General features: G+C 39.6%; 2 protein-coding genes and 1 long non-coding RNA gene across 3 annotated transcripts; 1 reads left to right on the top strand and 2 right to left on the bottom strand.

Moving 5' to 3' along the window:
• Positions 1-17999: 17999 nt before the first annotated feature.
• Positions 18000-64198, bottom strand: MMP20 (matrix metallopeptidase 20). Its single transcript, XM_032168116.2, has 10 exons — positions 64060-64198; positions 58002-58249; positions 52959-53107; positions 50961-51086; positions 49995-50156; positions 47581-47722; positions 35694-35830; positions 34512-34668; positions 20185-20288; positions 18000-18594 (listed from the first exon to the last, which is right to left on the bottom strand). The coding sequence occupies exons 1-10, from the start codon at positions 64183-64185 to the stop codon at positions 18494-18496; spliced, it is 1452 nt and encodes a 483-aa protein (XP_032024007.1). The 5' UTR covers positions 64186-64198; the 3' UTR covers positions 18000-18493.
• Positions 64199-81292: 17094 nt separating this feature from the next.
• Positions 81293-111211, top strand: LOC131384644 (uncharacterized). The gene is made up of 5 exons (XR_009215704.1): positions 81293-81463; positions 108690-108824; positions 109269-109335; positions 109425-109528; positions 110776-111211. It is a non-coding gene; the product is annotated as an uncharacterized LOC131384644 (long non-coding RNA).
• An 8247-nt stretch (positions 111212-119458) lies between these two features.
• MMP27 (matrix metallopeptidase 27) lies at positions 119459-133384 on the bottom strand. Its single transcript, XM_032168117.2, has 10 exons — positions 133283-133384; positions 132205-132443; positions 130637-130785; positions 130420-130548; positions 124345-124506; positions 124040-124160; positions 122661-122791; positions 121579-121738; positions 120612-120715; positions 119459-119703 (listed from the first exon to the last, which is right to left on the bottom strand). The coding sequence occupies exons 1-10, from the start codon at positions 133382-133384 to the stop codon at positions 119459-119461; spliced, it is 1542 nt and encodes a 513-aa protein (XP_032024008.1).
• Between the last annotated feature and the right edge of the window lie 4798 nt (positions 133385-138182).

Here is a 138182-nt window from a genome sequence, read left to right on the forward strand (position 1 = left end):
CCTCAGCCTCCCAAAGTGCTGGGATTACAGGCGTGAGCCACCGCGCCCGGCCAAGGGTTTTATTCTTATTCAGAAATAAGTATAGCATAGATAATGAGCTTGGGAAAACTACTAATGTTTCCAATCTAACAAAGTAAAATCTTACAAAGCAGTTGCCTTATCTAACATCCTGACTCCCTCCATTTTGTGTTATAGGTGGAAGTTACTGGAAATCTTACTGAACTTCTTTTTCCCCTTGGATCTTATTTTGGAGAGACAGAGACACTCTTCAAAACTTACCCTCTTTCTGGGTAAAGAAGCAGTCCTTTCCATTAACACTTCCTTTTCAGAACTTTGGTGATACTTTATAATCTTTTTCTATCCTATTATAAAATAGCAATACTAGACATTACCAACAATATGGATTTAGTAACTCACATTGATCTAGACCACAGTGTACTTTTAAAGAACAGAAAATCTAAGTAAAAAATACTAGATATATTGAAAATTTGGTTGTGAGGCCTTTTGGGGTACAGAAAGCGATACCCCAAAATATGGTGCTTTGGCATGTTGAGTGCTTGGAATTAAAGAAAATTGAAGGAGCTTAGAAATAAGCCTCAGAACCAAGGTCTTTCTCTGACCTTCCCCTTTCTCCCTGTCTCTCTGATCCTTTTTCTTCATGAAGAAAGAAGAGACTCTGTGGAATTTTCTTTTCTGACTAAGAAAGCTTCTTACAAGAAGAATTGCAATTGTCTTAAAACACCCTTCCTAAGAATCACATGAAATAACCAGAAAAGATTAACCACCAGAGAAGAGGAGATACTGGGAGTCATCACCACACCTAGACAGACTTTCCATCTATTCTTCTGAGGGCAGCTCCAGGAGATTAACTGGGAAGCTTTAACTGGATAATAAGACTACCTTTGTTCACTGTGAAGTTCTGTCCCTTGCCTTCTCACCACCTCCCTCCAAGCTCAAAGGAACTTTGTTATTTACTCCGTGCCGTATGAAGAAGGCTATATAAGCATCCAGACCTCATTGGATTATTGGGCAATCATTTTCCCGTGATTCTCCCATGCTTATGCACATTAAATACATTTTTTATGACTTTTTCTCCTATTAATCTGCCTTTTGTCAGTTCATTTTCAGCAAACCTTCAGAGGGCAAAGGTGAAGCTTTCCCTCGTTACCCTACAGACCCTTGAGAGATTTTGAAATATATTCTTCATTACATTAAAGCAGTTCTGTGCTGTGAGAAAGAACGGCAACTAGTCTCTGTCAATGTATTCAAAAAATTATTAGGAGGCTATTATGTGCTAGGAAATATTTTCAGTGGTGGAGATAATTTTTCCTTTTCTACAACAAGCTTAAATTGTACTAAGTCACTTAATATTTATTTGTGTAGTCATTTATTGAACTACTACCATGTAACAGGTTTTATGCACATTAGTAATCCTTATTTTATTGTATCAGCTTTTGCTATATAATAAATCACTCCAAACACAGTGGCTTAAAATCAACATTTTTTCTAGCTTTTGGGTGTCTATGGTTGGCTGGGATGTTTGGGATGGCTGGGACTTTTGAGGCAGCTAAAATGGCTTAAATGGCTGGCTTCTCCCTGTATAACCTCCCATTCTCTGGAAGACTAGCTGATAATACTTCACATGGTGGTCTCATGGTTTCTAACAGCAAGACAACTCAAGCTCCAACGAGTACATATTTTTCAATCCTCTGCTTGCATTACATTTGATAATGCCCTATTCAAGCCCAAATTGAAGTTTAGATTTAAGGAATAAAAAAATACATTCCACTTCAATATAGAAGGAGTGCCAAATTCACATTTAAGCAGGCACATGTACAGGGCTGATAAGAATTACTGTGGCCATTTCTGCAAATAGTTTACCGTATTTAGCATCCCCATTTTTCATTCAGGAAAACAAGCTCAAGGAGTAATTTGAGCAAGTTTATAAAGTAGGACAGGTTTTGAACATAGAAGAGTGACCGTCAACTTTATATTCTTCCTATATATCACCCTACTTCTAGGTGGAGTGAGCTTTACAAACCACTTTTCAGAGATTGCCAACTCTGAGAAAAAGGAAAGATGTGACTTTGCGACAACCATTTTGCCTGCTGTAGGAAGGCAGTCAATACAAATGCACTCTTTTATGTCATTATGTCAGTGCTCTGGGCATAGTCAGTGCTCTGGGAAGTCTCCCAGGCAGCCTATTTTCCAGTACAGGGACTAGCTTAGACCTAGGCAATGAAGAATTCATGACAAGAGAGTTCAGAAAATGTAGTGTACTTTCTGCCTTCAGGTACCACTTGATTGACTTCTCTCATATTGGGCTCTGCAGTAGCCATGTAATAAAGCAAGGGTGGGAAATTTCATGTTGGAAGCCCTCTTCCTGGGACTCATCCCTGAAGGCTGTATGGTTGCCACCTAAGATGGTAAGGGCATCAGGCAGGTTTACGCGATGTCTGTGGCCGTGGCAGTATGTACAGAGGACAGTGACCATAATAGTGTCATGGAGGGGAATCTTCCTAACAGGATTTAGTTTACTAAGTTAACATTGCAGGTATTACTTGAATTGTATTCCTTCTATATGCAACTATTAAATTAGATTTTTTCTTAGGGATGATCCTCTTTATATTTTATTGATAAAAATTTAGTGACAATACTTCAGCTATTTCACAGAGTTGTATTTGCATTCTGACTAGTTAGTTCAAAATGCTACCTCTAGGCTGGGCATGGTGGCTCATGCCTATAATCCTAGCACTTTGGGAGGCCGACACAGGAGGATCACTTGAGGCCAGGAGTAAGAGATCAGTCTGGGAAACATGTGAGACTCTTGTTTCTACAAAAAAAATTTTAAAATTAGCCAGGTGTGGGGGCATGCACCTGTGGTAATAGCTACTCAGGAGACTAAGGTGGGAGCATCACGTGAGCCAAGGAGGCAGAGGTTGCAGTGAGCTATGATCGCACCACTGCACTGCAGCCTGAGCGACAGAATGAGACTTGTCTCAAGCAAAAAAAAAAAACAACAAGAACAAAAACCCAACAACCAAAATGCTGCCTCTAGTTTTCTGCCTATTTGTAATAATGCATATGCATATTTCTGATATGTTTATGTTTGCAGAATGAATAGACTAATCAAAGCTAAAGCACAAATGCAAAAATTGGCATTGATGAGAACTGATTCTATTTACGTGACATTCTGGAAAAGAGAAAATATATGAACAGAAAATAGATCAGTAGTTACCACGGACTAGAGAAAGCTGAGGGAATTGACTACAAAGGAGCACAAAGGAACTTTTCTGGGTGATGGAAACAATCTACATCTTGATAGTGGTGTTGGTTACCTGACCAAAACTCATAACTGTACACTTAAAATGGGTGAACTTTACCATATGTACCTCAATAAGCCCAACTTAGGAAAACAATGAAAATAATGATGCCCCAACCGTCTTATTTAAATAATCTACATTTTAAAAGATGCTAATTTAGGATAAATTTTAAAATTTTTCAATGAATTTTACTGTTTAGAAATTTATCATTAAGGAAAACTATTCCAGACTTAGAAAACGTAGAGATAGTTGTGTCCTTTCAAACTCATATAAAAGCATTGTCTAACAAGCTGACCTGAGGGACATCTGATGCTTTAGAATGATGTTACTGATAACAGCAGGAGGCAGACATATTCCTAGGCAGACAGGGGTGGGTCCACAGTGAAACCTGACCCTCAAGCCAAAAACGACCTGAAGCCTGAAAACCTGGCTGCGGGTTCGGGGCAGAGTCCACGACCCAAGTGAGAACTATTTCTGTGTGCCTGCTCTTTTCTGATTGGTTATTTCTGAAAACTTCCTTTTAATCAATCAAGTGTTGCCTTTTCCAAGGGTACCTACAGCCCACATCTCCCCCATTCTGAGCCTATAAAAACCCCAGACTCAGCCACATGGAGGGACTACCCAACTTTGGGTAGGGGCTACTCACTTTGGGTCCCCTCTCTGTGGAGGGCTGTTCTGCCATTTGATAAAACTCTTCTCTGCCTTGGTCACCCTCTGGTTGGCTGCATAACTCATTCTTCTTGAATGTAGGGCAAGAACCTGGGACCTGCTGAATGATGGGTGCAAAAAAGACTGTAACATGTTCCTGGCTGGCTCATTGAGCTGTGGGCATTGACACATTCCCATTCTCTGGACCACGGGAGAGAAGAGCTGCAATCCTGTGGAGCTCAGACCTCAGGACTCCCCAAGCTGGAGCTGTAACACCCCCTTTGGGTTCCATGGTTGCTGATGTCTCTGAGTTTTTCAGGCACCACCAAGTTCCTCTCATCCAGATGCTGGTGCCCAAGGTGGAGGCCACTTCCAGTATTCCTGGTCCAGCTGCAGCCTTGTACAGAGCTGGCGCCTGGAGTTGCCCCCCACTGCTGTAGCAGCTGGTGCTCCTGGCTTGCCCTTGGTGGGTGTGAGATGTAGGTCGGCAGCATGAGCACAGCACAGCCTGCTGGGCAGAGTATGTGGGGCAAGTCCAGCAGTGAGCCCCGAGTGGAGTGAAGCTGGGGCAGGAGTGCTGCCGGCCGCAGAAATTTCCAACTGGAAAGCAGCACCTAAAAATCCTGTCATTTCTTTTGTTAAAATTACTATTTACTATTGATTAGGATTAGATTCTAGAAATTAACATCTATCACTACAGAGTTGAAAATAATTTTCATTTGGTAGAGATGAAATTGATTTCTGTGTGATTGTATAGGGGAGGAAAAAATGCTTCCTTCTACCCCTCTATGTTCTGTGGCTGGTCTAAGAATTAAAAGGACATAAAACATTAGCAGGAGAAAAATAACTTTAATTTATGGACAGACGCATGGGAATGCCACTAAAAATGAGACTTAAGGAAGTACCCAGATAACTGAGACATATGTCAGCATAAGCTATAGGAAAAAATAGGGCTTTGGAACTTCTGGGGAGTGGTGGAGGCAAATGATGGGAAGGTGAGAGGAGGAAATGTAGGGCGAATATAGTTTACCTTCTTATGTGGATAGAGTCTCTCAGGCAATAAAAATTGTCTTGGAGTTGTTCTCTTCCTGGTATAGATACCTCTACTAATAGAAATCTTCTTTGTAAATGTAAATTTTCTTTACAGAAGGGGAAGTTTATACATTATTTTAAGCAGGTGAGGGGGAAGTGAAGAGCTTTTTCTGCATTGGCTGGTTCTCAATTTACTTTAGCTTGAAATAAGCAATATGACAAGTGGCATATTTTGAGGGTAGCATGTTTTGAACCCTTCAGTAGAAAAGATAATCCAGAGATTATGATTTTATAGCTCTTTACAACATTAGCCAGTTTTGCTCTGTTGGGAGGAAAACTTTCCCCTAACCTTCTTAGGTTTGAATGGTCTAGGCCTTTGGATTAACTAAGAATAGATTAACAGAACAAAAGTTTTTGTGCCTACAGAAGTACTCAGTAATGAGTAACTCGTTTAGTAGCCAGAGATAAAGGTTTGTATTCCAATTTAGCAAAAATGGAGGGGAGGTTTATGGCATTAATAGGAAAGTATGAAAGGCTCTATTTGGCTTTTTGATGCTAATACGCAGCTAAATTCATACTTCCTGGTGCTGAGGGTCAGTATTTTCTGAAACAGGAAACTCTCTGGGTGAGGGGTTGTGGGTAGTGTCCATGGCAGGTGAATTTTTGGGAGTACCTGCATAAGTGTAGATAATGTTTTATTTTTATTTTTTTGGTGATTGTAGATTAAGATGTTCTCAGTTTAAAATAATTTTATACCACTTTGGTGAGCTGTTAATCTACCCAGTATCTAATTTAGCAATCTTATTTTAGCATCTTTTCTTTTACTAATTCTATATACCAGTCTTGCATATACTTCTTTAAACAGCCTTTACCATCCTAATGGTTCCCTCATTAAGTTTAAATATTTGAAACGTGCTCACTATGTATTCTCATAAATATATTTTTGAACATTAAAAAGTTTATACTTTGGCAATTTTCTATACTTTTTCATTCCTAGTACACAGTACTTCTCTTACATATGCATGTATTAGCCTTTTGTTAGTTTATAATATCATCATTATGGGAAAAGTATTCTGAGTTCTGAAGAGCCAATGAAGAAAGTTTTGAAACACACCCTATTTTAACTTGGGGACTGTCTGTACTATATTTTATTAATAGTCTGTGGTTTCGTGTTCTCTGGTACTTAAATTCCTAAGCTTTACTGCCTTGAAGTTCTTGGCACACCATAGGCAGATTAGCCACGTAGTCATGTTTTGGAGTTTGGGTTGTGTTAGAAGTTTGGGTTCTGTTAGAAGAATAATTAAATCTTAGGCAGAAATTGGCTGACTTCCTAATAGGCAAGGTTAAGTCTCATGATGCTAGGCTACTAGGCAGGTTTTCTTGGCATGACAGCTATTACATTGAAGTACTTGACAGTTTTCATTGTAAACAACATTCTTATTTATAAAGTAGTCTCTCATATTTGTGGTTTCACTTTCTGCAGTTTCAGTTACTCACGGTCAACCGCAGTAGGTTATTTTTATGAACATAAGATATTTTGAAAGAGAGAGACAGAGATAAAGAGACCACATTCAAATAACTTTTATTACAGTAAATTGCTCTAATTGTTCTATTTTAATATTAATTATTGTTAATCACTTACTGTGTCTAATTTATAAATTCAACTTTATCCTAGGTATGTATATATTGGAAAAAAATAGTATATATAGGATTTGGTACTATCCCCCCACTACGAGACATACTGGGGGTCTTGAAATGCATCCCTGATGAATAAAGGGGGACTGCTGTACCTCATTAAATTCTCACCTGGTAAATTTAAGCTAGTGTTCTGTTATTCTCTCCTCAGTGGAATTTTGACACTTGGTTGTGATATTTTATGAAAAAGCCCTTACTGAAATAATTTTTGGTGCAGTTATGAAATTGATAGCCAATTTTATTTTTTCCTCCCTTCTTTTCCTTCTCTGTGGTATTTTAAAATATTTCACAAAACTAGTGTATAGAATAGTAACACACTTTAAAGATGATAACTTTTAGTCACAGCATGCTCAGTTTGGAAACTTGCTGAATAATATTGTTCATATGATGACAAGTTTGAAATGAAGGCACATTATTTTGAATGGCTGTGTCCTATGGCCCAGGGTTACTGAAAATGTGGCCCATGGGCCAAGGCCTGCCTGCAAACTGTTTACTACCTGTCTGTAATGAGATTTCTACAGAACTTGGAAGCATTTGTAAACTTTTGTAAGCAATTTCCCAGAGTAATTTTATGTCTGTTGAATAAACCTATAATGTTTTCCTAAGAGAAGGATGTCACTTGCTGTTTCTTCTCCTCCTTCTTACTTTCTTCCACTCCTCTTTCTCTTTCTCCTGTTATTGTTACTGCCCCTGCTGCTCATCTTCTCTTTCCCGATTTTATTCTTTGTCTTCTTTTTCTTCTTTTTGCCTTCCTTTCCCCCCTTTTCCTGCTCCTTCTGATTCTTCTCCCTTGTCCTCCTCCTCTAGATATGAAAGTCCACTATATTCACATAAGGTATGTAAGTAATTGTTCCTTTCAGTTACCTTGATGAGTACTTATTAATTTAAAATATTATTTTAAACACCACCTTTATCTTATAGCTCCAGTGAAAAACTGCATTTTGTAACCTATATTTTTTTTTATGGAATAAATTCCAGTTTTTCAGCTGGATTTTCAGGATCTTTCCAATGTAAGCCCAATATAACAGTCCTAACTCTACATAATTCCCTTAAAAATTATGATGATTTCCCCTTTATTGTGTATTTATACCATTTATCTTCCAAGAATGGATTCTCTGCTGACTTATTATTTGATTCACTCATCTAATGAGTATTTAGCATCAATTAAATGCTGGGCAATGAGTTCCTGCCACTCAGGAGGTTAACATCTAGAACGTAGTCAAATACCTCTTCTTTGGGGTCGTCTCCATGAGGTATAATTAGAAAAAGCAGGGCCAGGCGCAGTGGCTCACGCCTGTAATCCCAGCACTTTGGGAGGCCGAGGTGGGCAGATCATTTGAAGTCAAGAATTTGAGACAAGCCTGACCAACATGGTGAAGCCCGTCTCTATTAAAGATACAAAAAAATTATCTGGGTGTGGTGGCACATGCCTGTAGTCCCAGCTACTCAGGAGGCTGAGCAGGAGAATTGCTTGAACCCAGGAGACAGAGGTTGCAGTGAGCTGAGATCACGCCACTGCGCTCCAGCCTGGGAGACAGAGTGAGCCTCTGTCTCAGAAAAAAAAAAAAAAAAAAAGCACTAAGAGTTGTCAGAAGAGTTGAGAGTCACAGGGATTGGGGACTGGGATATAAATCTTAGCTGATCACGACCCCTAACATCTTGGGTCTTCTTTGTGTACTCATCTGTAAAGTGGGGATGATGCTGATCTTTCCTTCATAAAGGATTTTTTAAAAAAGATTATGTTAAATAATAAGGTGAAAGAACCTGGCACAATGTAGAATTTATTCAATGCTATTTTCTTCTTGTCACCTATGAAAAATTTTATTTTCTATTTACTTTAATTCTGACACCGAAGGCTGTCCTTTTCCTGTTCTACACCATGCACATTCTAAACTAGTTCCATTTCCTGGTACTATCTTCCTGTTCCAACTCCCCTTTTTATTTCTGCAATGCCCACTCTTGCTTTTCCACCTGCCCAAATTGTGTACTTCCTTCAGGATGAGATTCAAAACCTCACTCCTCCAAAATCACTCATGGGCCCCTTGACTTTTCTGGAATTTTCTTATAGAACTACTTCAGCTCTTGGCTATGTTATCTCTGGTGTTGACCATTTTATCAATTTCATCTTGTCTTCCCAATGAAAATAAATGTTCTTTGATGGTAAGGAATTTATCTTTTTTCCCTTTCTTTCTTTGCTTTCTTTTTTTTTTTTTAAATAACAACCTCCTGTCCAATTATACGGTATTTGTGTTTTTCTGTTCCCTAGAGTGTAGAGCATATGAAAGATAGTTAAAAATACAGCAGAACCTTGACACTGGCGAGGGATATGGGTAAGCCATGCTATAATGTGGATGCCCACTGGCCAGGGGTATTTACTGCTGATGTAATTCTCCCATCTATACCATCATCATGATGCAAGTGCACCACATTTGCGCTTTAGCAAAATGGCAAACTCATGTCCTTGGACATCTTGTGCTTGCAAAAAGCTGGAACCTCAACTGTCAAAACCTCAAATGCCAAGAGTTTCTTATGTTTTTGTTGAAATTGTGGTTGTACCCAAAAGTACTTGATGAAAATTTTTTATTTAGCTCATTATTTTGGCATTGTACTGCCTCAGTACTCATCTCCAATTACCTATCATGTGTGGGTTTGAAGGGTGGTTCCGGGGTGAAAACAGACAGAGGAATATCTTCTAGTTCTTGCCTAGAGGCTCTGGACCCACCCGCACTTTCCCAGACCTGAAGGAGCAGCAGGTACCAGATGCCAAGCACTGCCTTTGGGTGCTCAGATGAACTTCTGAGCCATATCACCTGTCCTGACCCAGGAAGTGTCCCTTCTCTCAGATGTCCCCTCCCTCAGTAGGTTCACCCAGTAACCAGTTTTATGAAGAATAGTGTTTTTCAAGAAGGGAAGAGAAAGCAGTGCTTTGACTTAGAGGACACTCTTCTGTTTAATTTTAACTTTCAATATGCTGTTTTTAATTGTAGAAATTACTTCAAAAGGAAATTAAAGAATTGAAACCTCAAGTCTCAGCATAATATTAGGAACTAATATCAGAGCTTACTTTCAAATAATGGCTAACTCTAGTGGAATGCTTACAAGGTACCTGTGTTGGTTTTTCATCGCCCTGACACACACATGAAAGTATGTCTCTTCCAGAGAGTATCTGATTCTACAGGGTGTGCACCTATGACTTTCTCTGATGACTAGGCTATTTTATAGCTCTCTAGAAATAGAAACTAAGTTTCCTCCCACATTGCCCTAACAAAGGTTCTCCATAAGGCCTCCACCCCTGCAGCAAGCTGGACAACCAGACATTTCCATACATCCTCTGAAATCTAGGCGGAGGTTCCCAAACCTCAATTCTTGACTTCTGTGCACCTGCAGGCCCAACACCACATGGAAGCCACCAAGGCTTGGGGCTTGCACCCTCTGAAGAAACAACCTGAACTGTACCTTGGCCCCTCTATCCACAGCTGGAGCTGAAGTGGCTGGGATGCAGGGCACCAAGTCCTGAGGCTGCACAGAGCAGCAGTGGGGACCCTAGGCCTGGCTTATGAAACCATTTTCCCTTCCTAGGCCTCCAGGCCTGTGATGGGAGGGGCTGCTGTGATGATCTCTGACGCGCCCTGGATACATTTTCCCCATTATCTTGACTGTTAATATTCAGCTCCTTGTTACTTATGCAAATTTCTGCAGCCAGCTTGAATGGGTTTTTCTTTTCTACTGCATGATCAGGCTGCAAATTTTCCAAACTTTTATCCTCTGCCCCTCCTTTAAATATAAGTTCTAGTTTCAGATAATTTGTCTCAAGTTCAAAGTTCACTGATCTCTAGGGCAGGGACAAAATGCTACCAGTCTTTTTGCTAAAGCATTGCAAGAGTAACCTTTACTCCAGTTCCCGATAATTTCCTCATCTCCATCTGAGACCATCTCAGCCTGGACTTCATTGTCCATATCACTATCAATATTTTGGTCAAAACCATTCAGCAAGTCTCTAGGAAGTTCCAAACTTTCCCACATCTCCCTTTCTCCTTCTGAGCCCTCCAAACTGTCCCATCCTCTGCTTGTTATCCAGTTCCAAAGTCACTTGCAAGTTTTTGGGTATCTTTATAGCAGTACCCCACTCTACCAGTAACAATTTGCTGTATTAGTCCTTTTTTACACTGCTATAAAGAAATACCAGGGACTGGGTAACTGATAAAGGAAAGAAGTTTAATTGACTCACATTTCCTCATGGCTGGGGAGGCCTCAGGAGACTTACAATTATAGCAGAAGGTGATGGGGAAGCAGGCATCTCTTTGCAAGGTGGCAGGAAAAAGAGAGAAAAAGGAATAGAAGGAAGAATTGCCAAATACTTATAAAACCATCAGATTTCATGAGAACTCACTCACTATCATGAGAACAGCATGCAGGTAACTGCCCCCATGATTCAGTCACCTCCCAGCAGGTACCTCCCTCAACACCTGGGGATTACATTTTGAGATGAGATTTGGATGGGAACACAGAGCCACCCAGAAAAGAAAATGGGTTTTCTTTCTCATTAAGAAGCTATTTTATACCTTCTTAGTGAGGCCTTTCCTGGCTGATCTACTTAAAATTACACACCAGCTCCTGAGAGATCCCTTCCTTCACTCCTCCCCAGGCTAGAGACTGGGTAACTTATAAAGGAAAGAAGTTTAATTGACTCACAGTTCCTCATGGCTGGGGAGGCCATTACAGACATAGTAGCAGCCCCCAGAAATACTCAAAGCCTAAGACTGAATTTCTGAGGGGTCCCTGAGAGAAGGATTCATTGATAAGAGTGAATGAGAATGACAGGGGTTGAGTCCAGACCTCATTACCAAGAATGCTGCCCAGAGGTGCTTCAATCCCATCCCAGCCTCTGTGCTCATCAAGCAGGGAACAAAAAAGATACAGGCCTTCATGCCTCTCCTAGCTGGGGACACTGATGATCCCATGAAAATGTGAGCTCACAGGGGAAATCAGTGAGACATCCGAGAACAAGATGTGCAAAAGAAAGTTCACTTACTGAAAACCTACATCTGAACACAGCATTTACAAAAATTTGATCATATGGTAAGTCACAAGACAAATTTCGGTAAGTCTCAACAAATTTAAAAAAGCTTGTATCATTCAGACCACATTCTCAAACTACAATGCAATTAAATTAGAAGTTAACTAAAAAATTAATTGAAAAAACTGTCTTATTTGAAAACTTTATTAAGGGAACTTGCTACTCACTTTCTCTTTAAGACGTGATGAGATTACAAACAGAACTGTCTTTACTGTAAGAATAAAACAGATGTTTTTAAATCTCAAAAATTCTTTTATCCTTCTTATTAAGTTCCTAGGCTACTTATTAAAGTATTAATAAGTTCTTAGGCTACTTATTACTGTATTAATAAGTAATACTTATTAGCATAGGATCTTGTTAGTTCCTGAAGAACAATCCTTAAGATTTTCAACAACTTTCTCTTTTTTTTTTTTTGAGACAGAGTCTCGCTCTGTTGCCCAGGCTGGAGTGCAATGGCGCGATCTCGGCTCACTGCAAGCTCTGCCTCCCAGGTTCGCGCCATTCTCCTGCCTCAGCCTCTCCGAGTAGCTGGGACTACAGGCGCCCACCACTACGCCCGGCTAATTTTTTTGTACTTTTAGTAGAGCCAGGGTTTCACTGTGGTCTCGATCTCCTGACCTCGTGATCCTCCCGCCTTGGCCTCCCAAAGTGCTGGGATTACAAGCGTGAGCCACCGCGCCCAGCTCAACAACTTTCATTCAGAACAATCTTTAAGATTTTATGTTTTCTTTTCTGATTTCTTCTTTGATTTTGGAAACAAGAAATAGAAAAATGAAGACCAAAAAACAAAAACTTCAAAAAAAGTGTGCAACTTTTGTTGAAAACTAAACTATGTTCTTGAGGTGGGAAAGAATGTGCTTACTAACACTGGATGATAATTAAAAAGCTTGAGATCATTTTTCATCTGCCTTCCTATATTTTAATAATTTATGTTGCCCTAAATTCCACATAGAATGTGGAGGAAATCAAAAGGAATGTAGATAACAATTTAAGGCTTAACTCCTAAATTTCTACCTTGGGTCTCAAACTCTTCCTTGAACCCAAGCTTTTTATATCTATATCTACCTACTTAAGCTCTTTATATATGGACATTTCCCCTTGGGTGTCTAATAGGTATCTTAAACTCAATGAATTCAAAATTGCACTCTTGATCTCCAGCTCCCGTACACCTGCTCTTCCTTTGGTCTTTCTCATTTCACCACTACTCTTTCACTTGTTTAGGCCAAAAACGTTGGAGTCATTGTGGATCCTTCTCTTTTTATTAAATTCTGCATGCACTTTAGATACAAATACTGTTGGCTTTACCTGGAAAATATTCCTCAATCTGACAATCTTAGCATTTTCATTGCCACTTCTTTGGTCAGTGCCAGCATCATTTCTACCCTGGAAAATGGCACTGTCTAGTGTCCTTGAATGCATCATGTGCTTTTATAATCTGTTATAAAAGCAGTCAGAACATGTTATGAACCTGCTGAAAACCCTTCTTATCACAGGGACCCACAAGGCTTCCATAGCTTGGTTAGCTGCTTCTCTGATCCGATCTGTTTGTACTTTCCTTCTCCCTCACTCTCTCCAGCCACACTGGCCTTCCTGGTGTGCCTAAAACAGGTGCAAATCCTTCCTACCTACCTCAAGGTCTTGCGCTTATTGCTTCTTCTACCTGAAACCTCTAGAGACTTCCACAGCTTCCTCCCTCCCTTTAGTTATTCTGCATGAATACCCTGGACCCAGTATGTCCTTTTCCTAAACATGTTTTTATAAAATGGCACTCCAACATTCTTTATTACTTGCACTGCTTTATTTATTTTTTCAAAGCACTTCCACTATCTTTCATTATAGAGCTCTATTCATTTGAATATTGTGTGTCTCTTTAATGGAATCTAAGCTCCTTGAGGGCAGGAGTTTATGCAAGAAAGCAGCTGAGCATAGGTTGGTGCCAGCACAGAGTAGGTGCTTAATAAGTATTTTCTAGTGAATTGAGAGTGAATATTAAGGGTAGAGATGGGGGGGTAGCTAGAGCCTTCAAAAAGGCTGAATTGATTGTTTGTAAATATGAACTAATTTTAGAAATTAAACATTTCAAAAGAAACCACTGATAAAATTACTCACAGAAATTGCTAATTCATATATAGAAATACATTTAAAATCTGGCAAAGTGACACGCTACAATCATTCAGCAGTCTGCAATTCAACTGGAATGTGCTGTCATGGGACTTTTGACATCCATTCTCTATAGAGGCAGCTGTAAACACGTTTTATACCCAACTCAAAAACTCACGTTGTTTATCACTGCATTACAGGCCTGGGACTTTCCAAGAATAAACAAATTGCTAACTATTTATACAGACATTCTTTTTTTTACAGACATTCACTGCAAATAATCTGAGATGGACTTAAGTGTTACATTTCTTAACTGATGTTTTGCAATTTGTTTCTCATTTACTCCCTCCCATGCTTTTCTCTTCTCATCTCTTCTCAAACTCTTGTCAGAACAACATGCTGCATTGTGCAACAAAAGTTTACTTTCACCTCCAAACATATTAAATGATACATTAGATTAAAGGAAAGAATGTTAAGACTAATGGAGAAGACATTAAAATGAAGAGATGTTGCATAAAAAAAAAAGAGTCCTATTTTGGATCCCGAAGGCATTCGCTAATTTCCCATTGTAATTTATTTACCAGCAAGCTTCCCAATTCTGCTTCTAGTTCAGTTCCAAGGGTCTAGGTGTTGGGAGCAAATCCGAAATTATGACATTTTGAGTATAACAGGATACCTTTTAAACTGATCGTGTTGACAAGCCACTTAGGGATTGGAATGAGACCAAGGGCAGGAGGCTTGGCAGATGACAGATGATCAGAAGATGCTGTTTCTACTTTTTACCCAGACCTACTGGGGAGAAATGCCGATGATCTTTTGGCCTGGACTCTTCTAAGCTCCATTACGGTAGTCTAAAACACCAACCTATTGGCCAGCAGTATGCATTTCCTCTCAAATGGCACTTCATTGGGTAATTTTAGCTATGAATATTCACAAAGAACCTTCAATATCAGTGTCTGTAAAAGAAAAATAACTAACAGGAATAAAGAAAAACATCTGGATAATATATAAATAAAAGCACCCTGAAGACCCTGTGACCATTTAAAAATATTACACACAGAATTCTGAATGGAAAACTGCATAGTTTGTTTTCCATTTGCTTTGTGAAATGGACATCTAAGGTGTTTCCCAATAAACATTTGAAAAGAAACAGAAGACCGAAAAGATAAATTTAGGTCTTTCATTTAGGACTAGGCTAAATGGAAGAGGGCTTGGTTTATACCAGAGGAAATTTAATGTGGAGCTGTTAGGAAAGCTCCCCACCGAGGTGAATCCATTCATCCTTAGTAGCCTGTGTAGTGCTTTCAAAGGTTCTGCCCACAGAGTCATCACTGAGATTAATAGGATAATGCACAGAATTCAGCAGGAAATGAACTCTGTTTTGCTACCTCGTGATCCTCAAGGGAGTACTTCAACCACACTTTGTCCAAAACTGTTATTTAATGAGTCATGTTTGCACTCAGTTACTCTGAAGTCAAATGAGTAGTATATGTTATAAATTATTTCTGCACAACGTTCTTGTATCATATGAGGATAAGTGCTTTGTGTTATGACACAATCACTCCTTCTTGTGCTTTAAAGAGACTGTATCTTTCCAAAATACGTAATAATTTTATATCTGTGAGCCAAGAGCTTTCTTTTTGAGACAGGGTCTTGCTCTGTCACCCAGGCTGGTGCAGTGGCACAATCTCATCTCACTGCAACCTCTGACCCCTGGGCTCAAGTGGTCCTCCCACCTCGGCCTCCCAAGTAGCTGGGACCACAGGCATGCACCACCATGCCTAGCTAATTTTTTGTATTTTTAGTAGAGACGGGGTCTCACCGTCTTGCCCAGGCTGGTCTCAAACTCCTGAGCTCAAGTGATCCATCCCCTTTGGCCTCCCAAAGTGTTAGGACTACAGGTGTGAGCCACTATGCCTGGCCTAAAAGCCAAGAATTCTTTAACTCAACAAAAAATGATGATTTATAAGAATTATTTTTTGGAGATGGGGGATAAACATAGTATTTTTTATTTATTTGATTTAATTTAACATTTGGAAGAGAAAAATTTCAGGTCATTGATTATCAATTCTTGTGATATTATAGCTCATCAGATGTTTAGCTATCTCAAGGGATATATACAAATTCTCCAAAATATCACAAAACAAAATGAACTCTAATGGCTTCAAAAACAACAATTATAGAGCCTCTGCAGAGTGCCAGGGACTACTTTGCATATTTTGACTCATATATTTAAGGCTCTAAATATCCTTAGGAGATAAAAACTGCCATTATTTCAATTTTACAAAGGAAGACACTGAGACAGAGAATGAGGATGAGGGAATTTGGTCAACATTACACAGTTGAAAATAGATGATCTGGAGTTTGAATCCATTAGTCAGACCTGAGAGCATATGCTTTATTGCTTTCAGTGAATTCATTGGCTAGCGAAGTGTCTTCTGTATGCACAATTCTGGGCTAGTGCTGGACATGAGGAGGACATCTGGCTGGTTTTGTGCAGCACTGGATGTCCTCAGGCTGGTGCTTCATTGTCATGTGGTCCCTGACACAGTTGCCAGAATGCATGACCTCCATGGATCATCACACTACTTTGATCTCCTTTTTTTTTTTTAATGTAACAGCCTTATTGAGATATAGTTAACATAACATATAATTCACTCATGTAAAGTGTACAATTTAATGGCTTTTGATATATTCACAGAGTTGTACAACCATCACCATCATCAGTTTTAGAACATTTTCATTATCCCCAAAAAAGAACCTCATACCCATTAGTAGTCACTCGTTATAACCCCCTCCCACAACTACTGACAAGCACTGGTCTGCTTTATGTCTCCATGGATTTTTTTATTATGAACATTTTATATAAATAGACTCATACAATATGTGACCTTTTCTGTCTGGCTTCTTTCATTTAGCATGATGTTTTCAAGCTTCTTCCATGTTGTAGCATGTGTTAGGACTTCATTTCTGCTTATTGTCAAATAACATTCTATTGTCTCAATTTGCCACATTTTATGTATCCATTCATTACTCACTGGACATTTTTCCACTCTTTGGCTGTTATAAATAATGACACTATGAACGTTTATGTCCAAGTTTTTTTGTGTAGACATGTTTTAATTTCTCATAGGTATATACTTAGGAGTGAAATTGCTGTGTCATAGGGTAAGTCTACGTTAAATATTTTAAGAAATTGCCAGCGTGTTTTTCTCCTTGCTTATTGATGGTAAGAAGTCCTTCTTAGCAGTTTTTGCAAAAGTGACTTTTCTCCTTTATAGAAGCACCTTGACATTAGAAGGCAAGGATGCCAGACCTTGTCTTCAACAATTATCCATCATCTGGTGGACTCTAAGTGGCCACTTTCAGTAACAGAAACCAAATGGAAAGCGTAGAATAATCTTGAGTAACTACCCCATCCTTTCTTAATATTAGGTCTTTTAAGTGACTATATGAAACAAATTTAATAAATGATGGTAACAATAGTAGCATCTGTTAAACACTGCAGATGTATCAGGAGGTCTATGAAGTATTACGAGTATTTTATCATTCAATTTTAGGACCACTAAAATATTTTAGAATCTTTACATTCTAGAGGGTAAGATTATAGCAAAATTATAAGAATGACAGAGCCATAGTTTTATCTATACTGATGACTAGGTAGGGGAAAAAGGTTTAGCTTGAAGTAAGAAAAACTAAAACAAAAAGATGAACTCCCCTGAATAGAAAACTATTCAAACGACACTCACTTAGCTGGGTCAAAGATAGTTTCACTGAGGCTGTTTCCAGGAAGCAGGAAGTAGAATGAGTTACTGTTATTTTTTTTCTGGGTCTGTGTACTTATGATGCTATCTTATGGTTTAATTTTGCTATAGGTACACAGGATGTGTGGGTAGCCAAATAAAGTATTATAGAAGCTAGTAAATATTAACGGAAAAAAGAAATGAGGAACTGTTCTATTAAAACATTTTATTAGCTATTGTTAAAAAATTTTTCTGTTGCAAAGTGCCCATCTCCTGCCTACTATGAAAATTTGTTTGAATAGGTTTATCCACCTAAGCCTACATCAGAGACCAGTGAGTAGACACAAAGTTAAACACACAAGAAACAACTCTTATGCAGTATTTTGTTGTGATGTCTTTTAAGTAAAAATTGGGAAATTTATATTTATTATAACAAATGATGGCCAAATGATGGCCACAAAAGCCATTGCTTGCAAATAATTATAATTCATATGGTAATGACATTTCCTATGAAAAGAATTACAATATATGTGATGGAATCCACCACTAGTCTTCCTCCTGGAAATAAAAATCAAACTGATCAATTTGCTTCAGTATATTAGGTAAGAAAAAAATAATGGTGTCTAACTGCAGAGTGCATTGTGTTGATTCGGATTTCGTATAAAGTTGCCCATATAAAAACTTTCTAATGTGGATTAAAATTCTGATTATACAACTATGAAAAAAATTGGAAGTATTATTATCCTCAGTGAATTCTAATTTGATTTGAAGGCCATGGGAAGAATCCCTCTCCTACATTCTGCTTTAGTCCTTAAGATCCAGTTAGAAGCTGCTTGCAGTCATCCTCATTGCTTGGGAAGACTAGGCTTTTCTATTTAGCAACCAATCCAGGAACTAGATTTCACCACACTAACCACATCTTCCTTCTCTGTGTCATACTTGTATGTTTTTGGTCCTGAAAAGAAGTAAATGTAGCCTGAAAGAGACAAAGTTGAAATTGGGTTACTGAAGATGACCAGCACATATGTAAATGGAAGGATTTGTCATTGTCACTTTCTTAAGGTGTCACCAAAGGAGAATTGTGAATTTGTCAGGCAGCAGTTAGCTTGTCTTCTGTCTTCATGCCCTAGAACCTGACTCCTCAACTTCTCAGTCATTTCTGAGCTTTCTTGTTCCAGCCAGGGCAAGGCCTTCTCGTCGGGGTCATCCAATGTGCCATGCTCAGTTATGTGCTGTGCTTTTGCTCAGGCTGTTCTCCTCCAGGAAGCCCCTCCCCTTTTCTTTCCCTAATTAAGCCTCTGGCCAATCTTCAAAACCCATCTGAAGTCCTACTATAAAATTTCCAATGACTGCTGCCGATTCTGATATTTTAATTCTCAGATCAGTTCTTGCAATGATTGTGAAGTCTACCACATGACTCAATACTAAATTATAGATTGTCTGTTTTCCGGTCATTTCATCTGTGTTGGGTGAACAATTCTGTGAGAGCAGAGGCCACATCTGGAATGGTCTTTGCACTTCTGAACAGTGTCCAGCCCTGTGCTATTTTTTCAAGAAGAGTGTGCTAACTGACTACTTCAGAAGATTCAATTAAATTTATTCAACAAAGTTCTATTCAACTTTCCTAGCTATGTGTTAAATTGCAGGGGTTGGATGATGGAGTGGGAAAAAGCACTGAGAAGCTTGAGACTTTTTTTTTTTTTTTTTTTGAGACAGGGTAACACTCTGTTGCCCAGGCTAGAGTGCAGTGGTGCAATCACAGTTCACTGCAGCCTCGACCTCCTGAGCTCAAGTAATCCTCCCATCTCAGCATCCTGAGTAGCTGGGACTACAGGTATGTGGCATCATTCTCAGCTAACTTTTTTGTAGAGACAGAGTTTTGCCATATTGCCTAGGCTGGTCTTGAATTCCCAGGCTGAAGCGATCCTACCACCTCATCCTCCCAAGTGCTGGGATTACAGGTGTGTGCCACTGTGCCCGACCAAGACTATGTGTATTTTGAAGATAGAAAAGGTAATCTTGACCCAGGTAGACTTTATGATCTAGCTGACTAATCGATTGAAGCTATACTTTAAAAACTTTCCATTAGATGGCCAACATGGTGAAACTCCATCTCTACTAAAAATACAAAAATTAGCTGGGTCTGGTGGCGGGTACCTGTAGTCCCACCTGCTTGGGGGGCTGAGGCAGGAGAATCGCTTGAACCTGGGAGGCGGAGGTTGCAGTGAGTGGAGATCATGCCACTGCACTCCAGCCTGGCCACAGAGCGATACTCCGTCTCAAAAAAACAAAAACAAAAACAAAAACAAAAACAGCAAAAAAATACACACACAAAAACAAAAACAAAGAAAAACTTTCCATTAGAAAAGAGAGAACTACAATAGCAGAACTTTTATAGTTACTCTTTCTAGTGGATAATCTGTTTAGATAAACTTATGAAAGGACCTAAGACCAAATATAAAAACCAAGGGCTCCCACTTGGAAATCCACTTTCTGTTGTGTTAAAGCAAAGCCCAGATTTCTTATGATAGTTTTCATGAAGAAAGTTTTCAGTGGAAACACTCACCATTTAATTCTACAGCAGCATCGACTTGGCCATTTACTCCTGAAAATTCTTCTTCAGTACTCTTTGGATAGTCTTTTTCCATTTTCCTTTTCCGTTCATCGTAGCTAGAAAAAGTATTCATAAATAATATTACTAAGAGGTTTTTACTGGTTGTAGATGACACTATACTGGTCAGGCATATGGACACATAACTTATTTAGGTGTTTCTCTCTCTCTGTCATATGCACATACACATGCATTTGTGTTGTTGTTTATTTACTTTTTCTTTGTTGCGTTTTTGTTTTTTTTGAGATGGGGTCTCACTCTGTTGCCCAGGCTGAAGTGCAGTGGTGCCATCATGGCTCACCACTGCCTTCACCTTCCAGGCTCAAGCGATCCTCCTGTCTCAGCCTCCTGAGTAGCTGGGACTACAGGCATGTACCACCACACCCTGGCTAATTTTTATTTTTTATAAAGACAGGATCTTGCCATGTTGCCCAGGCTGGTCTCAAACTCCTGGTCTCAAGCAATCCTCCCACCTCAGCCTCCCACAGTGCTGGGATTACAGGAATAAGCCACTGGGCCTGGCCCTTGTTGTTTAAATCGGGGTCTTAAAATACCTAAAAGAGATTATAGACCTTTATCACTATGCTCCCATGTTCCTGAGATTCTGGTACCACAAGGTTGGAAGTCACTTGCTTAAAGCAGTCTCCAAAAAATTTCCACATACATTGTTTAGAATTATTCACTCTATATATTATAGCAACATGTTCTGTTAACTCAAAAAAACCTTGCCATTTGAAAGGAACTCTATTTTTTATTGCCTTATTTATTGCTGTAATTATTTCTCTGTCTATCAATTCCTTGGTTCATCAAACCATTGAAAGCCTTTCACAGGGGCTTTTATTTATGAACTTAGTGCTATGTATCCATGGAGAAATGGTTGAACAGATAATGCACATTGAACGAATAAACAAATGTGTGAACAATAAGTAAATAAGAAGCAAGTAAATATGTAATAATTGAACTTCTGCATTTTAAACCAATTTACTTGAATTCCTTTGCTTTTGTTTCCTGGAAAGCTTGTACGACTGACTGAATCGTAGACCTGATTTCTTTTTCTGGATCAGCAACCAGCATTCAGTGATAACTCTGAAGATTGATTAATACATCTCTTTGTGATCTAAATTACTCATTGTTAAAGAAGTCTGTGACCGTGTGAGTCAGCATGACTTGTATGAGAATCAGACTTCATTTAAAGTTTGAGAAAGTCCTTTCTTCATTAGCAGAGAGTTCCAAATGGGGACACTCCCAGGTGGACACCCCACTCCTTTCTCACCAAAATGTCAGACAATTTCTCTCAGTGCTTGGGCTACTGAAAAATTTCCTGTGGCACCAGATCCCTCCCACCATCTCTTGAAATGTGCCTCTTGTGTGGCTATGACTACACAGGCCAGGGACAACTCTCTAGCGATGTTGAGCCGGAGGCAAACATTGAAAAAGATGTACTCAGGCTGAAGCTAAGTGCAAGTCTGAGCTGCTTTACAGAATGTTTGGAGCTAGGGGTGGAAGCTAACTGTCCCAGCATATTATCCATATTAACTATAACCATTAATATTTCAGGTGGACCTTATGTGTAGACATTATGCAGGGGCCTGCATAACAAACACAAGGTTACCTACTTTTCATTTTACTAAGTAAGAACATTACCATTTAACCATCAAAAGAACTACTACCACCTGTTTTCATAGTCATTTCACAAAGACAAAGAAACGTTAACACCAAAAAGGAAGAAAGGACATAAACTCAGAATAAAAGATGGTTCTCGCCAATAATCTGTTTTTATGCTGACACAGACTGAAGCTCCCTGATTTATAATATTGTGCTGCTCTTATTTAGCTGTGAACTGGTGAGAACTTTGTTTGTGGACAGATAATTAAGGATTTCTGTTATAGTCCAAAGAGCTCAACATATACAGTCTGCTGGGTTTGAATTTCTGACTCTGTTACCTGCTGACTCCGTGATCAGGAGAACGTACTTTGAGCTCTGAGCCCTGGTTTTTCTCATCTGGAAAACATTGGTCATGTGGGTAAGAGACAATTTACACACACACACCACACACGCACACACACCACACACACACACACACACACACACCTGGCACATGTAGCACCAAGAGCAGGCCCAAGCCAGCAGACTTTGTCATTTATTTTGGCCCCAAGAACAATTCACTCTGGCTTGTCAGTATAAGGTTGAGTGAACTTCGTGGTTTGATCTGGGATTCTAAGTCATTAAGGAGTTTAATCTTTAAACTTACTTTACAAGATAATATTTGCGGTGGTAGGCAAGGTTGAGAAGGGGTGAAAAAGGAGGGCTAAAAAATGTTGGAGGCAGTCCAGAGAACCAAGTCAGAGAGGGGATTAAGATGAAGTAGGTCTGCTGGTGTGGTGAGGATTTTGCTGAGAGAGTAACAGAAAAGGAGATTATATGATGGGATGAAGATCATGGGCATTTTGACTAACAATAAATAAATGATGGAGAGAATTGAAGAATGAACATATGTGGTGGTTGGGAAGGCCCACTGAATTTGGATTCAGAGCACATGAAATACAGCTTCAGATGGACCACTGTAGCTGTGTGATCTTGAGTGAATCATGTAACCTCTCAGAGACACAATGTTCAATGAAAATAAAAGAAATACCTACTTCTCAAGATTGTTGAAAAGGTAGATGGGACAATGAGAGAATATGAGAAAATGCTCAGCATGATTCCTGGCACATAATGAGCCAGCCATCAAGAAATAGTAACTGAATTTCAAAATTAAGGAAATAAATACAATTTTTATTGAGAATCAACTGTGTCTTGAGTATCTGCTAAAATCATTGCATATATCCTCTCATCACTGAGGTCTTGTTTGTGAAACCTAAATACTAAACTAGAAATAGTGATCTGAATTATGTTTATTTCCTTTGTGGGCATTTGTTACGTCATTTAATATTGATTCAAGGTATTTACATTTAATATATATTAAATAAATCATTGCCTGCAACAGATACCTGATGTAGTTTTTCAGATATGTTATCTTACTCTCCACATTTATATTCTAAGGACTCAGGGATTGTTTTGATAAAGTGCCTGCATTTTTGTTTAACCTAATCTGCATGCTTAGAACTTAGATTTGTTAGGTATTTTTGGTGTTTTGATTGTGCTGATTTCAGTCATATGTCAAGGGCATAACTGACTCCATTCTACCCTCTTAGAAGCACTAAATGGGTAACTGAGTCTGCTAAAGGATGCTTAAAGAGAATGCAAGAAAGGGTGGCATAAAGGGGAATTTACTGATAAGGTTTCTAAGATGGTTTCAGGAAGTTTTCTCAAGGTGACCTTTCCAGTGTGGGTCAGGAGGGACAATGAAATAGAAATCTGAAATTCCATTTTGAAGTTAATGATTTCAGCCAGAAATCACATGCCTGTCATGAATGAAGTGGCCTTTGTGATCTATAGAGAAGGGCAGCTAGGAGAATGATCGGGAATGAAGAGAAGGCAGGAGAGGAGGAAGCTGCCATGTACAATCCCAGCTGAGGGTCAGGAAACAGGACCCCATGAGGAAAGTGATTGTGAGGAGATTCTGGGACAAATAATTTGTAACAACATAGAAAAATATGTGTCCTATAGTATTAAGTAGAAGAACGTCAGGACACAAAATTGCATACATAATTACTTAAAAATGGGGAAAACTGCCAGGAAAAAAATAGAAGAAAAATATTAAATGAGTATCAAAAGATGTTGCAAGTGTTGGCCATTGAAGAATTTCTTTCCCTGTCATATATTCTGTGTTTTCTATAACAAACATCACGTGCTGTCCTTGGACCCCATCTTCCTGGGCAGTCTTATGTCCTCACATGGCCTCAATCACCATCTGATTACATGATGAATTCCAAAGTTATCTTTCCAGCCTGACTGCTCTTGAGTTCAAGACCTGTATGTCCAAATCTCTTCTTGATATTTTTCTTCTCAGTTCTCACCAGCATGTCAAACTCCATATGTACAAATTGAAGCTGCTTCTTGTTCCCCTAAATCTGCTTCATTTCTTATGTTTACTGTCTTGATAAATTCCAAAATTGAAAACCCATTTATTAAGGAAATGACCCCCAACTAGTCAGTCACCCAGACCTATATTTTCTACTGTTTGAAGAACAATCAAATCTACCCCAACTCCCAAACTCATCATCTCTGGCAGAATTCTTGCAATAGTTCTCTCTCTTATTTAAACAATTCAGTGGTTTTTTAGTGCACAGTCATTTGCCATATAACGACATTTCAGGAAATGACAAACATGTACATGATAGTGGTCCCATAAGATTATAGCACTGTATTTTTACTGTACCATTTCTAAATTTAGATACACAAATACTTACCATTGTATTACAATTACCTACAGTATTCAGTACAGTATCATGTTGTATAGGTCTGTAGGAGCTATAGGAGCAATAGGGTATACCATATAGCCTTAGTGGGTAGTAAGCAATACCCTCTAGGTTTGTGTAAGTACACTCTATGATGTTCACTGGTTGACCAAATCACCTAATGACACATTCCTCAGAACACAGCCCCATTGTTAAGCAAGCGATGCATGATTATAGTCACAGAATTGTGCTACCATCAACACAATCAATTTTAGAATGTTGCCATCACCCGCCCCCACAAAAACCTTATGCCTTTTCACTGTAAGTCCCCATATCCCACATCCTCATCCTTCCATCTCAACCAGACCTAGACAATCACTATCTACTTTCTTCTGTTTAAACTTGCCTATTATGGACATTTTATATAATGTGCAGATTTTCATGACTGACATCTTTCATTTAGTATAATGCTCTCAAGATTCATCCATGTTGTACCATGTACCAGCACTTCATTCATTTTTGTGGCCAAATAATATTCCATTGTATGAATTTATCACATTTTATATATCCATTCAACACTTGATGGAGATTTGGGTTGTTTCCAGCATTTCTCTATTATGAATAATGCTGCTATGAATATTTGTATACAGCTACTATGTGGACTTATGTTTTTACTTCTCTTGGGTATATCCTCAAGAGAAAGTGGAATTCTGGGTTAAATGGTAATTCTATGTTCAACATTTTGAGGAGCAGGAGACTGCTTTCCAAAGCGGCTATACTAATTTGCATTTCTACTACCAATGTATGAGGGTTCTGATTTCTCCATATTCTCACCAACACTTATTGTTATGTGACTTTTTGACTATGGCATTCTAGTAGGTGTGAAGAAGTGTTTCACTGTGGGTTTCATTTGCATTTTCCTCATGACTATTGATGTTGAGCATCTTTTCATGTGCTTATTGGCCATTTGTATATCTTTGTTGGAGAAATGTCTATTCAGATCCTTTGCCCATATTTCAACTGAGTTATTTTTCTTGTTATTAATTGAATAGTCCTTTATATATTCTAGACACAAGTTCTTTATCAGATATATGACTTACAAACATTTCTTCCCATCCCTGGGTTGTCTTTTTACTTTGTTGATAGTGTACTGTGAAGCAGAAAAATTTTAAATTTTGAGTAAGTCCAACTTGTCCATTTTTTCTTTTTGGCTTATGCTTTTTGTGTTGTATCTGAGCATTCATTGCTAAATCCAAGATCATGAAGATTTATCTTTATATTTTCCTTTAAGAGTTTTGTCAGATTAGCTCTTGTATTTAAGGAATTTGATCAATTTTGAGTTAATTTTTGTATATGTTGTGAGGTAAGGGTCTAAGTCCATTCTTTTGCATGTGGCTATCCACTCCTTCCAGCATCGTTTGTTGAACATACCATTTTTCTCCATTGAATGACTTTATATCCTTGTCAAAAATCAGTTGCCCATAGATACATGGCCTTATTTCCTTACTCTAAATTTTATTCTATTAATATATATGGCTATCCTTATGCAAATATCACAGTCTTAGTTACTGCTTCTTTGTAGTAACTTTTGAAACTGGGAAGTATGAATCCTCCAACTTTGTTCTTTTTAAAGATATTTTGGCTATTCTAGGCCCGTGAGTTTTGAGTTTCAAGAAAAACTTGTCAATTTCTACAAAGAAACCAGTGGTATTCTGATAGAGATTGTGTTGAATCTACAGATCAATTTGGGGACTACTATCATCTTAAAAATATCCTCATCCGTGAACATGAGATATCACTCCATTTAGATCTTGCTTAATTTCTTTCAACAATGTTTTGTAGCTTTCAGACTACAAAACAAAATTTTCCATTTCTTTTGTTAATTTTTTTTTAAGTATTTGACTCTTTTTGATGCTATCCCGGGTGGAATTGCTTTCTTAATTTCATTTTCAAATTGTTGGTTGAGGTGTATAAAAACACAATTGATTAACACATTGAATTCATTCCTTGCAACCTTTCTGAACTCATTTATTAGTTCTAAAAGTTTTTTTAGAGTATTCTCTAGGGTTTTTCTATATAAAAGATAATACCATATGCAAAAGGAAATAGTTTTACTTTCTTTCCTGTCTGGATAATTTTTATTTCATTTATTCTTGCTTAATTCTCTTGGTTAGGATCTCCAGTACAATGTGAATGGAGAGATGAGAGCAGAAATTTTTGTCTTGTTTTTGATGTTAGGAGGAGTGCATCCAGTCTTTCACCACTGACTATGCCATCAGTTGTGGGTTTCCGTAGATGCTCTTTATTGATTTGAGAAGGGCTTCTTTTTATTCCTAGGTTGTCGAGTGTTTTTTTATTATGAAATAATGCTGAATTTTGCTAAATGCTTTTACTGCATCTACTGAGATGATCATATGATTTTTGTTTTTATTCTATTGATATGGAACATTACATTAATTGATTTTTGGATGTTAAGCCAACCTTGAATTCCTGGGACAAATCCCACTTGGTCTTGGTGTACAATTCTTTTTATATGTTGCTGGATTTAGTTTGTTAGTGCTTTTGGAGGATTTTTGTAGCCATATTCACAATAGGTATTGGTCTGAAGCTTTATTTTCTTGTGATGTTTCTGTGTGGTTTTGGTATAAGGTTAGTGCTGACTTCAGTGAGTTAGGTAGTGCTTTCTGCTTCTCTATGTTTTGGAAAAGTCTGTGAAAAACAGGTATTAATTCTGTTCTCTTCTAAGGTTTGGAGGAGTTTGTAAAAAATTGACATTAATTCTTCTTTCAATGTATTGGTAGAATTTACCAGTGAACCCTTCTGGGCCTGGGCTTTTCTTTGTGGATAGTTTTTGATTACTACTTTAATCTCTTTTCTTATTGTAGTTATATTCAGACTGTGTATTTTTTCTTGACTCGGTTTTACTAGATTGTGTCTTCTTAGGAATTTGTTCATTTCATTTATCTAATTTATTGGTATCCAATTGTTTATAGTATTCCTTTATGACCTTTTTTATTTCTGTAAGGTGGGTAGTAATGTCTCCTCTTTTATTTCTGATTTTAGTAATTTAAATTTTTTCTTTTGGCTGGGTGCAGTGTCTCATGCCTGTAATCCCAGCACTTTGGGAGGCTGAGGTGGGTGGATCATGAGGTCAGGAGATCAAACCATCCTGGCTAACACAGTGAAACCCCATCTCTACTAAAAAATACAAAAAAAAATTAGCCGGGCATGGTGGCGGGTGCCTGTAGTCTCAGCTACTCAGGAGGCTGAGGCAGGAGAATGGTGTGAACCCGGGAGGCAGAGCTTGCAGTGAGCCGAGATCATGCCATTGCACTCCAGCCTGGGGCACAGAGCAAGACTCTGCCTCAAAAAAGAAAAAAAGTTTTTTTCTTTTTTATTTGATCAATCTAGTAGAAAGTTTGTCACTTTTGTTTATTTTCTCAAAGAATCAACCTTTAGTTTTGTTGGTTTTCTCAAATTGTTTATTTATCATCTATTTTATTTATTTCCATTATAATGTTTATATTTCCTTCTTTCTTCTTGCTTTAGGTTTAATATGTTCTTGATTTTCCATTTTCTCAAAGTGGAAGGTGAATTTATTGATTTGAGATTTTTCTCCTTTTTAAATATAGGCATTTGTAGCTATAAATTTTTCTCTGAGTACTGCTTTCACTGCATCCCATAAGTTCTGGTATGTTGTATTTTAATTGTCATTTATTTCTAAGTACTTTCTAATTTCCCTCGTGATTTCTTCTTTGACCCATTGATTGTTTAATAGTATGTTGTTTAATTTCCACATATTTGTAAATTTTCTAGTTTTCTTTCTGGGACTGATTTCTGGCTTTATTCTATTGTGATCAGAAGAGATACTTGTATGACTTAAGTTGTCTTAAATTTGTTGAGACTTGTGTGGTGGCCTAACATATAGTCTATTCTGGGGAATGTTTCATATTCACTTGAAAAGAATGTGTATTCTGCTCTTTTTGGGTATAGCATTCTATAGATATACGTTAGGTCTAGTTGGTTTATAGTATTGTTCAAGTCTTTTATTCTTTGTTGATCTCTCTGGTTGTCCTATCCATTATTGAAAGTGGGGTATTGAAATCTTTAACTATTATTGTTTCATTATTGACTTATCCCTTCATTTCTGTCAATTACTGCTTCATACATTTTTGGGGCCCTGTGTTAGATTCACATATGTTTATAATTACGTCTTCATGGTATATTGACTTTTTGTCATTATAAAATGTCCTTCTTTATTGCTAGTAGCATTTTTTATTTCAAAGTCTGTTTTGCCTGATAATAGTATAGCCATTCAAGCTTTCTTATGGTTGCTATTTGTATGATATATTTTTTCCATTCTTTTACTTTCAATCTATTTGTATCTTTGATCCTAAAATGTATCTCCTGTAGACAGCATATAGTTGGGTCTTGTTTTTTACAATCCAATCTGGCAGTCTTTGCCATTTGATTAGACTGTTTAATCTATTCACATTTAATGTTATTGATAAAGTTGAACTTATGCTTGCCATTTTACTTTTTGGTTTCTATATAACTCAAGTGTTTTTGGTTTCTCTATAACTCATGTGTTTTTGGTTTCTCTATTCATCCTCACTGTTTTCTTTTGCATTAGTAAAAATTTTCTAATGTAACATTTTAATTTCTTTTATAATTGTTTAACTATATTTTTCTAAGTGATTTCCTTAGTGGTTGATGTAGGGCTTGCCATATACATCTTAACTTACAAAAATCTGCTTCAGACTTGCACTAAATTAATTCCAGTGAGATATAGAAACATTACTCCTATATAACTCTATTTCTTTCCCATTCCTTCTGTGTTATTATTGTTATACATATTATATCTATATACATCTGAAGCCCCAGATTAATTGTTATAATTATTATTTTATATAATTTAATGTCTTCTAAAGAGGCTGAGAAGAGAAAAGAGAAGATGTATATATTTGCAGATTTTATTATATTAATTTTCTTAGTTGCCATTTTTGGTTCTGTTCTTTTGTTCCTGTGAATATTAGTTAATATCTAGTGTCATTTTTTTTAGCCAAATACAGTTTTGCTCCCACCTACTTCCTTCATATTGTTATTGACAAATTTATTTCTACATGTTATAGCCTTAACAATACAATTATATAATTATGTGCACATTGTTTAATATAATTGATTTTTCATTTTTAAATTAAGGGAATAAAGAAGAAGAAACATGCATTTATACTGTCTTTTACATAATTACACTTACTGATGCTCTCTGGATTTTTGTGGGGGCTTGAATTGCTATCTAGGCTCACTTGCTTTCAGCCTAAAGAACTTTCTTTAGTATCTCTGGTCAGGTAATCTGCAAGTAACAAATTCTCTCAGTTTTTGTTTCTCTGGGAATGTCTTTATTTCTCCTTCATTTTTGAAAGATAACTCTGGTGGATATAAGATTCTTGGTTGAGATTTTTCTTTGAGAACTTTGAGTATGCTTTCCACTGCCTTTTGGCCTAACTAGTTTATCTGGCTTCAAGTCCCGTTTCCCTCTAATTCAGTCACATTGCTGGGGGAGTCTTATTTTTATAACATTAATTTTATTGAGTTTCTCCCTTATCGAAGATATTTAAAGTGTCCCTCTTCTCTGCAAAATAAACATTGATCTCCCTAGAAAGGCATTGACCCTACATGATCTGTAACCTGGTTTCCTTGGGCCACCGTTCTGATTTTAGTCTATATTCTAGTCATACTGAACTGCTTGAGGTTTTCCCCATGCTCACATGCTATTTTGTGCATCAGTGATTTTGCTTCAGCTGCTTTCTCTGCCTGGAAGCCACCCACCCGCACCTCACCCTCTGTCTGGGAAACTCCTACACAACTCTCAAAATGGAGCTCAGCCATCACTTCCTCTAAGAATTATTTCCCGATAATTTTGCTAAGTTGGCCATTTCCTCTTTGTTTCGACCCACTGATCTCCATGAAATCTTGTATCAGAGCACTTTTGGCACTTGGATTTCTGTTATTTATCTATATATTTACCCTCAACTGTAAGACCTGTTGAGGGCATTAATAACACCCAACATGAGCTGAATGCTTATTATGTGACAGGCATTTCACATTTTTCTCTTTCAATGCCATAATTCTAGGAAGTGTGTACTATCTCTACCCCCATTTTGCAGTTGATGAAACTGAGACAGAAAGCTTATCCAAATTGCCAGATAATTGATGGTAGAGTTAAGATTAACACTAGGACTCTTTTACTTCTGCCCATTCTTAACCAGCAAACTCTACATCTTCTCTTGAATGTCACTAGAACACAGGCTGACACATAATATATCTAATAAATGTAGGTTGAATGTGGTAGTTTAGTCATAAATTTTTTAAAATTTAAAACATGAAAAACAAGATTTTTGAACCCTATTTCATCTTGTTTTTATTACTTATTATTTATTTATGGTGACTATAAAATCCTCAGATAAAAACATCTATTTCTAGTATTTCTGAGGCATTCAGGAAGGAGAGAATGTGGAAGACGTATTCTACTTTGCAGCAATGATGCCCCGAGTCTGACTGTATAGAAATAGTGATTCGGGGTAGAGGGACAATATGATTGAAAAGGGGTAGCACCTGCAGATTTGCAAATCACTTTACATAAAATTCAGAAATCATTGACTATCTTGAAGAATTATGGAGGTGGTGACACCCCCTGCTCCCAGAAATCCCTTGAAGTAGCCACTGCTCTGCTACTGGTAGGTGAGGGAGAGCATCTAAAAGGAGAAATTAGCCATAGGTAGTGGAAATAATGTAAAAAACGAAAAACTGATGGAACCATTAGGGCCTGCTAGAAAGAGAAAAGGAAGGAATAAAAGTAAGGGGAAGTGGTTCTAGTTGGCAAAGTTTAACCAATATGTCATTTGCTGATGTAGCATGTAACGGCATCAACATAGTAGAGCCTCCTATTTGGATTTGACATTGTGGTCGTCTGTGTGCTGCTCCCCTGTAAGTAACTACCACACAGAGACATGGGTTCTCCCTTTTAGAGCCTAATCCAACCTGGCCCCAAGCCAACCTTCAGTCCTCTGTGGAGGAAGTTTCCAGAGACTTTTCTTCCCTTGGCACATTACTTATGTCACAGACTGAACTAGTATGAGGAGCAAGGAAGAACCTGAGAAATGTCTAAGAAAAATAAGACCTAACACACTTTAAGTGGATGTCAATGTGAAATTCTTATTCCATAACTTGAGGCTTGGGACCTTCCATATTTTTGAGTGTGGCCATGTGCTTACCTACAAAACTTCATTTATCTCCTTTGTCCTTTCTTCTCAGTTCCATCCTTCTACAGTAGGGACATAATAACTAAAGCTCCCCTGGCCACCTCGAGTCATGAGGCAACCACGAGAATGGAAGTATGTGCTAAAAATAGCAGAGCAAAATGTTTAAGGGAACTTGGGTCCCTGGTGATCACCAGCCTGCCATACTGGCTCTAAACTGCCAGACTTTTTACATATATGAGAAAAACAAACCCTCATGTGTTTAAGCCACAATTATTTTGGGGTCTCTGATACTAGTGGCTAAATTAAATTTCAAACCAATAGAGGGCTTCACATGACAATAAGATGTCACACATATGAGGCCCTGTAAAGCACACTGTGCAGAATTCAGGGGTGTTTATGAATAGGGCCAGTACAATAGCTTTCTCTAAACTTTTGAGCTATAGGTCAGGGTTGTCTTACTCCTTGTTGCATACATCAGTGTGTGTGTCGGAGTGTGTAAAGTAGAAGACTGCCATTGCTGAAGAGATTGTCTATGTTTTGCCAAAAGCAGCAATTTCAGTCCAATGTTTGGGGCCTTCAGTATTTAAAAAGGAAATGCTCTTTGACCAGATTTTTGACTGAATCACCGCTCAGAGAAATATTGAGGTTTAAGCAATTTGTTAAGCATCACAAGTTGTTAAGAAATTATTTGTTAGTTACCATATAAGTTCTGTTGCTGAAGAATAACTGTTTTTGAGCACCTACTCTGTGCAGACACTGCTAGGTGTCTGTGTCTGCATGCGTCACCTCACTTAACACCCTCTGTAACCTGGGAAGGTTAGAAGTGCCCACCATGATTTCCCTTCTTAACCAGAAAAATGAGCTTGTTAACGTTTTAGTTAATGCCCTAGACAAACTTTTTGATGAATCTATTTATCTAGATTATGAAAGACTTCTTCTTAGTAGATACTCACAGAGGCCCAGTTGGAAAGTCACAGTATGATTTTCTCTGGGGGCAATGAGCGTCACTAAAATCAGAGAGCCTTGACCTCCCCATCCTAAAACTTACAGAGAATTTTGAACCTCTGCCCACATCTCTTAATTTAGCTGTTAAGCTTCAATCCAGCCTGGCTGAAGGTATATGCTTTACTTCAGGTGCTGGTGGGTGGTAGATTCGACCAAAGATCAGGTGATAAATGGGCAAGAGAGACAATGGGAGAGTGGATAACTCCCCCATTGAGAATCACACTGCGAACACACTTTAAAACATTTAACTGAATAATCCTAACATAAACGCCCTCATACTCCAACACACATGCTTACACATGCTTCTCTTGATTTTATTCTCTGAAAATTCACCAAGGGAATTGGATTTGTCAATACCTATCTTCCTATATATCTGCTCTGTGACTACAGCCACCTTATCTTAAAGAAAGACTTTAGAGAATCATACTCTGTCTTGCAGATATTAGGGCCTTAATAAGTGAATTCCTGTCATCATGTTTTAAAAAGGAAGGTCTGAGAGAAAAAAAACCCACTGGCCTAGTGGTTTAAACACTGGTCCGGAAGTGACAGCTCATGATACCACATGACACTGAGCAATGCTTCCAGGGCTCTCAGTGGCCCAGAAGAGTCAGCAGAGTCCATATTTGTTTGCAATTCCTTCTTTATAAAAGAAATTTGCTTTCTTATGAAATATATTTATGTGCCTCACTTATATTATTTTCTCAACTCCAAATTGGGGAAGAAAATATGAATCAGATAGAATAAGATGACAAATATTTGTTTTTAAGTTTCTTTTATACCACAAAAATGGTTATTTAAAATACGTGATAGGAAATAAAATGAAAGCTCTTGGAACAAAGTTGGGTGCTCTCCTGTTTTCTTCAAGACCCTTTCATGAGCCTAAGGTGTCTATCTTTGTCACCTGCTTAGAATCTGCTTTTGCTTTTCTCTTTGGATGTTTAGGTAAACAGGCAAAAAAGAGAAAACTGGGAACAGAGGAAAGGTGTGCAGAGGCAGAGGTGAGCTTTGAAGGAGCTCCACTTGTTCCTCAAAATGAGTCAACTAAGGATAGAAACTCAGTAGCTAAGATAAGGTGTGACCCTATGTTCAGTGATTGGATAACGGATGACACCTGATTCAGATTTACTCATACGAAGCCCCTGAGGACAGGAATTGAAATTATATGGTTTCCTTTGGATAAGAAGGATATTCATATTCTAGGCTGGATAAAAGGACTAAGCAATAAGGCCTTTTCCTTCCAGCAGAACTATCCTTCAAAGAGACCCACGGTCAGGACCATCTCCATTTTGCCCCAAATCATGGAGTATTGTGGGATGCATTTGATGCTCACATAACAGCAAAGTCAGGCATTCTCAGTGGGTAGTTAGGGATTTGGTGATGCTGCATCTACTCTTTTAGGCCACTAGGCATCCAGTTAATGAGTGCATTGAAATATCAGGATGTGTCATGTCCTACAGACCAAACAATGGGATTATTGAATGAAGGTTTCACTCATTATTTGGATGGTTCCATAACTTGAAGACAGTCAACCATCTGTAAATCGCACCCCAGTGGCTGAGAAGAGTCAACGGGCCTATTGCAAACTTGCCTTGCATTCTTTCATGGAAGGGATTTTTTCTTTTTAAAATCATTCTCATTAAATACAGATAGACAGTAAAAAGGAAAAAAGCCATACCTGTAGTATTCATCTCCCACAAAGAAAAGGGTCTTCTGTGGCTCCCAGAGGTACACAGCAGCATCTATTCGCTGCACGTGCCTTGGGAATCCAAAGTCATAAATAGTCCGAGGAGGACCTTGCATTTGGAATCCTCTTGTTATCCAGTAGTGGGGACCTGAAAACAGAAATTAAAGTTTACGAAAACTCTGCACCACTTGGTGATGCACTTCTCTTATAAAGATTTCTATGAAGGCTCTTAAATGGGGTTAGTTTATGGGATACTTGCCATGGCTATAACCCAACAGGAGATATAAGCTTCTAACTATTCAGTTCAGTAAAAGACTTCAAATTTCCCTGGAGGCAAAAGTCCCTAGTTATGCCTTAAGAAAGCAGTAACATTGATAAAATTGTGTTTTACATTTAACATATTATGTCTTTCAAGATACCCTTCATTTATAATCTCATTTCACCTTCATAGATGTACGAGAGAGAATGGGCAAGCGACATGCAAATGTCATGATTTTTACTTAAATTGGCACTTGCTTTCTAACCTTATCCCTCAGTATCAAGAACATATAAGCTAAAACTGATAGTTATCACCTAATGGATAACTTCCATTGGCTCGCCATTGTCACAACACATCTTCAAGTTTTATATTGCTATAATCACTTTGCAGAGGAAGAAATGAAGCTCAGAGCCATTAGATAACTTTCCAAAGTCACTCAAATAGTAAAGGGCTAGAGCCAGAGACTGGTATGTGTGTCCACCTCCTGAAGTCAAAGGCGTCCTCCTCTCCTGGCTGCTTCTGACCACAGCATAGAAGTAAGGGCATTGTTTACCTCCCACCCAGTTCCACACTGGCTTTTATTTATTAAAGGGTCTCAGTAGACTATACATTGTCACTCTGAGCAGAGGTCCTGTGTGGCAGGGACCAGGTTTCTAGCTCCCTAGGCACTGTCACCTAACACAGTGCCTTACTAGCCTAACAGGCTTGGTTCTGAGGGCCACTGCCATCATTTCCATTGTTACACAATGTCGAGCATAACAAACGTAGGGTGGCATTTCATACCCAACCTGAGGACAAAGAGCAACTGAAATGTGCTCCATGATGACTGGAAAAATGCTGGCAGGGCTAGATATGCCAAATGAATGGGGCACTGCAGCCCTGCCATTTCTTTCATTGAGGGATCTGTAGGGTACCTTTGAAGAAGTAAGCAGTGCCCCTCTCAGCCACTTCATAAGCTGCATCCACATTGGACATGAGCTGCGGGAAGGAGCTGGTAATAGTGCTGGGCCGAATTCCTGTCCGCAAGTGAACCTGCCGTCTCCAGAAAATCCTATGGGACATTCCAAAAAAAAAAAAAAAAAAAATCAAGATCAGTGATTGATTTACATATAAAATTGCACTTTGACTGAAATGTACTCAGAGGCCACTCACTAAATGCCCTTTGCTCTTGCCTTGCCTTGCCTTGTTTTTTTTTCTTTCTCTTTTCTTTTTTTTCTTTGAGATGGAGTCTCGCTGTTTGGCCCAGGCTTGAGTGCAGTGGCATGATCTCGGCTCACTGCAACCTCGGCTCACTGCAACCTCCACCTCTCCAGTTCAAGCGATTCTCCTGCCTCAGCTTCCTGAATAACTGGGGCTACAGCTGTGTGCCACCATGCCTCGCTAATTTTTGTACTTTTAGTAGAGACAGGGTTTCACTTCACCACATTGGCCAGGCTGGTCTCGAACTCCTGACCTCAAGTGACCCACCTGCCTCGGCCTCCCAAAGTGCTGGGATCACAGACATGAGCGACCGTGTCCATCCCACTCTTGCCTTGTTTTTAAGGAAAAACACAACTCTTTGGACCTTGGTAAACAGTTTCTACTCCCTTTTCATTGTCTTAACATTTCTGTGATTCCCTCTCCTTCGTTTATTTAAGGATATTCAAAATAATGAAAGAATATAGCAAAGTAATAGTATCAATTCTTTACACATTTAAGCTATGCACCCCCCATTCCAAATATCACTTGATACAAATTTCTCTTTCCGTTTCTGATCTTTTAAAAGTTAAAACCTTACAAAGGTAACTATGATCCAGAAGGTGGACATTGTGAATAGTATGTAAATGAACCAGAAGTCTGTGGTCGAGTCATGCTGATTAGACCCTGTAAAAATAGCGAAAACATTAATAATCATAAGTTATGGTGTTGCCTACATAATTGTGTGCTGGAAGCGTTTACATCTTTGAGCCTGATGGCTAGTTAACAGAAAATCTAGACACACATATTGATTTAAGTTTTAGCAATTCATCTATCCATTTACCCAATATTATAGTCATAAAATTGTGGCAGTATACCCATGAGGGTACTGGATTGAAACTGACAATGTAATGTGCTCTATTTTATAGTTTGAAGACGAAAATCATTTTTATAAAACACAGATAATTTACTTGGCTTCTTAGGAGCCCAGAATTACTGCACAGGAGTATTTGGGGACTGGGAAACTGTAATAAAATTTTGACATTGAACTTTCCTAGTGGCTAATTTAGGAATTCTCCAAATTTTATGTAGAGTTTTCCTATTCAGTTAATCTAACAAATATTTATGGAGCACCTATCATCAGGCACTGTGGTGGACATCAAGGATGAAACACTGAAGAAGATGTTGGCCCTGCCCTCAATATGTTTACAATCTAGTAGTACTGATTAGTAACTATCAGAGTGATTGGTGCTACAAAGAGTTAAGTTCAGGGTACTCTGAGAACACACAAGAAGTATATCCCATTGCATTTAGGGGCTTAATAAAGGTATCCCCGATGAGGCAACTTAAGCTGATGATAAAATCCAAAAAAGGAATACATTGAGAAAAGATAAATATTTCCTCATGTTTCATAAGAGGCATCATGGTGCGGAAGGAAAAGCACATTGTGTTTCAGAAGATGTGGGCTAGAGTTTTAACTCTACTGCTGACCAGCCTCTCCAAGCCTCAGTTTAATCATTTTACGTGGGAAAAATAATTTCCTGGCCAATATCAAGAGGTCATTAACAGGATAAAATGAGATAATGAATATGAAAGTGTATGATAAACCGTAAGCTGCCGTATGGATAGATAATGTTAGTTTGAAAAGGTATTATTTGTTAGGCCTTAATTACCCACTAATTGGGCACCCACCATAGACAATACACAAGCCCCAAACATCACAGCCTTATCTAAAGCGTATGCATTAACTGATGAAAAACTGAGATCCAGAAAGGCTGCTGGCCCAAAGGACACTGGGTGGTGAGGGGCAGAGAGGGCCCAGCTCAGGCTCTAGCTGCCTTGATGTTAGTCACATGCCCGATCTCACCTACTTGCTCATGCTCAGTTTTGTGATCTCTGGTTTTTCTTTGTCGGTACTTTGACCCTTTGTCCAATCAGACCTGGGCTTTTCTGAAGGCCAGAGGGACTGCTTCCCTTTTCTCTTTTCTCTCCACCACCTCGTAATGAACACAGTTTTGGGTATCCGGAATTCTGCAACTACTTCTTGGATTAATTGGGAATCTGGGATGAAACCTGAATAGCAAGTGTGTTCCAATTAATGCAATTCAATAGAAAGCTCTGAAATGTTGTCTCTTATAAGTTGCTGTGCTAAGACACGAAGTGTGCATTTCAGAATATTATAATGATGAGGCCATGTGGGGAAAGTGGGGAGGGAGAGGAGCAGATATGTCTTCCCAAAACTAGGCTCTGTCTGAATGATGTCTCTGATGAAGTGTAGTTGACTTCCAGCTGCTTTCTCTTTGATCACTCTAAAGCCAGATGCATTTTCTTAAATTTCTCACTTAAAAATCAATAAGCAACTCTAGGCAAAGCTAAGTCCTACTTTTTATTTGAAGTTATGGGACAGTGATATCTTGAATGACTCAACATGAGAGGTAGAAAAGGATAGTAACGAGCTCAGGCAAAGGAAAATCGTACTCTTGAAACTTTTCACAAGTGGTAGACTCTTAAATTCCTTACTAAAGAAACTTTGATGTAGGATATCGTGAGGACTAAATTGAAGTAGTCATTCTAAATCAAGTGTGATTTTGCACCCTGGGGGACATTAGGTAATATCGGGTGACAATTTTGGTTGTCACAGCTGGGGATGAGCAGTGCTATTGGAGTCTAATGAGTAGAGCCAGGGATGCCACTAAACATCCTAATGCAAAGGACAGCTCAACACAACAAAGACTTATCTGGCTCGAAATACCAGTAGTGTCAATGTTAAGAAACTCTGCTTTAAACACCACTATGATGTAGTATAATGTATATAGTGTGCACATAGGATAGAAACAAATGCTATCCATCACTTACATAAATTATCACAAATTTCTTTTCTTTTTTTTTGTAAGACAGAGTTTCACTCTTGTTGCCCAGGCTGGAGTGCAATGGCGTGATCTAAGCTCACGGCAACCTCCGCCTCCCGGGTTCAAGCAATTCTCCTGCCTTAGCCTCCTGAGTAGCTGGGATTACAGGCATGTGACACCACGCCTGGCTAATTTTGTATTTTTAGTAGAGATGGGGTTTCTCCATGTTGGTCAGGCTGGTCTTGAACTCCCGACCTCAGGTAATCCTCCTGCCTCCACCTCCCAAAGTGCTGGGATTACAGGCGTGAGCCACTGTGCCTGGCCAAATTATCATAAATTTCAAAAAGAATCTGTAGTCATGAAAAATTTCAGTAAACTAATGAAAAAAATGATGTCTTGTGGCAATAAAACAGCAACATACTCAGACAATTTGCATCCTTAGAGCTATAGACTGTAGTAATAAGTGAAGTAAAACTCACAAAAACAATTATAGCAAGTAACTTCCTTATACATCTGTGAATGGATTTAAAATATAAACAAAAAAATCTATAAGCCTTTTGGAAAAGAACAGCTGCAGGATGTATTGGAATGAAAATAAACAGATTATATCACTAGTCTACAATTTGATCTTTGATAAGGAAGGCAAAACAATGCAGTTTATTGATATTTTAGATCTGCTGATTAGATATTTAGCTGCACTATTTATCTTCATGTACCCACTGTCTAATGCTGTGCTGGCACATAGTCAGGGTTCAATACATATTTGTTGGCTAAATGAACGGGCGCCAGAAAGATGATTGGAACTTACTTGATCAACGAATTTCATATTCTTTAAAATTTTCATTCACTTTTACCAAAGAACAGTAACTAACTCATCAAATTTGAGATTCGGTCTCTGATAACTTTCACCTGGCCTCTTGCAGCTCTTTGCTAGTTCCTTGAACTCCTCCTCCAGCATCATGTATTATTCATCTTTTTATCCTTGGGCTTAGCATGCTGCCTGGTGCATCCGGGGACTTGATGCATGTTGTCGAGCCTTAAAGGTCTTCTTTTGTTATACCCAGCCATCATTCTCCACCTACCTAAGCTGATCCCATCAGTCTTTTATTTTCAGGAGATGCCGGGCCGGGCGCGGTGGCTCACGCTTGTAATCCCAGCACTTTGGGAGGCCGAGGCGGGTGGATCACGAGGTCAGGAGATCGAGACCACGGTGAAACCCCGTCTCTACTAAAAATACAAAAAATTAGCCGGGCGTGGTGGTGGGCGCCTGTAGTCCCAGCTACACGGAGAGGCTGAGGCAGGAGAATGGCGTGAACCCGGGAGGCGGAGCTTGCAGTGAGCCGAGATTGTGCCACTACACTCCAGCCTGGGCGACAGAGCGAGACTCCGTCTCAAAAAAAAAAACAACAAAAAACAAAACAAAACAAACAAACAAAAAATTTTCAGGAGATGCCTTCACCCTTTATTTGCTGGACAATCAAGGCAACTCAGCACAAGCTGAATGAGTGGCCCACTTTTCATACTCTTTAGTCTCACACTCTCTTCGATTCTGATCTCTGTCATCCTCTTTCCTATTTGTGGGAAGGGGTGTCTTTCTTCTATGTTTTTTTTTTTTTTTTTTTTTTTTTGAGACAGAGTCTTGCTTTGGTGCCTAGGCTGGAATGCATTGGTGCAATCTCGGCTCACTGCAACCTCTGCCTCCTGGGTTCCAACGATTCTCCTCCCTCAGCCTTCCGAGTAGCAGGGACTACACGCACGTGTTGCCACACCTGCCCAGCTGATTTTTGTATTTTTTTCAGTAGAGACGGGGTTTGACCATGTTGGCCAGGCTGGTCTTGAATTCCTGACCTCAAGTGATCTGCCTGCCTCGGCTTCCCAAAGTGCTGGGATTACAGGCATGAGCCACCACGCCGGCCTCTATCTTTTTGATTCTCTGTTTAATTACTGCTCACTCCCCTGAGATTAGGTGATGTGGTGCAGTGAACAAAACAAGGAATACTTGAAGCCTTGTTTTATAACTGGCTGTGTGACCTCGTGTGAGTCATTCAATTTTTCTGAGACTCAATTTCCTACTGTCAAATAAGAGTGAGAATAATATCTACACAAACACTTCAAAGGATCAATTGAGATAATGCATATGAAAATGTTTTATAAACTCAGGACTACTCTTATTTGTAGATACTTTAAAAAGACACGTTTTTACTCTACAAATTTATTAACAGATGATATGCAGAATATAAACTTAGAGTTTATCAATATAGCTAAGTTTCCTTCTTAGTTTGTTTCACTGGAAACTTTGAAGTACAAACTGTCATGTCATTGGCTGAGAAGCCATTCATTCTATAGGACTCATTAACCAGGGCTGCTTAGTTCAGGATGAGTCAGAAGCCAAGAAATCAACCATGCATCATCCACCTCACTGAAGCCAAGAAAAATATACCTCATACAACTAAAAACCCATGTGTAGCCAGTGGTGTGGATTAATGATAGTCAAAGCTGTGCATAGTGCCCTTAAGTTAAGAGTGTTTGTACCCATCTGAAGAGCCTGTGAAAATCCATATTCATAAGTCATAACCTGTGAACATGCAAAGGGCACCTCCTCTCTCAGAATCAGGTGGTTCAGAAGAAATGACAAAGTCAGGGATCTTACTTCACCTCTGCTTCTTTATCTGAATTCTTAATAGATCACAGAGAACCGCTCTAAGTAAACACAATGCCATTTATTGGCTTTCAGGGAAGCAATGTTACAGCCAGAAAAGACACATCCCCAAGGAGAATGCGAAGGAGGAAGCCTTCCTCCCGTTCCATGGTGGGCTTACCTCAAGCCCATGGCATCCTGGGAATTCCCAATTTCAAATCTACTCTCCAGAAATAGTGGTTACTGTTATTGTTTTCCTTCCTGTAGCATCTTGTATTTCTTTTTCTCCACTGTCTTCAAGCATGAACAGTTCCCTCTTTGAAATCCTGTCTTGGCCCTGCTGCCACTGCCAACTATTAACTTCTTTTGTTATTAACAAACTTCTCAAATGAACGATCTATCTCAACTCTTTTGTTTCCCCCCATTTGCTTTTTATTATTTATTTATTTTAAGACAGGGTCTCGCTCTGTCACCTAGGCTGGAGTGCAGTGGTGCAATCTTGGTGCACTGTAACCTCTGCCTCCAGGGTTCAAGTGATTCTCCCACTTCAGCCTCCTGAGAAGCTGGGATTACAAGGCACCTGCCACCACACCTGGCTAATTTTTTTTTTTGTATTTTTAGTAGAGACAGGGTTTCACCATGTTGCCCAGGCTGGTCTTGAACTCCTGACCTCCAGTGATCCACTCCCCTCGCCTCCCAAAGTGCTGGGATTACAGGTGTGAGCCACTGCACCCGGCCCCATTTGCTCTTTAACCCCTTTCCATGATCTGGCTTTCTTCCTCACGGCTCTGCTGTGACTATATTCCAAAGTATCCTGGCCACTCAGTCCCTTTTCTTCAGTCCTCAGTCTGGTGACCTTGGCAACATTTTCCACTGTTGATCACTTAAAAAAAATACACCTTTTTTTCCCAGATTTATTTGGGATTCCATCACAGGGGTTTTGTCTCTGATGTCAAACAGAACTAAGTTATAATTCCAGCTGAGGACAAGGACAGTGTGGATTAAATGAGTGAATGTCTGTAAAATGCTTAGCACAACACATAGCACATTGCACATTGCAAATGACCACGAAGTGTCGGCTATTCTTACTGTTATTATTTTTGGAGTGCTGAATCTCTCTGGTTGTTATTGAATCCTTTTCTCCCGTTTCCTAGGCTCATTCTTTAGACTTTTTTTCTTTCTCCTCATTCTCTCTACAGAGCTGTTTTTCATCTCCACATCTTTAACTGTCTCCTTTATGTGGGAGATTCAAAATCCACGAAGCCTCCAACTGTGACTTCTTTCCTGAGCACTAGCTTATTTCTATGAAACTCCGTGAAAATTGTCATTGCTTTAAATCTGATACATCTAACCCTGTTTTACATTGCGTTTCCAACAAATCCTTTGAATTTTTCTAAGTGAACAATGCTGTATATTATACTCTCAGCCATGAGGCTTCTACCTGCTTTAACTCTTCCTTTTCCATTGTTCTTCTCACCCAATTAGTGTCTTAATCCCCCTGGTGAGTCCTCAGAATGCCTTTTATTAATACATCCACTCTTCTCTCCAATTCCTACTTGCACAACCATTAAAATTTTTTTTTTTTTTTGAGACAGAGTCTTGCTTCTTGCTCTGTCGCCCAGGCTGGAGTGCAGTGGCGCGATCTTGGCTCACTGCAAGCTCCGCCTCCTGTGTTCACGCCATTCTCCTGCCTCAGCCTCCTGAGTAGCTGGGACTACAGGCGCCTGCCACCACGCCTGGCTAATTTTTTTTTTGTATTTTTAGTAGAGACGGGGTTTCACCGTGTTAGCCAGGATGGTCTCGATCTCCTGACCTTGTGATCTGCCCGCCTCAGCCTCCCAAAGTGCTGGGATTACAGGCTTGAGCCACCGCGCCTGGCCAAAAATGCTTTTCTTTGCCTTCTAATTTAAGGTACATAACATCTTTTAAAATGTGACAATTAGTGACAGATTAAAAAAATATATAGAATCCTATTTTGGAAAAAAAACAAATGTGAAGAAACATATTAGACATCCTTGGGAAACCTAGATAGTCTATGAACATCCCCCTCTTTGTGGCTGGTTACCCCACCTGCAAGCAGAGGGCGCGGAAGCAAAGGAACAGCTCGTAAGTGCTCTTCCTACTAACTCAAATGCATAACAGTCAATGGGCATATGTTCATTCAGGTTAAATTTCAGTGCTTTTCTTGGTAGTTCCATTTCATAGGCAGAAAGCTTTCTATATTAGTGCTAGGATAGATTCTGGACTGGAGTCAGAAGACCTGGATCTCATGGGAGGGTCTGCTGAGGCCAAAAAACCTGTGCCTATTTTCCTTATCTCTACACTGAAGGATTTGGACATGATCAACCTTTATGCTTACTCTATTTGTAAAATCTATTGTACTTCTAAGATTTATAGATGATTGTGTGTGATATTCTTGATTTTACCCTTAAAATTATACTGGGCAAAACCCAACATAATATGATAGATGTAAATATAATTTCGGTATGGCTACAATTCCAGTCATTTCTCTCTTATTTTCCCTAAGTGGCTGAGGAAATCTGATATAGCCTTAATAATTTTGTCATCTATTATAAAAAGTAAGTGTATCTTCATTAAGTATATCTATCTATATATATGCCTCTCAACTTATTATAGCTAACACTTATTTCTCTTCACACAGAACATTTGAATGTACATTTATACACTATGGAGAATATCTGACAATCTCACGGTGACTTTAAAAGGTACTGCATTCCATCTTGCTTTGGAAACAAAACATGTGGTTATTATGCCCACAGCTTGAAATGTCCCATCAACAGATCATTGTTGGTGACGGGGAATTCCAGGCTGTTGAGTGGGAGAGAAGAGACTGGGAGCTCTTTCATAATCAGTGGCTCCCTGGTTGCAATTATAACTGTGGCTTGAAAGAATTCTTTATTCTTTGTCCAGGCTTAGCAAGCACTCTGGGACTTTTAGCGGCAGCTGGTAGGGGATCAGAGCTATAGAGTCATGGGATTCCAGCTCTGGACAGCACTTTAGGAGGCAGTACAGCAGGGTAGTTAGGAGCATGGGCTCTGAAGTTTGCTAGTTTGGGTTTGAATTCCAGCTCCACCGCTTCCTAGCTATGTACTCTTGAACAAGTTGCTTATCCTTTTTATGACTTGTAAAAGGAACAATATTTCAGGCCTCACAGGAGAATTGTAAGGATGTGATAATATAGTGCTTTGCATAGTAATTACTGAACACTTTTAAGTCACTATTATTACAGACAACTCCCTCACTTTATAGAAAAGGAAGAGAAGCTCCAGGTGCCATGGTGAGTTAGTGGCAAGTCCAGTGCCACTCCTGACTCCCCATCCTGCTTATAGTTCTTTGGAATCATCTGCCCTACCCAATAGCTCATTGAATCTGAAATGGAAGAAGATGAGAAGGTGGTGACTAAGCAGATACATACATGGTAGCAGGCCATCTCTCCTTCTGTAGTCCCTCTGCTGATTTTTCATTTCTAGACGTCTCTTGCACCAATTTCTCACTTACTAGTCTGTTATCACCCTCAGTATTTATAATCAAGACTATGTCAAAAGATGTATTGACTTTAAGTAGTCATTAGTAATTACTAAATGCTCACAGTTTGATAAATAGAGGTTTTTTTTTTTGCCTTTTTTAAGAAAACAATGATCATTGAATGAAATGGTATCATATCTTTGACTTCACTGCCTCCTTTGCCCCCACTGCAACCTCTGATATTTACCACAAGAATAAGCTACACCCTGCATGATGGCTAGCACCTCACTGCTTTACCACTGAATGAGTGCTACATGCTATTTCAGGGTCTGGGAGTGTGGAGACTGACAATGATATCCCTTAGGTGAAGCCAAGGTTACTTAGAGATGTGCTCCAAGCTCCTCCTGCCCTGCCTGGTCTGCCACTCCTGGGTCATTGCTTACCAATTCCATTTGGTGTACTTTTTGGTAATATTCCAGAAAAATATCAATGGTCAGTGTCTTAAAAATAAAAAATCATCAGAAAATTAATAACACTAAAGAATCAATTGGGTTCTCTAAATACCTGAAGTTGTTTATAGTCTCCCAGCCATTGTAAATATTTTTTGATTCCCACTCTTAAGAATAGTAACTGCCATTTATTGACACTATGTGTCTGGCACGTTACTTGCTGGGGATCACCTCATCAGTAAGCAGTGAGGCCACCCACTGACTCTGCTGTGAAAGCCTGGGTTCCTGGGCTCGGCTCTAATTTGCCTTTGAAAAGTGAGTGTCCATTGTCAAAGATTTAGTTCAAGCTGTTTCTAATTTTTAAAAATTAGAAATAATCCAGTATGGGATTGATTAAGTAATAATATACCTATTCGTTGGAATAACATATACTATATAAAGGATGAGAATTAAAATTCATTGACAGGAAAAAATAAAATTTTGTGAGTAAAAAAGTTTATAAATCAACACCACTAGTAAAATCCTATTTTTGTGGAAATCATTGCACCCTACTCCCATATGTACAATATCTAGCTCTCTATCCAGAGAAAATGTCAGGAGAGACATACAACAGTATGCTTAACAATGGGAATGCTCTGTGTTATGTGCCCTCCAAACTCCTATGTTGAAGCCTTAACCCTCAATGGGTTGGTATTACCTTCAAGAAGTAATTAGGGTTAGTGCTGGAAGAGGGCATTCCTGACTCATGAGGTCATGAGGGTGGGGGCCCCATGATGGGACTAGTGCACTTATAAGAAGAGAAACTGGAAAGCTCGCTCCCTCTATCTCTCTGTACACGAAGAGGTCATGCGAGCTCACAGCAAGATGGCGGCTGCCTACAAGCCAGGAAAAGAGGCCTTGGGGTGAAACTTACCTTGCAGATACCTTGATCTTGAACTTCTTACCCTCCAAAACTGTGAGGAATAAATTTCTGTTGTCTAAGCCACCTGGTCTATGGTACTTGGTTATAGCAGCTCCTGCAGACTGATACACTCCAGGTGGTGGGATTCTGGGTAAATTTTGCTTTTTAAAAAATACTTTGTTACTTTCTCTCTGTGCTGAAGGAGCAAAAAGTATTCTTACAACAGTAGCTCAACAATATATCCCCAAAAGCATACAAGATAAGGAACATCACATTTCTCAAACGTCTCCTCTTCGGGGAACTCTCTCTAGATCTTCCCAGGTACTTGCTTCTTGTTTTGTTTCATGGGCCTAACTTTCAGAGCTCATGTCTCACTATCTTGCAGGGCTGTTGGAGTCCCCTACTCATACACCTTCTCATACACGAGACTACACTGCTTGAAAACCACAATGGGCTCCATAAACACTTCTGCAATAGTGAAGAAGAAGAAAAAAATAATGCCACACATGAATGCTCCTGAGATGCCTCTGCCTATTCTGGTGTGATTGAATTTTGTCTCCAGCAAAGGGAGGAATGGGATGAATGTTGTTGTGTTTCTTTTTGCCTCTATGGAAAGAAGTAATTAGAGTAACCAGCATCATGGACACAGCAGCCATACTCCCCAAGAAACCAGAGTTGGGGGAGAAGTGGGATCTGCCTTCTCTGTGAAAGGCCCGCAGGCATTGAAAAGGAGGAGTTTCGGAAGAATGCTGGCCTTGGAATTATCTACCCACCTATCTATCCATCTGATCATCCATCCATCCATCCATCCTTTTATCCAATCTCCTATCTGTCCATCCGTCCAGCTAGCCAACCCTCATTCACCAAATATTTATTGAGCATTTGCTATGCACACTCACTAGGGATAAAGTGTTAAACAAAATGGACGTCAGATCAATTCAGGCTGGTGTCCTAGCTCAGCCATTTAACTGTCACCTTGGGAAACTTACTTGCTGTCTTTGAGCTGCTTTCTTCACCTGCACATTAGGGATTCTAATCTCTACGTGAAAAGGGTTACAATAAATATTGTCCATATATGGAAATAACTTAGCACAGTAGCAAGACCATAGTAGGTGCACCACGAACATTAGTTTTGGCAGTTCTCTATCTCCCCCAAAGACCCCTGCCTCCTACCCTTCTGCTGCATAGGACAGCATTTCTGCATGATCTTCATACATGGCAGTGACAAGGACCTGTGGGACGACGTTTGTCTGGGAGTGGAGATGAGGCCCAACAAGAGTCGGTGGCGTGTCTGAGGCTTACCGGTCCTTGAAGAGCAGGAGCTCCTTCCCCAGCATTGTCACAGCGTCAAAGGATGAGCTGGAGTCACAGAGGTCGGGGGTGGATGGCTTGTAAGGGGGGGCATGGGGTGCAGTGGGCTTCCCCAGGAATGGTTTCCGAGGTCCTAGGATTCAAAATGAGTTGGTCAAAATGGTAACGGGAATTTGGAGTTCACACACTTCTGTTCTAGAGCCCCAGGGGAGGTTGCACACTTTCACACTGGACGTGTGATCATGACCATGGCTGTTGAGGGCAGGTAGACCTGGGTTTGAGTCCTGGCTCTCCTGGTTACTGAGCTGTGTGATTTGAGGCACATTATTTAACTTTTTAAGCCTCAGCTTCCTCACTTGTTAAAAGGGAAGGATAATAATGGTACTCACCTCAGAAGGCTATTGTGAGAATTAAATAATTCCTGTAAAGCAGGTAGCCGAGTGCTTGGCACATACTAAGTCTTCTAAAGATTATTATTTTATTATAGAACTTCTTTGATATCTACAAGTGTTCCAAATTAGAAATGTAATTTAAAAATTGGCATGGATTGTTTCTTTGTAATTCAGTTCTTCTTTTCTCAATAAGAAAACTTTCTTGCGTGTTTTCCTGTTATTTTCATAGACTCCTTGGCATCCTGACCTGTGCTTTTGTCTTTTACTAGGCATCCAGGAAAAACTGAGCGAATTCTTGTGAAACTGAAGTACACTGAAGGTGTTTGCTATTTAAAGGTATCTTCTGGTGGATCGTCTTGGAAAACATGGACCCAAATCTTGCGAGAGCTGTCAGTGAGTCTCCTCTCCTGCTCTGCATCCCTCAGGACTGTGCCCCAGCTCCAGAAGAATGAGCCTGCACAGCTTGGACTGTCGCCTCTGGCGGGTTCCTGCTCTTCGATGAAGCCTTGTCATAACCACAGGTGAGAGTCAGGGAAGGAATGAGGCACAGGGAAGGGAAAGTTTCAGGCCTCTGATAAGGGTCAGATGAGGTTTGAGATCAGGGATGGAGTAGGGTTAGCACCAAGGCGAAGATCAGAGGTGGGGTGAGGCTTTGGGAGAATATCGAAGCTGGAAATTGGAGAGGGTCAGCAGCGGCAAGCGATCGGGCGGGTGATATGAATGCTCCCTTGTAACATAAACCCATGTTTTCACATTTCATTCACCTGTGCCATAATAGCTGTGCCAAAATATGTGCTTTGCCTCCTGGCTGAGTGACAGTGGCCATCCAAAGGCAGTGACTTTCCAGGGCACAAGGACCTCTAAAGGCAAGTGTTTGAGCTCAGCCCTTCTCGGTGGCCCACAGGAATTGTTTCCCATTGGAACACTGCCACCAAAGCTCTGGAGTTGAGTTTGCGACTTGGAGACATTCACAGTGTTTTTCCTGTCCCTCAAGGGTCAGGCAGATCTGGTGCTTTCTGCCTTCTGGAAATGGATAGAGCTGGCTGAAGGCTTCTTGGGATGAAATTTGTCTTTTGTGCCTCAGGTGAAATCTGACCAATTTTGAATGGTGTGCCCATTTCCGGGCTTCCCACCCTCCAGATCCCCTGGGGCCAGATTCCTAGCACCCCAGGAAGCTGCTGGGGGATCTGGGTCTCTAGGCCCTGAGAAGATGGAGGGAGGCTCTGATAATCAGAAGCCTAATAACCAGGTCTCCGGGGCTCAAGGGAAAAGCAATTTCCTAGATTTTTTTGCCTTTTATCCATTAAAGAGAAATTGTCAAGTTCTAAGGATGTTTCAAGATTCCTTCTGATGGATTAATTGGTTTGTTTTTCCCTTAAGGAAAATTGGATACAGAGTTTCTAATAATCCCATATTCCCTTTTGGAAGAATTGGAAGAATGTTAATACTTGAGGTAACTTATCTTAGGGTATCTTAGGATACTTACTGTCTTTGAACCTCAGCTTTCTCAGCTATCAAATGAGGAAAACACTTCACACCCCACAGGTTGGTTGTGAGGCTGGTGTAAGACTACACACATGAACCTGTTTTGTAAACTGCAGATCGGCTACATGGCTGGGCGTGGAGTTATTTTAATCATGATTGCAGTTTTTAGGGAGATAAGGTCACTTATCTGCAAATGGGTAAGCACCACATATATGAACTATAAACTATATCAAACTTCTCCCAATGTGTAAATTCTAACCTGCACTCAAAGGAAAAACACAAACAGACAAATGACTATATTTTCTAAGGCTATCCAGGTCTAATATGCTCTAAAGGAGAGATGTAAATTTAATCACACATCACACACATATTTATAACTAGCAAATGAGCTCTTCACAAGAAGGCATAGTTGGGGCTGTGGTTTCCAGATTGATCTTTACCAATGCAGATAAAATGCACTTTCTGTAATTTGGAGACTGAATGCCTGCCAATTTCAGGGTTAGTGGTCAAAGAAGGTAATAATCGTACCGTATAATGCCTGGATCCCTTTCACATCATCTTTGGGGAGGTGGAATCCATAGGGATTCTTGTACTTATAAGTTGGGTACATCAGTGCTGATGGGTCTGTGGAATGGGCCAGGCCCAGGGCATGGCCAAATTCATGAGCAGCAACGGTAAACAAATTAAAACCTAGACAATATGAGAGAGAAAAAAACAGTATCAACACAGGTTTTTGTTTTCTCCAACTTCCATCTTTATAGGATAATTTATGCCCACATTACAGTTAACCCATCTCCTTTTCCTAACTGGATTATTCAAAGGTTGGTAGGTTATTCTGGTACTTAGCTTTGGTGGCTTTAATTCTTCCCCCCTTAGCTAGAAGGGGGTTGGAGGTGGGGGAGGATGGAAATGCATATCAATCCATTTTGTTCATCATCAGTGATGTTTGGTAGACTGATAAGGGAGGGCCTTGGAGCAAATAGTGGCAATGATACTTGGCAATAATTCATAAATTCAGACCACAAATGCCTTAATAGTTCCCTGCTATTATAGCCTACACCTTTTGATCCACACATTTCACACTGAAGATTTCCAGATGACCTGTATGATATTCTGGAAACTTTATTCCCATCCCCAACACACTTCTCAACAGTACTGATTCTCTCGGGTCATTTCTGAATGTAGCCTATTTCCAAGAACAAGTAAGAAATCACAAATACTAGGTTGCTGAAGGAAACAAGAGCAGTGCGTTGAGAAGGGGATGACCGGTTCTTCAGATGATACGCTATGAAACAGATCGGACAAGTCTACAACACAATTTGGGGTGGATTTTTTTCCCTTATGTGATCCCTTTTGGATTTTTGGCTTACTTGTTTTTCCTAGCCAGCCCCCCTAGTTAAAGGGTGGCTTGGGACGTTGAACCTCAAGGTTTCCTGATGGAGCCCAGAAGAAGGTACAATATTTTCCAGGTTATGGTGAATTGTGCATATATACCATTCGTTCCCATAGTCCACTTCTCAGCATTGTCGAAATGTGTATCTCCTCCCAGGCCTTCTCCAGGAGCAAATGCATGGGCTAGAGTCCCCCGAGGCCCATCGAATGGATAGGAATCCCCGTGATCTAAACAAGTGGGGAGAAAGGCCAACAGGATTGAGTCCTTCAAGCAATTTTGAGGGGCACATCATATTACAGAAAAGGGACATTTTGAATAGCATTGACACAAATTTACTTTTCAGTATTTATTTGTTATAATGGGAAGTTCATTTGTCAATGAGTAACTGCCCATTGAAAAATAAAAAAGGCTAATTCATACTGCAAAGATAGTAAGCATTAACAACAAAGAAACACCATTTTTGTGTTATTGTTGCTATCACGACATCTGTTAACTGACACACAGGATACTGTGGACTTTGCATGCGCCATAGATTACAAGAGGAGAATGAAGGGGGGGGGGGCATTCAATAGCAAAACCTACTCCACTGATGGAATGTGAACCTGTTAGCGGAATGACCTTTCAAACTTGATTCAGCTGAGACAGTGATAGTGAATTGAACAAGTGTGTGCTTTCTGTTTCTATAGCATAATACAGCATAAGGAAGTGTCAAAAATCTCTCTGTAATTTTGACATACTTTCATGTGGAAAACATATGAAAGTCGTAAAGGTATTTATAAAATCCTAACTTTTAAAGCTTTTTTAAGTTTTTGTTTAATTATCTATTTTAATTAACAATTCATTATAAATTTAGTAGAAAAGGAGGAGGAAGAACAAAATGAGGGATAAAGTTTACCACTTAAAAAAATCTTAGTAAGGATACGCAGTTTTAGTTTTTTGGTTTTTTGTTTTTTTTAAAGCCAACAGAACAAAATTCTGGTATGCCATTTCTCAGGTTTCAGTGAAATGCAGTCTACTCAGGTGCACACACCGAGGACTTCAGGCAATGGCAGCACAGTCCCTGGTTGGCTTGTGTATTAGGGGACAGACTGCAAGCTTGAAAGATCAAGAGAGAGCCAGACATTCATTCCTTGGCCTTCAAAGCTACCCCGAGTCACACTGCCCTCCCTGCCACTTCACCAGGGGTGGCCTTTGTCTTCTGGGAGGAATAGGACCCGCCCGGGGCCAGGTCACACCCAGGGCCATTTCTAAAGGCTCCATTCTCAGGACTTGCTTGATCTTCTCTCTCCTAGCTCCTAAGCATGTTTTCCCCCCAGTGACATCAGATTAAAATTAAGATCTGGACTTGAAATGACAAGGAAACTTAGAAATGTTATCTGAGGAGGGGAATAGGTAGTAGCTTTCACCCTGACTATTAAGAAGCTGAGAAGGAAAAGAAATTTTATGAGCCGTTTGGCCCTCCCTTTATCTATTTCCTAGACTTGCTTCCCTGAAAAGGGCTCAGAGCTCTCACCACTCCCTGCGCAAACTTATGCCTCTACTCCTTACCAGGGTGAGCAATGGAATGGAGAAGAAGTGGGAAAGCTGGAGGCAGACCTCTTGCATATCTCCCAAAAGGTGGTCTGCAAGTGTGGGCAAGACAGAAACGACACTTTCCTAACCATTGCTGCAGGGGGAAAGCTGCATCAAGGTCACTGTGGAAGGTATTTCCTTCAGTGAGGATTCACAGTGGGATATCCTTGGCTAATATAGAAGGGGGTATATAAGTGATAAACACTATCATGGGAATGGATGAGGTCATGTGGCTAACGGGAAAGCAAAATCTGCAAGAATTTGTCCCCTAGTGGGGCAAAGTCATAATGAAAGTTTGTTACAGTGAATCTACAGCTGTGTCTGATGATGACAAGACATGCTAAGAACTCTTTTGGTTCTATTTCCCGGCCAGATGAAGATCATGGCTTTGCCATGGTCTTGGCCTTGGCCCATCACAGCACTGCGTGAAGGAGGAGTGTGTGATCACTCGAATTAAAGATGTAAAAGGAACAGTATTGGGACAACTCTCCTTTGAATTAGTAGATGGAATCCAAGTACCACAATACCTCCATTTTCAAAAGATATCATAATATCCGCTTCTCCTGAGTTTATTCTGACAAAGCTCAGAGGGGCGGCACTACTCCAGGCCTGCAAGGCCATCTCCACTGCTTTGTCCACCTCGACAGGACTCATGGAAGGTGTGTATTTAGATATTCTGTGAAAATGGAAGGAACATGTTTTCTTTTCAGTAACTGCTCCGAAGAAGGCAAGAATTATATGTTGTATTCAAAAAATGTTAAATATATATCTACAATTTAGATTTTTATCTGAAATAATAATTCTTATTTTGCTTTATTATATGTTAAATTTCTGCATATGAAACAACAAGACAAATGAAAGGGAGAGATGAGAGACAGTTGGGATAATCCGGTACTGAAACCATTTAGCTTTCATTGTTATTGTACTACCAGCTACTTAAAAGAAAATTTGTGGCCGGGTGCAGTGGCTCACGTCTGTAATCCCAGCGCTTTGGAAGGCCGAGGTGGGAGGATCACTTGAGGTCAAGAGTTCGAGATCAGCCTAGCCAAGATGGTGAAACCCTGTCTCTACTAAAAATACAAAAATTAGCTGGGCATGGTGGTGCAAACCTGTAGTCCCAGTTACTTGGGAGGCTGAGGCAGAAGAATCAATTGAACCTGGGAAGTGGAGGTTGCAGTGAGCAGAGATTGGGTGACTGCACTCCAGCCTCGATAACAGAGACTTCACTCAAAAATAATTAAATAAATAAGATAAGTAAAACTTGTGAAATATCACAGGTAGTAAGTAGTCAATTTTTCTTAAAGTCGTTTTCATTGAGAGAGGACCTCTTTTTCCCCAAAGGGACTGGATGTTTTCAATTATAAAAAATAGAAATGTGGAGTTTTGCGGTTTTTCTAATTCTTATTCAAAGCTCATCAGGATTTCCCCAGGGCTATTGGGGAAGGTTTTTTTTCCCCTCAGAATAATGCATTCTATTCTTTTTTCTTTTTCTTTTCTTTCTTTCTTTCTTTTTTTTTTTTTTGAGATGGAGTTTTGCTCTTGTCGCCCAGGCTGGAGTGCAATGGCATGATCTCTGCTCACTGCAACCACTGCCTCCCAGGTTCAATTGATTCTCCTGCCTCAGCCTCCTGAGTAGCTGGGATTATAGGCGTCTGCCACCATGCCGGGCTAATTTTTATATTTTTGGTGGAGACAGGGTTTCACCATGTTGGCCAGGCTGGTCTTGAACTGCTGACCTCAGGTGATCCGCCCTCCTCAGCCTCCCAAAGTGCTCGGATTACAAGCGTGAGCCACTGCCCCCAGCCCAAAATAATACATTCTTAAAGAGGAAGGGCTAGCTTTAAAAACGGAGGCTCACTGGAACTGAAAAAAGGGTGAGCCTTTCAGCAATTACTGGTGCGACAATGACACCTGAAGGCAGAAAAATGTAGTGCTTTTTGGACTGTGGGTGGAGTCAGAGTTTGTGATTGTTAGAACTTTCTGCTCTGAAGCACAGGGTCTGGGGATTTCTGGCAGCACACAAAGGAAAGTCAGGGAGGGCAACTTCTACCCGAGACCTTGGGCTGGGCTGGAATACGATGCAAAGTGAGAAGCTGTGTCTGTGAGAGCCAACCCCATGAGCAGGGACTGGCCTTGCTTTCTCTCTCTCTCTATAGCTCCTAGTCTAGTGCCTTGCACATAGCAGATGCTTAGCAATTGCTTGATAAATAAATGAACGAATTAAAGAATTAAAGCTAGCTGTTTTAGGGCCCACTCAGTGGCTCTCGAAGTTTAGGACCTGTGATAATTACCTAGGAAGCTTGTTAAAAATACAGGTATGGTCCAGAAATCTGTGTTTTGAAAGGCATCTTAGGTTATTATAATGCAGATGGTGCAATTTCAATGAGAAACCAACAGCAGTAATCCTAGGGTCCCAAATGAAAGGACTGTGCCCACAGAAAGGATAGCAAATAGCTCAATTCAGGACTTGAGAGGGAAGGAACAAGGAGCTCTTTAACCCCAGTAGTTGGGGCCAAAAGAAGAGACCTATAGAATTGAAGGGGGAAACCAGAAAGACCCTTAAAGGGATTATTTAATGCTTTCAAAATATGCCAAGCCCACTGCACAGTATGAGTCTGCAATTTATCACAACTAGGTAGACTTAGTACTTTGACATGCCCTCGCATTTTTGGTAAGTCAGCCATGTCTTTGAGCTGACTGTGTGTGTTGGCCTGGAGAAGACAAGGAAGGAGACAGGGATAGCACCAGAGAAGAAGAGAACGTGGAAAAATCCCCGACTCAGGGTCTGGAGCTTGATAAAGCAATAGTAATACTAGCTAATATTCTTTGAAGTCATACTATGTGCTGTTGCTGCATGCACTTTTTAATGTGGCATTTATCTAATCCTCACTACGATCCCTAAGATGAAGATCATCATCATCATCTACATGTTACGATTAGTCAGGTTTGAGCCCGGTTCTGTCTGACTCCAAAGCTTATGCATATAAGAACTATGCTGTATTTTTTTTCCTTTTGTAATTCTCTGGGTTATGTTGTAAGAAGTTATTCTGAAAGTCGGTAGCTACACAGGCAGAGTACTGTGATAGCATTTAGTGTCCTTTTTCATGGGGAGGGGATGGTGGAGTGGTTGGAGAGCAAGACTGGATAGGCAATGTGTGTTTTGAGGGGTTTTTAAGACTGTCCAGCTTATCGCAAGAATATTATACTTCCCTAAGCATCACATTATCTTGACCCATGCTTCTTGTCTTTGTTGTACATAGTCATGGACTAAAATTCCAGAACATAGTTTACTTTAAGAAAACTATGAAAAGACTCTGTCGATGCATACACATTTTTCTTGTCTTATTCCTGCTATTTCAGAATCACTTTTGTGTTCAACTCCCTGTGAGGTTTTTCTCCCCCAATTGCTTTGATTTTTTTGTTGAGCCTGCCACCTCATGGATTTATTGGCTGATAGCAGGTAACAAGTGGCCTAGGGGATTCCTGACTGTTCCCTGTGTCCCTGTGTTCTGGCCCCTCATTTGATCAAATGGACTCACTGGTGTGCTGGAACAGTTTAACAAGTGGCTCTACAAGGAGAAAAAAAAAAACCCACTTGATTTGTATGACTTGCTGATTTCTGTGTTGTAAATATTCTCACTATGGCTAATTCAAGCTACCAATTTACCATCACTGAATGCCAGGTTGTGAAGAGATGAGGATGAATGAGCCACCCAGATTATACAGGAGTACATAGCCTCATGAACAGAGAAAATAACAAAATGTAGTGAAATAGGAGGCAATATGTTTTTATTACCTTTGTTTTAATATAATTTATTATATTATTGTAATTATTTAATATAATGTATTTAATAAAATTTGTTAAATAACTATACATATTAAATAATATAACATATAATAATAAATAATATATTTCATTATTATAAAATAATATATTTTAATAATATATTATTAATAAATAGTATTTTATTACTACAAAATAATATATTTTAATAAATAAATATAAATATGAAATAATATAATTATTTAATATATATATTTAATATAAAATAATATAATTTATTTAATATAATTTAATATGTTTTATTTAATTGTAAATTTACATAATTTAACAATGGCTGTCTTAGCAACCAGCTCACAAAATTCTTGGGAGCTTAATAAGTGGCTGTAAAATTCCTGACATTTTAAGGATTGGCTTCTGTGAGCTATTAGGAGGCAGCTCTAGCACACCACTGCTTGGACTATTGCACGAGTCCAGCCTTTCCCCATCTCCAGTTATCATCTAGATGTGCTCATCCTAAAAGCGAAATCTGATACTGGTCCTGGCCTGGCTCTCCACTACCCTGGGGATAAAGTCCAAACTCCTTGACATCACGCTCTAGTTGCCCTTCAGGCTGCCCCTCCAGCTCATTTCTTTGCCACTGCCCTTCCTGCACCCTCTGCTGCAGCCGCATGCACTAGGCACTGGTGGTGGGAATGCTGCCCATCAACATGCCAGTCTGTCTGCTCTCTGCTGCTATATGCTTGCTCTGGTTTTCTTCTTAGGAAACTCCTTACATGTGCAAGGCCTGGGGCAGGACCACAAAGAGTGGAGGCCACTCTTCTTTTCTGACCTGCACCCATCTGTCATGCATGAGGCCCACGCAGGCAGGCACCATCCACCCCTACCTCAGGCTGAGGGGCAGGTACCATACATAGTTTGCCCTTGGTTGGACCAACCTGGGGAGGAAGTCTGCGCTGGCTCCCAGAATCAGGTCTGGCTCTGGGAGAGGGAATTCCAGACTCTGTACCCTGAGCACAGCAGGGAGGGACAGAGGTTCTGGTTGGGTGTGTCCCCTTAGTTTACAACGGATGAAGCCAGAGGATTAGGGGAGGGAAGAAAGAGGGCAGGGAGGGAGTGAGGGGAGCTTGGGGCTAGGAGTGGAACTGCTTCTGCTTTGCCTTCGAATCAGGCTCAGATGTTACTGCTGGTCCCTGGGCCACTTGGTAGCTCTCTCCATGTGAACTGTGATCCCACAGTTCACTGCTTAGAGCTATGCTTTTACGCTTTTCACACAAAGCTACCGCTGTCTGTCTGCATGTCTGTGTCTCCTTAAAGGACTGTGAGTTCCCTAAGGTCAAGAAAGTTGACCCCTTTACCTTTATATCCCTCAAATGGAATGCATTTCTTGAATCATCAATAAAAGATTTTTGGAATCAATGAAATAAATTACTTTATTAGTAGGTTATTTTTTTCTTTCTCATTAAGCAGGTTGTTTTAAGAAAACTGGTTTGTACTGCCAGGTCATTAATCCTAGACTAGATTAAAGATAGTTGTGTTGTTTCTAACTGGAAAAATTGTTTGGAATGCCTAAAATAGCCAGTCATTATGATAATCTTAAGACCATATTTTCTGGTGAATTGCCCATTGTCATTGCCTGACAGATGGGTGTAAAAAGTTCTTATTCTTTCTTATGGTTGTGAGGTGTCAAGATTTTTATACAGATGAGAAGGAAGATATTTTTTCAAGAAAAGGGAAAAAGAGAGAGGGGATGTTTTTCTCTGAATTTGGAAAGACTTGATCTCATTACCTGTACGTCAAAGTATTTTTTTTCCATTTGGGTTCACCAGGGAAGAGGCGATAATTGGCCACATCAGGAACTCCACAGCGAGGCTTCTTGATCACGTTGATTGTGGTCTGGTCTAACTTCCCGGTGACTTGGAGGCCAAAGAACGCTTGTAGCTCCTTAATCTTCCTTATCATGGAATTGCCTCCTCTTGCAACCATCTCACCAGTCTGGTGTCCTTCTTTATTTGTGTAATATGTGTCAAGATACGCCTGAAATGGAGAGGCAGGCTGACGCGTCTACAGCGTAGTCTGGGAAATACTCATGCTCAGGTAAGGCAGGAGGCAGTATTCCTGATGTATTAAAAGTGGTGTGTAGAGTATTTTCCCATTTATGAAAAAAGTAGGCATATCTGTATACATAAAGCTTAGCTATACTCCAAATTATTAACGATGATTGGTTTTGGGTAGTGGGGATTATAGATTATTTAATTATTTCCTTTTAATAATTAATTAATAATAATGTATTAATAATTAATTATTAATTTTAATTAAAATTAAATATTAATAATTAATTAATAATTAATTTAATAATTAATCCTGGCCCTGAATCATAGAAAAGTATTACGAAAGATACAGTCTAAGGGACTAACAGTGGTTAAACCTTAATAATGGAGTTAAGATGATTTATTTTTAAAGATAGGGTTTTTACTTTTTTTTTTACTATGAACCTGCATAATTTTTATAACCAGTTGTTTGTTTATTTAAAATATGCACAAGATATTAGTCTTAGAGCACAAAAGGTTTCTGGCTGGTCATACGGGCAGGACTGAAATAGTACCTTTTAATGAAGTAAAAATAAAATTAGAAACTATTCCTTCTTAAAACTATTCCTTTTGTCCATCTGCATTTTATAGTTTTTCTACGATGAATATAACAAATATGCATTTTTGCTTTAATTTTTTTTTAAATAAAAAAATTCAGGGAAGGAAACTGATGTGAACATTATTTCCATGGGTCACTTATTTGTCACTGAAGTTCTTTACCCAATTTGCAAAACAAAGGCTATCTGGTTTCTTTGGTAAACAGTTGTTGGTATCATGTTTCCATTGTACATAATGCAAGATCAGTATGCTTTTAACTCTTGGAGGCATTGTATTCCAGCCTCTCATACTTTACAAAGGCAGAGGGTCCACCTGTTTTTCAGCTGAGCATTTTAATGAGTTCAGATGTGTTTAGTTTGTGGGCTGGAGTTTGTTTCCATGAGACAACTTTCCTAGGCAAGGCTCTTTGTCTCTTGAAGCAAATAAAATAAACCATAAATTATAAGGCTTTCATTTGCACAAAAAGACATAAAGCCCCTCAGTATATATTGTTCAAAACACTTTTCTATGACTCAGGGCTGGGATTAGGGTAAAATGAGTGACGCAGGGGCGTGCAAATACGGGGTTGAGGCCTGCCTTTGGCTCAGGAATTTCACCTACTCAGCTGATTTTAGGAAAATAACCAAAGAGCAGCTAAGGGTTCAGTCATCCTTTCATGTCCATGGGGGAATTGGTCCCAGGACCTCTCTCAGATACCTAAATCCACAGATGCTCAAGTCTCTGATATAAAATAGCATAATATTTGCATACAACTTAAGTACAGCCTCCTGTATGCTTTAAATCATCTCTAAATTACTTATATACGTACTATAATATAAATGCTATGTAAATAGTTGTTATACTGTATTGTTTAGGGAAAAGCTACAAAAAAATGTCTGTTTTGAACATGTCTTCCCTGAAACAGATGCAACCATCGATTTTTTCCTGAATATTTTCAATCCCCAATTGGTTGATTCCATATGTACAGATCCCATGGATACAGAGCACTGATTGTATTTAATTATATACAATTTTGTATTTATATAGTATAGACATGTTTATTTATTAGATATAAATTACATATTATTCACCTATCTGTTAACCATATATTACCACATATAAACTATGCAAATTGTTTACTTACATATTATACACACATATTGTTAACATATATATAAAGATAATAAGTAATTGGAAGTAACCTTAATGTCTTATGTCAGGGGATTTATTATATATATTATCTTATATTTATATGAGACAGTACTATAAGATCAGTTTTGAAAAATAAATATTTAATGGTATGAAAGAATGCTCTTTATGTAATGGCAATATACTGAGAAAAGAAGAGAAATCTTTATAAGGTTATAATAATAATTTTCTGAATAAACCATACATATACACACATACACACACACACACACACACACATACAATAATAAAAGGAAGTCTGCCTGAATATTAATGTTGATTATGTCTGGGTAATGAAATTACAGATGACTTAATTTATGCTTTATTCCTTCCTATATTCCAAAATTTTTTACAATGATCATGAACAGTTACTATTGGGGAAAAAATTGAAAGGAGTAAGTATTACTTATATGTTTGGAGAGGGTACACTATATTTTCACTGCAGGATCAGCCGATCCTTCACTCCCTGCCCTCCTCGTGAGAGAAGATCACTTTCCCCATTGTCGTCCCTTGTAAAAACCTTAGGTGAGATGAGAAGCCAAGAGGAGGAAAAGGGAGAGGGAACATGGAGTGCCCAGGCTCTGAAAGCTAGCCTAGGTGTTCTAAAACAAAGCTGCGACTACTTGGTTCCATTCCGTCTCTAGTTAGACCATCTTAAGTATTTATGTTTCTCATCTTTTTTTTTGCAAGATGAGGTTGATGGGATGAATTGTTCCTGTCTGTGCAAGTTGACGCTGTGATAATGCAATGCTTGTGGTAATGTCTCAGTTACACTCCTCAGGGTTAAGCTCCATGTATAAGAACAGGTCCTCTGTGTCTCTGAGATCATTGATTTCAAATATTTTGTTGTCCTGTTAGGTTATGTGTTACACTCTACATTCTAGTTTTTGTTTCACAAAATAGGTTATATAAGGGAAGATGCTCATGATAAATAAAGTGGAAAACATATTTGCCGTGTTTACCACTGCTATTACAACATGAGCCATGTTTATAAACATAAGTGATATCTAGTCATACCATCCCAGTCATATCACCAGGGCTGAGATGAGGCCAGTGGTGGGTTACCAAAAACTCTGCAATCAAGATAAATCATAATTTAATGCAGAATTAAAAAAGAAACAAAATAAATGCCAAAAAAATCCATGATAAACAAAATTTCAAAATTTTAAATACAGGATGCATTCCTGCTTTGGTTGTCTCACACTAATCCTGGCCCTGAATCATAGAAAAGTATTATGAAATATATAGTCTAAGGGACTAACAGTGGTTAAACCTTTATAATGGAGTTAAGATGATATATTTTTGAAGATAGGGTTTTTACTTTTTTTTTTTTTACTATGAACCTGCATAATTTTTATAACCAGTTGTTTATTTCTTTAAAATATGCACAAGATATTAGTCTTAGAGCACAAAAGGTTTCTGGCTGGTCATACGGGCAGGATTGAAATAGTACCTTTTAATGAAGTAAAAGTAACTCTCTGTCATCCTGATTAACTTCTTTAAAGTCTCACTGATCACTTTCTGAAACAACCTTATGCACTCACTGGTTGACTTGTTTATCTTCTCCCAGCACCTTCCCACCAGCTCCCTCATCCTCATGGAAGAAGCATAAGAACAGGGGCTTGATTTGTTTGATTGCCTCATATTTCTCCAGCACATGCCACGCTGTAAGCATTCAATACATGAACTTATGCTGCCTATTTTACTGCTTTTGTTTGTGATTTTATGAGGCTGATGAGGTTGTTATATAACGTTTCTATAAATTATAAGGTGGGATGTTATTAAATAATTCTTTCTTGTCATTGTGATCCTCATTAGAGATTCGGCCAGATCATTCCAGACTCCTAAAGAGTGACGAGTGTCCCTGCCCAGAGCTGAGGACCAGGGCCATTGCAGGCAGAAGGTGCTGTGTGTCAGGTGAGGAGATGTGGGCAAGTTTTCCTGCTCCTCGGTCTAAGGTCTTTCTGAGAGTATGTCATAAGGGAGACAGAGAAGGGTTGATTTAGTTTGGAGAGGAAAAAGTAAGGAATCATTAAAGGTCCCCAATATTCCCAGGCCATGCTACTGTTTCTAAACGTGCCTAGCCAGCAAGAATGGCTCCACCCAAGAGTGTCTAGCCCAGGGGTCCCCTGCTCCTGGGCTGTACCCAGAAACCAGTCTGTGGCCTGTTAGGAACCCGGCCCCACAGCAGGAGGTGAGTGGTGGGCCAGCATTACTGCCTGAGCTCTGCCTCCTGTCAGACCAGCAGAGGCATTAGATTCACATAGGAGCAGGAACCCTATTGTGAACTGCACATGTGAGGGATCTAGGTTGCATGCTCCTTTTGAGAATCTTATGCCTGATGATTTGAAGTGGAACAGTTTCATCCCAAAACCATCTTCCTCCCAGCCCCCTACTTCCCATGTCCATGAAAAACTGTCTTCCATGAAACTGGTGCTTGGCTGGTCTAGCCTAATTCCTTAATAGACTGGTCAGGGGTGACTAATTTTTTCTGCAAAGGACCAATAATTAATATTCTTTGCTTTTAGGCTAACCTCTGCCATTGTGGCACAAAAGCAATCATAGACAATCTGCAAACTAAGGGGCAGGGCCAACTATAGTTTCCCTGAACTGTGGATTAGAAGGAGGGTCTCCCAACACCTCAGATCCATTCTGGCCTCAGCATGGCTCTCCTTCTGGAGGTCACAAAACCTCTTTAGTTTCAGAATCACAGTGGCATGAGGCAGGGTAGGGAAAATTACATTTGGGAAGAAGGCACCTAAAGGTAGGTGGCACGGACAAAATACAATTGAATAAAGATCCCAGTATCCTGAGTTATTTTGAATTTAGTTCATCTAAAAGTGGGCTAAAGTCAAAAGAAGTTCAGTTCAACATGGTTGTGCTGGGCATCAGCTGTGCTGTTCATCTGCGGGGCTGATATTTAAGTGTTTAATGACTGGTATGGCCGGGGAACTGACCAGTTAATAAGGATGAGTGGCAGAAACAATCGGTAGGGACATGCCATTGCACATGGGTGCAAATCAGCTCTACAATGCAGACAGCTAAGCAGTACACAGGTGCAGCCTGGCAGTCAGGAAAGCAGCCCTGAGGCAGAGCTGGTGATCACAGATGTGCTGTGATGTTGGCAGACTCTTGAAAGAGAGATTTGTGTGCAAAAACATTTCCTCTACATATCTTTCACTAATGTTGGAAATTCCATCCGTAGACATCCATTTCTTTAGGTTAAGGATGCCACCCTTCTTTTAAAAACAAAAAATGCTTGGAAGCATATATATATATATATATATGTAGAAATCATTTTGAGTCAAGTAGTCTTTGCGAGAAATTCGAATATGGATCATTTCTATCAGACCCTTTCCAGCAGTCATAGAGGAGAGATCTTAAAAGAGGAAAATACACAAAGTTTAAGTACATAAACATTGTACTTTGTACTTACTACATAAACTTTGTTATGTACTTTGTACATAAACTTTTACTTCTTTGGGGAATATGCTTTAGGGAGAAAAGGCCCTCAAATGAGAAGTGGGTTGGCACCCAGGAAGAGCTTAGTCCACTTTAAATTTTGATCAGGGCTACCTTGAATATAAGAGCCATTTAAAAAGTGTAAACACAGGAAATCTCTTTGTTGTGACTGCTAAAGCTTAGCACTAAATTCACAACCTGCCTCTAGCATGCAGGTTATGCCTCGGTTTTTATTTTTCTGCTTCTATTTTTCCTCCTACATCATTCCTGGGAAGTACTTGTTTGCTCCTTTTATACTGTATGGTTTTCACAAGCCACCTGGAATTCTTTATGAAGCAAGATAGCTAGGTAGATATATATTCATGTATTTATTCAGTCATGTAACGTGGTACACCTAATATGCACCAGACACCAATCTAGATGGACAGAAGATAGCATCAGTTAGACTTCAATGGACTTATACAAAATGATTTTAAAAAAAAGTAGAATTTTTTTCTTATTTTCTCACTATGCCCTTTTAGGTTTTCTAGGGCAGAGGAGCAAGAAGGAATTGGGCAAAAATTCACAAACCTGTGCGAGGCGGTAGTTGTTCCTCCAGGTCCTGGGGGAGGCTGCAACTAGGGAGGGGGCTGCAGTGGAAAACTTCAAAGCCATGATGAGGAGGACAGCAAGGCCAGATGCAGGGAGCACCTTCATCCCCTCACAGTAGCTTGGTAATTATATCAGCCTGGGGGATGGCAGACAGTGCACGTTTGCACTTCGACCTTGAGCTCCTTTTATAGAGTCAAACAGGTCTGGACCCTCCGAGCAAGGATGATTCATGTCTCAAACAGTAATTATACAGCTCATTTCTCTCCCTGATGATGGGGTAACACAACTGTACACAGGAATCAGGGAAAGCTTCATATTTTTTTTGTTATTTGCAAAGTGGCAAAAGGAGAAAAACGGTCACTTTTAATGAAGTTTGTCAGCTAGTTACAAAAATTGAAGTACACTTGATTGATTTGAACCCAACTCAACTGAAACATTTGATTAGTCTTAATTTGGGGGCCTTTTTCCATTCTGATTACAGAAAAGTTAGATGATTACAGTATAATTGAATTTGTCCTCCAAGTAATCCCGAACTCCCCATGCATTCAACCCAATCGCCTGTATCTCCTGCATTCACTAAAAAATTTCTCAGTAGCAACTGCTGTTCATAATGATGGCTCTGAGACACATAAGATCCTGAATCATCAAGGCAGGATTACATTATACTATGCTGACTTAGGGTGGAAAGTGAACTGATAACTGTTAGAAAGCTTTTGGATGAATTAAGGCAAGAATTATGTCTTAGTTAACCAAAACATTAGCCAGAACTCCCCAATCTCTGTGCACTCTGGTTAATTGGAGTCATATTGTTTTTCCTGGGTCTGATTAAGATGGATTTGGATCCAGAGATGATATGGCGAAATGGTGTCATACGGTGGGAAAAGCACTTAGAGTCAGACAAAGCAAGATTAAATTTTTAAAAAGATACTTCCTAGCTGTGTGACGTTGGGCATGTCATTTAATCTCTGAATATCAGTTTGTTTTTTTTTTTTTTTTTTGAGACAGAGTCTCGCTCTGTCGCCCAGGCTGGAGTGCAGTGGCGCAATCTCGGCTCACTGCAAGCTCCGCCTCCCGGGTTCACGCCATTCTCCTGCCTCAGTCTCTCCGAGTAGCTGGGACTATAGGCGCCCGCCACCACGCCCGGCTAATTTTTTTTTGTATTTTTAGTAGAAACGGGGTTTCACCGTGGTCTCGATCTCCTGACCTCGTGATCCACCCTCCTCGGCCTCCCAAAGTGCTGGGATTACAAGCGTGAGCCACCGCGCCCTGCCATCAGTTTTTTTTTTAATCTACAAAAGATTGACAATACTACTACTATGTATAAACTTTTCAGTGTTATGGAGTAACGCATATAGCATGACATCTGCAAGCACCACTTGGCATCCATTAGATGTGGATTCAAATCCTAATTTTTCTTTTAGACTAGATTCAAGGTTATTCCTATGGTGAATACAGTGAATTCCTATAGTCTTTCTCACTCTGTTGCATTTTGATATACTTTCTTGCATGGAAGAGAGAGTGGTGGAGTTACAGCCAATGTGTGGTATCTAGTGTACAACCCCAGGTACTGAACAAGAGTTTGTCACACATTGATATGGTTTGGCTCTGTGTCCCTAACCAAATCTCATCTAGAATTGTAATCCCCATGTGTCGAGGGAGGGAGGTGATTGGATCATGGGGGTAGTTCCCTCATGCTGTTCTCATGACAATGAGTGAGTTCTCACAAGATATGGTGGTTTTATAGGTGTTTGAAAGTTCCTTCTTTGATCTTCTCTTTCCTGCTGCCTTGTCAAGAAGGTGCCTGCTTCCCCTTTGCCTTCCACCATGATTGTAAGTTTCCTGAGTCCTCCCCAGCCATGTGGAACTGTGAGTCAACTAAGCCTCTTTCCTTTATAAATTACCCAGTCTCGGGTATTCCTTTATAGCAGTGTGAGAATGGACTAATACACACGTGCAAACAGAATTTCTGGCATGTACTGTGAGATACACAAAACATGTGTCTCAGAAGAAGAAAAAAGAAAACCACAGATTAGATTCATTCAACTAAATTATAAGCTCTTTGAAGACTGTATTCTAAAAAATGTTACTTAATCAAGTTTGTTAAAAAAAAAAGAATGAATGAATGTACAAGCATATACTAATCATTGCTTTTTGGTTTCAGGAAAGGAATAGGATATTGCAATAATTTTTCAAAATTTGCATTTATATGGTCTTCTGTCTTCTAGAGCCCTATCTTCAACAGCTGCCAAAATTGAAGAACAAAGAGAATCTTTGAAACTTCCCTTCAACTGGTCATCCTCTTCCCTTTTCTCCTCCTTTAAACACTGTTCCAATTCTTTATGATGGCCCCAATGCAAAGACAGACATGGAAGTGAACATTGGAGTGGAGGGAATGATGGTAAGAAATTCTGGGACCAATAGAGAGAAAATATTCTCACCTCTCGGACTCTAAAGAGTATTCTAAGTTCCTTTTTTGGAAGCACATGGAAGTTAATAACTGCCTATAGGGTGTGATCTAGATACTTCTAGAAGGTTCCAGTATCCACTTTTCTAACACATAAATGCAATCAATCCCAGTGCTCCTAAGTGCAACATTTTAGTTATCAAATGCAAAAATTTTGAAGAGGAATAGCAATTTATGTTCTTATAAGTCGTTTATATATTAGTGTGACTAAATTTCACCTCAGAGTCAGCACTAGGCAACATCTTTGACCTTTCTAGAGAGAGAATAATAGAGTAAATGTCTGGTAATTCCTCACTATGATTTCCTTTTCCTGATTTTTCTTCTTCACAATGGAGCAAAGGTCTGCTTTCTTTCTATCATTCTTGTATCAACTCTAAATTGAAACCCAAATCACTGAAATCTAAAAAATCATATAAAAGCAAGTCAATGACTAAAAGAAAATGAAATGAGAGATCCTATCAGAGAAATATGAAAGGGAAAATACCACCAATTAAATAAGTTATGGGAAAAATAAATCATTACACCATTAAATGTATATGTCGACATACTGTATGTTGTTTCATGCTTATTGTCTTTCACCAGTAGAATGTAAGTCCCGTAAGGGTAAGGACTCTATATGTTCTGTTCGCAGCAGCATCTCTAGTGCATAGAACAGTTCCTAGCACAAAATAAACAGTTGCTGAATAAACGAATGTATGAATAAGTGATTAATTAATGATTAAAGATAGAAAGAAGAAAAGCAAGATTGTCCTTAGAGGGATAAATTTTAAGTCAACCCATATAATGGATCAAATGAAGGTGTATAGCATCACCCTAAGAAACCAGAACCTTTATTAAACTCACATTATATGCCAGACATGTAGCCAAGTACCTTATGTACATTTTTCACACAACTTTATGACATGCTGTTTTTCAAGTGAAGAAATAGGCTCATGGAGGATAAATGATTTGTTAATTTCACATAGATATTAAGGCGATGGCTCCAAGATTTTCACCCAGCTCTGTTAGACATCGAAGCCTGTGTTCTTAACAGTTATAGGAAGCATACGTTGGTGCCTTCGTGGAGCAGTGCCTTGGGAACATGGTATTTCAAGTTGGCTGTCAGGGAGATCCCTAGGCTTATTCTAGCTGTCCCCCAGCTCCCTGGCACTCTCATGTGTCTGGCCTGAGCAGAAGTTGGGCCAACCAGAATGCGCAAGCTCCCTGGCTGGTGGTGATGTTTCTTATTGCAAATGACTCGTTTGTTACTCTGGTTTCTGTTTTTCAAACTTCAGTGAATTTAACTTTCATAAATGATTAAATTTCTAGATTTCCAAAGAGTTCAGTTACAACCTGGTAAATTTTTCGGAGTAAGGGATGCTTCCCATTGAGGCAGGATTCTGAGTGATCAGTCACCAGCTACGTTTTATTCCATACCCAGCCTTACCATGGCCCTTCTTTCAAATGACTCCAGTAAATATATGTTACTTTGAATGGCCGACTCCAAAAAAGTTTATTTATATAACTTGTAAATCATATAATATTCTATTCTGTAATGGTATTTTTTTAAGTTTAGAAATTTATGATTAGAATACAGAATAACATGAACCATATTCCGAATTTCTAGAGCACACATATTCCAGAATCAGACAGAATAAAAATAGAGGAAAGAAAAAAGTGTATTTAAAACAAAATACTACCCCCAGAATCTCATATAGAAAATGAGTGAATGATCTTACCTCATTTGTGAGAATGAGAAGCTCAGAGAGGACCTGGCAAGCTTATATCCAGAAGCCAACTGGTTTGTTTTCACCAAGAACAGAAAAAGAAAGAGAAAAGGGGAGGGAAAGGAAGAAAAAAAAATACACTTACTTTGTACTGTAGGTAACTTTGGTTAGAGAGGAAGAAGCAAACAGCCTTCTGATTTGGCAGTTATTGGCATTAAAATGAGCTATTAAAGAAGATTGTGAGGTTGCCTTCAGCAGTCTTTGAGTATAGGATACAGCATCATGCTTTTAGAAAAGATTTGGTTCAGTGGGGTTCTGCCTATCTGCTCAGGCTCGGGGTATGTGCAAAGAACTTAGATTAGATTGCTCTGCCAAATTTTATATATATACAAATACATATAATTTATAAATACTTATTGATATAATTTTTATATATACAATAAGTAAAATACCTTCATATTTTCAATAAATATTTATTAAGTATCAATTATTTGTTAGGCACCAGGAATACAGAGATAGGAGACACTGTTTTAACATTCTAGGAGCTCAAAATTTACTGCTGCAATAAAATTGAACTTGGAGTAAAATCAGATAAAGATCGACTGACTCTTAGTAATAAAAAAATGTTTCTTTACATTGCAAATTGGTAGAATCCTTCTAAAAAAGTATAAATGATTTATCAATGTGTAAAATATTAAGAGGACAATTTTAACTAAAAAGGCAAATAAAAATTACACAACATTTGATTCTGTATCTGCCGAAGAGAAGAATATATGCAAAAAAAAAGGAAACCTGGGGTAAAGAAAACAGTAGTGTGAGGGGGTAGGGCCTTACACCTATCAATTCTTATAAAATTTCCTTTAATGCTACCATGCATTTTTTCAAAACAGTAAATGAAAGTGTGAAAGACTATATCAATGTACCCTTTATATTTGTATTTGAGTGAACAGAAGACATATATGATGAACTCAGTGGCATATTTAACTCATTCATTTGTTCAGTTGCGATTCTTCTTTCTATTTATTCAGTCTAGAACTCTTGTGTTTATTCTACCTGCTGACACTAGGCTGAGTCCTGGAGGTACAAAACGCAGATAAAACCTCTCCTTAAACAGAGTCTTAGAATCTCCAGGGAGAGACTCAGATATAAACTCAAAATATCTTACAGTGTAATTAGTAAAAAAAGAAAGGTATTTAAAAGTCCAAATGAGGCAGAAGAGGGAAAGCCCATCTCTGCCTGGGCAGTTGAGAATGAGAGTAAAATGGAGGAAAGTAGGGGCCAGGGTGGACTTTCCATGGGGATGGGGCTTTAGTTGAGGGCTGATTGCTAATGGAATTAGAACTCACCTGCAAGAAGGGTGCAGTGAGAAGGAAGGAGAGTGACAGGTAGTGGGGAGGGGGAAATTCCAAGTAGACGAGGCAATGAGGTAAGGAGATGTTAAAGAAGAGCATCTGTTCTTAAGAAACTGAAGATATTTCTATGTACAAGGCAGTTTTGGGGGCAGCCAACAGGAGGTGGGCAGAAAAGAAAGGCAGAGACCGGTCTGTTGGAGGACGCCTCTCACCCACAGTTCCAGGTACTGACACAGAAAAGCAGAGGCCAGGAGTCATTTGCCGGGTGAACTTTGGTCAAAGGGAAAGCCAGAGAGCAATTTCCAGCCCAAGCTGCAGATCCAAAGGGCATGACTGACATGAGGCTCCAGGGTGCAGAGCTGGAAAATGGTTGGCAAAACAGAGAAGGCAGAAGATGGGCAGAATGGCATGGAACAAATCCGGAGCAGCCACAGTGCAGCAAAGCCTTGGAGGGCTTGTGGGGTTTTATTTAAAGGGCCTGGAGAGGAGTGTGCTGGGCAACGTCACAGGCATCTTGTGTGCCAGGCTAAGGCATCTAGACATTAATGGTTTGTGATGGGAAACCACTGGAGAGTTTCTTCCCCAGCAATGACATGATGAGGTTTGCATTTACAGAAAGATTGCTCTGAAAGGAGCATGCGGTATGGATCGGAGGGGAGTGAGGATGGAGGCTGACAAGGGCACCAAGGGGAGGGTTATAGGAGGTCCAGTCAGAGGGCTTACCGTTATATTTATCTTAGGTCATGAACTGTGAGAGACGAGCTGTCAGTATAAATAGCATTTTGTTTATTCTTGTAAAATCTCTGGCATGTATTGCAATGATCACCAATGTGAGCTTCTGAGATTGGATAGTAAATGTGTTTACAGCTGCCTGTGTAGAGGGCGGGATGTCAAAAGTCCCATTAGAGCACATTTCACTTGCCCAGTCATTTTAGTGAGTCAATTTGCTAAATTATAGACTTATTTCAGCATACAAATCAGCAATTCTGGAAGCTGATAGTTTGCCTGGCAGCTTCTTTTGAACATCTCCATTTTTTCCTGGAGTGTTGTCTACAGGTAAAATCAATTTAACTGTTTGGAAAGATCTACCATATCCCCAGTGCTATCGTCTGAATGTTTGTGTCCCTCCCCCCCCAAATTCATATGTTGAAATTCTCACTCCCAAGGTGATAGCACTAGTAGGTGGAGCCTTTGGGGTGTGGTTAGGCTATGAGGTTGCAGCCCTTATGACTGGAGTGTGTCCTTATTAAAGAGGCTCCAGGGAGCTGCCTTGCCTCCTCCAGCAGAAAGTCACCATCTATGTATCAGGGAAAGCTCCCTTGATCTTGGGTGTTCCAGGCTCCATAACTGTGAGAAATAAATTTTTGTTGTTTATAGGCCACCTAGTTTATGCTATTTTGTTATAGCGACCCAAATAAACTAAGACAAATCTGGAGCATATTGTGGTGCCAGGTAGTACACTGATGAAGGAATGTTTAAAGGACACTATCCAGCTTGTTGGAGCCCCCGCTGGCCTAATCTAAGACACTTTGAGCATCAAAATCCGTAATGATAGTAATGGATTGTGGTCCATTGAATGAAATAAAAACTCATGAGTCTGTACTGATATAAACAAGCAATAATGGGGAGAAGAGAAAGCGATTCCTTATGGTAAAAAGGTAACATAAATACATGTAGAAAGAATGATGGCTTTAGAAAATATGCATTTGGTCAGCAGGGAAGTGCAAACCAAAACCACAGTGAGATATCATCTTACCCCAGTAAAAATGGCTGTTATCAGAAAGACAAAAAATAACAGATGCTTGTGAGGATGCAGAGAAAGAGACACACTAATACAACGTTGGTGGAAATGTAATTTGGTACGGCCACCATGGAAAACAGTATGAATGTTTCTCAAAAAACTAAAAGTAGATCTGCCATATGATCCAGCAATCCCACTGCTGGGTAAATATCCAAAAGAAAGGAAATTCATATGTTAAAGGGGCGTCTTCATGTCCATGTGAATTGTGACTATTCACAATAGCCAAGATAAGGAATCAACCAATGTGTCCATCAATGGATGAATGGATAAAGAAATGTGGCATATATACACAATGGAATACTATTCACGTGTAAAAAAGAATGAAATCCTGTCATTTGCCACAACGTGGATGGAACTGGATGGAGGTCGTTACGTTAAGTGAAATGAACCAGGCACAGAAAGACAAATATGACCTGTTCTCACTCCATAAGTCGGAGCTAAAAAAAGTTAATCTCACAGAGGCAGAGATATATGCTCTGGAGGACATTATGCTAAGTGAAACAAGGCAGTCACAGAACAAATACTGTACGATTCCACTTATTAATACATTAAATACTTAAAATAGTTAAACTCAGCCAGGCATGGTGGCTCACGCCTGTAATCCCAGCACTGTGGGAGGCCGAGGCGGGAGGATCACTTGAGGTCAGGAGTTTGAGACTGGCCTGGCCAACATGATGAAACCCTGTCTCTAATAAAATGCAAAAAAATTTAGCAGGGCATGGTGGCATGTGCCTGTAGTTCCAGCAACTTGGGGGCGGAGGCAGGAGAATTGCTGGAAGCTGGGAGGCAGAGGTTGCAGTGAGCTGAGATCGCACCACTGCACTCCAGCCTGAGGGACAGAGTGAGACTCCATCTCAAAAAAAAAAAAAAACAAAAAACTAAAAAATAAATAAAATAGTTAAACTCGTAGAAACAGAGCAGAATGATAGTTGCCAAGGGTTGTGTTGGGGTGGGAGAGAATAGAGAGTTGCCGTTTAATGAGAATATAAAGATCACATATGTGCTGATGAAACCTTAATTTTTATCGTCAGCTCAGATTTTGTTTTAAGGTATATTCAAGGGTTTCCTGCAATCTCCGCTTGAATCTCTCCCCACAGGGACTATGAAGTGGCCACCTACTGTACTGTCTGCTTTGAGTAGCCACACTGGTCCAATGGGAAGCTATCCTTTCAAACATGTAATTTGAATGAAATTTCTTATTGGCTCTGTCTCTCTGGAAGAGAGGGAAATGCTCCAGGTAAGACACGCCCCTGACCTGTGCTGGGCCAATCATAGTCCCTCATTTTCCTGGCCGCCTTCCATTGGTCCAAGAATGGGCCAATCAGTGACCCAGCTGGATTAATTAGACTGGTTTCCCCATATTACCAAATTTGGGATTAGAGATTGGGCTCTTTCTGGGAATGGAGTAGTAAGGTTCATGAATCATTTGTGGTCATGTTCCCTGCTCAGTGGAAATGCCAGGTGGCAGTAGAAGAGAATGAAGCAGAGATGAGAGAAAGAAAGAGAAAGGGAGACTGAAAGTGTTTCATCCTCAGCAAGGCTCAGTAAGCATTCATTTTGTGTAGTTATGTGAGCCTCCCAGTAAATTTCCCCTTGATCTTAACTAATTCTAGTGGGATTCCTGTCACTTGCATTTCACCTTCAAATTGAGGTCAATTCAGAATAAAACTTGCCATCTTTCGCAACATGCCTTTTCTGCCCATTCCCCCACCACCTCCCCCACTTATTTCTCCTCTTACATTCTCCAGTTTAGCAATGCCACTAGCCTTAGCTGATGTGTACTGGTAGAACTGTCATGGTTGCTCATGGGCCTTTGCTGTGTCAGTACCAATGCCATGCAGGTTGAAACATACTTTGAATATTACCCCTGCCAACGCCTATCCAGAAACCAGGAATTTATTCTTGATTTCAGCTTCCCTCTACCTCTATGTATTTTTCCTCAGCTTTTGAAATTTGAAATGCTTTACTTATTTGATGTTTACTACTGTATTTTTAAATTTTGCATTTTGAAATGTTTTCAGGCTTACAAAAAAGTTGCAAAAATTGGCCGGGCATGGTGGCTTACGCCTGTAATCCCAGCACTTTGGGAGGCCGAGGTGGGCAGATCATGAGGTCAAGAGATTGAGACCATCCTGGCGAACATAGTGAAACCCCATCTCTACTAAAAACACAAAAATTAGCTGGGCATTGTGGCACGCCTGTAATCCCACTACTCAGGAGGCTGTGGCAGGAGAATTGCTTGAACCCGAGAGGCGGAGGTTGCAGTGAGCCAAGGTCACGCCACTGCACTCCTGCCTGGCAACAGAGCAAGGCTATGTCTCAAAAAAAAAAAAAAGTTACAAAAATAATACAAATAATTCACCTATACTCTTCACCCAGATTCTTCAAATGTTAACATTTTACATAATCTCAGTCTCATTGTCAAAATCAGGAAACTAGCTTTGACACAATACTATTATCTAAAGCAATGGTTCGCAAAGTGTGGTCCAGGAACCCCTAGCGGTTCTCAAAAATGTTTCAGGGAAACCATAAGGTCAAAACTTTGCTCATAATAATGCTACATATGATTTTCCTTCTTCGCTTTCATTTCCTCATGCATTTTCCTGAGGCTTTATGACATGTGAATGGACTGCGTGCACAGGCAGAGAAACAAATTTCCTTCCAGAAAGCCAGATATTTAATGGGTTTTCAGAAGTGTAAAACAATGCCACTCTTCACAACAATTGTTCTTTTTCGAAAATATAGTTATTTTTTACAAAAATATGTTACATTAAGAAGTAATATATTATTATTCTTAAATGAACTATTAAATACTAATTGTCAATTTTAATTTATAATATCCTTAATATGATAACTATAGCCAGCCATAAACAAGAGCTTTTGGGGTTCTTAATATATTTTAGAAAGGTAAAGGGATCATAGGACCAAAATGTTGAGAACTGCTGATCTAATTCATGGGCCCAATTATCTAATTTTTTTTTTTTCTTATCTGGGATCCAATCCAGGATTTTACATTGGATTTAGTCATCATGCCCCTTTATTTTCCTTTAGTTTGAAACATTTCCTATTTCTTTATCATTCTTTATTTATCTATCTTGATACTTGATATCTACTCTTGGTATCTTGAAACTTTTAAAAAGTATTGGTCAGGCCTGGTGCGGTGGCTCACGCCTATAATCCCAGCACTTTGGGAAGCCGAGGCGAGTGGATCACCTGAGGTCAGGACCAGCCTGGCCAACATGGCGAAACCCCATCTCTACTACAAATACAAAAATTAGCCGGGCGTGGTGGCATGAGCCTGTAATCCCAGCTACTTGGGAGGCTGAGGCAGGAGAATCTCTTGAACCCGGGAGGCAGAGTTTGCAGTGAGCCAAGATTGCACCATTGCACTCCAGCCTGGGCGACAGAGCAAGACAACATCTCAAAAAAATAAAAAAGTATTGGCCAGTTATTTTAAAGGAGGGCCCTTGATCTGGAATTTTTTTATGCCTCCTCATGGTTAAATTCAGATCATACATTTTTTGTAAGAATACCACAGAACCTGTGCTGTGTCCCCTTGGTACCTCACATCAGGAGACAAATGATGTCAATTTCTTTCATTACTGGTGATGTTAAATTATAACTTGGTCCCTGTGATGTCTGTCAGATTTTTTCACCTGTTGTTTTACCCTTGTGAGAAGACACTATGAGACTTACAGAGCTATTCTGTATGTCATTCATGATACTCCTGTCCACTGATTTTAGCAACTGCTGCTGATTCTTGCCTGAAACAATTTTTACAGAGGTGATTTTCTATTTCCTTTGTTCCTTCTGCATTGTTTCGTTGGAATTCAGTGGTAAGGAAGTGCTTTTTCTTCTCCCTCACCTGTTTACTTATCCATTCCATTATAAGAGTTATAGAATCAAGGATTCTTATTTTATTCTCTAGGTTATAATCTGTTGGTATGATTATTTTGTTTATGAAGAATAAAACAACTCTTCAGAACCAATTTTTTGAAAATATGCTTATTTTTTACAAAAATATGTTACATTAACAAATAACGTATTATTATTTTAAAATTGACTATTAAATATTATTTTTCAATTTTAATTTATAATATGCTTTATGTGATAACTATAGCCAGACAAACTTGGCTGATGAATTGTTCAAACTGGGCTGATGGAGGCCCCTGCTTCCATTTAACATGCCTCCAACATTTTGTCAGGCACTTTCTTGTGTACTGGCATCACAAGATATTTAGAGCTCATCTTGTACTTACCCTGGCCCAGCCCTGGAATCAGCCATTTCTCCAAGAAGCTCTGTTTCCTCTTATTAGAGAACAGTATCTAGAAATAAAAATCTGGCTGGCTGTGCCAAATGGTACTGTGCTGTCTTTACTTGTTTTTAATAATTATTTTTAGTTATTACAAAATTTGTACAAGGTCTCTGTTAATAATTCATAAGAAAACAGATTTTTTAAAGTAAGTAAATTAAAAATCACCTATAACATTATCACCTAATAACTGTTATTTAAACACATTTTTAATATGATTTTAAATATATATGATATTTTATATATATGACAAGGAGTAACAATTCAATTTCTAAGTGGTTTACTAAGTCCTGCAGAGTCTGGTTTTGTAATGTTTTTGGAGTCTGTTTCCTTCTTTCCTCCTTCACTGCCTTTGTTCAAGCCCTCATTATTTCTTACTTGGATTCTTAAAATAGCCTCCTTACAGTCAGTCTCCCAGCATCAGTCTTGTACTGTTCTGATCCAAACTTTATCCTGTTACCAAAGTAACATTTAAAAAAATAAAGTATAATCGTGTCATCCTGTACTTGGCCTTTAAGAACAAGCCCATCATCCTTTGCGTGACATTGTTCTCACCTTGCAGTCTCCACCCTCTTTTCCCACTCTCCCTGCTTGCAGCCTCTGCTATGGCTGTAATGAACTCCTTGTCACCCCTGAATTGTGCAATGAACTCTAATCTCGCCCTGCCTTTTCAATGTTGCCCTCTCTACCAGGGACACCCTCCTCCACATCCTGCCTAGCCTACCTGTCCCTTGAGACTCAGCTTAGATATCATTTCTTTATCTGTCGCCTAATACTTCTCATGCTATTGGGAAAATTGTTTCTCTTTCTACTATGCTTTGAGTGCCTTAAGAAAGGAAATTTGGCATCAAGTAAATATGTTTGTTGAATAAATTATAAACAATTTTAAAAGCGAACAAAATGTATTTGTTGAAGGAATTAATGAAATGACTTGATTAAAAAATGGAAATAGAATGAAGATTCAGTATGTGACAATAACACCATATAGTAGTTTCTTTAGATTCCAGAAAAAGGTTAAATGTAATGTTGTTTGGAATTGAAATATTTAACAAATTAAGTTTTGTGGTACCTTTGTCAAAGTGAGGATTTGTCTGTTGTCATAGATTGAGTTCCCCTAGAAGCCAACTCTGAGAGAGACACGAGAGGGTAGGAAGTTATTGGGCAGTGCTCTTGGAGCACCACATGTAGATGGGAAGGGAAAGGAAGCAGGATATGGAGAGGGAGAAGATGGGCTGTAATGGAGTCTCAGGATTGTCTCAGCGTCCCAGGGATTGGGAGCTAACATAGCCCTTGTATTAGTCTGTTTCACACTGCTGTAAAGAACTTCCCTGAGACTAGATAATTTATAAAGGAAAGAGGTTTAATTGACTCACAGTTCTGCATGGCTAGAAAGGCCTCGGGAAACTGACAATCATGGCAGAAGAGGAAGGAGGCACCTTCTTCATGAGGCAGCAGGAGGGTAAAGAGCCAGGAAACCACCACATAAAACCATCAGATCTCATGAGAACTCACTCAATATCATGAGAACAGCATGGGGGAAGCTGCCTCCATGTTCCAATCACCTTTGTCCCTCAACACATGGGGATTACAATTCAAGATGAAATTTGGGTGGGGACACAGAGCCAAACCGTATCGGCCCTTCAGAGTTGTCCTGGGTTGGAGCATGGTTGAAGGGCCTTATTACCCCTACGTGGACCAACTGCTGGATGTGGTCTGATCTGGGTAGGGGATACGGCCTGGGGAGAGGTAAATTCTTTTCAGTTGAGGCAATTCAAAACAGGAGGAAATAAATTCTTCAGTCCAGCGTGGGGAACATCTAGACATTGTACCATAGCATCCACTGCATCCACAAATACTATGGGCTAGGTGGATTGGACTCCATTATTACTCAGTGTAGTCACTAGGGAGAGTACATCGTTTCTTAAGAACGCTCTAGACTTCAGCCAGGGGCAAAAATCCAACCTTTCCATTGAGCTCGAGGGCAGTAAAACAACAAAATCCTTCAATTTGGAGTCAGATGGGCAGAGCGTTTCTTTCCTTGAGATCGCTATGAAGGAGGCATACTGGAAGCTATTAGTCAACTCAAACATTTTCTATCTGGGAAAGAATAATGCAAGGAAGACAGAAGAGAGCTGGGTCATACAATGCCAGAACCATCAGCCACAATTTCTGTGAGGGAGGACAGAGCAGAACTCAATGAATCTTCCATTGAGAACTGAATTGAAAATAAATTTTGATAAAGACTTGAAACAATTTAATTCTAGCCTTTTAGTTTTATTGCTCATTAGTGCCCATTATTACATTTAATGTTTCTGCTCAAAGAATATAAAAGGATTTTAAATATTGAATTCTGCAAAAGCAGTCATTTCAAAATTTTGAGACGAAGGATTTTAGTTGAATTAAGAAGTCACTGGTCGGGTGCGGTGGCTCACGCCTGTAATCCCAGCACTTTGGGAGGCCGAGGTGGGCGGATCACGAGGTCAGGAAATTGAGACCATCCTGGTTAACATGGTGAAACCCCGTTTCTACTAAAAATACAAAAAATTAGCCGGGCGCAGCGGCAGGCGCCTGAAGTCCCAGCTACTCGGGAGCCTGAGGCAGGAGAATGGCGTGAACCCGGGAGGCGGAGCTTGCAGTGAGCCGAGATTGTGCCACTGCGCTCCAGGCTGGGTGAAAGCGCGAGACCCCGTCCCCCCAAAAAAAAAATGAAATCCCTAAACATAAAGATTTACATTTTTAGATAAGAAAAATGATGAATAAAGGGCAATGTGAGTAGCAGTGATTTCAAAGAAGCATATATAAATAAAAATAGTCTTAAAACACATAATCATAGTAATTCATGAGCACACAATGAAACAACCACAGAACTTCCTGCTCAGTATTCCCAGCAAATAAAAAGGTATTTTGCATTCATTAAGCTTCTTAAGTAATTTTATTTTAATCTTTAACAGTCAGAGCCCTAGATCTCTCTATTTTGTAATTCTGAAGTACTTATGTCAATAAATGTCTCAAGACCCACATAATGGTTAAATTATGTGGTTAAAACCTCAATTTTGTTTTATAAACCTTTCCCTAAAAGTCTTGGGACAAATTTCAAGGAAATAATTCACTAGTTGTAATTCATTTATAATTAACCAGAATCTAAATAAAGGTAGCATTCCATTTTGAGGAAGAATTATTGGTGTGTTGGAGACACAGGTGATGTTTTTGTAAAAGACAATAGTATCAGCAAACTCTTTCCAAGAACGTCTACTGTTTGGAGAAGTCAGTTTATGTATGGTGATGGGAAATTTTAGTTCATTAATTTATTTATCTTTTTGATTATTTATATATATGCAAGATAGGTAGGCACTATAGCTGTGTGATCTTGGGTAAGTTATTTAACTTTTCTAAACTTTAGTTTCTTCATTTATGAAGTGAGGATATTAATACCTACTATATCAAGTTGTGTGAATTAAACGAGAAAGTGTGTGTAAATGCTTGGCACAATGCCTGGAAAGTGAAAAGTACTGAATAAATGATTGTTATTATTATACAGCATTATATATTATGTATACATATATAACACAATTATATTTTAACATCTTATGTAGTCATTATTATAATCATAAGATATAATTTACCTGCAAAGCACTTCTCAACATCATTCCCTTTTGACTTGAACTCTTTCAAACATGCTTAGAACTGTGAAGCAAACGGCTACAGCTTAATGAGTGGTTATAAGAGTACTCTGTTTTTCTTCTCTTTCATACTTTTCTCCTTCCCAAACTTTTAAACATATCCTAAATTTATCTCCTTTACCCCTGCCCAACCACCCACTCCACAATTAAAAGGCATTGTCTTTAAGGACACAGGGCTCACTGTGGATTGCCTCCCCTCCCATCCCCTCCCTCCCTTCCTCCTTCCCTTTCTCTTTTCCCCGTTACCCTCACAGTCAGTCCCTGGAACATTGCTTAGGAGATTTTTGCCAGCAAAAGTTGAATAAATGGCTGAATGAAAGTTTACAAATATCCCAGTTATTTATTCACTTAACGAAGGGCCACATGCCTGGAACGAATGCTGTTGTAGTAAACATTGACCCAGCCCTGTCCAGGTCACTAGCTGATCCGAGAGACAGTCATGCAAAGGTGCAGTTACAAAACAGGGGTCAAGGGCAGAGATAGGATGTCATTGTTATGGGATTACTGGGACGTGAGAGAAGACTTCCTGAGCATGAGAGGATGGGCAGCCCTGAAGCAGGCAAAGGAAAAGTGGCACGGCAGGAAGCAGGTCAGATGAGGCGGCCTGGTTTGTGCGAGAACATGACAGACCAGTGTTCCTGAAGCCTAAAGGGAGGGTGAGACAAGGCAGAGGAGGCTGGCCTGGCCAGGTCACGGAGTCTCCTTTGCCACACTGAGAGTCCGGACTTGAGCTTGTGGAGGTGAGAGATAAGCGTTGAGTGGTTTTGACCCTTCTTGCATTTTTCACTTTAACTTCTTGACTTTTTCCTGTTTGTATTGACTTCCCTCTATTGCCTCCAGTGTCAAGAATAGAATCTTGGCTCTCCCTGAAAATGTGTATTCCTGAGAAATTGGAGTCCACAGGGAAAAGAAAGAAGCTATTGTTGTATTTGCCACTGGGCCTTCCCTGGGGATGTGTGGGTTTCTTTTCAGTTCAGAGCTTATTTTCACTTTTTAAATGATCTATCATCAACTTCATTTTTCTCTACTCAAGTGGAAAGTTTCTAGATTTTATTCTCATGTTTCATATTCCTTATTGCTGTTTTAAAAGAAAATTTCTGACTCTTAAATATGATTATTCTATTAGTAATGTGAGAAGGCCGGGCGTGGTGGCTCACGCCTGTAATCCCAGCACTTTGGGAGGCCGAGGTGGTGGATCACCTGAGGTCAGGAGTTCGAAACCACCCTGACCAACATGATGAAACCCTATCTCTACTAAATAAAAAAATTACCCAGGCATGATGGCGCATGCCTGTAATCCCAGCTACTTGGGAGGCCGAGGCAGAAGAATTGCTTGAACCTGGGAGGCGGAGGTTCTAGTGAGCCAAGATCACGCCATTGCACTCAAGCCTGGGCAGCAAGAGTGAAACTCTGTCTCAAAAATAAATAAATAAAGTGAGAAAAACAATTATTCAAAGGCATTTATTTATTGTAATAAACAATTATATTTATTATAAAAGTGGTCTTCCTTCCTTCCTTCCTTCCTTCCTTCCTTCCCTCCCTCCCTCCCTTTCTTTTCTTTCTTTTCTTTCTTTCTTTCTTTCTTTCTTTCTTTCTTTTCCCTCTGTGGCCCAAGCTGGAATCTACTCGGCTCACTGCAGACCCCCTGCCTCCGGCTCCCGTGATTCTCCTGCCCCGGCCTACAGGCTGCCTGGGATTGCGGCGCGCGCCACCACCGCTGCCTGCTTTTTCTCCGTTGGCTGGAGGCGCGGTTTCGCCATGTTGGCCAGGCTGGTCTGCAGCTCCTGACCCCGAGTGCTCTGCCCGCCTCGGCCTCCCGAGGTGCTGGGACTGCAGACAGAGTCTCGCTCACTCGGTGCTCGGTGTTGCCCGGGCTGGAGTACGGTGGCGTGGTCTTGGCTCGCTGCAGCCTCCGCCTCCCAGCCGCCTGCCTTGGCTTCCCAAGGTGCTGGGATTGCAGCCCTTGACCAGCCGCCGCCTCGTCTGGGAGGTGGGGAGCGTCTCTGCCTGGCCGCCCCGTCTGGGAAGTGAGGAGCGCCTCTGCCCGGCCGCCCCGTCTGGGAAGAAGTGAGGAGTGCCTCTGCCTGGCTGCCCCGTCTGGGATGTGGGGAGCGCCTCTGCCCGACCACCCCGTCTGGGAGGTCTACCACGGAGGCCAGAAGCAATGTGGGGGCTGGACGTGGTGGCTCACGCCTGTAGTCCCGGCGCTCTGGGAGGCTGAGGCGGGTTGATCACTTCAGGCTAGGAGTTCGAGACCAGCCTGGCCAACATGGCGAAACATATGAAAAATACAACAGACAAACCAACCAACCAACCCAGCGACAACAAAACAGGTCTACCCTGGAGTCATACTCTAATTTTTTCTATTTTCCTCCCTGTCTGATCCTTTATCCCACTTTCTTTTTCTTCCTCTTCCTTCTTCTTCTTCTTTATCAAATAGAGGATTGAGTTATTATCATTGATCCATACAAAGTCCCTCTCTCATTCATTTTCTTTAATTCCCACTCCCCATTTCTATTCCCCGTCTTCCCATGTGCAACCTTCCTAATATGTTTGATACGCATCTTTTTGTTTGTATGTATTTTTAGAAAATGTTTATTGTTTTGTGTGCAAAAAAATTAATAAAATAATTACACACACACAAAAAGAAATAAAAATAAAAAGTACAAAACCACCAACAACAAAAAAAGTGGCATCTTCAAGAGCTACTGCAATAACAATGACAACTTGGACTTTAGCTAAAGTTATGTTCATTTATTCAATGAATTCTTTTTTCTTTCTTCTTGGAGATTGAATTTAAGGGAAATTTAATCCTAGCTAATGCTTTCATTTTTCATTTTGTCATTGCTGTTGGCTTTGTTTTCCCTCAGAACTGACTGTCGCATATCTATATATTATAGTCTTTGTCTGTAACTTTTTTTCACAGTTTTTTTAATTTCTTTTTTTATTATTCATTTATTTATTTATTTTTTGAGATGGAGTTTCACTCTTACTGCCTAGGTTGGAGTGCAATGGCACGATGTTGGCTCACTGCAACCTCCACCTCCTGGGTTTAAGTGATTCTCCTGCCTCAGCCTCCCAAGTAGTTGAGATTACAGGCACCCGCCACCACGCCTGGCTAATTTTTATATTTTAGTAGAGATGGGATTTCACCATGTTAGTCAGGCTGGTTTCAAACTCCTGACCTCAGGTGATCCACCCACCTCAGCCTCCCAAAGTACTGGGATTACAGGCGTGAGCCACTGCCTCCAGCCTCTTTTATTTCTTAAAATAGGTGTTCCTGGTTTTTTTTGAGCATTGAATTTTTAAAAAAGCATTCTTGTATGTGTAATTTAAAATTCAGTGTCCCCCTCTGTTACCCCTAAATTTTATTAAAAAGGAATAAGTGAGAAGTGAAATGAGAAAGAAAGGGCACCCTGAGTGATTGCTATTTAGTGTGGTTTCATGTATTGGTTAAAATATATGATTTTAATTAGGAAGCAAACTCAGCTGTGCTTTCAGATTATTAAGCAATATTAATTTTTTTCCCTCCAGAAAGCCCTTCAGATGTTAATCATTGATTTATGATCATGGGATGTAGCTTCTTTGTCTGCAAATAACCAGTTGGCTTTAGTGTCTTTTGGTAGGAAGAGCAGAGGTTAGGGTCATCTATAGGCAAATAAGGATGGTCACCTTGTGGGTTTTCCGAGTCCCAAGGTCAAGCTGGCAGTGCTGGGCATGACGTAATTGCCGGTGGAGCTAAAATGATCTGAAGCATTTGCATTTGTTGCACCCCCAAGACCATCATCACCAAATCTAGTCAAAGTCGTTCTGTACTTCTACAGACCATCCTGAAAAAGTGGCAAGTTGTCTCTCTACAATTTCTTTCTTTCTCCTTTGTGTTCGTCTTACCCCAATTTCATCTGAATGAAGTGGTGGCGGCAGTGGTGAGCTACACCTCCTAAGGGCTGACTTTTACTAGGGTATTTAGTATCTTCTGACCCTTTTGATCCCTTGAATGGTGAGGCCATGCTTTGGCTTATACTGCAAAATAATCCGACAGCCAGGCTGGTGGCCCTTACGGAGTTACACTCCAACTTCTGGGCTCAGAGCCTTGCTCTTTCTCTTATTTGGCATTATCAGTTATTGTAGTATTTTTGGCTCCTTGAGGGTAGCTTGATACAGTGTCATATTTTGATATGAAAGATAATAGGATACGATAGTACCACAAAGGACAATGCTTAAGATTTGCAATGGATGCATTTTTCCTTGTCTCCAATAAGAATTTTTCATTAGGTAGCATTTGCACATAACTCCATTTTGATATTTATCTCTTTTATTTGGGCAATTACATGTCTGTCCCTCAAACTAGATTATGAGGTTTCTAAAGGCAGAAAGCGTATTTCCCTCACCTTTGATTCCCCATTCCCATAAGATCTAATATGAATTACAGAGAGCAGTTCAGTAAATACTTGTTGTATCAATGGAATTACAGCAGTAACACATATATTGACCTGGAACCAGAATCATGTTCTGAATGCAGAAGTATGTACTTTCTTTTTCTTTCTTGAGAACGCAGGATCTTTTTAAAAATGTTAATTTGCAGTTTGAAGCTGTTTAGGTTAAAAAAAAACACAAGAAGCAGCAGCAAAAGAGACCAAGTAGGCACTTTTGGATACTATAATTACATATAAGGCTTATTTTTATTATAGTTCTTCAGGCTTAATCATGCTTTTGATTCCATGAAATGTCATAGAACCACAAGACGGAGAAGGTCTCAAAAGACCTCTTAGTCTCTGTCTAAAGAGACATGAGTTTAAACTTCTGCAAGCATTTGCTTACCCTATAGTTTTCTTTTAAAATATCCAAGAAAAAAGGACACATCAAGGTCCAAACCATTTTTAAATAAATACTTTTTTAAATGCCTTTTTCATTTATGGTTTAACCATCAAATATGCCTTTTTATTTCAGTTTCTTCTTTTCTTGCCAATTATGAGAGTTTTTTTCTCTGATCTCTTTTTTTCTGAAAAAATTTTTATTGTGTATATTTGAGGTTTACAACATGGTATTACGTGATACGTATAGACAGTAAAATACTTACGGCCTGGCGCGGTGGCTTACGTCTGTAATCCCAGCACTTTGGGAGGCCGACGCGGGCGGATCACGAGGTCAGGAGATCGAGACCATCCTGGCTAACACGGTGAAACCCCGTCTCTACTAAAAAAAATACGAAAAATTAGCTGGGCTTGGTGGCGGGCACCTATAGTCCCAGCTATTCTGGAGGCTGAGGCAGGAGAATCACTTGAACCAGGGAGGCGGAGCTTGCAGTGAGCCAAGATAGCACCGCTGCGGTCTGCCCTGGGCAGAAGAGCAAGACTCCGTCTCAAAAAAAAAAAAAAAAAAAAACAAACTTAACTATAGTAAAGTAGATTAACATATCTATCATTTAACAGTTACTTTTTTGTGTGACAAGAACAGCTGAAATCTACTTATTTAACCAAAATCCCCAGTACAATACAATTTCATTTTATTTCTTATTTATTATAATTATAATAATAATTCTATTTGAAATGGAGTCTTCCTCTTGTCACCCAGGCTGGAGTGCAATGGCGCCATCTTGGCTCACTGCAACCTCCGCCTCCCGGGTTCAAGAGATTCTCCGTCCTCAGCCTCTCGAGTAGCTGGGATTACAGGTGCCCGCCACCACACCCAGCTAATTTTTTGTATTTTTAGTAGAGACAGGGTTTTAGCATGTTGGCCAGGCTGGTCTCAAACTCCTAACCTCAGGAGATCCACCTGCCTCGGCCTCTCAAAGTGCTGGTATGACAGGCGTGAGCCACCGCGCCCAGCCACAATTTTATTAACTGTAGTTCTCATATTGTACCTTAGATCTCTAGACCTGTTTATCCTACATGTCTACTATTTTTTATCCTTTTACCTACATCTCCCAATTTCCTACCTTGCTACTCTCATGGGAACTACTGTTTCATTCTCTATCTCTGTGTATTTGAGTTTTTTGTTTTTTTTTAATTCCACATATAAGTGAGATCATGCAATATTTTTCTTTCTATGTCTGGCTTATTTCACTTAGCATAACATCCTTCTGTCTTCCTGGTCCATCCCTGTTGTGGTAAATGGCAGGATCTCCATTTTAAAGCCTAAATAATATTCTACTGTACACACACACACACACACACACACCACCACCACCACATTTTCTTTATCCACTCACCCATCTATGGGCATTTAGGTTGTTTCCATATCTTAGCTATTGTGAACCTGGGAGTGCAGATGTCTTTATGAAGTGGTGATTTTGTCTCCTTTGGGGATATACCCAAAAGAGGAATTTCTGGGTCTCATGGTACTCCATTTTTAATTATTTTTGGAATCTCCATACTGTTTTCCATAATGGCTGTACCAATCTACATTTCTAACAACTTTGTACAATGGTTCCCTTCACTGCGTACCTTTGTCAACATTTGTTATTTCTTGGCTTTTTGATAATAGTCATCCAAACAGGTGCGAGGTGATAGCTCATTGTGGTTTTAATTTGCATTTCCCTGATAGTTAGTGATGTTGAGAACATTTTAATATACCTGTTGGCCATTTTTATGCCTTTTTTTGGAGAAATATCTGTTCAGCTCCTTTGCCCATTTTAAAAATCAGATTATTTGCTTTTCTGCTATTAGGTTATAAGAGTTCTTTATAAATTTTGGATATTAAGCCCTCCTCAGATATTTGGTTTGCAATTATTTTTTCCCAGCTTATAGTTGCCTTTTCATTTTGTTGTTTTCCTTGCTGTGTATAAAGTTTTTAGCTTGATGTTTATTTATTTTGTTTTTGTAGTAAAAGCTTTTGGTGTGTTATCCAAAAAAATCATCACCAAGACCAATGTTAAGGAGGTTTTCTTCTATGTTCTCTTCTAGGAATTTTATAATTTCAGGTCTTATATTTTAGGTCTCATATACATTTGGAGTTGCTTTTTGTATACGGTGTAAGTTAAGGGTCTAATTTTATTCTTTTGCATGTGTAAATCCAGTTTTCCTATTGAAGAAACTATCTGTTCCTCGTTCCGTCTTCGTGGTGTCCTCATCAAAACTTAGTTGACCGTATCTATTTAGATTTATTTCTAGGCTCTCTATCCTGCTCCATTGGCCTATGTTCTGCTTCTATGCCAGCACTATACTTTTTCCCTTCCCATTTTTTTTTTTTGTTGTTGTTGTTGAGACAGAGTCTCACTCTGTCGCCCAGGCTGGAGTGCAGTGGCACGAACCTGACTCACTGCAGCCTCTACCTCCTAGGCTTAAGTGATCCTCCCACCTCAGCCTCCCGAGTAGCTGGGACCACAGGCACGTGCCACCACGCCTGGTTAATTTTTGTATTTCTTGTAGAGATGAGGTTTTGCTGTGTTGCCCAGGCCGGTCTCAAACTCCTGAGCTCAAGCAATCCTCCCGCCTCAGCCTCTCAAAGTACTGAGATTACAGGTGTGACCTATCACACCCAGCACTTTTTTGCTTATTGTTGCTTTGCTATATAATTTCAAACCAACTTTGCTTTTCTTTCGTAGTACTGCTTTGGCTGTTTGGACTTTTTGGTGTGTGGTTCCGTACAAATTCTAGGATTGTTTTTTCTATTCCTGTGAAAAAAGCCACTGGAATTTTGGTAGGGGTTGCGTTAAATCTGGGTATTGCTTTAGGTAGTATGGACATTAACAATCTGGTTTCTTTTCCGCTTGCATAAATCTTTGGGCTTTTCTTCTTCTCTTTTCAAAGAGAACTTTAAACTCCTCACCTTTCTACTATGCAGAACAATTTAACAGGCAACACTTGTTTCTTGAGCATGCACTAGCAGGATATGAGGTGAGTCTTACCCTTGACCAGTAGTTATTAATCAAGACATCTATTCCAGGACAAATACGGTGCTTTCCCCAACAGGGATTTAGGTGAATGAGATTTTTCTTCATCTCATTACGTTTTCACATATACTTCTAAATAAATGATTCCCTTCCTTTGTTCTTTCAACATAGTGCTTAATTTCCAGAAATACAACCTTGTTTCTTCTCTTTTTGGTTCTCTGCTCAGGTCAACACCCATCATCTCGTTTTAGACCCACAGCTGATTACATGGTTCTAAAATAAGCCAGACTGCTCCAGATTGTAGCATTTATAGGTTGTTGAAAGTGCTGGTGACTCAGTTCCTGGAGTTTGCCAAACACCACCACTGGCAACACAAGCTATGTTTTGCCATCATCTTCATTATTATTGTCATCATCATCCTCATTATCTTTTGCTTTCCATCGGATTTCTAGGTTTCCCACTCTACTTATTTTGTTCTACTAGTGGGCTGTTCTTTTTTTTGGGTACTCTTTAAAAGAATTCTAAGGGTTAAAATAGTGTATGTGATAGTTGCCTGATGGATTCACTTTGGCCTATTCAAGGCACATTGATCATATGAAGGCAATCATTTGGTTGTGGACTTCTTGTCCTGCTGTCTTAAGAAAGATTTTTGAAAAATGTGTTGATAGAAGTACCATGCAGCATGCTAAGGGAGCCATGCTATGGTCTGAATGTGCCCTCCCCAAATTCATATGTTGAAACTTAATTGCCAGTGTGATAGTATTAAGAGGTGCGGGTCTAAGTCACGAGGGCAGAGCCTTTGGGATTAGCATGTTTAAAAGAGGTGTGAGGGAACTGGCCACACTTTCTGCCATGTGAGGACGCAGTAAGAGGTGCCATCTTGGAGGTAGAGAGCAGTTCTCACCAGACACTAAATCTGCTAGTGCCTTCATCTTGGACTTTCCAGCCTCCAGAACTGTGAGAAAATAGGTTTGGCATGGCCACTTTCCCCTTCCAACTCATCTGTCAGGGGAGTAGGTAACAATGTGTTATGGCTGCGGAGCTTTCTCCCTACAAAGGAAACACCAGGAATGATGAAGCAATCATTTCCCCCAACAGTCCTTTGCTTCTTTTTTTTAAAATTATTTTTTCAGTTGTTTTCTTTTCAACTTTTATTTTAGGTTCAGGATATACATGTGCAGGTTGTTATATGGGTAAATTGCATGTTGCAGGGATTTGATGTACAAATAATTTTGTCACCCAGGTAATCAACATAGTACCTAATAGGTAGTTTTTAAATCCTCACCCTTCTCCCACCTTCTACCCCCAAGAAGGCTCTGGTGTCAATTGTTCCGTTGTTTGTGTCCATGTGTACTGAATGTTTACCTTCCACTTATAAGTGAGAATATGCAGTATTTGCTTTTCTGTTCCTGCTTTAATTCACTTAGGATAATGGCCTCCAGCTGCATCCTTGGTGCTGCATAGGACATGATCTCATTCTTTTTTTATGGCTGTGCAGTATTCTATTGTGTATATGTACCACACTTTCTAAGTCCAGTTTACCGTTGATGGACATCTAGGTTGATTCCATGTCTTTGCTATTGTGAATAGTGCTGCAGTGGATGTGCATGTGCATGTGTCTTTATGGTAAAACAACTGATATTCCTGTGGGTATATACCAGTAATGGGATTGCAAGATCAAATGGTAGTTCTGTTTTAAGTTCTTTGAGAAATCTCCAAACTGCTTTCCTGTGGCTGAACTAATTTACACTCCCGTCAGCAGTGTATAAGCTTTCCCTTTTCTCCATGGCCTGATCAGCATCGGTTATGTTTTGACTTTTTAATAATAGCCATTCTGACTGGTGTGAGGTGGTATCTCATTGTGGTTTTGATTTGCATTTCTCCAATGATTACTGATGTTAAGCATACTTTCTTATACTTGTTGGCAGCATGTATGTATTTTAAGATGTGTCCTTTGCCCATTTTTAATGGACTTATTTGTTTTTTGCTTGTTAATTCTGGATATTAGACCTTTAGTTCCTTATAGATTCTGGATATTAGACCTTTGTCAGATATGTAGTATGCGAATATTTTTTTTCCCATTTTGTAGGTTGTTTACTCTGGATAGTCTCTTTTGCTATGCAGAAACTCTTTAGTTTAATTGGGTCCCACTTGTCAATTTGTGTTTTTTTGCAATTGTTTTTGGAGTCTTCATCATAAAATCTTTGCCAGGACCAATTGCCAGAATGGTATTTCCTAGGTTTTCTTTTAGGGTTTTAATAGTTGTAGGTTTTACATTTACACCTTTGGTCCATCTTGTGTTGATTTTTGTATATAGTGAGAGGAAGTGGTCCAGTTTCAATCTTCTGCATATGACTAGCCAGTTATCCCAGCACCATTTATTGAATAGGGAGTCCTTTCCCCTTTGTTTGTTATTCTTGGCTTTGTCAAAGATCAGATGGTTGTAGGTGTGCAGATTTATTTCTAGGTTCTCTAACCTGTTCCATTGGTCTAGGTGTCTTTTTTTTTTTTTTTTTTTTACAAGTACCATGCTATTTTAGTTACTGTAACCTTGTAGCATAGTTTAAAGTCATGTAGTGTGATGTCTCTAGCTTTGTTCTTTTTGCTTAGGATTTCTCTAGCTATTCGGGATCTTTTTTGGTTCAAAATTATTTTTAGAATAGTTTTTTTCTAATTCTGTGAAGAAGAATGTCTTTGGTAGTTTGATAGGAATAGCATTGAATCTGTAAATTGCTTTGCGTAGTATGGCCATTTTAACAATATTGATTCTTCTTATCCATGAGCATGGAATGTTTTTCCATTGGTTTGTGTCATCTCTGCTTTCTTTCAGCAGTGTTTTACAGTTCTTATTGTAGAGATCTTTCACCTCCCTGGTTAATGGTATTCTTAGGTTTTTTATTCATTTTGTGGCTATTGTGAATGGGATTGCATTCTTGATTTGGCTCTCAGCTTGGATGTTATTGGTGTGTAGAAATTCTACTGATTTTAGTATATTGGTCTTTTATCCTGAAACTTTGCCTAGTTATTTTTCTGATCTAGGAGACTTGGGCAGAGATTAGGGGATTCTCTAGGTAAAGAATCATATCATTAGTAAAGAGAGACAGTTGCAGTTTTCCCCTTGGGAATGTAGAACGGAAGTTGAAACAGCCAATCTAGCACATCTTATGTTGGCTGGACACGAATAATATAAAGCTAGTATCAATATATGAAGCTAGTGTGATATAAATGATGATAAATGATATAAAGCTAGCATGGATATATATGAATCTCCCTAGTGCTCCATAGTGCACATGAGTTTACCTTCCTTTCAGCTTAAAAAAACAAATGCTGTGTTACAACTAATGTCTCAAAGGCTTATAGGAAGAAACACTTGTGTTTCCCTACAACTGGACCCTTGCCTCAGATGTTCTCGTTGACTCAGGCTTCCCAACATATTCCAAGGCATCTGCAGAGGTCCTGCTGCCCACACAGGTATGTTACATAGAGTTAAAGTTTGAACTGCTTTTGCCTATACTGTGAAGCTGCCCATGCCTACTATGGGCCTGTAAGTTTGCCAAGGACAGAGCAATCAGTTTGCTTGCCAGCCTCTGGGTGAACCTCCTCCAGTTGCGGTTTTCTTGCCCCCCACTCCAAAACTCTTCCTGGAGATTTTGCTGAGACCTGAGGGCTCCAGTGTCTTTGCTGAGGCCCAGTGGCTTTCAACTGCCATTTCTCTGAAACCTCCCATGGGTCAGGTTCTGCCTCTGGAATTAGCCTCCTTAAACTATAATCATCCACAAAAGTCACAGTGCTCTGCAGCCTAGACTTAAAAGTCTTTTGTTCAGGTTGTAGCAGTTAAAAGCCAACTACCCAGCTACAAAAACCTCTATGCATGGAGCAAGCTCCCAAAAGAAAGGAACTTCTTCCAAATTCACCAATTAGTGAGAAAATGGGCAGATCAGAAGTATTAAAAGTATAGGAACTCCTCCCCGTAGAAGGAAATAGCAGGGGTGGTGAAGAAGTAACCCATTTAGCAGCTGCTGCTACCAAAGAAGTAATTTAAAAACCTGAATAATGTCTAGAATCTCATGAGAAACATTTGACAAACACAGACTTCTGAGCCTGATAGTAGAGAAGGAAAATCTTAAATTCTACTGTAGCTTCCTATTCCTTTCCAGTGGCTGCTGTAACAACCTCTCACAAGCCTGGTTGGTTAAAATAACTGAAATTTATTCTCTTAAAGTTCTGAAGACCATTAATCTGACGTCAGTTTCACTGAGCTAAAATCAAGGTTTCGGCAGGAACATGCTCCCTCTAGAGGCTCTAGGGGATAATCGTTTCATTCCTCTTCCATGTTTTGGTGGCTGCTGGCATTGCTTGGCTTGTGGCCACATCATTGTAATCTCTGCCTTGGTGTACACATTGATTTTTCCTCTTCCGTATGTGTCAAACATTTCTCTGCCTCTCTCTTATGTGGACCTCTATGATTGGATTTTATGCCCATGTTTGTAATCCAGGATTATCTCTTCATCTCAAAATCCTTAATTCAATTGCATCTACAAAGACTCTTTATTCAAATACAGTGACATTTACAGGTTCTGAGGATTAGGATGTGGACATATCATTGAAGAATCATTTATCAGCCCATCACAAGTTTCGTGGGGATTTGGAGAAATAAGGACAGCAGCATCTCCCAATATTTTCTTGTATTATTGATTGGTGCAAAAGTAATTGAGGGTTTTGCCATTGAAAGTAATAAATATCCTAGACAGTTGAACTGCCTTCCTTTCTTTCCTTTATCCCCCATCTCCCACTACCTTATGTTTGTTCATTATGGTTAAATTCACAAATTAATCCAAGATTATGTGATATTGAATAGAAGATTATCAGTACAGAACCAGAGAAACATGAACATTACTCAGAGATCCTGGTCTTGGAATGGAAACAATAAATAACAATAAGACTTTGAGTTGACTGCTTTTTAAATATTAGGGCAAAGGATAGGCATGTTTTTTTAGCTGGACAAGGTGTTTTTCATTGCATTATGCTATGTAGAAGCATTTTTTTAGAAGTGTAGAAGAAGGGTAAACATTGGTGTAGGATGGATCAAGTGTGGACCTCAGTGGACATTTTTATCCCTTGCGATTGCCCAGCCTCTGAACCCTTATTATACATTCGGGGGATTCCCTACCTTTTGAGGCAGAGCCAGTTTCCAATATTAAAACCGAAAATGTCAAACATTTGCTTGTAACTAGGGCATGGTCAGTTTCTCCAGACTTTCAATTAGTATTTAGTGACAGGAAGACTCAGGTACCACACAGATCCATTCTGGTGAGTCTGGAAGTTGTCATTGCAGCTATTTCCAGCCTCCAATGGTAAACTGGAAGAAATTCTAGTGACACCACACAGCACCCAGTGTTGGTGGCATTGCAGTGCAAGCTATGCCCAGTGTTGGCAACAGTAATGCTTTTATGGATTAAGTTCTGAGAAGTATTGAGGGTGCTCTGGTTTCTTGGCTGTTGTAGCCTCCAAGTCTGTTCTTTTATGTTGCAAATATTCTATAAGCTACCAAAATGTTTTACCTACATTCCCTTTCTGCTTTATGAGCCAGAGTTTGCTTCTCATCATTGCATCTAAGTACCCTGACTAATACAAATGAATTGATTAATTTTATTAAAATGTAAATAATAAAGTAAAAGATATTGCACAGAAAACAGAACTAGAGGTTAAAAATCAAAGGAAAAAAGATGAGAAAATTGGAGATCAAACAAGGAGAACAGACATCCAATGAAGGAAGTGATACAGAAAGATAGAACTGAGAAAACATAAAGTAAGAAATTATCAAACAAATAATATAGAAAAATTTCTCTTTACTAAAGGCTGAAAGTTTCTAGATTGAAAGGGTCCACCAATTACCCAGATCAACAAATGCAAAAAGTCCCACATCAAGTTATAGAGGAAAAAACAGGTCACAATCAAAGGATAGCAATTCAAATGGATAAAATATAGGATTCTAGAAGTGAAGAAATATCTTCAAAATTCTAAGGGGATGTGACTTCAACTTAGGTTTCCATACCCCGTAAATCAATCAGTCAATCAATTAGTCAAGATACATGAAAAGTCCAAAAACTAATTTTTCATGTATCCTTTCTCAGGAAGTTATTGCAGAACATGTTTTAGCAATTGATAGGGTAAAATGAAAAATAGGTATTTCTTCAAGGAATCAGGGGATCCAATACAGGAGAGAAGTGGAGGGGAAGTTTCAGTATAAACAGCTAAGCATCAGGGCAAGGAAGCTACCAGTTCTCATTAGAGCTGGATGGACAGTTTCATCCTCAAAGAGAAAAATTATATAACTAAATTAAATGGTTGGCTAGTATTTGAGTTAAATAATTATTGATAGGTACACACCAAAACAGCTGCAGCATTTGAAAAAACTTGGAATGGGCACAGAAAACCAAGCAGTGATAAATAAAGCAATCACTAACTATGCTTGTAATCAGTAGCAATGATAAATAAAGCAATCACTAACTATGCCTGTAAGTAGCTGGGATTCTGCTACTCGTGAGGCTGAGGCAGGAGAATCACTTGAATCCAGGAGGCAGAGGTTGTGGTGAGCCGAGATCACGCCATTGCACTCCAGCCTGGGCAACAAGAGTGAAACTCCATCTCAAAAAAAAAGAAAAGAGAAAGAAATACCAGAAAATTGTATGTAAATGGGAATGTAATCATAATAAACTATTTGACTTGGAAATAAATAATATTTACATAATAAAAATATAAACACTCTGATATAAGAGGGAGTGTAGGGAAGAAAGGGGTGGAGGGTTGGAAATGTCATAGAGCTAAATATTAACAGAAGTCACTAGATAATGTATAAGATATGTTAATCGAGAAATAAAAGTGCACAAGCACATTATTTAGAGAAATGAAGTTGAATACCAGAAGACATAATTCAATATGTTTGCAGTAGTTGCCTCTCAGTTGTCAGACTGAGGCATAGTTAAAGACCGTTTTAAGTATTTTATTACTATTTGATTTAACTATTAAGGAAAATTGTGAATTGATTTGCATCACATGCACTGTTAACTTGAAGCGAACTGTAAAATGAAGCCAACTGTGTGTATTGGTCAGAAAGAGAGAAAACTATATTTATTTGTCCCATTGTACAAGCCTACTCCAGCTTCAATTCCTTCCGTCCCCCCCTTTTCCTTTCCATTAAAACAGAAGCTTCCCTTGCCCTAGGTAAAGGGAGATCTCAAATGAAAGACAAAGAGTGATTAAAGTCACGTATTATTTGCTTTGGAGCTTCCAAGTCTGCAGGTCTTGATAATTTAGAGATTATTAATAAATAATTTTACCTGACTTAAGTATCACATTACTCATTAATTTTATAACCTAATCCTAAATTATATTTTGAATTATTGAAACAAAAGATAATACATCTTTATATTTATAATAATAGTTATATATTACTGAAAGGTTGCCCCGTGCTAGATATGTTCTAGGTATTTTGTGTATTTCATCTAATGTATTCCTCATAGAAATCCTATCAAGTAGGGCTATCATTAATCTCATATTTAGTGGAAACAGATACTCCATATTGTCCTTGGATTGTGGCTGGAAATATTCGCTGTTCTTTTTTTCTGATATCCAGTAATTTGAGATCATGCACTTAGATATACTTGAAAAGAGTGCATACACCTTACCAGTCTTATGATTGCCATTTTCTGTTCATGAAACCTTTTTCTGCAAAATTCAGTGGTGCAGCTGCAGATCAGGGAGCCAGGGTGTGGGCAGAATGTCTTTCTGTAAGTTCCCGCTGGGCTCAAGCTCTAACTCACTTCGATTATGCTGCAATACCTGGCATTAATGCTGTATTTCTTTGTCCCTTCTGAACCCATGGCTGCAGGATATTTTTTACAATGTGGCACTCGAGACAGCAGCTCCTCATCAAATGGAGTTGTCTCAATCTGTTTGCCTTCCTTGATGTATGAGGCCCTTATTAAATGTAATCCTTAGTTCTAAACAATAGTATTCTGGTAAGGTTTGGCTTTTTCCCACTCCCAGATAACTATACAGATTACAAAGTGCATTCACATGTATCGTTTTATTTTATCAGTGTAACAATTCTCTGGGCTACATTTATTCAGTATTTATTATATGCCAGGCAGTCTAAATTATATAACCCCCCAATCATTCAAGGTGGACGTTGTTATACACGTTCTATTGATGGGAAAATAGGCTCAGAGAAGTGAAATGGCTTGCAAAGACAACCAGATGGTAAAGGACAGAACTTGGACTAAAACTTGGATTTCTAAAGCAATTTCTCAGTTTCTTTCAAACACTGTAGATGCCTTTAGGTTTCCAACCATTGAAGTAAATTCCACTCCTTTAGCCAGTTGCCTGGTGGAATATTGTTGTTCAGCAGGAGTTTCACCCGTCTTCGTGTGTGTGCATGTGTGTGTGTGTGATGTGTGTGTGCGCAACACCTACTTCTTTTAGGCCCTTGAAATGGACCTATTTAGCTGGCCAACCACAAAATCTAATGCCTTAGAAGGACAATTATTTGTCTTATGAGACCTAAGCTTTCTATCTCTTGGAAAGATCTGTATATATATATATATATATATGTCATTGGAAAATAAATTCCCAACACTGCTGTCTCTTAACCTGTGTAATGATTCTGCTGACAGCTGCTGAGTGAGTATAACTAAAGGGTATATAGATGCCAAACCTTACATTAACAAAGAATCAAGGTGAATACATGTGCAGACAGCCTTTCTTAAATTTCTTGGACCCCATCTTTGCCGAGTATATCTGAAGCATTTGGATCCTTACTTGAAAGGTGTGTTTTAAAATGAAAACATGGTTATTATCTTTAATTTTCTGTCTCTCTCACCTCTAGGTTTTCTAGTCAAAGTAGATTTCAGGCACTTCTTCTGTTAAGATTGTAATTCTCCATTCTTTTTTTCTTTCATATATTTTTTTCTGCAAGTAGAACCTATCACACTATCTTATAGTTGGTTTTTTCTTTAAAATAAAAATTTCTAAGACAGGCACATAAATATTAGAAGCAGTTATCTTGGGGTAGGAGTGCAGGGATTATGCATAGTTACTGTTCTTTTCTCTCTGTACTTTTTTGTGTTTTGTAATTAGAAAAAAGTTTTATAAAAATGTACCTTAGTAATCTCTCTAAGGTCATACTTTATTTTTTATGTATTTATTTTTTTTGAGACGGAATCTCGCTCTGTTGCCCAGGCTGGAGTGCAGTGGCACGATCTCAGCTCACTGCAAGCTCCACCTCCCGGGTTCACACCATTCTCCTCCCTCAGCCTCCTGAGTAGCTGGGACTACAGGCGCCCGCCACCATGCCCGGCTAATTTTTTGTATTTTTTAGTAGATACGGGTTTTCACCGTGTTAGCCAGGATGGTTTCAATCTCCTGACCTCATGATCCACCTGCCTCGGCCTCCCAAAGTGCTGGGATTACAGACATGAGCCACCATGCCCTGCCACTTTATTTTTTTTTCTTTCTTTTTTGACAAGGTCTTTTTCTGTCTTTTAGGCTGGAGTGCAATGGTGTTCAAACCTCACTGCAGCCTCAATCTCCCAGGCTAAATCTATCCTCCCACCTCAGTCTCCCTAGTAGCTGGGAGTACAGGAATGTGCTACCACACCTGGCTAAGTTTTTGGAAAAAAAAAAAAAAAAAAAAAAAATCTTTAGCAGAAACAAGGTCTTGCTATGCTGCCCTGGCTGGTCCCCAACTCCTGGGCTCAATCGAATCTCCTGCCTTGGCCTCCCAAAGTGCTGGGATGACAGGCGTGAGCCATGGTGCCTGGCCTGAGGCATGCTTTTTAAAATGGTGATGAATGTCTCCACAAAACACAGACATGTGAGGAAATAACAAAAATCAGATAAATTTTAAGGAAAAGCAAATTATGCTCAGAGATCTTTATCTTTTCAAATCTGATTTGAACTATACCTGTAACTACTCGGCCAATAAGAGTTATTTTCTTAGAGTAGTTTGGAGGAAATTTTTGAGAAGCATTGGGCAAACGGGAAGTGCTCAAGAGATAACCTGATAGGAATGTTCTAAAGAGGATTTCTATACTGAGAAGAGAGGGAATGATGAGCTCTGAGCTCCCTTTCGGGTCTAAGGTTTTCTAAAGGCCTTTATGGAAGGCAGGCCTTTATAAAAGAGTGGGGAGGAATCTTAGATTTCTAGTTTTGAGGTGGTTCTACTACAAGAGAGGTTGTTTGTGTTAACTAGCATTTATTCATATAGTGCTTTCTCTTCTTCTGTACAAGATCAGATCATAAATTGAATGATGCTTTTCAAGGGCAAAATACCCCTTCCCCAATTGCTGCAGGAAATTCACCATGTTTCCCCACTTGTCCAAGACATAGATCAGCTCTCTAGTTGATGATTATGGAGTTCACACTTTATAGCTAAATTTCATATTTTTAGCTCAATTTTTGTTTGTTTGTTTTCTGGTCATGACCCATCTACTTATATTCCCAGAGCACAGAAAAGCAAAAGTGCTTTGTCAGTGGATTCTCCTGGTCTGTTACTGGTTCCACGATCCCCTGGAGGGACTCACAGGACTCAATGTATAGAATGTATAGTCCTACTCACAGCAATTATTTATTGCAGTGAAACGATTCAGATAAAAATTGGCAAAGGGAATAGGTGCATGTCCAGGGTAAGTTAGGTACAAATTTCCAGGGGTCCTTTCTTAATGTTGTCAGAGAGGACACTCTTAAATTTCCCAGTAATGAGTTGTCACAACAAGTGTGAAATGTCGCCCATCAGGAGAGCCCGTTAGAGACTCAGTGCCCAGGTTTTTCATTGGGGTCTGGGGGCATGCCCTCTCTACCTGCCTCTGCCTGCCATGTACCCAAATTCCAGACTCCCAGAAGGAAAGCAGGTGTTCAGCATAAACCACATTTGCACAGTTTAGGTACAGTGAGCCATTCTTGCCAGTGAATGGTAGGAATCTTCTGAAATCTAAGTTTCCAGATATCAGCCCAAAGGCCAGCCTTGTAAGCAGGGCTTTCTAAGGATAGCAGTTTTCAAGTCTGCTATGTTAACTCTTTTCTGAACTGTGACCGTTTAGACATTTTCTGAAAAAGGGATCTAGTCTTGCCAGAAGAGGAAGGGCCTCCGACTCTTCTTTTGTAGATTTTGGAGAGATCCTAAGCACTGAACAAACCTCCCTTCCTTTTAACAACAGAAAGAATAGGAAGAATTACAGAGGGACAATCAGTAGGAGATTTTTTTTTTAACCCTTCAAATGAGACCAAATAAGTAGAGGCTTGTCTGCACGGGCATAACAACTTGGTCCAAGTAAATAGCCATAAAAGAGATCCCTTACCACAACCCAGTGTCTGCCTTAAGTATGTGTTAGAGCAAGAAAATATATGTATGCAAGAGCCCCAGTAAGCACTTAGAGGCATCCTGCTGGCTGACTGACAGGGGCTAAATGCTAACTTCAGGTTTAATACACAGTCATCACATTAAACAATATTTACTTGCCAGGATCCTATTGTGTCTGGCTGTTACAACTCCTTGATGTTTTTCTACTCTCCTTGCCTGGATGTCCTATCCAGCACGTTGTCTGTCAGCCCTTTTAATTGCCTTTTTGATGGCCCTAGGTTCACTGCGTGTCTCTTAAGGTGCCATCACTGCAGAATCAAGAGAATTGCCAGTCTCCTTCCTTGCTTACTTACTAGAGTCTCTTTGTAAAATATGGCTCTCCTGGTTATCTGGTAAAAGAATGGCGGTGGGAGGAACAAGAGTTAATGGGGCATCATCTCTGAAAAGTTGAGTGGATTGGACTAGACAAAGAATGGCAAGTATGTGGCCAATCCCCTCATTCCGGCCTCCTGGGCCTACGGTGCACAGAGAGCATGGTGTTATTTCTTGTTGTGTCCAACACAGTATTTATTCTGGGCAGCCATTGTCAATTCCTCAAAATTGACATAAAAATTGAAGGCTACTTATTCCTGGCTTAGATTGCTTTTAAAGTCCTTTTAATTTATAAGCTAAGTGATTACTTTATTCTTGTGAAATGCACATAAGTAAAAACAGGCTAAGCAACGTGGCTTAGTACCATGTAGTGTGGAATATATAATATTTTTACTAATTACCATGGAATATCTGATATTTTTAGGTGAAATATGGACATTTAACAATTATAAACTTATTATGTGAATGAGGAGAATTAGTGAACACATCAAACTTATTTGTGAAAATGAAATGAAGTGGCTGGGCGCGGTGGCTCACGCTTGTAATCCCAGCACTTTGGGAGGCCGAGGCGGGCGGATCATGAGGTCAGGAGATCGAGACCACGGTGAAACCCCGTCTCTACTAAAAATACAAAAAATTAACCGGGCACTGTGGTGGGCGCCTGTAGTCCCAGCTACTCAGAGAGGCTGAGGCAGGGGAATGGCGTGAACCCGGGAGGCGGAGCTTGCAGTGAGCCAAGATGGCGCCACCGCACTCCAGCCTGGGCTACAGAGCAACACTCCGTCTCAAATAAAAAAAAAAAAGAAAATGAAATGAAGTTTAGATTTATTAATATATTATATTTATTTAAAGGAAAAGGAGCCAAATTAAAGGCTATTTGGTAAATAATAGTACAGGTATGGCAAAAATCACATAAGTAGATTCAAATCCTTGCTTCGAAATGTCCGGACAGTGTGAATTTGAGACAGGTACTTAATCTCTATGGGCTTCAGCCCTTTCACTGGTTGAAGGAAGAAAGTACCTCCTACTTCCAGTGTTGTAAGGCTGAGGAGTAATGATATGGAAGTGGGGAGAGGAAGTGCTGGGAAGGGAAGGGCATGGTCCCTGGCGAGGGCTCCACCCTCGGCCTGTGCCCAATGACCTAGGTGAGGACAGACGCTCCTGCCTTCCCGCCCAAATGTTGCATTTCCCAAGACCACCCTGGCCTGCCATGCCCCCATCATGTGCCTATAAAAACCCTGAGGCCCTAGTAGGCCGACACACAAGCGGCTGGAAGTTAAGAGAAACACATCGGTGGAAGAAGACATGAGTGGCTGGACATTGAGAGGACATCGAGGGGAGCATGCTGGAGGAAGAGCACACGACAGATGCTGGCAGGCCAGCAGGCTATCAACAGGTGGAACAAGGTGGCACTTGGAGAAAAGCCCAAGCCGCCAAGCGGCCCAACTCCATGGGAAAACCATCTCTCTTCTGGCTCCCCCCATGTGCTGAGGGCTATTTCCATTCAATAAAACTTTGCACTCATTCTCCAAGCCCACATGTGATCTGATTCTTCTGGTACACCAAGGTAAGAACTCTGGGATACAGAAAACCCTCTGTCCTTGTGATAAGGCAGGGGTCTAACTGAGCTAACATAACCCGCCTACAAACGGCTAAATTAAAAGAGCACCCTGTAACACATGACCACTGGGGCTTCAGCTGTAAACATTCACCCCTAGACACTGCCCTGGGGTTGAAGCCCCACAGCCTGCCCGTCTCCATGCTCCCCCTAGAGGCTTGAGCAGCGAGGCACTGAAGAGGTGAGCCACTCCTCCATTGCATGCCCTGTGAGGGGGACAAGGGAACTTTTCCCATTTCAGGAATATATGTCAAGTTTTTAGCATTGTGACTGACATATAGCAGACACTCAATAATAATCAGAATTAACTAAATGCTTACTATGTGACAAGGTTGTTCCAGAGCTTTATCTATATCATTCTAATCCTCCAAAAAACCTTTATGAGATAGGTACTATTATTGCTACCTTTTTTGCCAGGGAATAAACTAAGGCACGGAGAGGTTAAGGTGATATAATTTCCCAAGTCACAAGTTAGTACGTGGTAGAAGGGAGATTGAACCAGGTGGTCTGGCTCTAGAACCTCCAGTTAACTATATTCTAACATCTACCATCTTAAGTACAATCTGCCATCACGTACTGAACGTTACCATTTAGGGACCTTTCTCCAGGACCCTTTAGGTGGTCCCAGACACATGCTAACAGGGGCACCGAGGGACACTCAGCCTGGCTGGGAGTGGATGGGACATATTGGGGACTAATGAAAGGACAAGCTGGTTACTGTTTATGATAGAGCAAGAGGCTCGGATTGTTTTTGATGTGTAATAAGAACCAAGTATAGGTATTGATACGCTGATGAAAGTCAGGTATTTTGGACACTCAGCCTGGCTGGGAGTGGATGGGACATATTGGGGACTAATGAAGGGACAAGCTGGTTACTGTTAATGATAGAGCAAGAGGCTCGGATTGTTTTTGATGCGTAATAAGAACCAAGTATAGGTATTGATACGCTGATGAAAGTCAGGTATTTTATATGATCACGTATTTGACATGATCAAGTCCTGCTAGTCTAGAGGTGAAGCAGCTGGCTAACAATCCACTGCAGTAAAGAGGAACAGATGGTATGAGATGAGTCTACATGAAGCACAGCAGAGACACAAGGGGGAGAGGGTCAATTCTGCTCTGAGAGGAAGCGGGCAGGGAAGGCTTCATAAGGAGATGACATAAGCTGGTTTTACAAGGTCCTTGGAAGGTTTTGGGCAGAATGTCATGGCCAGAAACTTGCATTTCATTAAATAGCCTATTTCCCATCCACCAACTTAGGAAAAGGAGGGCCTGACTCTGGGTGACGGCAGTGAGAATGGGGAAGAGGAACACAGAGGCCGACTTGAGGTGAGATTATCAGGAGATGATGATTATATATGGGGCCCAAGGGGAGTACTGATCTGAAGTCCAGGGATTGGGGTGCCCCTCTCAGGGACAGTTTATAGAAAGAGAGACTGCATTTACTTCCATCAGAAGCACCTATGAGACCTAAAGGTGTAGATAAAAGACTACAGGAAAGAGATGATAGGTTTTGGGAACAGCTTTCTCTCCAGAAGGACTCTATTAAAATGCGTGTTATTGATAAGGAAAGAAAGGGGTCACTCTTGACTTTTACCCATCATCTCAGGCTAGTTTATTGTCACTGAAGGCCCCAAGAATGTAGGAGATGAGATGTAATTTCCAGAGGTGACAGGTGGGAAGCCACCTGAAGCTTCAGCCCTGCATCAGCAAGACATTGACCACCTCTGGTTCACTTGCATCTTGATTTGCTTTCTTGAGAAGAGGGAGGGTTTCTTTCCAGCTACTGGATGAGCAACTTTTGAGAGTCCTGGGTATTCATCGAACTTTCATTCAGCCAATGTTTACTGAGCACTTTCTACGTGGGAAGCATTATTCTTGGGGTTCAGTGTGCTGTAGGAAACTAAAACAGCCCCCACTCTGCTGAGACTTACATTATGGAGGCAGGCAGCTAGTAAGTAAACACATAAAGGAGTGGGCTGCACAACTGTCTGGAGGGAGAGGGTCCGGGAATATGGGGCAGTGAGAGCAAAGACTGCGGCAGGAACAAACTAGCTCAGCTGAATGAGTTACTTTGTGGAAAAAGTCTTAAGTTGCTCTTCTAGACAATCACCCCTTCTCCCACCCCGTTGAATTTCGAGAAGTGGTCCCTGTATTTCTTAGTTACTAAGTGAACAAATTATCTTTGAGAGACCAGGGTGTGGTTCTGGACTGCTTTGTAATTTAAAAGTTAGCCTTGGCGGGGGCCTCTGGGATTTTATCGTCTTTGAGCTCAAATACCCTGGGAGGCAATTGCCATCTAGTGGCAAGGAGAGAAAACACACCTGGTAGCTTGGGAAGGAAAAGAAGTTTCTTGAGGATATCAAGCCTGTAGCTCGTCTTTCAATCTTTGGCTATGAAATGACTTTGAAATTTTGCTAATTTTCTACTTTCTCAAAAATTCAAGAAAGTTGAACAATTGGCCCCAAATTACTTACATTTCCGACAGAAAACGTCATTTCTTTGACATGTGCTACGCATTGTACGCATTTTCACATTTAATCTCCACAGCAACTCTGCAAGCTGAACAGTTTTATTATCCTCATTTTGAATATGAATATATCTAAGATTTAAATAACTTTTCCAATGTCCTAGAGCTTTTAGATGACAGAGTTGGGATTAAACCCCAGTCTTTCTGAGGACAAACTTGAGTTACATTGTCTACCTACCTGTAGGTAGCTTTGAATGCGCGCTAAAGGAACTAGCTCTTATTAGACATCAGCAAGTGTTTGCTAAAACGAAGTCAACTAAATATTGTTATGAAGAAAATGCTCAAATCTAGGATTTATAGAGGGAAATTACCGACATAAAGTTCAGCTGAGCACAAGGAACTTTCTAGCAATTAGATCTGCCTACAGTGGAACAGGATTCCTTAGCAAGCAGACATGCATGGGTTGCTATGGGGGACTGGCAGAACATAGATGTGTTTTGTTTTGTCCAAGCCATGTCTTGTATACATTTGTATTTAAATGCTTTGTCTGGGTGTTCTTTCTTTGCCACCATCTCAATCTTTTCCTAAATAATACACCTGGCCCTCACATATTTACTGTACCTTTCTGGTCTGGTAGGCATTTAGGTTGATGACCACTGATTGATTGACAGGTGTTTAAGAGGATATCCTATCATATATTTGATGGGTTACCAACACTATAAAACTATCCTATCAATTTTTTTAATAGGAGTGTTAATACAAATAACTTAGTCTACCATTATCATAAACTTTTTTTTTTTTGCACAAAATAGGTAAAAATGTAAGGAAGAAAAAAGATAACAATAACTGGCATTTATTGAGTAATGTTACTCTCAGTGACCATAAACTCTGATTCTCTGAGTTTTGAGCCCGTTATGCCTGTTGTTTCTGTGCAATTATTAATACAGTCCTCCTTCATGTTAAAAATATCCTTTACTCTGGGTTCCCCCACTCTGTTCCCCAGGGTCAGCCTTTGCTATTAGTATCTCATCCTTTACTTTGGAAATTTCTGTATATATAAAGAAACTATATAAGCATATATATATGCATATGTACTTGCATATATTGCCTTTCTGAAAGAAAAAATAAATAGAAATACATTATATGCGTTGTTCTTGACCTTACGTTCTTTTTTAACCTAGCTTGCCTTAGAAATTTTTTTTCAATACACAGACCAAATGTTAAATTTAGCATGAATGTATGGCTGTTTTTTTAAAACTTTTAATTTAAAAATGACTATAGATTCACATGAAGTTGCAAAGATAATACAGAGGTGACTCATGTATCCTTCACCCAGTTTTCCCAAATGATTACATCTTACATAATCGTAGTACAATATCTAAACTAGGCAATTGGTACAATATGTGTATATTCTCTGTCATTCTATCGCATGTGTAGATTCATGGAAACACCGTTGCAATCAATAGCCACAACTAGTCCATCGCCATGAAGATCTCCTTTGTGCTGCTTTTTTATAGGTACACCTGTCCCCCGGCCTCCTACTATCCTTAAACCCTGGCACCGGCTAATCTGTTTTCTGTATCTATAATTTTGTCATGTAGAGAATATACAAATGGAATCATAAGTCTGTGACTTAAAAATTTTTTTAATTAAAAAATATATTTAGGGGGTACAAGTGCAGGTTTCTTACATGCCTATATCATGTAGCAGTGAAGTCTGGGCTTTTAATGTGCCTATCATCCAAATAGTGATTACCCAACAGGTAATTTTCCGTCCCTCATCACCCTCCCACCCTCCTACCTCTTGTCATCTCCAATGTCTTTTCTTACAATCTGTGTGTCTGTGTGTACCCATTGTTTAGCTGCTACTTATAAGTGAGAACATGCTAGTATATGACTTTCTGTTTCTCGGTTATCTTACTTAGGATAATGTCATCCAGTTCCATCTATATTTTTGCAAAAGACATGATTTTATTCTTTATCCGTATTTCCTTTATCCAATTCTCTGTTGATGGACACTTAAGTTGATTCCATATTTTTGCTATTGTGAATAGTGCTGTGATAAACATACATGTACAGGTATCTTTTTTTCAACTTTTATTTTAGGTTCGGGTGTACATGTACAGCTTTGTTATATGGGTACATTGCATGTCTCTGAAGTCCGGTGTACAGATAATTTTGTCTTCTAGATAGTGAGCATAGTACTCAAGAGGTAGTTTTGTGACACTCACTCTTCTCGTCATGATTCGACACCAGCCTGACCTACATGGTAAAACCCCGTCTCTACTAAACATACAAAAGTTAGCAGGGCATGGTGGCACGTGCCTGTAATTCCAGCTACTCAGGAGGTTGAGGCAGGAGAATTGCTTGAACCCAGGAGGCAGAGGTTGCAGTGAGCTGAGATCGCACCACTGGACTCCAGCCTGGGTGACAGAGTGAGAGTCGGTCTCAAAAAAAAGAAAAGAAAAATGTTGTTTCTTTCCTTAGATGATTCTTGTAAGCAAATTCTCTTTCCAAGCAGTTTGCCAAGTTGATTTAATGAAAGTCCATATGCTTCAAACAGATTCCTAAAGCCTCAGATGCCAGGTGGGTGTTGGTCTTTTCTGGGAAAGATGTTTCACAACCGGCTGTAACCTCTCATTCCAGTGTCCCAAACCCTTGGCCCAGCCAAGGGAGGTGACTGTTTTCTTTAGGAACTGAGTGACTGCTTCTGAGGAAGCTTCAGTGAATGTGAGGTTGGCTTCTGTTTGATAAACATGTGACATGCAATGGGGACTTTTAGACAGAGGAGACTGCATGGGTCATAGCTGGTGGCCTTCACCAAATCCTGAAGTTAAATTTAGGGAATCAGACCCAAGAACACTCAAAGGATTAGGGGCTCTCCACCTGTCTTCCTTGGTCTTGCTCTCTATGCTCTCAGGTCTCCACCGTTGTAGCCACAGTGGTGTTAGAAGGACAAAAATGCTAGGGTAGGGATGGGGCAGGGGTAGTGTGAACTATAGTGGTTTTCAAAATGGGCAACATCAATATAACCTGGGAGCTTGTTAGAAATGCAGATTCTCAGGCCTGCGGAAGCCCGAATGAATCAGAAAATCTAGGGGTGGGGCCCAAGACCTCCAGGTAATTTTAATGCATGTTAACATATGTAAACCAGCGTTTTAGAAAGTTTATGCTACTTAAAGAAAGTCTATGAAGCAACACCCCCTGGGAACTTGTTAGAAATGCAGAATCTCAGGCCCCAACCTTCTGAGATTCAGGTTTCATTGGTCTAGGGTGGAGGAGTCCAGTTATTGGTCATTTAAAAAACCTCCCATGTGATTCTAACTTTGCATCCAGAATAGAGAATTACTGCTCTAAGGAAGAAATTGTTAAATGCATTTTATGTTTTCCAGGAGAAAAGATGATCTCTTCCACATAGACATTAAAAGATATGAATGATTTTTCTTTGTAGATTCACTGGAGTTCCACTAGAATAGCGCAGTTATCACGTCTTCCTCCAAAGAGGGGTAGGTTTTAGAGTTCCAGCAGTAGAAGAAATCAGGGAGGAATTGAGCCAATGTGCAACATCACATCAGTTATATTAAGCTGTTCTTGCGTTGCTATAAAGATATGTGAGGTAGGGTACTTTTTATAAAGAAAAGAGGTTTAATTGGCTCATGGTTCTGCAGGCTTTACAAGAAGCACAGTGCTGGCATCTCCTCAGTTTCTAGGGAAGTGCTGGCATCTGTTCAGCCTCAGGAAGCTTACAAGCATGGCAGAAGGCGAAGGGGGAGCAGGGACGTCACATGGCCAGAGAAGGAGCAAGAGAGAGAGAGAGTAGGAGGAGGGTGGCGGGGTGAGGCGCAACACACTTTTAAACAGCCTTGCACTAATTCACTATCATGAAGATAGCACCAAACTTGGAGGATCCGCCCCCATGATCCAAACACCTCCCACCAGGCCCCATCTCAAGCACTGGGGATTACAATTCAACATGAGATTTTGGTGGGGACAAATATCCAAACTATATCATCAGTCAGTGATCCTTTCAGTTCCCCCAGGGGAAGGCAAAAAAAAGCTAAGAGGAAGTTACTACCAGTGTGTTGAGAAAGCCATGAAGTACTGAAATATGCAATAAGAAAAGGAGGGCCCAGCAGTCCAAATTCAAGTCCAACCCAGCCCTGGGTCAACACCTGCAATCAAGGGCTCTACCTAAATGTTGAGGACCAGGTTAACCAGTAGGAGAAAGGCCCAGCCTGGGGGAGTGGAAGGCCATCCCTCCAGGCGAGCTTCAGAACTGGCCCAGCCAGCTGTGTGCCAGTCAGCACTGGGCTGCAGCCACCATAGGACATTGAAAGGAAACTGTCTTGGGCATTCAGGCTAATCAAACTGACTGTGTATATATGATATCCTGAGGAAGCTGCAGCTTTGTGATTGTATTAACGTCTGCTCCCATTAAGACCTGCTTCCAGTGTCTTATATTCTTTGGAGTGACTGGCTGTTACATCTTTGTTAAATTTTAAATTTACTCAATGTTCCTCTTCTTTGGCTTGTGTAAGACAATAAGTTGGATTTTAATATTCTCCGAACCACCACTGGTGCTTTAGGCTTGGGTCTCATGGAATAAATGCAGGGGACATGAAAGCTTGAACAAGATCATGGAAGTATGACCGTGAGATTTTTTATCTCAATCTCACATATATTCTTTTAGTTCTTGTTGGTATTAGATACTTTACTGAATATCAAGATGCCAAAGGCTTGCTCCCGTCATTTAAGAAGGGGGTCATAAGGATTAAAACACATAATCTTCAACAATAAAAATACAAGTTGGAAAGGCAAAGACTGTTATGTAGAAAAGAACACAGGATTAGTAGCCAGGGTATCTAAATATGAATTGCATCTTTTTCCTCAGCTAATTGTATATCTTAGTTTTTTTTCTCTATAAATGAATAAAATGAGTATTTTTTTTCTTATCTTGAAGGATTATTTTGAGAACCAAATAAGTTCAGGGATGTGAAAACAATTAGTGAAATAGGAACCGTTTTAATTTTTTTAAATTTTTATTTTTGAGATGGAATCTCGCTCCATTTTGAGGTGGAGTCACCCAGGCTGGAGTACAGTGGTGTAGTCTTGGCTCACTGCAGCCTCTGCCTCCCGGGTTCAAGAGATTCTCCTGCCTCAGCCTCCCAAGTAGCTGGGACTACTGGTATGTGCCACCATAACAGGCCAAGTTTTGTATTTTTTATTAGAAATCGGGTTTTGCCATGTGGGCCAGGCTGGTCTCGAACTCCTGGCCTCAAGTGATCTGCCTGCCTCACCTCCCTAAGTGCTGGGATTACAGGCATGAGCCATTGCACCCAGTGAGTGAAATAGAAATTTTAAATTGTCACTTTTGGCATTCTTATGTAACTCTATGCAAAATAACTTGCAAGCCAACATTTTTAGTCATTTTTATTACTGTGAAATAAGGGAATCCCAGGCCAAGAGGGTGGAGAGTTCCCCAGAGTCTCTTTGACAGCTGCATTCTGCAGGACTGTCTTCATGAACTGATGCAGGCAGCATGAGGTCCAGCATAACCTGTGTTACCATCGGTTGTCATTTGGTGTGTTGTTGGATTGCTTAATGGGGAATAAACTGTGTTCCTTCTTTTTTCTTTATTGAGAAAATAAACCACAGCAACCACGAAATTAGAACTTTGGTAAAACATGTTGCAGAAGAACCAGGAAACACATTGCAATTGAGCCTGCTGGGTGCTGCTGCAAGTTTGGGGGTGAACAGGAGAATCAGGTTCTTATAGGTAAGCAGACAAATGTGTAGAAGGGCTTTTTGTTTTGTTTAATTTTTAGTGTTGGTGGTGAGTATAAGGCATGATAGAGTATCAGAACATTCACATTCCATAAGAAGATGAAAATATAAAAAATAAGACAATTTGAATTATAACATTTATCATGTGACCTTGGGCAACAAAAATAATCTGTAAGCATCATTTCTCCATTTGTTAAATGGCAACAATGCCCACCCCTTATAGAATTGTCATTAGCATAAATAAGATAGCGTAAAGTAACTATAGCATGTTGTGTTTAGCAAATAGTTATTATTATGATGATTATTTATAGAACTAGCTTGAAGATAAACTGTCTTTCACAGTAAAGATAAGGACTTAACAATAAACTCATTTTTCACTTGAGTGTTTGTCACTGAAGAGACATGCCACTCTGAAATGTGTTGCTCTTGTCACCAGGGGTGAAGTCTGCAAAGTAGGATGTTTTCCTAATTTGAACGCAATGACCGAACTGAAAAATGGTCAAGTGAGTTTTTGAAAGAAATGTTTTCTCTAATATAAAATTTTTGAATAGATTCTTTTTGTTGTTTCTTAAAACAAGTTCTATTCTTATAGAAAAAGAAAAAAATGCCAGTAATGTTTATAATACCCATTAAAATAAAGTCTCAGTAGCCCAGAAGGCCCCCAAGAAACTCAGCTCAAAGACCATTCAGCAGAAGGTAAGGCGGCATTCTCCTACATTGCAGACAACGGCTCTTTCTGAAGATGGTAGAATCAAAGTTTTCTCATTTTGTAAATATTTCTACATTAACAAAAAAAGTATGATCTTTTTGCATATTTACTAAATACAACCATGACCTACATTAATGTCATGAATGATTTCATATACTTTTGAATGTTCTACTTTATTTTTAAATTTTTTTGTTGAGACAGGGTCTCACCCTGTCACCCAGGCTGGAGTGCAATGGCACCATCTTGGCTCACTGCAACCTCCACCTCCTGGGTTCAAGGAATTCTCATGCCTCAGTCTCCCAAGTAGCTGGGATTACAGCTATTTTTTGTATTTTTAGTAGAGACGGGGTTTCACCATGTTGGCCAGGCTGGTCTCAAACTCCTGGCCTCATATGATCCACCAAAGTGCTGGGATTACAGGCATGAGCCATTATGCTTGGCCTCTACTTATTTAAAATATGAAAAGTTAGGGGCTATTTCCTTCCCACCCCTCCATCCCTCATCCTGCAAGATATGCCCATGCTCTAGTTTGGAAAATCCACTAGAAGGACTAAGAGTCCTGGTAAGTCATGCAGAGTGAAATAGTGAGCTCAGTGACACACAGCATGGAGAATGGACACCCAACAGGAAGAATGTGCCCATATGCATAAATGGAATTGCTGTGAGGATTAGGAAAATGTACAGCAAAATTGATCTTTAATCTGTCAATTAATGATTGGGGGTCAGTTCTCAATTTTCTCTTGTCTCTATCTGGGTCACCACCTAAATGACCGAATCCAACCCTGTATCTCTACACAATGACAACTCCCAAATTTATAATGCTGTGTTTAGACTCTTCTCTATACTTTAGACTTATCTATCCAACTGCCTACTGGATATCTTGAATTTCTCTTCAAAGCTGTTCCTTCCTTGTGCTTTATCACTGCAGTGAATGGACGCTCCATTCTTCTACTTGTTCAGAAAAAAAATTTGGGTTATATCTGACTCTTCTCTTGATATCACATCACACATCCAATCTGTTAGTAAATCTTGTCATCTCTACCTTCAAAATATAACCTCAGACTATTTCTTACTTGCTACCACTGTCATCTGCTGTCTGGATTGTTACAGTAGCCTCCTAACAGATATCCAGTTCCTACTTTTTTGCTCCTATGGTTTACTGTCCTCAGAGCAGTCAGAGTGATTTTTCTGAAATACAAGTCAAATAATGTTGTTTCTGCTTAAATTTTTCTAGAACTGGGCAGAGTGGCTCACACCTACAATCCCCTAGGAGGGAAGGACAAAGGCATCCATATCACCTGGCCACAGTGGTTGTGGTGGAAGCTGTAGCACTGAAGAGACGCAGCCCCAAGGCAGATGCTGCCAAGAGAGGGAGACAGAGCTACATCTGGTGTCTCCTTTCCTCCTTCCCTGGCGCCTCCCTCCTCCTGTCCTCCTGTCTCCGTTCAGATGAAGGAACTGACGCTGAGACTTGCACTTTACCATAGGCGGAAGCACCCACCACCCTGTTCCCAGCCCTGGAAGGGCAAGGAATGAATCTGAGGCAAATAGGGCCAGCACTGGCAGTCTGCTCAATTTTCCCTCAGAACATTTATCTTCCTTGACATATTTACAATTTTTTGTTTATTTTTGGTTTCTCTACCTTGGCTAGAATGTAAGATCCACAAAGGCTCAGGCTTTGCTGTTTTGTTCACTGTGTCCATAGCTCCTATAACAGTGCCTAAAACATAGTAGGCAATCAATAGATATTCTTTGGATAAACAAATATGCCTCAACATTGAGTCTGACTTGCAGCAGACATTGAATAAATATCTATTGAATCAATGAGACTAACAATTTACTACAAAAGCAGTTCTTATGTGAAATATGATAGGGTTGACATCTTAACTTAAATCCATCTTGAGAGATTTTTTTTTTAACCCACCGAGACTTCTGAGAACACATTTATTTGAAGAACCTTCTATTTTATGATGCATTTTTATATGTGAATTCTTTGAAACCCTACTATCTTATTTCCTGAGGGCTTTTAGACTCAGCTATTCTTCATTTCATTTTTATACATTTGTGCAGCTGAACACTTCCTACTTTATTCTTTTTGTTTCTAAGTTCCTAAAAATAGTTCAGAAAATCCAAAATTATGAACTCAATTCATCCAAAAAAATGAAAAAATCAAATAACTTTGAAAATAAATGCTTTCACTGTTTATTACTAACAAAATTGAATGCTATAATCCAGAAAAATTGAGCAAAAATAATTATTAATCTCAAGATTAAAACCAAATGTGGCTTTATGATTGTATTAGTCCATTTTCACACTGCTATAAAGATACGACCCAAGACTGGGTAATTTATAAACAAAGAAGGTTTAATTGACTCACAATTCTGGAGGGCTGGGGAGGCCTCAGGAAACTTACAATCATGGCAGAATGGAAAGCAGGCACTGTCTTTACAAGGTGGCAAGAGAGATGGAGAGCAGGGGAAACCACCACTTATAAAACCATAAGATCTTGTGGGAACTCACTTACTCTCATGAGAATAGCATGGGGAAAACCGCCCCCATGATCCAATCACCTCCCATCAGGTCCCTCCGTTGACATGTGGGCATTATGATTCTGATTACAATTTGAGATGAGATTTGGGTGGGGACACAGCCAAACCATATTGGTCAATTAAGTGATAAATACCATAAAAATTATAAATAGGGGTCAAACAGAAACATTTCTCTGTTTCAGAAACTTTTCACTCTAAGAAAGTCTTAAATTCATTGTTGATTACCTTGTTCACATTTTCTCTATCTCTCCTAGAGCTCAAATTAGGACTGATTTGGAAATCATCATTCTCAGTAAACTATCGCAAGGACAAAAAACCAAACACTGCATGTTCTCACTTATAGGTGGGAATTGAACAATGAGAACACATGGACACAGGAAGGGGAACATCACACTCCAGGGACTGTTGTGGGGTGGGGGAGGGGGGAGGGATAGCATTAGGAGATATACCTAATGCTAAATGACGAGTTAATGGTTGCAGCACACCAACATGGCACATGTATACATATGTAAGAAACCTGCCCATTGTGCACATGTACCCTAAAACTTAAAGTATAATAATAATAAAATAAAAAAATTAGGACTGATTTGTATCGATAAATCTGGATTTTGATTTCCTTTGTGACTTTGGATAGATTTCTGGATGGTGAGTGAATACAGACTTAAAATTTAAGAAAGTGCCTGTTTCCAGCTTCTGGCTGGAGGCTACACTTCTCAGCCTGTCAGAACAGCCACCCTGAAAACTGCAATCCATTATGAGAAATAAAGCTCTCTTTTTTAAATTAAAAAGAAAAAGGAATTCAAATGTAGGATTTGGTGACCAATTTAAGTATGTTAAAGATATGTTTTGGCTACTGAGCTTCCTCTTTGAGATTCTTTGTACTCAAACACAAACAAAGCACTGAATTTCAACCTGAAAATATGTCATGTGTTTCAAATAACTTCAAGAACAAAAAAACAACAAAAATCTTGTTATTTTCTGGGAAAAATGATTCATTTCAGGTAAAACCCGTGACATATTTTTAGGTCACCAAATCCCACATTTTAATTCCTTTTTCATTAGGAGAGTCCACCCATGTTAAACAATAGGAAGGTTGTAATGAGTTTCTGTCTTTGTCCTCAGGCAAGAAGAAATTCAAATACATTCTTTCTGTGTGAATTCATTTCTTTTCCACCTCAGCTGTTCAAATCTCCAAAATCAATATCTATTGCCAGCACTGTCTTGTTCATGCTTGTTTTTAAAGCTGTTTCTTTCTTTTGAGACGTAATCGCAGGCCCTTAAGAAAACCAGAAGGGACAAGGCAAGTGTCAATTATGTTTGTTGTTCCAGCTAGTCTGTTTCTGTAAGTGTATGATATAGGACAGAAAGAATTGGCGCATATTTTATTCCAATTTTGAGAAACTCTGAGCTTAATTTCTAGTTTTTCCAATTGTTTTTACTTTAGAATAAATTGCTTAACATATCTAATTATAATAATGATGGCTCACATTTACTGCGCATTAACTACATCAAGTACTTATTGTAAGTGACGCATGTGACCAGTTGCCAATTGTTCAGGCTATGAGCTTGGATCTGTTAGCATCCTCATTTAACAAATGGAGAAACTGTGGCACAGAGAAGGAACTTGCCCCATGTTCCATACTGAATAAATAGAGGAAGTGCTCAATGAGCCTAAATAATCTGAGTTGAAAGCTCATACTCTTACCCAGCCTCCAAGCTAGCAGATGGAAATCAAAATATCTTATTTTAGTGCTCTTTTCTTGGAGAAAAGACACCTTGAAAAGCTGTTTTTCCAAGGAATGGGAGGCCATAATGACATGCTTAAATGAGACAATAAACAGGTTTACATAACTAGTTTACATTTGAAAAGAAACAGAAAGAAACAGGAACTTGGGTTGCTCCCAGAGGTCAAAGAACAGAGGGGTCAGACAGAAGAGCAGAAGGTTGGGATGTGTGGGGAGGTCACTGTAGGGAGATGATTTTGGAGGTGGGTTTGCCAAAGGATATTAATAAGATTTTTCCCTCTAACTGTTTGATTGGGAGCATTAGAATCCCCATATGATTCTGGAAGTCAAGTTTATTTAAATCTTAAAGGATGAGTGACATCATCTACTTTTTGAGTTATAAATCTTTAATATAATTCTAATATTCAGCATATATGCTTTGAAAACTGTGTTTTTAGATTTTCCACTGAATTTGAAATAGGATTATTTTTATAGTTGTATCTTGTACTCTTCTACAGGTCAATTTTTAAGAATATATATCCAGGAAAAAGTAACTGCCCATAAGCAAACATGAGTGCAATTTCTGGTGCTCTCCTAACTGTAATATCACAGGTGTTTGTGCTACAGAACAAGAATAGGTACAAGGAAAGAAAACAAGCTTGACCAACATTTGAGAATCTACTACATGTTAAGTAGTAAGTCACACTACTTTTTAAAATCCACTTTACTGAATTAGAGTAAACATATACAATTCACTAATTTTATTTGCACAGCCTTAATATATATACAGTAGTGTCACCACTGCAATAATCATGATATAGAACATTTCTATCACCCCAGAAAGTTTACTCATGATCCTTTGTACTCAATCCCTCCTCCCACTTCCCACCTTTGGCAATCAGTGACCTGCTTTCTGTTACTATAGTTTTGTCTCCTCTAATTTTTCATATAAATGGAATCATATATCATGAAGTCTTTTGTGTCTGGTTTCATTCACTTTCCATATTGCTTTTGGGATTCATGCATATTGTTTCATGTGTCAGTCATTTCTTCCTTTTTGTTGTTGAGTATGGACATTCCAGTTTGTCCATTCATCAACTGATAGATATTTGGGTTGTTTCTAGATTTTAGCTGTCATAAATAAAACTTTCATGAACATTTATGCACAAATACTTATTTGGGCAGGTTTTCATTCTTCTTGGGTAAACATTTAGAGTAGGATCATTGGGTCACAGGAGTACTGTGGGTTTAATTTTATAATAAATTGCCAAACTGAGTGAGGAAGGAAGAAACCAGTCAGGCAGGCAGTTAGGGTGGATCCTCCACTGATTTCTTTCAAACAAAAGAACAGCATGCAAGCACTGATAAGGGAACTTGCACAGGGGGGCTTGCCTAAGATATGCCCACAGCCGCATAGATAAGAAAGTCTACACTGGAGACTTACCCAGACATATCTGCACTGGAAAATGCCATCCCCTGACACATGCACAGTAAGGGAAACAAAGCCAACATGGAGTAACTCAAGCTAAGGGCCTGCATGCGCGCTAGGAGGACTGGGTGGAGCGACCAGAAATTTGCTCCTTATGCAAATGAGACACCCAACCCTCACTGGTTTCTTATAAAAGTCTCTGTATTCAACTGTGAAATGGCAACCCTTTTTTAGGAACCCTTTCTGTGGCAGAGAGCTTTCTCTCTTTCACTTGTTAACATTCCAGTGGCATGAACTCTGCTCACTGCAACATCCACCTCCTGGGTTCAAGAGATTCTTCTGCCCCAGCCTTCCAAGTAGCTGGGATTACAGGTGCATGCCAGCACGCCTGGCTAATTTTTTGTGTTTTTAGTAGACACAGGGTTTCACCATGTTGCTCAGGTTGGTCTCCAACTCCTGGCCTCAAGCAATCCACCCACCTCGGCCTCCCAAAGTGCTGGCATTACAGGCATGAGCAACCACGCCTGGCCAGCTTTTAAATATTAACCATCTTATTTATTTATTTATCTATTTTAAAATGCATCATAAACTCTTTATTTCAGTGAATGGAAGAGTTTGACAGCAGCACACCTTTGAAAGCAAACATTGAGAATATGTTATCAGAGCATGTTTCTTTCTCCATTGAATGTTCACCATTTTACTGGGTATTCAGTAGTGTCTCCTTGTGGTTTAGCACTTACTTAATGACTAATGATATTGAAAAATCTTCCCAGGTGCAGTGGCTCACACCTGTAATCCCAGCACTTTGGGAGGCTGAGGTGGGCAGATCACGAGGTCAAGAGATCAAGACCATCTTGACCAACATGGTGAAACCCTGTCTCTACTAAAAATACAAAAATTAGCTGGGTGTGGTGGCGTGCACCCGTAGTCCCAGCTACTCGGGAGGCTGAGACAGGAGAATTGCTTGAACCCGGGAGGCAGAGATTGCAGTGAGCTGAGATCGCGCCACTGCATTCCAGCCTCGGCAACAGAGAGAGACTCCATCTCCAAAAAAGAGAAAAATCTTTTCATGTTCTTATTTACTACTCATATGGTGAATATTTTGGGCATTAAAAAAAAAAACTGAGGTTGTGTGTGGTGGCTCATGCCTGTAGTCCCAGCACTTTGGGAGGCCTAGACAAGTGGATCAGTTGAGGTCAGGAATTCGAGACCAGCCTGGCCAACATGGCAAAACACCGTCTCCACTAAAAATACAAAAATTGGGTGTGGTGGTGTACACCTGTAATCCCAGCTGCTCAAGAGTCTGAGGCACGAGAATCACTTGAACCTTGGAGGTGGAGGTTGCAGTGAGGAGAGATGGTGCCACTGCACTCCAGCCTGGGAGGCAGAGTGAGACTGTGTCTCAAAATAAATAAATAAGGCCGGGCGCGGTGGCTCATGCCTGTAATCCCAGCACTTTGGGAGGCCAAGGCGGTTGGATCACTTGAGGTCAGGAGTTTGAGACAGCCTGGCCAACATGGTGAAACCCCATCTCAACTAAAAATATAAAAATTAGCTGGGTGTGGTGGCGGGTGCCTGTAATCCCAGCTGCTGGGGAGGCTGAGATGGCAGAATCACTTGATCCTGGGAGGCGAACATTGCAGTGAGCCAAGTTGGCACCACTGCACTCCAGCCTGGGCAACAGAGTAAGACTCTTTCTCAAAAATAAATAAATAAATAATTTAAAATATAAACATTCATTAATTTTTTAAAAAAATTGAGGGGATGGCAGGGGTGGTGGCTCATGCTTGTAACCCCAGCACTTTGGAGACTGAGGTGGGCAGATCACTTGAGCCCAGGAGTTCCCAGCCTGGGCAACATGGTGAAATGCCATCTCTATAAAAAATACAAAAACTAACCTGGCATGGTGGTGTGTTCCTGTAATCCCAGCTACTTGGGAGGCTGAGGTGGGAGAATTGCTTGAGACCAGGAGGCTGATGTGGCAGTGAGCTGAGATTGCACCTCTGCATTCCAGCCTGGGCAACAGAGTGAGATACTGTCTCAAAAAAAAAAAAAATGAGCTGTTTATCTTATTTTTGAGTTATAAGAATTCCTTATATATTTAAGATACAAGTCCTTTATCAGATATATGTTTTGAAAATATTTTTTCCTCAGTGTATAACTTGACTTTTCATCCTTTTAATTTTTTTTTTTTTTGAGACAGAGTCTCACTCTGTTGCCTAGGCTGAAGTGCAGTGGTGTTATCTCAGCTGACTGCAACCTCTCACCCCTGGGTTCAAGCAATTCTCCTGCCCCAGCCTCCTGAGTAGCTGGGATTACAGGCGCCTGCCACCACGCCTGGCTAATTATTTTTTTGCATTTTTAGTAGAGACAGGGTTTCACCATCTTGGCCAGCCTGGTCTTGAACTCCTGAGCTTGTGATCCACCTGCCGTGGCTTCCCAAAGTACTAGGATTACAGGCATGAGCCACTGCGCCCAGCCGAGCAGTTTTTTGTTTTGCTTTGTTTTGTTTTGTTTTGAGATGGAGTCTCACTCTGTCACCAGGCTGAAGTGCTGTGACGTGATCTCGGCTCACTACAACCTCCACCTCCCTGGTTCAAGCGATTCTCCTGCCTCAGCCTCCCGAGTACTGGGACTGCAGGCGTGCACCACCAAGCCCAGTTAATTTTCGTATTTTTAGTAAAGACAGGGTTTCCCCATGTTAGCCAGGATGGTCTCAATCTCCCGACCTTGTGATCCACCCACCTCAGCCTCCCAAAGTGCTGGGATTACAGGCGTGAGCCACCATGCCTGGAAAAAAAATTTTATTTAATTATTTATTTTATTTAGAGATAGGGTTTTGCTATGTTGGCTGGGCTAGTCTTGATCTTCTGGCCTCACACAATCTTCCTGTCTTGGCCTCCCAAAGTGCTGGGATTGCAGGCATGGGCCACTGTGCCCGGCCAACTTTTTATTATTTTAATATTGTTTTTTGAAAGTAAAGGTTTTAAATGTTAAAGTTTAATTCATTGATTTTTTAATGGTTAACAGTTTTTATGTTCTACCTAAGAAATCTTTGCTTAGTCCAAAGTCCCAAAATTTTTTTAAAAATATTTTTTGCAAGTTTTATAATTTTATTTCTTATATTTAGAGGTCTATGGCACATTTTTATTAATTTTTGTGAATAGTGTGAGGTAGGGGTCAACATTCTTTTTTCATGCATATGGATATTCGATTATTCTAGCACTATATATTTTTTTCACAAAGACTACTATCTACTACCTGCTGAGTGTTAAGCTGTACTTCTTAAAATATACTTTGTGTTTCAAACATACAATAACTCTTTTACGCACCCCTTCTTTTAGGAAACTGGGAACACTGAACTCCAGGGAAGTGGGGGTGGGGACCAACTGTAGGAATTTGTGTGATTTTCTATGCCTATTTTCTATCAGTTGACATATGCCCAATATGTCACCTCATCAGAAGCAAGTTCAACTGACAATCTCCCATTTTCTGGGTCAAAAATGTTATTAAGAGCTTTGCTAAGCACTTAACTTTGAGGGTATAATGATAAAATCAAGCCATAAGCATTTAGAAAGTCAACAAATCCATGATGGACCAAAGAGTACAGAAGCTTCCTACCCATAGGCTCAGATGATGCACATATATCACAAACACAGGATGAAAATCCCCACGTTTCTTGTGTCTGAAATCAGTGTGCAGAAAAGTTAATTTTATATTCCCTAAGGAATGTTTAACTGCATTGGTCAGTGTTTGTGAGGCTGGGGGAACACTTCTCTCCTACTTCTGCTGGTTCCCTACTTCTCAGAGAATCACCTCTAACGTAACTCACCCTGCATCTATCTAGGCTGCCACCCTTCTCTTTGGGAGGTGGAGTAACTTACTTGATTGATGGGTTCAGAACATGCATAGGGATGAAGACTATAGTTTATTGGGGCTCTTAAACTCCAAAGGTCCAGACAAAATAGAATGCTAAAGATTGGTTTAATAAATGTTTTAGTATTTAGTTATAAGACATGTCTTCTCCAAGTCCACAAAGCATATTGTTTCTACATAATAACTTCCTATGAAAAGAATCAGGCAGCTCAAAATGGCTATTGAATTTGGATATTTAGAACTAGGACTAGCAACATGTTGTTAAAGAGTGGTTTTATTCTATTTTGAAGCAGAATTTATATTAAAAGACCTGTTGAGGTTTATTTTAGGTCTATGAATTTATTGATAAATAGAAGTGTTTTTCAGGAAATGAACAACACCGAAAATAAACAAGCTTAAACTCTTATGATACAATATCTTTATGCCTCCTGAATGTGCTTTTTCCTTGTTGATATCAAAACCAAATGATGAGTTCTTTGATTCTTTGCACTGAAACCAAGTGTTAGTTCTCATGATTCGGGTAATATTCTTTTTCTTAATGTCGTATTCAAATTGCTTTGATCCACGGCTGAAATAGAAGAATCCTAGAGACAGAGAATCAGGATTAGTTATCTTTCATAACTATATAATACTTCCATACTTTTAAATTTTATAAACATGGAAAAAAATAACATTATGGAGTGCAAAGAAATTTGTGGAATCACATACATACATTTTAGTTTTCTACTGTCATGTGGGAAATCCTATTATTTTTATTTCCCTAAGGAGGAAGCCAATGTTATAAAGGGTGAGTTTCAAGGGATTTTTACCTTTCTAGCCAGACTGTGGTCTATGCCAGAGGTTTTCAAACTAGGCTTCAACAGTGTCTCAGTGAGGGGGAGGAGAAGGCCCTTGTGGATATGGCCCTTGTCTCTTAGAGCTGTTCTGCTTTGATCTGTTTTAGGTTTTGAGGTTCTGTGTTAGATTTCGTTGTAATAATAGATCATGTCACTCAAAGACGTTTCTAGATTACCCCACGGTCTAGGTCACTGTCTTTGATGATATAGTTGCTGGACTGTATTCATTACATTGCCTGAGGTTATTTTAAAACTACAGATTCTTAGGTATCACTCACAATTCTGCCTCAAACACTTTGTTTCACACACAAACCCCAAGCTATGTACATTAAGCTACATACATTAAAGTTTGAGAATCATCGTTTTGTTCATGTGCTTAGTTACTCTGCACACTTTGGGGGTGTCTTTACTTATCAATGATGAGTAAAATGGATTTGGTACTTTTTACATAGATTTGAGATAGTATAACAGAGAGTATAATTCAGGATTTATGGATTCAGTTTGTGATAATGCTTGTGGGGTTAATGTTTATTATTGTATATACTTAAGAGTAGCAAAATTGCATTAAAATAAAAGCATTTAAGTTTTTGTGCTGTCTTTTTTCACAGTCAACACAGTCTCTCAAGTATCCCAGTAAGTGAGGCATCCATGCTTACCTTTGTACTGGAAAGCAGCATCAACACGGATACTGATTCCAGGAAAGTGTTTTACCACTCTCTGCGGGAACCCTTTGTCCATGGTTTGGGTTATTTCATCAAATCTGCATACAAGGATATGAAAGGATACCAGCGGATCTTTGGTTTGGGGAGCTTAATTTGCCTACTGCACAACTTAGAGTCAAGCAGGGATGTCGGGAATACATAGGCTTAGTAGAGGAAAACTAAATGGATCAATCATAAAAATACAGTAAAGATTATGTTTGATTGAATCATTTATAGAATCTTCCAAACAAGAAATGATCAGGGAAAAAGACCACAACATATGTTAGATTGATGCTATTCAGAGAAATCAGTACATCCTATTGAAGGCTGAGCTTGGAGCTTTCAAAATTTTTCACTAGATATGTTTGTGTCATTGGAAATTTGGTTGGGATCATCAACTTTTTATTTTATCTTATCTTTAGTTTTTAAGTTGAAGGAAAGTCATTAGACTCATTGAGATCTCTTTCGGCTTGATAAATGTCATCCACTGCCTTCATTATTCACTTAAGAAGACTATGGGTGGGGTGTGGCGACTCATGCCTGTAATCCCAGCACTTTGAGAGGCTGAGGTGGGTGGATCGCTTGAGCCCAGGAGTTCAAGACCAGACTGAGAATCATGGTGAAACCCCATCTCTACAAAAAGTACAAAAATTAGCCAGGCGTGGTGGCACATGCCTGTAGTAACAGTTACTTGGGGGGTGCTGAGACAGGAGGATCGCTTGAAAGCAGGAGGTTGAGGCTGCAGTGAGCAGAGATTGCAGCACTACACTCTAGCCTGGGAGACAGAGCAAGACTCCATCTCAAAAAAAATAAAAAATAAAAAATATTATGGATTAATTTTAATTTTGTCTGTGTCAAAGTGATGCTATTGTGAATATTTTTCTCCATAATAAAACAAAGGGTGAGTCATCTGTAAACTTACCTCCAGCACCAAATGCCCACAAAGAAGTAGGTTTTTCTTGTGGTCTTATCACAGATGGCTGCATCTATTTTCTTCACACGTCCTGGAAAACCTAATGTATGGATGGATTTGGGATAATCTGGCAAGACAGCATATCCTCTGATCATCCAGAAGTTTTCATCTAGGAAGAGAGGAGTGATTATTTATTTTCTAGAGGGAGAAATAGGTATCTTAAGACATTTAAAAATAATTAGATACCTAGTTCCTTTTAGCTTCAGTGCTTAGAGATTTAATAATCTTATGTCCACATTCATTCTTACCACTTTCTTTAGCTGCTCATATTATTTATATTACACAAATAATATATACCTATAAAAGTCAATAGTGTGCGTACCTTTGTCAATTGGTTTCATTGTATTGATTGCTTTTAATTGGCTAACTCAATCAAGTAAGCAATGCATATATGTATTTAAACATTACATTGTACCCCATAAATATGTACAATTATTATAAGTCAATTCAAATTTTTAAAATGAAGTATGTTTGGACATGTTCTCCTAAGTTTCAGCCCCCAAGGGCTCTCAAAGGCTGGTAATCTGATAACATATAAAAAGTGGGGTTGCTAGATTAAACAGAAAATGTCAGTTAAATTTGATTTCAAGTAAACAATGGCTAACTTTTGGTATAAATAAATACAAAATATTTTAAGGGATATATATATATATATGTATAGTATATACCAAAAAATTATTTGTTGTTTATCTGAAATTTATAGTGTCCTATATTTTTATTTGCCAAATCTGGCGACCTTAGTAAAAAGTGAACATTAAAGAGAGATTAATTACCTTTATTTGGCAGAAAAAGAGACTTTTTTAGTTTTTATCACACAGGTTTATTTTAGTCCCTGTGCAACTAGGATTGTGTTTATCTTCACAGCCACAGAGAATCCTGGTTATTTATATTCCTTACGACAGGAACCTAAGATGAGAGCAAAAGCCCTGCGCATTGGCTCATGCATGAAGATTTTATTTCTTACACCAAAATACCCACTGGTTAGTTCAGGCAGCCAGAGGGAGAAGAGGAATCAGGATGGGCAAGGTTACCTTTAAAAACCAGAATCTTATCTCTGGGGTTCTCATATGCAGCTTGCAGATCAGCTGGCAGAGATGGCCAGAATGAAGCAATTAATTCAAACTCAACATCCGTGATATCATAATAGATCCTCCATAAGTGCCTGTGTTAAACAAAAAACACTTTACACATGCAGCCTATTTCCATGTCAATGAAAATTTTGTAATCTTAGGCTTGCCTTTTAGCTAATTGGTTGGTATCTTCCTCAAATAATTGAGATAATTAGCATAATTTTCCCCAGCAAATTTAGGTGGTTGTGAGTTCAGTTCAGTTTGGGACTTCCAAGTTCAGGACATGCCTTTGTGCCCACTCTCTTGGATCCGTAGAGTGGCAAACTCTTCCTGGAAATCTTATTCTGAGTTCTGAGTGCGCAATGGTTTTGTTTTTGCCAAAGCAGCAACACCCAACATTCTAAGCCAACACCAAGCATTCCTAAGAGGAACTTTTTGAAGCAGATGCTTGCTGTAATAAATGTAATCACTGACATGCGAAAATACTTCCTCAGAATTTCCCTTCTGGCTGCAAAATTCCGAGTCTATCAATGAGACGTGAAAAGTCCTTATATTTCATTTCCCTCCACATACAGGCCACTCCTCTCTGACATTCATGATGTCAGAGAATGGTGGTGATAACATGTGATTGTAACGTGATACATTCATGGGTGAAAGGAGTCCAATTTCAAATATTCTTTCCTTTTGCCCCTATATCTTTGTCAATGGTGTATGTCTTGATATTTTGCTATAAAAATATGGTCATGGTCTACATAAGTGACATACCATGCTGTAACTTCAGTTCAATAAATTTTAGTGAGAGAAGGGATTTCCCACTACAGCTAACACTTTATTGATGCAAGTTTAAGAAACGTTCAGTGAGGTGCTGACCCATGTTTAACAACTGGCTCTCCAGGTGGGAAGAAGACATGACTTTAATCATTTGCTGATTTTCAGATGTAAATACTCCAACCATGGCAAATTTCAAGCTGCCTATGTGATGTGAACTGGTTTGCAAAATTCCTGAAAATTTAGCAATAGGCTCCTGTAATGGAGTGCAAGTTGGCTTCAGTAGGCCACTGGGATTGGTGGACTCTTCTGGCCAAAAAGTCACTGAAAGTAGACTCTGTTTCCCCTTCTTATGCAATGGCAATTTTTACAATTCCTTAAAGACATTTAAAAATTTATCAAACAACTACAAGATACACACATATGGTAGAGCATTCAAACAGTATGGGCAGTTATAAAATGAAGATAAAAGGCAACATTTTCACTAGCCCCATGACTACCTCTTTATCCTCAAATCCCTTGAAAAGAAAAATCTTCATAGGAAGTTGAGGTGTTTAGGGAAATGAGTTTACCTGCCTTTAAAGAACATTACTTCTCTGCGGAAAGTGGTGATAGCGTCAAAAGTCAAGTCAGGGTCACAGGCATGGGGTATAGTGGGTTCCTTTGGCTTAGCAGGTACCTTAGGCAGACCTCCTTTGATGAGAAAAAAAAATACCACAATGAATTAAGAGGGCATGAAGAAAGATGCCCACACAAGGGCCTTACCTAAGAGTAAGGATATTTGCTTCATGATATTTCAAGAAGTGATTTTCTCAACTTCCTTTCTGAAAAGCTTCCTATTTAGTTCACATATATTGAGATTTATAATTTTGCTCACCATAGATGGACTGGATTCCATTGATATCATCCTGAGAAAGTGGGTATTTTCTGGGATCCAGGGAGACATAATTTGGGAACATCAAGGCTGTTTGATCATTGGAGTGAGAGAGCCCCAGTGCATGACCAAATTCATGAGCAGCCACAAGAAACAAGTTGAATCCTTGATAATAACAGGGAAGACATGAGCACATGACTTAATCAAAAAGAGAACGGCTGCATCTGAGATTAGAAAGTAACTAAGGGGAATGAAATAAAGGCTGGCTATACGGCAGATAATTCTCATATGTACCACCATTTATCTGGGAGGTATTTCAATACCAATAAAGTCATGTGTTGCTTAATGATATGGATATGTTCTGAGAAATGCATCATTGAGCAAACATTATAGGGTGCACTTACACAAACCTAGATGGCACAGCTCACTACACACAGGGTTACATGGTATAGCCTCTTGCTCCCAGGCTACAAACCTGTATTGCACGTTACTGTACTGAATATTATAGGCAATTATAGCACAATGGTAAGCAATTATTTAGCGCAATGGTAAGCATTTGTGTATCTAAAAGCATTTGTGAACATGGAGAAGGTACAGTAAAAATATGGTATAAAAGATAAAAAATAGTACAGCTACGTAGGACACTTACCATGAATGGAGCTTGCAGGACTGGAAGTCGCTCTGGGTGAGTCAGTGAGTGAGTGGTGAGTGAATGTGAAGGCCTAGGACTTACAGCGCATTATGTAGACTGTATAAACACTGGACACTTAAGCTACACCAAATTAAAAATGTTTTTTTCTTCAATTATAAATTAACCTTTGCTTACTGTGACTTTTTTACTTTATAATTTTTTTTTTTTTGAGGCAGGGTCTTGCTCTGTTGCCCAGGCTGGAGTGGTGTAATCACAGCTCACTGCAGCTTCAAACTCCTAGGCTTGGGCAATCCTCCTCCCTAAGCCTCCTCAGCAGCTGGGACTACAGGTGCATGCCACCATGTCCAGCTAATTTTCTTATTTATTTTTGTAGAGATGAGGGTCTCACTATGTTGCCCAGGCTGATCTTGAACTCCTGGGCTAAAGCAATCCTCCGGCTTGGTCTTGCGAAGTGCTGGGATTACAGGTGTGAGCCACCACGCCTAGCCTAAACTTCTAAATTTTTAAAATTTTGGACTTTTTTGTGACTTAGCTTAAAACACAAATTTGCTGTACAGCTGTACAAAAATATTTCCTTCCTTTGATCGGGGTCATCCGTATTACTGTCTTCCACCTCCATATCTTGTCCCACTGGAAAGTCTTTGGGGGCAATAACATGCATGGAGCTGTCATCTCCTATGATAACAATGCCTTCTTCTGGAATCCCTCCTGAAGGGCCTGCCTGAGGCTGTTTTACAGTTACCTATTCTTTCTTTCTTTTTTTTTGTACAAGTAGGAGTACATTCTAAAATAACCATAAGAGGTATAGTACATTAAACACATAAAACAGTAACATGATTGTTTATTATCAAGTATTATGTACTTCACACAATTGTATGTGCTGAACTTTTATATGATTGGCAGCACGGTAGGTTTGTTTATATCAACATCACCACAAACATGTGAGTAATGTGTTGTGCTATGACATCACTAGGTGATATGAAATTTTCAGCTCCATCATAATCGAATGGGACCACTGTTATATACATTTTCATAGTTGACTGAAATATGATTAAATGGCACATGACTTTAATTGGTACTAGTCACATCATGGAAAAATATAGCCTAGGGTAAGAAAATGGCTTGAAACTGGTGTCTCAGAAATGGATAATATTAAAAAAAAAAAGAAGCCACCAGTTTGGGGTTGTTGCTAGGCTACAGTATACGTGATCATGTTGCTCCTACTTCTATTTTTCAGAGGTTCTGTATTGCTATAGGATAAAGTCCAAACACCTTCACATGACCTTCCATGGTCTAGTCCCTGCCTATTTTCAGTCTTATATTTTATTTTCATATTCTGCAAGCTAACTATATTAAATCGCTGGCATTTTTCATCTGTGTCAGGTTCTTTCTAATCTCTATGTCTTCATACCTTCATCTCTTTGCTAATAATATATCTCTTCCACTTTCTCTTGGCTTAACTACCCTATTTATTCCCCAGGACTCCCCACTAAAGTCATTTCATTCATGTAACTTCCCTTATCCCTCCAGCTCTTATCCAGGTTGAGTTAAATGCATGGCTCCGGCTTCCACAGATTCAGCCCTTGATTCTGTCATAGCTCGTAAGGACTGCATTGTTTATTTCTGTCACCCTGAGTACAGGAACCATGTCTTAATTATCTTTTATTCCTAGTGATTGTGACTGCTTAATAATGATTAGTAGATGTCCAAGTGTTGTCTGAATGAAAAAATGGTTAGATGTGTTTCCTAAACATGAGCATAGTGCCTCTTCCAGAAGTCTTACCAGGCATGTTAGAATTGCCTTTGTCTGCCTCTCCCACTAGTCTGTAAGGCTCTAAATATAGAAGACCACCACCTTGGGCCTGGCATGGTGGTTCACTCCTGTAATCCCAGCACTTTGGAAGGCCAAGGTGGGTGGATATCTTGAGCTCAGGAGTTCAAGAGCAGCCTGGGCAACATGGAGAAACCCCGTCTCTACTAAGGAAAAAAAAAATTAGCCGGACGAGGTGGCCTGTGCCTGTGGTCCCAGCTATTTGGGAGGCTGAGGCAGGAGAATTGCTTGAGTCCGAGAGGCATAGGTTGCAGTGAGCCGAGATCGTGCCACTGCACTCCAGCCTGGGTGACAGAGCGAGACTCAGTCTCAAAATAAAAATAAAAATAAAAATAAAAATAAAAAAAGTCCATCCCTGGATTTGCAACTAAGTGTATGGAGCCTAAGGGAAGCCTCACCTTCCCAGATGGAACCTTGCCTAGTGATGTTTGCACCAAGCAAACATAAAAGGGCAAAGAATTACGTCATGGTCTTTGACACTTTTCTGCTCTTGCCTTTGTTACTGCCCCTTGCCTGGCTGGCTATATCGCTGTGTGTGCTTTCGGACAAAGAACTGGAAAAATGACCATTGGGAAAAATAATTCAAACTCGGGTTTTCTAAATAAAGTCTGGACCTTTATTCTGGGTTTCAAGACCCTCTGCAGTCTGAATCCTATTCGCCATTTTAGCCTTGTCTTCTACAATTCTATTCCTTATGTTGGATTGAGCTATTCTGTTCAGAACACTCCTATTCACCCTCTTTACCCTACTTTGCCTTCTTAGTTCCTGCTGAGCCTCCAGTTCTCAAGTTTGACATAGCTTCCTCTGCTCACCTGTGGGTCTGGGTTGGACTTTCTTCTGTGTGGACCTATTACATTGCCATAGCTTCCTTTATCTCAGTTCTGATCCTACTGATTTTAGTTGCCGTTTAATTGTCTGTGTGTTCCTTAGACTGTAAACCCTTGGAGGGCAGCTTCGGTGTCTTCTATACAAGGGTATATTTCATTTCTATGACAGAGCCTGAGTCATAGTGGATGTTCAATAAATGATCGTTGAGTGACTTTATTTACCAATGATTTGTAGAGTATTTCTCATGTGCCAACACTGTTATCGGCCATATGACACTGTAGGTAAAAGACGACAAAAGTTTCTGTCTCATGGAGATGTGACTAAATAGATAAATTTGTGCATTATACATTCATATCTTTGTAAATATTTTTTCTTATGTCTAGAATGTAATTCCACCCTAGTTATTATTATCATCTTCAATACCAATAATTGTCAACAGAATCTTTGATGTCAAGCACTTTCTGAGTGTTCACTATGGACAACTGCTCTGAAAGGGGTTTTCACCTTTATTAAATTAGTTAGGATAAGGGTAATTTATTTCACCCTCCTAAAAGAAGAGCATTATTATTATTTTACAGGCAAAGAAATAGAGAGTAAGAAAATTACTTGACTTGCCCCGAGTCCCTCAGCTGGTAAATGGGAAGCCCTGAAAGGAACCAGTGTCTGCCAAGCTACAAACCATTGCTTTTTGTCCTTCCCAACACTGCATCTGTAGCAGTCTGTAAGGCCTGTTCAGTTGTTTGGTGCACACGTGTGTGCCACACACACAGTCACAATAGGCTTGGCACTGGCTTTGCTTTGAGAGACGCTCAGGAAAATCTCTGTATGTGCTTAAAGTCCTCTGACATCCCCATGCGATGACCTCTTCTTCCCCGAGGAAGCAACCTGATAGCATCATTGGCAGATGACGTGTCTGTTGCTCTTAAGCAAGTTACACCAAGACTTTTGCCACCCTTCCATTAAAACAGAGCCTCCACATTGCAATGAAAGAGGTGATCATATAGGTTATTGCTGAATTGCCTATTTTAAAAAAATTGCAATTTTGTTGAAGATTACGTTTGCTTGATATTTTATGTTTCCATTGGAGAACAGGAAGATATTTTCCCCTTTAATGTCAGTGAACTAAGAGTTATACAATTGGATCACAGAGGGCCCACAATTTCTACTCTGAGGGAATGTAATAAAGTGGTCAGAAGACAATCCTTTTTGGAACTGCTGCCTGGTTGCCCACCCAGAACTTGGTTGAGGACTGTACTTATCTCTTGCCTTGCTCAAGAGAGCCTTACTGATGTGGAACCCAGATACATTGGACTTAAAAAAAATAATTTACCCCACACATCCCCCTTGGCAGAGGGCTTAAAGCAGTATGGGTAAAAGTAACTGCTACTTAGTATTGGATTTAAGAGACAAAAGGATGGTGAAATCTTTGATCTTTGCCTCTAGATATGAAAGTAAAGCCTGGCTGAGCAAGGGGAGTCATCCTGATTTTGGCAAGTGCTAGGATATTTCCTATAACTGTTTGATGAAACATATCCGCAGTGTCTTCAGACTAGTAACAAAGAAATATTGAAACATGTCTCAGCAGAAGATACACAACAGACATGGTTCATTCCTTTCCTCTCTTGCTTGGGTGACAATGTTATCTTACCTCCTTCAATTTCTTGTCTGCTTGTGATGCTAAGTCATGTGGCAATGGCAGCAGCCAATCCCAGATTTTGCATGCTGCTGCCTGAACCTCGGCCAGTACTGACTTTTGCCCTTTTCACTGGCACGTGGAAGAACAGTTGCATCACCTGTTCTGACTGAGCAGTGAGTGGCCATGGACCATTTTGTGTGACAGACTTTCAGTTTCATAGAAAGTGCAAAGCTGACCTAGACCGATTATCTGGAGATACATGGTCAGGAATGATCTGTATCCTTGTATACTATCCATCAGGACCACTACAACCTGTGCTTTCCTGTGACTCTGGAAGCTAGACACCAGACCCATGGTGACTACTGCCAATGACAGAACAAAAAAAATGGGTGACCCAAAAATCTACTGAGCTTGCTCTTTTGTTTGAGGCCTACACTGCTACCTGTTAGTGTAGTATAGTTTGATATTTTTTGTCAGAACAGTAGTCAAACACCTTGAATGCCAGGTAGGCCCATTGAGAAAAATCAAATAAACTTACTTGGTTTGAAGAAATAAGTCAAACATAAGGATTAAGGTTTGATTCCTTTGCAGCTGGGCAAGAGTTAGAAGAGGAAGTTCATGCTTTGAAATAGAGCCTTTATGGGCTATGAATCCATACACTGTCCTTTAATTGCTAACTCAAAATTACCACCTCCCTAGAGTCTTCTTTCAATCCTCAAGCAACAGATGACTTCTACCATTGGTACAACACAAAACATCTTCTGCCTTATATGGCAGATATGTGGGCTGGCCTTGTGTACCACACAGGATCATGAACCTCTGAAGGCTTACACTTTTCTAGTACAACTTTGGGGTCCATAGGACACCTTGTATAGTTCTGGGCACAAAGTGGCCTGTCAGACATTATGGGTGTATGAATTAATGAATAAATAATGAAGATTGCTCTGATCATAATAGAATTAGCAACTTTATGAGGGTGTATTGAACACTTCCATCAACGTCATCTTGGAATATGGAAAATTGTGGGGACATTGGGAACTTTAGAGTTAAAAAGCAGCTAGTTACAAAGCTATTCTTTTTAGAGATTCTTTAGAATAATAAAATTTTGTTCATAAAGAAAATTAGACTCACCTGCTCCATCCTTGGTCCAGTTTTCATCCTCATCAAAATGAGTGTCACCACCCAGACCCGGACCAGGAGGAAAGGCATGGCCAAGCACTCCCAAGGGACCATCAAAATAGCGAGGACACCGACCATGGACTGAGATACAATTTATGCCAGGAAAAAAGATCAGCTTCCTCAAATCTCCTGAGATAAAAAGAGCTTTGCTCTCTGTTGAAAACCTTACCTCGAGTCCTAAAGGCAATCATGATGTCTGCAATCCCCTTTGAAATCTTGGTGAATTTTAGTGGAGTAACTTTGCTCCACACTTCTAAACCATCTTGGATAGCCTCATCCACAGCAGCTCGTGCCATATCCGGAGTATAGTTTATTATTCTTAAAAATTAACAAAAATATGTCAATTTCTGGCTTATTCATGCATTAATATACACACATAACTACAAAAAACATTTCTAGCTTATCAATAATGTGCTGCAGCAACTTTGGTGTGCAATTATCTTACAGTTGCATTAGCACTTTATTTAAATGAAATACTCTTACACATACTATACAATTAAATTCCTTTATCTTCCCTATGAATCAGTAGTATTATAACACTTCAACAAAGGAGGCTCAAAGAGGTTAAATGACTTCCCTAAGATCACATCCCAAGACAGCATTAATCTCATGTACGTGTTGGCTTGTATATGAAAGTATTATAAAGACATTCTTAGAAAGAACTAAGAATCATTTTTTTGAATGGCTTGTGGAAATCAGTCTTGTGCATGTATCATATATTAAGAACTTTTTTTTTTTGAGACAGAGTCTCGCTCTGTCCCCCAGGCTGAAGTGCAGTGGCGTGACCTCGGCTCACTGCAGCCTCTGCCTCCCAAGTTCAAGTGATTCTCATGCCTCAGCCTCCTGAGTAGCTGGGATTACAGGCGCATGCCACAAGGCCCAGCTACTTTTTGTGTTTTTTAGTAGAAATGGGATTTTGCCACGTTTGCCAGGCTGGTCTCAAACTCCTGACCTCAGGTGATCCGTCTGCCTCAGCCTCCCAAAGTGCTGGGATTACAGGCATGAGCCACCGCACCCAGTCCATATATTAAGAATCTTCCATGAGAACCACAAGAATTGCTCAGTAAAAGATTTTTCTCTTGTTTATGTTCCCTATCTTGCTAAACTCATTTTTATCTCAAGTCCTAGCACTCAGTAAGATGAAAGAAGAACTATTAGAAAGGCTCTAGAGTGATGGTCAAGGTGGCTGCCTCTGTCTCAGATCAAGGGCATACCCATCCTCTTCTTGCTAGTGAGTCAACCTGCCCCCTTTTCCTTGAGATGTCTGAGGGAAACACCTTACTTTGCTCTGAGGGGCTCATCTGGGATTTGGCAACTCTCTCTCTCACACACGCATGTCTCTGACATAAACTGGCTGTGTTCCAGGGTCTCCCCATTTTCTCTGGAGCACCCCCTTCATTCATGCTGTTAAGTATCTGCAGTCAGATGACAGTATTTGTTCGGAGCTTATATGATGGTGGGAGAGGCTAGAGATGAGAGCATGTCTGCTGGAGCCAGTAAGAGCTGTGTAACCTCAGCCATGGTAAATAAACTTTTGTTTCAGTTGCTCTGTATTTAAGGTGGCGGTAGCAGCAGAGCCTACAGCACAGGTTTGTTGGGAAGATACGGTAAATGGAGCCTATGATGTGCTGTGCACACAGGAAGTGCTCAGTCAAATGAATAAATATTATTCTGTTCCTTAGAAATTATCTTTATGTTCCTTTGGATTAGGCGGCAATAAGCTGGCAGAAGCATTACCTGTAGGTGAGGTTGTATTTTCTCCACCCAGGGAGGGTGTAGCCATACTGGCCCACATCAGGCACCCCACACCTGGGTGTCTTCATGATCTCAAGGGTGTTTGAGTCCAGTTTTCCAGTCACTGTCAATCCAAAAAATGCTTGCATTTCCCGAATTTTGTCATCTATGAGACTCTTATTCTTGCTTTGAACAAGATGATTCCCTTCTATTTCAAGAGAGTAGAACTGGTTGAGATATGCCTGACCAAAAAGAAAAGAAAAAAATAAAGAGGCACAGAGTACAGGAGAGCAAATCTCCATCTCAGGATAAAGCAAAATTGCCTAAAATTCCTTTTGGCAATAGGAAGGGGAAAACAAAAGAAGTAATGAGAGAAAGTGAGGAGTGAAGGAGGAAAGAAGAAAGAAAGGACACAAAGAGGAAAATAATGAGCCACCCTGCTCTTTCAGTTTCCAAGACTTGGTTGACTTATGAGTGACCAGAATTAGCCAAAGCACGCAGCTCATAAACCCCCACAGAAGAGAATGAAGCTTCGTCTATCTGTTGAATGATGACCTATCTTAACATATTTTTGCTGTTACTTTCATTTTGATGTCTCTTTGAAACAAATTCTAGGAGAAATAAGTGATTATCCATTTTGCACATGTATTTGATTTAACCAAAAATAAAAAGTTAACTGAACTGATTTTTAGAGGGAATCTGTAAAGCAATGTATGGTTTTTTTCATACATATAGGGATTAGGGCTCCAAATTGTAGATTGGGTCCTCCTGGTTGTCTTGAAATGCTTTTATGGTGATCTGCATGCCTTGCAGGGCTCTCTCCTTTCTCCTCTCACTAAACATCCCTTTATTTGTGACTGTTGCTGAAAGTTATAGCAGATCCTTTCCCCCTTCCTGTCCCAGGCCTCCTCCCCAACACAATTTCTTGATATCCTCAGAGCTAGACAAATGAAAAGCAGCTCCTTCTCACAAAAAAGTTCAAGACTCTTTTGCAGGAATGTGTTTTCTTTTCAGGTCCCAAGAGAATCAATAAAATAAGCTTTTTATCAATAGTCATCGATATCATTTATTAAGACAGTACCTGAGCCAGTTGCATGTTTTCTTCATTTTCCATCATCTGGACTGAGGAAAATGCAGAAGAAAATGTTATAAAAAACAAAAATAGAAGCAGAAGGCGCTTCATTCCTCTCTTCAGCTGAAGCCGGTTCTGTTAGCACAGAATTTAGAAAATAATAGTGAGACGTGGCATGAATTGGCTTGTATCATCATTTAATTAATAACAGAAAAGGACACTTGCCGTAAAGTGTGTCATGATTTGTTTTTTTTTTTTTTTTTGACTGAGCTGATTTTGTAATCTGAGTCTGCAATTGTTTAGTAAACACAGTTAGTGCTTATTACTGAATCGAATATACTGGGAAGTGAGCCTCCAAGTTATTTTTTTCCTTGCAAAGTTTTCTTTTGAAGGCAATCTCAAAATATCTTGGGAGGATGTTATCATAAAAAGACAAATGAATCAGGAGTCAGATTACCCTTATTAATTAAGATTAACTTCAAATGTTTATTTAATTCCTACTGTTTGCCTGCCGTTGTGAATGCAATCTTGTTGGAGAATTCAGACACATACAGAAATTGATGTAGGACAAAAAGGAGGCAAGTGGGCAAATACACAGTGCAGATTGTAAAGACTAAGAAGGGCCAAAGGCAGATCACTGCTTATGAGTGTGGCCTTGAGGTTTTATGCAGGTTAAATACAGCCTGCACTGGGGCTTGCACTGGGGCTTGCACTAGGGCTTGCTCTGGGTTTTGGAGAATGGGTAGAATTTGGATTTACAGAGGAAGGAAGAATGAGTATGAGTGCAAAGAGGTCATGGGAAGGAGGTAACACAGCAGAAATGAGCTGTAGGAAATATGGCCGGACTGGAGCAAAATATATATGTAGACAGCTATGGAAGATGGGATGGAGGGTCTCATGGACAAGACAGCTGACTGGGAAGATGAAGAGTCATAGAGGTCATGGATGATGAAGGCCAAAATTAACATCAGAAGTGAAAGTATAGTTAGTGAGAGCCTTTTGGATTAATTTCAATATATTCTTCTTTACTTGGGCTACTTTTAGATGAAGGAACACTTAGTTATAGCAATGTCCTCCCTCACTTGTTCTCCCCTTTTCTTCTACCAATTATTAAAATTTTCTTCCCTTTCTTCCCAAATGTTAACTCCTCAATTGATAGACCTTTCTAAATCTTCCTTGTCCATATCCTAAACAAAATTTATATGGCATAGCTGAAGAACTTATAGGATCTAAGTAGATACGTACTTCCTTTGCATTTAAAGCTCATCCCAGTTATAAATCCTGTTTCAGAAAAATTATTATTTACTGTTTTAATATATGTATATAGTTTAAATAGTTTAATTGGCCTCTGGAGAGATGGGATGAAGGGGAGAAGGCAGACATGATCACGATTTGTGTTAAAATGGTATCAAGTACAAGTATGCTCATTGTATTGTTCTTTTGTGTTTTTTAAACTCTAAAATATTTCAGAACAAAATTAAAGAAAAAAAGAGTTACCAAAAAAAGGGAAGTCAAATGGTGTTATCTTGTTACAATGAAAAAGCATCTCTCTGCCCTAACCTTTCACTCCTTCAAGTCCTGCTCCCCAAAGGTAACTTCTTTAAATTATTTTTATAGCTTTTTATCTTTATGTTTAACTCTACATTTGTAAATAATGTGCTTATGCTACTATTTCTCGAGTTTTCAAAGTTAAATGTTATTATTAACATCTTCCTATGGAAGAGAAGGACTTAACACTCCTTCTGCTTTCCTAATTTGGTTATAGGAATGTTTAAGCCCATAATCAGCGTTCATACAATTATGACCATGAAAATATTATTCACAAGAGAATCATGTAGTATACTATGATTACATTTTTTTTTTTTTTGAGACAGAGTCTCGCTCTGTCACTCAGGCTGGAGTGCAATGGCACAATCTCGGCTCACTGCGACCTCTGCCTCCCAGGTTCAAGCAATTCTCCTGCCTCAGCCTCCCATGTAGCTGGGACTACAGGCATGCACCACCATGCCTGGCTAATTTTTGTATTTTTAGTAGAGACGGGGTTTCACCATGTTGACCAGGCTGGTCTTGAACTCCTGACCTCAGGTGATCCAACCCCCTCAGCCTCCCAAAGTGCTGAGATCACAGGCGTGAGCCACCGTGCCTGGCCCTACATCTCCTCTCTTGTATAGTCTTTTTTCTCTGCAGTTGATAGTTGAATTAATTTTTACATGCTAATTCTTTACCAAATTCTTCCATAGAACTCTTAAACTCTTCTCGGAATAACCAAACATGACAGGAAATCTAGCAGCAGTTTTTTCCCTTGAACTCATCCCTCTGAGACCCCTTGCTTGCCTTCTCCAGTCTCGGTCTGTTGTAGAACTGTCATCCCCTCATCAACCAGAAAACTTGTATTGTGTCTCTGTGTTAGATCTCTGGCTACTGGGTTTCATTTCTACCTATGTCTTGATTTACTCCCTTGTTTTGATGCAACGTATCTCTCAGGAGTTTTCTAAGAAAGAATATAAGGAAAATAAATATTCTGATTTTTTTTCATGCCTAAGAATGCCCTATATTTCATCCTCACAATTGATTGAGTGTATGACTGGATACAGAATTTCAGCCTAAAATAAATTGGCCTGAGAACTTTGAAGGATAACGAAGATTCCATTATTTGCCAGACTCTAGTGCTGCTGTTGAAAAGTTTTATACTCTGATTCTTGATGTTTTTCTTTTGAAAGGTTTTGGAAATCTTCTCTTTACCTAGATATTTATAAATTTTATAGTTATGCTCTTGATGTAGGTCTTTTGTATTAACATTCTTGGGCAGTAAGTGGGCCTTTTTTTCATGGAAACTTCAATTTAAGGTAACTTTCCAATATAGTTTTGGTTATAATTTATTCCCATTCATATTCTCTTTTTCTACCCATTCATTTTCTCTTCTTTCTTTCCGTATCTGTTGGACTTCCCAGATTGAGTCTTTATGCTTCTAATATATCCTATTTTCTACCAGCTTAACTTTCCAGCCCACCGATTGTTTAATTTCAGCTACGATATTTAATTTCCAAGAACTCTTTCCAGTTCTGAGTATTCTTTTACATTTTTAAGCCTTTTTTTTTGCATTTCATTAGTGTTTTTGGACGCAAAATATGTCTTATTTATTTATTTAAATAAATAAATAAATAGTAATACATAATTCATAACTAAATAAGAAATTATTAAATAAGACATATTTTACATCCAAAATTATATTCTTATATTTAATTCTTATATTTACTTATTTGTTTGTTTAAATAAATAAAAGAAGGCATACTCTGTCACCCAAGCTCAAATGCAGTGGCACAGTCATGACTCACTGCAGCCTCAAATTCCTGGGTTCGAGTGATCCTCTTGCCACAGCCTCCCGAGTAGCTGGGACTATAGGTGCATGCCACCATGCCCAGCTAATATTTTTATTTTTATTTTTTGTAGGAGCAGGGTCTCACTATGTTGCCCAGGCTGGTCTTAAATGCCTAGCCTCAAGCAGTCCTTCTGCCTCAGCCTTCCAAAAGTGTTGGGATTACAGGCACAAACCACTGTACCCAGTCTCTTCTTATTTTTAAAGAATGTTAATGTTAAGTACGCTTTAGTTTATTTTGACATTTTCTTTTGCTCCTACAATTGTCTCTAGTTCCTCTCCTTTTTGGTCTCTGTTTTTCACACTGCAAACTTTTCAAAAATATTTGGTGACTTTGTGTTGTGCAATCTGCTTAAGAATGAGAGGCAAGAAAGCAGACTGGAAGCTCTCATGTGTATAGGCAGGGCTGGTGAATTGATGACCTTCACTGCAGAGAGGTGGGGCACTTCCCACACCCTTCATGTGATGTATTAGTCAGGATGAGATTTGGTTGAATGTAACACAAACCCAAAATAACAGATGCTTAGTTAAATAAAAATTTATTTTTGCCTCACATTAAAAAAAAGTGCCCAGATTTGGAGGCCTAGGGTTTGTATGACAGCTCCATATCATCAGGGATAGGTAACATCTACCTTGCTGCACCACTCTCTCAGTACAATGCCTCATGAGTCAGGTGCCTTCTCAACCTCTAGCCATTCTATCTGCATTACAGGCAGAAAGAAGGAGGAAGGCAGAGAAAAAGTAATTTTCCAGTCTCTTTCCAGAAGCCCCACACAAAATTCTGCTTACACATTTTGGCTAGAAGTAAACACATGGCCATATCTCGCTGTAAGCCTAGCTGTAAGCAAGGCTACAAAATACGATGCATTGCTACCTCAAATGAAATTGCAGTCTCATTGCAGAAGAAGTGTAGAGTGGAGGTTAAGATAGGTCATTAGCAGCCCTGCCACACTGAGATTTCTCCAGTGTTGGTATCTGTAATTTCTTTTTTTTTTCTGAGGCTGGTAAGTTACTCCAGAGAAAGCTCATCCAATTTCCCATCATTTAAATCTCCAAGGAACAAAGCTGTAGGAGGTTCTTCTGATGTCCTCTATCACATACCCACAGCATTAATTTAGTTGCAAAAGGGGTGGACTGGTTTGTGTAACTTCTTTTGCTCTGACAAAGTGCAAAAGTAATTGTGGTTACTTTTGCACCAACCTAATACAACTTTAAGCACAGGCTGTGTGTCTTTTTGCTTTCTGCCCAGAGCACTGAGATGCCATCAAGCCTTCCAGGTCAGCATGAGAGTACGGCCTGGAAGTGTAAAGAAGTTAACACTCTCAGGGAACATCCTCATCCAATGGGGAATGGAAACTGAAGGATGAATGTTCCAGCCTCCTGCTCACTGGAGATGTGAACAACTGGAAGCTGGTCTGCAGGCTTCTCAGAGGCCCCTGGTGGAATTGAGCTTCAATTGCCCATAGCGGAAACCTTGATGACACATAATTGGATTGGCTTTTCCTCCTTCTTTGACTCACTCTTCTTGCTACC

This window comes from Hylobates moloch, unplaced genomic scaffold (genome assembly GCF_009828535.3).
Source record: "Hylobates moloch isolate HMO894 unplaced genomic scaffold, HMol_V3 SCAFFOLD_11, whole genome shotgun sequence".
Lineage (NCBI taxonomy): Eukaryota > Metazoa > Chordata > Mammalia > Primates > Hylobatidae > Hylobates > Hylobates moloch.

Bases quoted from the DNA above. Each gene is read 5' to 3' on its own strand.
- MMP20 (XM_032168116.2), bottom strand. From the start codon at position 64,185: ATGAAGGTGCTCCCTGCATCTGGCCTTGCTGTCCTCCTCATCATGGCT. The intron at 58,250-64,059 runs GTTTGTGAATTT...TCTCCATTTCAG, and splicing joins ACAACTACCGCCTCGCACAG to GCGTATCTTGACACATATTA. The intron at 20,289-34,511 runs GTATGGCTTTTT...TACTTTTTCTAG, and splicing joins GTGGGAGATGAATACTACAG to CTACGATGAACGGAAAAGGA.
- MMP27 (XM_032168117.2), bottom strand. From the start codon at position 133,384: ATGAAGCGCCTTCTGCTTCTATTTTTGTTTTTTATAACATTTTCTTCT. The intron at 124,161-124,344 runs GTGAGCAAAATT...TTCTCATCAAAG, and splicing joins TGGAATCCAGTCCATCTATG to GAGGTCTGCCTAAGGTACCT. The intron at 120,716-121,578 runs GTAAGTTTACAG...CCTTGTATGCAG, and splicing joins GTGGGCATTTGGTGCTGGAG to ATTTGATGAAATAACCCAAA.